This window comes from Alnus glutinosa, chromosome 6 (assembly GCF_958979055.1).
Source record: "Alnus glutinosa chromosome 6, dhAlnGlut1.1, whole genome shotgun sequence".
NCBI lineage: Eukaryota > Viridiplantae > Streptophyta > Magnoliopsida > Fagales > Betulaceae > Alnus > Alnus glutinosa.
The window spans coordinates 15,987,341-16,131,519 of record NC_084891.1 but is presented as its reverse complement, the minus strand read 5'-3'; the positions used below and the strand labels follow the sequence as shown (position 1 = coordinate 16,131,519).

General features: G+C 38.7%; 3 protein-coding genes and 1 pseudogene across 4 annotated transcripts; 1 reads left to right on the top strand and 3 right to left on the bottom strand.

The window, feature by feature from the left end:
* Nucleotides 1-49,853: 49,853 nt before the first annotated feature.
* LOC133871566 (uncharacterized) lies at nt 49,854-51,821 on the top strand. Its single transcript, XM_062308994.1, has 3 exons — nt 49,854-50,100; nt 50,221-51,273; nt 51,319-51,821. Exons 1-3 carry the CDS (start codon nt 49,854-49,856, stop codon nt 51,819-51,821), a joined length of 1,803 nt encoding a protein of 600 aa, XP_062164978.1.
* A 17,408-nt stretch (nt 51,822-69,229) lies between these two features.
* LOC133872037 (histidine-containing phosphotransfer protein 4-like) lies at nt 69,230-71,865 on the bottom strand. The gene is made up of 6 exons (XM_062309542.1): nt 71,771-71,865; nt 69,974-70,104; nt 69,820-69,888; nt 69,643-69,714; nt 69,498-69,570; nt 69,230-69,403 (listed from the first exon to the last, which is right to left on the bottom strand). Exons 1-6 carry the CDS (start codon nt 71,825-71,827, stop codon nt 69,350-69,352), a joined length of 456 nt encoding a protein of 151 aa, XP_062165526.1. The 5' UTR covers nt 71,828-71,865; the 3' UTR covers nt 69,230-69,349.
* Nucleotides 71,866-74,930: 3,065 nt separating this feature from the next.
* LOC133870879 (tryptophan--tRNA ligase, chloroplastic/mitochondrial) lies at nt 74,931-116,783 on the bottom strand. Of its 2 annotated transcripts, none has more exons than XM_062308134.1 (16): nt 116,096-116,783; nt 115,538-115,813; nt 115,244-115,396; nt 109,633-109,720; nt 102,374-102,415; nt 100,998-101,087; nt 100,770-100,892; nt 87,872-87,943; nt 87,454-87,566; nt 87,293-87,314; nt 87,140-87,205; nt 86,508-86,564; nt 82,426-82,472; nt 82,201-82,282; nt 75,788-75,877; nt 74,931-75,406 (listed from the first exon to the last, which is right to left on the bottom strand). In XM_062308134.1, exons 3-16 carry the CDS (start codon nt 115,378-115,380, stop codon nt 75,272-75,274), a joined length of 1,164 nt encoding a protein of 387 aa, XP_062164118.1. In that variant the 5' UTR covers nt 115,381-115,396; nt 115,538-115,813; nt 116,096-116,783; the 3' UTR covers nt 74,931-75,271. The 2 variants fall into 2 exon arrangements, with proteins under 2 accessions (XP_062164118.1, XP_062164117.1); XM_062308133.1 differs by having other exon boundaries at nt 115,541-115,813.
* LOC133872115 (small nucleolar RNA Z247) lies at nt 114,061-114,159 on the bottom strand (annotated as a pseudogene).
* Nucleotides 116,784-144,179: the final 27,396 nt, after the last annotated feature.

Sequence of the window (144,179 nt, the reverse complement as noted above, 5' to 3'; positions counted from 1 at the left end):
CGAGCATCAGATATGGAAATTGCGTGCATCAGATCAACCGTCTGGAAAACCATCCTCTTGGTCCGGACTCGCGAAGCCTTGGTATGGAAATTACTTACAGCGGAAGTGTGACCGTCTGGATGACAGGACACCATTGTCCGGACGCGGCTTAAAACAGGAAAGAATTTCAAAGAAATTTTCGGAAAGCCGATCACATAGTTGTCCGTCCGGACGCCCTATGACCACCGTCCGAACGACGCCTAGTTTTTATCAAGCTAGATGGTCATTTGAACCCTGAGCCTATAAATAGAGGTCTCTAGGTTTGAGAACTGCAAGAATTCTGTATTGAATTCCCTTTGGGGTTAGCCGTAAGGTAAAGGATTCCATTGAAGACCCCTTAGGTAGGAGACCTGGTTGGGAGGCGTTCGTGTTGGGTTACACGTTAGAGTTCAAGGTACGACCACTGCATCAGGGGTATGTGAGTGCTACTACTTTGTAACTAGTCTTGTCTTCTGAATAGTGGATATCCTGGATTTAGCTGCCCCAAACTGGTTTTTCTCATATTGAGTTTACTTCATTAAAAAAAATTCTTGTGTCTTTTAATTTCCGCATTGTTATTTTGTTAACACTTTGTGCACACACACACTTACTTTGTTTTTAGAAGTCATTTTAATTTTTCATTTGGTATCAGAGCTTGGTACACTCTATTGAGATTCGTTTCTTGAGTGTTATTTTTTTGACTTCTATCTAAAATGTCTCAAACACTTAATACTGTTCCTGCTTTTGACGGTACAAACTATGGCTATTTGAAGGCTCGTATGCGGTTCTTTTTAAAATCTATTAATTGTTGGAGTATTGTTGTGAAAAATAAAGAGACTTCTAATTTATACAAGTGTGTGTGAACAGTGTGCAACAAAATAATAAATACAGAAATTAAAGGAGACAAATATTTTGTTGACGAAGCAGAAACTCAATTAAGAGAAAAACCACTCCGGGGCAGCCAAACACAGGATATCCACTATTCAGAAGACAAAGCTAGTTACAAAGTAGTAGCACTCATACTCCTGATGCAGTGGTCGTACCTTGAACTCTAACGTGTAACCCAACACGAACGCCTCCCAACCAGGTCTCCTACCTGAAGGGGTCTTCAATGGAATCCTTTACCTTAGGGCCAACCCCTAAGATAGACTTCACAGCTGATCAAATCACACACTGGCAAAAGTTAGAGAGCTAGTAGATCTTCAATATCTCCCTAAACACCCTCTCTAAGCTGTAAGGAATTCACCACTGAATTCTATGTCGAATGCATGCCTAGAACCTCTTATTTATAGGCTTTATAAGCCCTAATTCGAGTAAAAAATGGAGTCCCTGGCATGCGTGATGTGTGTTTTAAATTGTACTCGCAAGTGCACGAATCGTTTTGCAATATAGTGTTATGCAAGTGCGAGGTCGATCCCACAGGGAAATGGTCAAATAGTAGTGTCTTGCTTGATTAACCCCATTTTAACCTAGTTCCAAAGGTTTGAGAAATGATTGAAGAACAAAAGACTAATGGAAAGAGATGTAATGAAATATGCAAATTAAAAGGAACTAAGGCTAAGGAATCCACCAAACCAAATCATTCAACTCACACTCTTGGTTTCTACTTGAACACCCAAAGAACATTAAGCTTAGGGTGTTATCCAAGGTTCTTAACCATAAACCCAAGGACCATTAACTGAATCCAACTCATTGACAAATCACAAAGAGTACCGATTGAAATCAAAACATCCAATGTATCATTCAATCACAATGGATATCATCATTCAAACCGATAAAACAATGTACTAGTCGGTTGAAACACATAAAATGTCCTCTCTCCACCACTAACCACATTCATTGCAAAAGATAAAGCTTTAAATGAATGGAACTTGAACAACTAAAATGATATATCATTAAATGTGCAAGTGGTACAGCAAGGTTGTGAGTGTCATCAATGGAAAGGTTTCATCCTCAACCCTAGTTGAGGTTACTAGCCTTCCATGACTAAGAACACCACAAGAAAATGATGAACAACCATGGAAATGAAAGAAAAACTCTACAAAGAGAAAGTATATGAAAATAAACTACTGAATTACACTACAAGAAGCACGAAAATAAAACTAACTACAGAGTTTCTGCTCTATCCTACTCTCCATTCTAGTCTTCCAACAAGGGGGGGGCTATGGCTTTTATAGAAGCAAGCCATGGCAAGAAATGACTCATCTACCCTCCTCTAGGGTTCTTCTGCAGCTAGAGACAACCACAAACACGAAACCAGCGTGTTCTGCAGCGGAAATCAGAGGGAGGACTGCTTTTTGGCTTCTGATTGGGCGTTCTGGCGCGCTCTGCAAAAGCAGTTTCTGGGAAAATTCGATCGATCGACTTCGGGCAAATATTCGATCGATCGAATTTTAAGTTCGATCGATCGACTTGTCAGGGTCTCCGAATTTCTAGCTATTTCCTTATGAAATTTGTCATTCCTCTCTTATTGTCCTACAGAAACAGAAAACACAAAAACTAACCAAAACATTATAAAATAACAAGGCTAAAGGTCTAACTAGTGCAAATCAAGGGGTCCAAATACACCATATTTGGTACTCATCAATGCGCGTCTGGACGGTAATCCTCGAGAGATGATCAGTCACCACGTTTTCGGAACCCTTCTTGTCCCGAATCTCAATGTCGAACTCTTGTAAGAGCAAAATCCACCGGATGAGGCGAGATTTAGCATCCTTTTTGGAAAAAAGATACTTCAATGCCGCGTGATCTGAGTAGATGATGACTTTCGATCCTAATAGGTAGGATCGAAACTTATCCAGAGCAAAAACGACTGCCAGCAGCTCCTTCTCAGTGGTCGAATAATTCAGCTGGGCGTCATTTAGAGTCCGACTAGCGTAATAAATGACGTGGGGAAGTTTGTCAATGCGCTGCCCCAACACAGCTCCAACGGCGTAATCGGACGCATCACACATGATCTCGAAAGGTGTACCCCAGCTTGGGGGCCAAATGATGGGTGTGGACGTCAGAATTGCCTTTAAGGCCCCAAATGCCTTCTTACAATCTTCATCAAAAATGAAAGGGGCCTCCTTCACCAACAATTTGCACAAGGGCCGGGCGATCTTGCTGAAATCCTGGATGAATCGCCGATAGAATCCTGCATGGCCCAGAAAAGAGCGAACTTCTTTCACCGTCCGTGGGGGCGGAAGGTTGGATATCAGATCTACCTTCGCCTTGTCTACCTCTATCCCCCGACGAGAAATGACGTGCCCGAGCACGATTCCTTGTTGTACCATAAAATGGCACTTCTCCCAATTGAGCACCAGGTTCTTCTCTTTACACCTCTCCAAAACCAACGTGAGGTGGTGCAAACACTCCTCAAAAGATGACCCGAAAACTGAGAAGTCGTCCATAAACACCTCCAGAAAACGCTCCACCATATCAGAAAAGATGCTAATCATGCACCGCTGAAACGTAGCGAGTGCATTGCATAAGCCAAAGGGCATGCGTCGGTAGGCGAACGTTCCGAACGGACAAGTGAAGGTCGTCTTCTCTTGGTCTTCAGGGTCCACAGGGACCTGGTTATATCCAGAAAAACCGTCCAAAAAGCAAAAATACTTGTGCCCGGCCAACCGCTCCACCATTTGAACGATGAACGGAAGAGGAAAGTGATCTTTCCTAGTGGCGGTGTTCAGCTTACGGTAGTCGATGCAGACTCTCCATCCAGACTGTACTCGAGTTGGAACCAACTCGCCTTCCTTGTTCTGCACGACTGTAACTCCAGCTCGCTTGGGCACGACATGAATGGGGCTCACCCATTTGCTGTCAGAGATAGGGTAGATGATGCCAGCATCCAACAACTTGATGACTTCCCCTCTGACGACTTCTTGCATGGTCGGGTTGAGCCTTCTCTGTGGCTCCCTCGATGGTTTGGTGTCTTCCTCCAAGTGTATCCTATGCATCACCACCGAGGGGCTGATTCCCTTAATGTCTTCAATGGTCCAGCCTATAGCTTCCTTATGCTCCCTCAAGACATCTAACAACCTCTCCTCCTGAGTGGTGTGAAGATCTGAAGCTATGATTACAGGCAAAGTCTCTGCTGGACCGAGGAACTTATACTTGAGATTGTCTGGTAAGGGCTTAAGTTCCTTCTTTGGAGGCTCAGGTACTGCTGCCTCCTCTTCCTTCTTGCTCTCCAGAGGAGCAAACTCCAAAACAGCATTTACTTGCTCAAGCAGTACATCCAGGTCCAGATCCTCTCCAAATTGAGCAAGGCATGCTTCCAGGGGCTCTTGTATGCTTGATTCTTCAATGCTTTCCTCCAAGATTTCCTCTATCAAGCAGACATTGTTGATCTCATCGCACTCCCTCGGCTGTTTGCTGATGGTGAAAATGTTCAGCTCTATCGTCATGTTGCCGAATGAGATCTTCATGACCCCCGTCCTACAGTTGATCAGGGCGTTAGCCGTAGCTAAGAATGGTCGCCCTAGGATTACTGGTATCTGAACTCCAACGTTCTGTACCGGCAACGGCGCCAAAAACTTGATGTGTGTTTTAAATAGTACTCGCAAGTGCACGAATCGTTTTGCAATATAGTGTTATGCAAGTGCGAGGTCGATCCCACAGGGAAATGGTCAAATAATAGTGTCTTGCTTGATTAACCCCATTTTAACCTAGTTCCAAAGGTTTGAGAAATGATTGAAGAACAAAAGACTAATGGAAAGAGATGTAATGAAATATGCAAATTAAAATGAACTAAGGCTAAGGAATCCACCAAACCAAATCCTACAACTCACACTCTTGGTTTCCACTTGAACACCCAAAGAACATTAAGCTTAGGGTGTTATCCAAGTTTCTTAACCATAAACCCAAGGACCATTAACTGAATCCAACTCATTGACAAATCACAAAGAGTACCGATTGAAATCAAAACAGCCAATGTATCATTCAATCACAATGGATATCATCATTCAAACCGATAAAACAATGTATTAGTCGGTTGAAACACATAAAATGTCCTCTCTCCACCACTAACCACATTCATTGCAAAAGATAAAGCTTTAAATGAATGGAACTTGAACAACTAAAATGATATATCATTAAATGTGCAAGTGGTACAGCAAGGTTGTGAGTGTCATCAATGGAAAGGTTTCATCCTCAACCCTAGTTGAGGTTACTAGCCTTCCATGACTAAGAATACCACAAGAAAATGATGAACAACCAAGGAAATGAAAGAAAAACTCTACAAAGAGAAAGTATATGAAAATAAACTAGTGAATTACACTACAAGAAGCACGAAATTAAAACTAACTACAGAGTTTCTGCTCTATCCTACTCTCCATTCTAGTCTTCCAACAAGGGGGGGCTATGGCTTTTATAGAAGCAAGCCATGGCAAGAAATGACTCATCTACCATCCTCTTGGGTTCTTCTGCAGCTAGAGACAACCACAAACACGAAACCAGCGTGTTCTGCAGCGAAAATCAGAGGGAGGACTGCTTTTTGGCTTCTGATTGGGCGTTCTGGCGCGCTCTGCAAAAGCAGTTTCTGGGAAAATTCGATCGATCGACTTTTATTTTGATCAATCGGCTTCGGGCAAATATTCGATCGATCGAATTTTAAGTTCGATCGATCGACTTGTCAGGGTCTCCGAATTTCTAGCTATTTCCTTATGAAATTTGTCATTCCTCTTTTATTGTCCTACAGAAACAGAAAACACAAAAACTAACCAAAACATTAGAAAATAACAAGGCTAAAGGTCTAACTAGTGCAAATCAAGGGGTCCAAATACACCATATTTGGTACTCATCAATGCACGTCTGGACGGTAGCCTTGGCCGTCTGGACGGGGTACTATTTTCGTGTCCGAAAAGCAATTCTGGAAAATTCTGCAAGGCCGTCCGGACCCTTGATGTTTCCTTCCACACGGGGGCTGTCCAGACAATTTTAATGGCCTTTTGGACCATAAATTTATATCATTTTTTGTTAGCTTTCCAACGACGCCAATTTTGTTCCAATCCGATATTTGAGTAAAAATTTATGACTAAAATACCGGAGGGTGTCCGAACGGCTTGACTGAGCGTCTGGACGGTCAACTACAACAGCCTTTCAAAAGTAGCACTGGACGGTGTTACCCTAGTGTCCGGTAGGTTGCACTTCAGCTGCACGTAATTACCATAATAAGGCTTTGAGCGTCCAGACCCTGAAGGTTGATGTCCGGACGATTGAACTGATGCACGCAATTTCCATATATGATGCTTGATCGTCCGGACCATGAAGACTGAAGTCCGGACGGTTGAACTTTGTTTGCACGACTTGCCTTATGGAGGACATCATCCGGACGGGATCATACATCGTCTGGACAGTTTCAGCCGTCTTCCCATAAATGTGTCTTTAGGTAGAAACCCTAATGCATGTCAAACATTGAATGGCATTCGGATGGTATAGCCATGTTGTCCGGACGAATTTACTAGAACACTGGGAACTTCTCGAACTCTGAAGAGCGTCCGGATGATTTGCCATTACATCTGGACGGATGCAACCTTAAACAGTTCGAAGCTTCTAGACACGGATGGTCGTCCGGACAGAAAATTCTCGTCGTTCGGACGGACGTTGTTGACTGATGAGCATCCGAACGGAATACCATGTAGTCCGGATGGATGCAAGGGAACTAAACTGACTGATTTGAATTCTTCACAGTGTCTTTTTGAAGCTCATAACTGAAGTGTAGACTCTGAATAAAACAGCATCCCTGTGAAAGCAGCAACATTACATAGAAGTGATTTTGTCCAACAGAATGCAGCCAACATAAAAACTAACAGGTTGAAACTGGTTGGACTAAACCAGCGGATGCAGCACTCGAACTAGTCCCTCAGAAAAACGCACGACTTTCTAATGATAAAGCCTTCCATGCTCTATGTCAAGCACTTTCACCGTCTGAATTTGCAAAAATTTCAAACTGTGAATCTGCTGAAGAAGTGTGGCAAATCTTGGAAACAACATATCAAGGCACCAAACTTGTAAAATCTGCCAAACTTCAAATGTTGATGTCCAGATTTGAAGAAATTAAGATGTTTAAAGAAGAGACATTTGGAGAGTTTTATGCCAAAATGAGTGACCTAAGAAACTCCATGGTGAGTCTTGGGAAGCCAGTCTCGGATGTAAAACTTATCCGAAAAATTCTAAGATCTTTGCCTGAGCATTTCAGGATCAAGGTGACTACAATTGAAGAGAGCAAAGATCTGGAAAAAATGAAGATTGAAGAGTTAGTGGGTTCTCTTCAAACTTATGAGCTATCCCTGCCCCCGGTCAAAAAGTTGAAGGCCATTGCCTTGTAAGCTTCCAAGAAAAAGATAGAAGCCTCATCTAAAGATGACTCAGAGGAGGAAGAAAAAGTTGTGGCTATGTTGGCTAAAAATTTCAGAAGACTAAAGAGAGATGACCGATTCAAGAAGAATTTTTTTGAAAAGGTAAAGAATACTCCCAGAGAAGCTGAACCAGAGGAAGCAGAGAAGAAAGATCCCAAAGGTCTGAAATGTTTTGAGTGCTCAGGATTTGGGCATATACGAGTTGATTGTGGGAACCTCAAGAAGGGCAAAGGGAAGGCATACAATGTGACTCTTAGTGATGAGTCAGAAGAAGAAGAAGCTCCTGAGTCAGAAAAATTTCTAGCCTTTGTGGCTCTTCTTGTAGAAGAGGAGGATTCTTATTGCTCAAATCACAGTGATAATGGGGATGAACTCAAAGAGGTGTACAAAACTCTCTATGTAGAGTATGAAAAACTGAGGGAAGGTCGTAAGTAGCACCTTTATGATCTGAACAGCTTGCAAACTGAGAAGAGTTCAATGCTGCGCAAAATAAAAGAGCTAGAGGAGAAGCTACTAAAGACTCAGCTCCAATTAGAGAGTCACGGACAAAAAGATGACTCATATGCTATCCATCCAGAAGAGTTCTACCGACAAGACTGGTCTCGGGTATGTAGCTCCTCCCTCTAACACTCCCTCTACCTCCAGGACTATTTTTGTTAAGCCTGCAGTCCCAGATCCTCCCCCCTCTGTTGAAGATAAAGGGAAGGACAAGCTTAATGGAGCTGTTCCGGGGACTCAGAAGCCCCCTTCCATCAGAAGATCTCCTATATGCCACCACTGCGGTCTTAGTGGGCATGTCCGACCCCAATGCTCCCTACTCAAAGCCCAGAAAGCAAAAGTCAAGAAAGAAGTGCCGTGGCAAGCAAATTATGGCACAAGCCCTCTGACCCAGTATCAGGCTCCATGGCATCAGGATCATTACCAAGCTCATTGGAGGCAAGCACCAAGGCATCAGGCTCCTCAATATCAAGCTCTTCGGTCATGCCCCTTGGCACCAGGCATCTCAGCATCAGCGACCTCAGCAGCGATTTGTACCTGCCAATCATAGTGGCAAATCCAAGCACTCTAAAAGGTCACAGAAGGTGGAAGATGATCAATACTACAGAGAGCCACTTATTTGGATGCAAAGCATGATGGAGTGGATGGGTCAACAGATGAAGTCCTGCCATCAACCACCCACAGGAAGGCAGGCTTAGACAACGAAATGAGATGTTCACCCTAAGAGGGGTAATGTACGCAACTAGCAGGAAAAGGTGTTCATGCCTAGGTTTTGGTCCCTAATCCTGAGGCCTCAGGTTTGATTGCTTGGACTTTTACTTGTTATATTTTGTGCTTACTATGCAAACTAGGAACAAGTTTTGTTTTGGCCCCCTATTTCTCTTGAGAGAATACTGTAGGTACTATTTGGGGAAGACAAAAAAACAGGTCGAGCGATTGTTTTTCTATATTGGCAACATCGTGCTTACACAGGTTTGATTATGCCTTGCATGTTATATGATGTCATTTCCATATAGCATTTTGTTAAATAAAAAAAAATGGGGAGAAATTACAGGGAATTTTTTTTCTATTCTTGGCATATTAGATATTGCATGTAGTTTCACCTGATATCTCAATTCTTATGCATTAATCTACTTTGCTTAGATATGATTGAGAGTTTTATGACAATATCTGCCAAGTGTTTTCCTGTATATGCAATAATGGGATAGTTTCTTTTCTCATGCGATGAAAATGTACACTATCCAAGACTCCCCTAAAGGTACATCTTTCCTTCTCTGACTTTTTGCTTCTAGAAAGTATGGATAAGAAAAGAAGTTCTTGATAAGATGACCAAATTGACCAAATGCTAGTTGAACCTAAAACCTAAAAATTCTGGCATTTTCTCTAGATTGCAGCATCAAAAGAATCAAGCAGTTACTCTTATGAATTCTGCACTAAATATGTATATTTTCTACTTATGTGCTAAAATATGCCTTGTCCTTCATGGTGCAAGTAAAATATTTACCTTGTCCTTCATGGTAGAAGTAAAACAATTGGATGCTGCATCTTAGGAGGAGTGTATCAGATGAGGGTGGCTAGGCCCTAGTACTGAATAAGGTTTGACTTTTGACTAATCTTTCATTCATTTTCTCTGTTGTCTAGAAAATCTGGTTGCTTTTTGTCATATCAGTTAAAGTCATACCTCGTGGGAAAAGTCTTCACATACACACACACTCATTGCATGAGTTGAGTCGTCTAGTTAAATATTCTGTCTACAGGAAAATATTTGTGTTGATTGAACTCTCAACTCTCTTTTATATCTCTACATAGTTTTGAGATGCTATCTGATTGCTTTATCAGTTGATTATACATGCATGTTCTAAGGCTAATATTAGGAAAAATATTTTATGCTAATTTTTCCCTTAGTTTCTGCCTTTTCAGTGTGAAGCGTCCGGACGGCCTCTCTTGGCGTCTGGACGGGCGTGGCTCAGTTGGCCGGACGGTTATGTTACACGTCCGGACGCGCGCGGCTCTGACGGTCGGACGGTAAGGTTACACGTCCGGACTCGCATGGCCTGTCTGCATGTTTATGATTTAACGCGGGTCCGGATGAGGTTAATGAGCCGTCCAGACGGGGACCCCACAGCCTTTATAAAACCTGGCCGCCACATTTTCAACCTACCCCACTCATTCTCTCACTCTCTTTTGGCTTCTTGTGAGTGACTTCTCGCGAGTTTTTCCTTTTGCTCGCCCTCTTTTGTCCGGTTGTGCACTTCTTACTACATTCTAGGTTTTTTTTTTTGTTAACGTTATTCTTTTCAGTTTCTTTTAAAACTGTTAGAATAGTGATAATGTTGGGAATGTTATTGAGTTTCTTTAGGGAATGTTAGAATTTCCTTTTTGTGATATCTGTTGCGTTGGGATTATCTAGTTCGGTATTATTGAGGACTATTTTGTGATATCTCCTGTTTGTAATTTTTAGAAAAGTCCCTTTTACTGCCGTTATAATGCTGGATTTTCTATGTGCACTAACAAGAATATTTTTTTTGGATTATTCTTGGCAAATCTTGTTGGTTTCTTTTGTAGAATCATGTATACAGGTAGTCCACAGTGTAGAGTTCGACAAAGGACAAAGGGAGGTAGGGCAGCCCTTCGAGCCAAAATTATAGACCGACCAGTAATTGCTGAGAGAAACGTTGTTCGGTCAGACATCTTGGTGGCTCCTCTGGATAGTATCCAGGACACTATCCAGACCTATCATTGGGGGTATCTACACATCTTTGCTTGTGTTGTGTACACCAGGCTGGTCAAGCTATTCTATGCCAACCTCGAGGTGGTTCAGGATGATGACTGCAGGTTGGTGCTTCAGTCTACTGTTGGAGGGCAAACTATCACTGTTGATCCCCAGATCATCAGTCAGTTCATAGGAGTACCTATTCTCCAGATTCCTGGCAGCCCTTATAATGAGGTGGTGATCTCATTCTCTGGATGATCTCAGAGAATTCTTTCATGCTGTTCCCCAAGAAGAGGAACGTGCCACCACCATCAGGATCGGTCCCTTATCTGCCCCTCACCGCATGCTAGCCAAGATTGTCCAGCACAACCATTGGCCTGTTCTCAGGTGCAGTGACTTGATTTTGAAAAGGGCCCAGTTTGTCCATGCTATCAGTCTTCACTTGTCATTCTGCCTATGCAAGCATATTTTGGGCGTTATTCTGGAGGCTCGTGATGAGAGGAATACCGGTCTTCCATTTGGCTGCCTGCTCACACAGATTATTCTGTAGTCAGGTATCAACATTGCTGGCGAGCGGAAGATGAAGATCCAGGACCCTATCAGCAAGAAGACTCTGATGAAGTCCAATGCTCAGCTGTGGAGAGATGATCAGGATGATGATGTGCCCCCGCCTCCTCCTATTCCTGTCGGCATACCAGATGTGGCATCCTCTTCTCAGACAGTTCCACCACCACAGCCGGATGTCAGCAATTCTCAGATTATGGAGGTGTTGGCAGCTATTCAGGGAGGCATGAGTTCTATGCAACTCTCCATGTCATCCATGCAGCAGTCCATCTCGGCCATGCAGCAGGAAGTCCACTCAATCGACCTCCGTGTGGAGCAAAATCAGATTGATCTCCGGGAGTATCTCAAGTTCCACCACCCATCCAGCAGTGTTGACGAGGACGATGCACCGATGGCAGATGCATCCTAATTTTTGTAGTTGTACCTTTTGATATTTGTTGAGACATTTGTGTTTTCTTTTTGATAATTTGGTACATTTGTTTAAACTCCTAGATATTTTATTACTCTGTTTACCCTGGTCCTTCTGAGACCGTTAGAGGGAGTAATTTTTGTGTGTTTTATTTTTACTCTGTTTTACCCTTTGCCGTTTTTTGACAAAAAGGGAAAGTAATTTTTAATTGGACCGGGATTGTATTTTTAACCGGTCAAGTGATTTTTGTCCCAGAATGGCCAAAGGGGGAGTTTGTTAGTTGTAATTGGCCACATTTTGTTGGACAAAATCACTTCTTTGTAAAGATGCTTTTTAACAGGGATTCGCTATTCAGAAGTGCTTCCAAAAGATTCTGCACAGTTTGTAAGTCAGAAAATTCGGTTCCCTGCCAACCGTCTGGATGACGTGTCATACCGTCTGGATGCCCATTTGTCCAAATCATCATCCATCCGGACGACGAGAACTTTCTGTCCGGTCCTTCTTCTGTGTCGAGAAGCTTCGAAACTGCTCCAGCTTGCATCCGTCCGGACGTTTCAGCAGCACGTCCGGACGACTCTCAGTGTTCGACAAGCTTCAAGATTTCTTTCCAAAACACAGTTATGGGAAGATCGTAGCAACCGTCCAGACGACGTGGATTCCCGTCCGGACGCGCTTATCCGTAAGGCAAGTATCGCATTCAAAATCCAGACGTCTGGACGCCAGTCATCATGGTTCGGACGCGCGAGCATCAGACATGGAAATTGCGTGCATCAGATCGACCGTCCAGACGATCATCCTCTTGGTCTGGACACGTGAAGCCTTGGTATGGAAATTGCTTGCAGCAGAAGTGCGATCGTCAGGACGCAGCTCAAAACAAGAAAGAATTTCAGCGAAATTTTTGGAAAGCCGATCACACAGTTGTCCGTCCGGTCGCCCTATGACCACCGTCTGAACGACGTGTAGCGCCCCAAATTTTTAGGACATAAATTATAATGGTTTAAATTAATTTTAAAACATTTTTATAAGGAGAAAGAATAACTATGATTATTTATGAAAATAAATATGTATTTTGTTTGCAATTTGATAAAAACTTAAAACAGACCTTAAACTTTGGAATAACGAAAACAGGGTCAAACGAACTCCGTTTTGGTCGATTCAAAATTCTGGACGCTCGTCTTAAAGTCCTCTAGCTACCCTCCAAATTTCATAATTTTTGGACTTTATTTGGTACCCGAAAGCATCCTTGAAAAATAGGACCCCTGTTCTGGACGGAAATTCATATTATTCTTTAATGGGCTATCTTTGGACTTAACCCAACCCATTCCAATTTCTATCTACAAACCCAACCCACATTTCACATGTTAAATTCACATTATTCATTATTGGGCCATCTTTGAACTTAACCCAACCCATTTCATTTGCTATCTACAAACCCAACCCATCTTTGAGATAATAGTAATTTCCTTGAGTGAGAAACTAGGCATAGTAAATTGGTCTAGCAATGAGAATGGTTAAATAATAATAATAATAATAATGTTAGAATAATATATTAAAGTTGAGTGCATTGTGATAGGTAAATTTGAGTGCATTGTGGTAGGTAAGGTTGAGTGCATTATGGTAGGTAAGTTTGAGTGCATTTTTGAGTGCATTGTGGTAGGTAAGTTTGAGTGCATTTTTGAGTGCATTGTGGTAGGTAATTTTGAGTGCATTTTTGAGTGCATTGAGGTAGGTAAGGTTAATTCCCATCCATTGGATCAAAATGTGTCTACTTGATCCTAACCATTTATTCTCTTATAAATAGAACCCAAAATGGAACACAATACCCATCAAGCTTCACTCACACACACACCTAAGGCCAAGAGAGAAAATTGTGAGATTTGTGTAGTTTTGTGTGGTTTAAGGCTTGAAGTGTGAGCTAGGAAGTATTTTGGTAAAAGCTCGATCCCGATGCTAAGGGAAAGTCCAAGTAAGGGAACCCTTTACCCCTTCTCAAATTATTATATTATTTTAATTATTCCTTTATTTGCAAAATTTCGATTAACTATTTTGATTCGGTATTTCAAATTATTTTATTTATATAAATGATTTGTTGGTTTTGATATGAAAGTTTTGAGTATAAAAATGATATTCTTGAAATCGTGATTTTGAGTAAAAAACCCTCCAACACGTTGCCCTATATATACTAGTAAAGAATGAGAAAGTTTTGTGAGAAGATATACAAGAAAAGAATGAGAAAGTTTTGGGAGAAAAACTCTTTGAGTTATATATAAAGGAGAAATATTTTTGAAAAGGGCACGTGTGTGGAGGAGACTATTATTTGGGCCCTAGACCCGCAGAGATTCGAGACCCTTCAAGATTTAGCTCGGTACCGTAGCTCGAGATGGAAGCGCACCCGCTGGTTCGCTTAGTGACAGCGGTATCTGTCTCTATGTCAGTCTAAGTGCACTTCAATTAATTAGCTGATGGGGGTGGGGCCTGTGGCCACAGGTAAACCGCGTTACTCACCCAAGGTCACAGCAATGACCGCGCAACCCTACGTACACAGGGCGTAATAGTGTATTGGGCATACTATGAGTAATGATTATTTCAAATATATATATATATTATCTTGTGTATAAAAAGGGAGTTTTTGACAAATGTTTTGGGAGATATTTAAAGTGAGTTTTTGACAAATGTTTTGGAGATTTATAAAAGGGAGTTTTTGACAAATGTTTTGGAGATTTTCAAAAGAATTTAACTCAACTGTTTTATGGTTGAGGATTCCTTACTGAGCATGTTTTTTTGTGCTCACCCCTTATTTTGTTTTTGTTTTCAGGTTATGAACAGAGAGACGTAGGTGGCCGGGATGGGATCTAGGAATGCATTAGGACATTTCATTTATATTACCCCATAATTTTCAGTTATTGTATTTTTACAATTAAATGACCGTTTCCGCATTTATTAAAAACTCTGAGATTTTGAAACCATTATTATTTTTATTTATTTAAATCAGCATACTAGTTAAGATATTTGGCAGACCTTACGAATCTTTGCAGTTTAAAGAGAAAAGTGACGAACCTAACCCATAGCGGTTTGGGGGCGTTACACGACGCCTAGTTTTTATCAAGCTAGACAGTCATTTGAACTCTGAGCCTATAAATAGAGGTCCCTAGGTTTGAGAACTGCAAGAATTCGGTATTGAATTCCCTTAGTGCTTAGAGAGTTATATTGTGAGATTATTGAGCTGAGTTGTCTCTCTAAAGCCATTATTGTGTGTATTGTTGCTGCGCTTACTTGAAGTCTATCTTAGGGGTTGGCCCTAAGGTAAAGGATTCCATTGAAGATCCCTTAAGGTAGGAAACCTGGTTGGAAGCGTTCGTGTTGGGTTACACATTAAAGTTCAAGGTACGACCATTGCATCAGGGGTATGTGAGTGTTACTACTTTGTAACTAGTCTTGTCTTCTAAATAGTGGATATCTTGGGTTTGGCTGCCCCGGAGTGGTTTTTCTCATATTGAGTTTCCACTTCATTAACAAAAATTCTTGTGTCTTTTAATTTCCGCATTGTTATTTTGTTAACACTTTGTGCACACACACACTTACTTTGTTTTTAGAAGTCATTTTAATTTTTCAACAAGGATACAGATTTTAGGAGATTGACGCATGGGCATGAGACGTGTTACATGGGTCATCGTCGATGGCTTCCTTAGGGGCATGTATGGCGCATAAGAAAAGAACTGTTCAACGGTACTGAGGAGCATAGATTGGAACCTGAAGAACTATCTAGAGATTAGCTATTGCAACAAGTCATGGATTTTACAGGAGTGCAGTTTGAACAAGATACTAACTCAGATATTCCTTTGAATTGGAGGAAGAAGAGTATTTTTTCGGGTTGCCTACTGGTCAAAACTGAAACTTCGACATAATTTAGATGTCATACATATTGAGAAGAATATTTGTGAAAGTGTCTTAGGTATGCTGATGAATATTGATGGGAAGACCAAGGACACAGCCAATACATGAAAAGACTTTATGCTTATGGGTATACGTAAAGAATTGCACTTGCAAAAAAAAGTTGCAACTTATTTGTTGCCGATTGCGAAGTACACCTTGACAAGAGACGAGAGGAAAAGTTTATGTGAATGGGTCAAAGTTGTTAAGTTTCCCGATGGGTATGCATCTAACATTGGTCTGTGTGTGAACAAGGTGCCTAGTAAAATTTCCGGTATGAAAAGTCACGATTATCATGTCTTCTTACAACACTTACTTCCTGTTGCAATCCGAAAATTTTTAACACTTGATATACAGACAACTTTGACAGAGTTGAGTACTTTTTTTAACCAGTTGTGCGCACGAACATTGAAAGTAGATGTGTTGTAACAAATGAAAGAAGACATTATTATGATTCTATGCAAGTTGGAAAAGATATTTCCGCCATCATTTTTTGATGTTATGATCCATCTAGCAATTCATTTACCTCGGGAGGCTGAGCTTATTGGTCCAATACAATTTTGTTGGATGTATCCGATTTAAAGGACACTCGGAAAATATAAGAAGTATGTGAGGAACAGAGCCCGTCCGAAGGGGTGCATGTTGTGCAAATATCTACCTAAATAAATAGGCAAATACTTGTACGTTTTACTCGCAAGTGAACAAGATCAAAACAATAGTATAGCAGGCAAATACGAGATCATTCCCACGAGGATTGGTATAAATTGTATTTAAAGAGAAATTCCTAAAAGCGATATGTTGAATAAGACGAGATAAAAGATTGAATTAAAAATACTATGAAGAAAAGGTAGGGCTTCGATATCCGCCGCTAATCATACTCAAATAAGATTCACAATATGCACAATACTACAATCATAACATGATGCTTAATGCTTACCAGCCACAAGGGAATGGTATCTTCTCCTAAAGCTATTGATTTCCCTAAACAACGAGTTAGGCATGGTATCTACTCTAACTCTTTTCTTCCTTGAAGGATTTAGCATGGTATCTACTAAGTTGTTCTTCAAGGAAGCATAAATCTATGGAAATCGGTAAACACACTCAGATTGGAATATGGTATCTATTCCAGTTGTCTTTATGTTGATTAATCCAAGAACTTGTGTCGGGGTTCTTTTGTTACTCTATTATGCCCAGGACTCAGTCATCCAAATTGACATAAATAACAAATCCATACCACATGCATATGATGGCCAAACATAAACATGCGAGGAATTCAAGAAACTAGAATTAATCAAGTTAAACATCAATATATAAATTGTAGCAAAGCAAATTGAAAAACTTAAAAAGACATGATTAGGGCTTCAATCGAGCCCTAACTAAAGTATTAGTTACAACTAATATAAACTAAAATTATATACATACATAAAATAAATAAATAAAGAAAATAAAAATTAAAAAGAACCTCCTTCTTGATGTAGCTTTTAATTCTTCCTCAAAGCTTGTATGTCTTTTCTTCAGAGGCTAGAGGCCTATTTATAGGGATTATAAGCTCTAGAAGCTCTAGAATTCCTATTACAATTCTAAGTAGGTCTTCTAGTCCAAATAGAGTAATTACAAGTCTTTTCCTTTTCTGAAATTTCTATCCAAGTAGGAAAAGGATTCCAAAATTCGTACAGATTTGCGGTCTTTTATTACAGGGCGATTTTGGCATGGAAAACATCCGAATTAGGAAAAACCTATTTCTGACATATTTGTTTCCTTTATTATTAGCTTTCCAACGCCACCAATTTTGTTGCAATCTAATACTTGAGCCGAAAGTTATGATTAAATTACTGAGACATGCTCATTCTGGATTCTTTCCAAAGATAACGAATTTTTGCCAACTTCTCTTTCCTTAAATTCAAAATTGATTTGCAGTTTGAATCTATCCAAAAGTGAGTTTCCTGAATTCATTATAATCTTGGAATTTAATCAGTTTTTCTTCTAAAACCTGTAAAATATAAAAAAACACAAAAACAACACAAAACATCAAATTATAACAAAACTAAGAGCATAACATATGTAAATTAAGGGGCTTAAATGTGTAACATTCAGCACTTATCAGTGCATTGTAGAGGGTTACATAGCTTATGAGTGCTCAAACTTTTGCTCAATGTATCTTAGGGGGATTGAGACAAAATGGAACCATGGAGAGAGAAATGTTGACAGTGGGGTGGAAGGAACAGAACAATGCTTGGATGTGTTCTCTCAACGAGTTCGGCCATTTGGAGCAGCATCAACTGTAACACTAGATCATAATGAGTTTGCTAAGGCATGATGGTATGTACTTAGCAACCGTAATGATATGGCTTCATACATGAAGTAAGTTTAGTTTTGACCTTCTTCTTTTACCTTTATGTTATGTCCAATTCATAGTGTTGATGATTACCAATACATTTATTTTATTTTTTTAAGTAGTGAACATTATCATATGATCGAAAGAGAAGGTGGCCCTGACATTGAAAAAAAGCATGAGGCAAACTTTGAACGTTGATTTCATAAGCATTTATACAATTGTAGGCGTAATACAGAGAATGTCTCAAAACAATTATATCATCTTGCATGAGGGCCTGATCAGCAGGTTAGATTGTATAGAGGTTGCATTGTGAATGGGGTTAGGTACCAAACGAAAGAATGTGCACAGACTCGTACTACCTAGAATTGTGGTGTTGCAGTAAAAGGTGAGCATGGCACATCGACGATTGAGTACTACGGTGAGTTAAAGAGAATTTTGGAGTTGTGTTACCCCAGCCCCAATACCGTGTATTTATTTGAGTGTGATTGGTGTAACATTGGGAATTCATCAGGAATACGAACGAACCAAGGCTTCACGAGTGTGAATACGGGTCATAAATGGTATGAGTCCGACTCTTTCATCTTAGGATGCCAAGCTGTGCAAGTGTTTTACTTGGATGATCCCAAACTTGGTGGTAATTGGAAAGTGGTGCAAAGGATGATCAATAGAAACATATACAACATTCCAACAGTACAAGAGGGAGATAACCAAGAAGATGACCAAGGTTGTTGTGAGTTTAAAAGAGTACTCGCAAGTGCACGAACCGTTTGCAATATAATGTGTGCAAGTGCGAGGTCGAATCCACAGGGAAATGGTCAAAAATCAGTGTTTTGTTTAATTAACCTCATTTTAACCTAGTTCCAAATGTTTGAGGTTTAAACACGCAAAATGACACTAAGTTAAAGATGATGAAGTGAAATATGTTAAAAAGGAGCTAAGGCTAAGGAATCCACCAAACCAAATCCAACACCTCACACTCTTGGTTTCTACTTGAACACCCAAAGAACATTAAGCTTGAGGTGTCATTCAATTTTCTTAACCGCAAATCTTAGAACCAATGAATGAATCCAACTCAAAGATAAATCACAAAGAGTACCCGTTTGAAATCAAATCATCCATTGTATCCATTCAAAGAATAAATCACAATGGATATCCACTTTCAAACCGATAAAACAATGTATCCATCGGTTGAAACACATTAAATGTCCTACTTCAATCACCAACCACATTCATTGCAAAAGATAAAGCATTAAATTGAATGGGACTTGAACAACATAATGATATAGCATTAAATATGCAAGTAGTACAACAAGAGTGTGAGTGTCATCAATGGAGAGGTTTCATCCTCAACCTTAGTTGAGAGTTCTAGCCTCCCATGACTAAGAACACCACAAGAACTTGATGAACAAACATGAAAATAGAAGAAAAACTTTACAAAGAGAAGTATCTAAAGAAAAGAGCTACTGAAATAAACTAGAAAATGCACGAAATTAAACCTAGCTACTGTTCTGAGATTGTTGCCAATAAGAAGGCATAGTTATGGCTTTATAAAAGGAAGTTAGGGTTAGAAACCCATGTAAAATGACTCCTCTAACCCCATCTAGGGTTCCTCTCTTGCTAGAGACAACCAATGTCACGAAACCAGCGTGTTCTGCTGCGAAAATCAGAGGGAGAACTGCTTTTTGTCATGGAGAAGCTCCTGATTGGGCGTTCTAGCGCGCTTCTGCAACAGTCAGTTCTGGGAAAAATTGATCGATCGACTTTTATTCAATCGATCGACATCGGGCAAAATTCGATTGATCGACTTTTAAGTTCGATCGATCGAATTCCCAGGACTTCCGAATCTCCAAGCATTTCCTCATAAAATTTTCCATTCCTCTCTTATTGACCTACAAAACACAAAAACACAAAATCTAACCAAAACATTAGAAAACAACAAGGCCAAAGGTTTAACTAACGCAAATCAAGGGGTCCAAATACACAATATTTGGCACTCATCAAAGGTATTAGAGATGATGCATACCAGGAAGATGAATGTGTTGGGGGTAATGTTGTCCATGTTGAAGATGCAAATAATGAAGAATCAATAGCAATTGATGGATTATATGTGCAACTTGATGGATTAGAGTTCATCAATGATAACATGTTGAATAAGGACCATGGTACAAACTCGGATGATAAAGAAAAGTTATCTAGCCACGACGATACAGACTCTGAACACAAACAATCATTTTCAAGCAACACTGATGATACAAACTCGGTCTTCGATGATGATATGTGTTGAATGCAAGCACCATTTTGGTATAAGTAAAAAGTCCATTAACATATTTAGTGAACAATTACTATATATATATATTCCTTTATTTTTGGTGTTTTGTCTTTTGTAAATTACCTTATGTGGTTAGTAAAACACCAGTATATTTGATTGTTAAAATTTATTGTAATGAATTATATCATGGTTATAATTTTCTCGATCTAACTTTTTGGTTTTTGATTTATGACCAGATTGACCATAGTTAGGGAGGCGGGACAATGCAATCGAAGCCGTGGCCGAGTTCAGGGCCAACGGTCTTCTGACCATGTAGTTGATGCTACGGATACGCAAACAATGGTTCCCCATTCGACGGAGTCTTCTGATCACATTCAGTCAGTTACAAGGTTGGATTCATTAGTAGCCGCCCATGCTGCGTCTTGTAAGTGCATATGGATTATATGTGTATTAGATTGTATCTTTTTTGTTCCTGTTATGTTTGTTTTGTTATGGACATTTTACATAGTTCTTTGTCCGATAGAACTGACTACATTATCATGTTTTGAGATAACAGCTAGCAGGCTTGTTAGACGAGGTAGGGGTAAGGCCAAGTGTAAGAAGTTGAATGACATTGTAGCTGTGCATGGTCCCATGCCAATAGAAATTCCTAACGGCCACCAAGCTCCTGTAGGCGATAATGCATCGATGTTCATATCGAAAGTCGATGCGAATGTTCGTTGCATGTGTGAACTGCATCATGATTGGTTGACCATGGTGCCACCTAAACAAAAGGATAGGGCATCTGAGCATATTCAGGTATAAGGGATAATGTTTGAGGTAATGTTACTATAAATAACGTGACAAAGAAAATAACCATTTTTCTCTTAATTATTGTCACAGAGATTCTTCAAGCTCTCATATGGTCACAACGACGACGTAACCACCGTATACCATAAAATGAGTCGTGCCTATTCTATGAATTAGTCTAGAATGTACAAGAATGAGTAAAAAATACATTTTCAAGGTGTTGATAAAAATGATGCTGAAGCGATGGCCAATGCTAAGGTTGCTGTGAGGGAACTACACCCGAGCGATATCCATCCCGATGCTTGGAAATCAATATGTGACTTATTTGAGACGCATTCATGGGTGATAAATAAATCTTATTAAAATGACTATACAATTAAATTTTATACGATTTGCACATATTGATATGAAATCTTATGAATAATGTAATTTTTTTTGTTGGTTGAAATTCATCAGAAACAGTCAGAAAGGAACAAAAAGAATAGAAGAAAACTTTATAAGGCTCACTCGGCGGGCGCGCGCTCATTCGTTCAAGTGATATACAAAAATGTAAGAAATTTATAGCATAATGTTTAGTGTATACATTATTTAGTGTATGCGTTAATTATTTGTATTATGTGTAGGAACAAGAAACTGGAGAGCCTCTCAAACCTATTGATGTTTATAGGGATACCCATACAAGAAAAAATGGTTCTTTTGTGAACCCAAGTTGAAGGTTTTATATGTGAGTAAATGAAATGTTTTGTATGTGATTGTTATTTTTATTAATGAAGAATATTAATGGTATGTTTTGATACATGAATTCTGCAGAATAAGATGCATGAATTAGTGAATAACAGAGGCGAGGATAACTCTATGCAAGAGGAAATTCCTGACGAAGAAAGGCAAATGGAGATAATGACAAAAGTGCTAGGGGGCCGACGCTCCGGTCACGTGTGTGGTGTCATACCTACTCCTTTAAGTTCATCTCAGACGTGTTTATTCACACAATCTCACAACCGTGAATACATACTAACATAGCAGGCGACAGAGAAGAAGCTAGAAGAAATAGAGAAGAAGCGAGAAGAAACAAAGAAGAAGCTAGAAGGAACCCAAAGTGATCTCCAAGAGACGAACATTAAGTTGGCTGAAACAAGAATTGATCAAATTAAGCTGGTGGACATAACAAAAAATTTCTAGGCCACTATTGACATGATACTGTCACGTTTTGGGGGGTTAGACAATATTTCTCTACGCTTTACTTTTTCAACGCACACACACACACATATGAAGTAATTGTTTGAAATCTTATTTTCAAAACACACACACATGTTAAATAATAGTTAGAAATCTTATTGATCATGATATAAAAATATATTCTTGGTAGGTCGTCTGAATGTAGCGTCACTGCGGGTAAATCAAGCTAAGACAACACTTGAAGGAGATTTGGAACAACTGTGTAGTTGGGTATTTTTTTGGTGGTGTCCATTTGGGTTGTATTTCTACTCACCTAATCGAACAAATTTGGTTTGTATTATATTATGATATTCGGACAATTTTCGGTTGAACAACTTTAAGTTAGTAAACCTACTTTGTATTACATTAAGACCTTCAAACAATTTTCAGTTTTGGAACTTTGAGTTAGTAAACCTCCATTGACATGTTTATGAAGGTTAAAGAACTTTGAGTAAACAATGCAAGGGAGTATATATATATCTTAATCAGTCTTTTTAAAGTGTTTGCAGGACGACAAGAGATATAGATAGGCAATATTTCCGGTTGATTGGCTATGGTGACTAGGCCATTGGTGTCGATTGTGAAGGGTACTGACCTGTTCTACACGTTTGAGGAGATACTTACAGACAGATTTGTTGAGAGTAGGTAGCTGTTTTTGCCTTCTCTCATTGCAAACATATATTATTTGTATGATTAAACTGTTAATTTGCACTTGTCATAAGAGGTTGCGCACTTGTACCTTTATATGGTCATTTTGAAGTTGAATTTTTTGTCAACACAAGGACTGAGGTGGTACATGAATTCTTTGTCAAAACATATTTGAATAATTCTAAATGGTGGATGGGGTACACCAGATGCAAAGGATCCATCTGAATTTATATAGGGTATAATTCAATGTCTTTACCTTGATTTATTCAGAGTTTGTGTCACTCTTGTTGAGAAACATATAGGGAATGTTCTTGATCTATTTCTAAGCTATTCTTCACTTTCATGACAGTGAAGACATCTGATCTGCAATCTTATACATGGTCAACATTAAAGACTTATGGCAAAGCACTGGTCCGGTATGTATCTGCTTTTCATTTCTAATCTTTTTAGTGAATCTCTGAAAATCAACATTATGAGATCCTTTATGTAGTTAAAAATATTAAATCAGAAGTGTACATATGTTTTTTGAATATTCCCAAGACAGATGGACATTCAAGGCTTTGGTGTCTTTTTTAGAATTGATATCTATAGTCTGCTATAGAGAAGCTAGGAAAATCATATCATTAATTCCCATTTTTCCATTATTTTGGAGCTCGCTTAGTAATTTTTAGCTAAGATTGGTTTGCATAGTTTACCTTCTCCCAACTGGTCTCTAGATTGGTATAGAGTATACAAGTGGATATTTATTGAGATAAATTTTTGAGCTTATCAGATTTTTATTACTTTGCAGGGGGGTGGCATGTTACCTTTGTATATGGCATGGTGGTTAAGTCTTGTTGTTTTAGGTCTCTGAGACAAGTTTCTTTACTAGACAGATGTCTAACATGTGGACCTCTGGATTGTATGGCATTGGAACATGGCCATAACATGGCTTTTCTTGATCCCTGTGCACCCCACTTATTTTAAGGCCTATAGAAGTACATAATTGGGTCCATGGGAAAAAAGTCAAGACACCTCTACAACAATGATTGCAATTGTTCTAATTGATCTTTTACTTTTGGATTTTGAGTTTGCACTATATAGGCAATTTTTTCTCTCTCAAATGTGACAATTTCTTCAAGCGTCCTTTAGAAGAAATTTTGAAGTTGCTACCCGGACCACATTCAGAAACAAAAAGAGTAAGTCCCTCTCAATTTATTCAATTTCTCTCTCCCCCCTTGCAATCGAAGTTATTGTAATCATGTTGTACTATTTTATAAGGCAGATTCTCAAGCAGCCCATCATTTGACACCTTGCAAGGAGCTTCAGCCAATATGGACAAGTATGTTTCATTCCTTCTATCTAGGATTTTCTTTCCCAATTGGCATTCTTCTGTGGGGTCATGTTTTCTGAAATAGTACCAACTCTTTTAATTGCAAGAGATATAGATAGGCATGTTGTCCAAGAGAAAAAAATTGATGATAACCTACAAATACTTCTTGGAAGAAAAGCTAAGGTGACCCTTGTTGTTGTGGTTGCTTCACTTTTTTTGTTTCTAATTTTACTTGTGTATGATTCTGGCTAGAGAGAAAGAAATATGAGTTTTAGTCAATATTTGCAACACTTGTTAGAAGTGTATGAATGTTGAATGCTATATTATGATTTCATTATTCTACTATGAAGTGAATGCTGATTTTACTGATTCACCAATTGTTCAAGTGAAACCTTAATGATTTAATTTAAATTGGATTTCTTTTGTGATTTGTATAAAGAATGGATACATAGGATGATTTTGATTAAATTATTTGAAGCAAAAGTAAAACATACATTAGATTTTATTGTGAGAACTTTGGGAAATATTATTGATCATGGGAATATTTTGCTATGAGTTTGTGAGTGAGGATTCCGATACCTTAGTACTTTTTATTTGATTACATTCACTCTCGTTAAATTTGTTTATGCTTTTGATTTTTATTCACAAAAACAATCTCTTAATTTTTGGAACTAGGTTAGGATTAGATTAATTTAGTCATAAATTTGTTTTCAAAAGCACAATTCCCTATGGGATTGACCACTCACTTGCAATTCATTAATTGCAAACAATTCGTGCACTTGTGAGTACAATAAAAATTCACATCAACTACTGCAATAGGTTTTGTGAGTACGAGTAATTTGTAACTTGCTTTGTCTTTGGATAGTGGATTTCTTGGGTTTGGCTGCCCCGAAGTGGTTTTTCTCTTCACAGAGTTTCCACTTCGTCAACAAATATCTTGTCTCTTTTATTTTTCGCATTTAAAATATTTTGTTGCACACAAACACACACTTGGTTATTTAGAAGTCATTATTTATTTTCGTAGAGCCATCTATTTATAGGCTTACAGAAAATTTAATTCTGCTCAAAATCGGACTCTGGCAAGTAGCATCTGGATGGTAACTTACCCTCGTCTGAACGGTCTTCTGCGACCGCCGTTCTAGAATAGCGCAATTCTTCCCAAAATAAGACCACATCCGAATGGCTTGGCCTAGCGTCCGGACGGTCTTCACTGTCAATCCTTTTGCGTCCGTAAAGGAAACCCAGAATATTCAGAAACGCTGGGTAGCGTCCGAATGTGTTGCCACGTCGTCCGGACTTCTGGCAAAAACTTCCTAAATAATGTCGACTGAAATCCAACTCTGTGTCGAACTCAGAGTAGCTTGACCTAGCATCCAGACGGTGTTGCTCGGTCGTTCGAACGGCTGCAACACCGAAGCTTCAAGACACCAAGGGGCGTCCGGATGCCTTCAAAGGCCCGTCCAGACAATTGCACAAGAACCGGCTATTCTGATTTGAAAACAACATGGAATCTTAATGGACATCTTCTAGAACCTTGTGACCAACACATGGCATGAAATGAGACACTGTCCATATTACATGAAGATTCTGCATATAACTGATAATCCTGTTAAAAAGCAACCGTTACATACCTTAGTATTAAACATAATACATCAAAAGTTCCAACCCATGCATGTAAAAACCCTAAGAATGCACTAGGTACTCTAATATATCATTAAAACCCTAATATCCATTTCTAGTCACTATCGAATGTTTGGTTTTGAGGTCGAACATTCGACCAACAAGGGTCGAATGTTCGGTCAAATGCAATGAACGTTCGGTGGGTACCAGGATGCATAAAAGACTCAAAACTTCTACTTAGACCACATTCTAGCTTAACCAAAGCTTATAATAACTCTATAAAAACATATTAAACCATAGCAACGTGATAAAATATGAAAAACATGAATAATTTCATAATATTTTTTTGTTTAAAATAATCATTACCCCTTGTGATAAATCATAAGCTCAACATAGCATGCTAGAAATTCACAAAATGCTTGATAAACAATAAGGTCAGTGTATTATCATTGTGAAAAAATGGACTTGAGGTTTAAAGGTTACCTTATGGAGGATGTAATCACTCTCAATGACCTCTCTCTCACTGGGTCTAGGGTTTGCTGAAATGCAAGAATGAAGGATGAAGGATGAGAGTCATGGTGCACTATCTTTAGATGTGGGGAAGAGATAAGGTTGGTTGATGTGACGACCCTTTTTTTTTTTTACAAACATAAAACGAGTCATAACAGTGGCACGACGATATGTCGCAAAGCCAACAAATGGTACATACCCCATAATATGTACCTGATAATCAGAGTAACACATCTAATAACGTCTATGCAGCGGAAAACATAATCTAAACAGCAGAAATCACATCTATAAACATAAACTAATATTTATACAAAATTGAGCCATAATGTCTATCTATTTAAGGCTTATCAAAATAATAATTGCATCAAAGAATGACTTTACAAATAATATGTGACACAAGTGTCACAAGCCATAAAGAAAACCCATAAAAAAGAGGATGCCCATGGTCCCGCAATTACGACCGTCGCGGCGAGCTTCAATCATAATATCCCAAGTATACTTCTACAATACCATCAACTACGACCGAAATACCTGCAGCAAAAGGAACATCATCTATACGGTTGTGGGGGTTTGCCACATCCGTATAGGTAGAATTATGAGCCCATCGCCTTAGCATAAATAAATACACTAAGACCTCAGAGGTATACTATTCACTGAGTTTTCGCAAAGAACCAACTTTTCATTTTTAGTCATGCCTACACTATAACAACTACCAATTTTATAAATTTTTGTTTTAAAACCCCCATAGCTGATATAGCGGACACTGGCTAATAGAAAACATTTAAAGCATACTACGCAATTGAGCTTATATGTAGAAGTTTCATTGTTGGAAAACAACTACATACATCCTCACCTACTATATTACTTTTGATTCAGTGAAACTTAGAAAATAATGGCAATTAAATCATGCAACCATCCGATAGAAATATACATAAGTTCTTTCCCATTTAAGACTCTTATGCACACTAATACATCTAGCAAAACTACAATATACATAACATGGAAACAACACACAATTTAAACAATGCTATGCATGCTCAAGGTAGTCTTTTTATTCATTGTGAGGCCTACCCTCTCTTCGTTATTATGAGGCTTACCCTCTCTTCGTTAATGTGTTCATGCTTCATGCTATACAATTCAAACTCTATACTCATATTCTTTGCAAATCATGCTTTCTTCAAATATGATAAACCAATCAACATGTAATTTTATCATTCTTCTTTGCATAATTTAAATCCCAATAACAACTCACAATCAAATCCTTCAAATCAGTTCAAATCACACTTTTCGGTCACACATCATTTCTCATAAACATCATTGGTACTTCAACATAATTGAAACTACTTAAAACATCCAGAAAGCATATAATCAACATAACGTTGGTTTAGTTATGTAAAACAATATATCATTTGCAATTCTAAAAATATATAAAAGTATAGTTTTCTTAGTGAGTAGAATACTCACCTGGGCTGCATTGGACTCATGACTCGAATTCTATATTGGAGAACCCATTGAAGTCTCCAATCCGAACACTATCCTGCAAACATTGGTATCGTTAGACCACGCTATTGAACTCTACACTCTATGACACATAGACTACTTGCGTGCTCACACGTCGCATTATCCATGTCTAAGTCCAATTAAGTATCTTAAGCTATTATTATGTTAATCGTTGGTTTTAGGTTTGTTTCTTATCTTGTTTATTTATTGTTACTTTACCTAATTTTCATAGTTAAACCATTAATGGCTTGTTACTTATTTACTGAATTATCAATATATATTTAACCCACATATATATATATACACACACACACACAATGCTTAACAAGATCAAGCTTAGTTCAGTGGTATACTTAAGTACTTTATTCTAATATTAGGTTGTAGGATCTTAATGAATCCATTGGTTAATAACTAAAATGGACTAAGTATAATTCCATTTATTTACTATATTCTTACATTTACTTTATTTACTCATTCCCTTAATTTATTTATAGTTAGGTAAATATTTCCATAACTAACTCATAGAACCTAACGTTTGACACTTTACTTTAATTATTCTTTCTTTAACTATTACATATTCATTTTATTCTATTAGACACAACGATAATCTATTCTTTATTTTAACCGTATTTGCTATTCACACAAAGGATCTAAATAAATTAACTTCCATATCAAAGCTAGCTAATTGACTCCCTTTAAATGATTATGAACCTATAGCAAAAGAATCGAACAATTCAATTCCAAAATTACATCCTTCTCACCTAAGCATCTCTAATAAACCTCAAAGTCTAACTATCCTTAGGCATCAACCAACATGAAAACCACCTAAACTTCCAACAACAACAATACCCATTTGGTCAAGCTTCATAAAATCCAATCGGAATTCCAACATCACCAAAATCCATAACTTAACCAATCAACCAATGTCCCATACCAATTCATCAATATTCAATGAAAACCAAAGTACCTACATACCACAAAATCACTATTCAAACACAATACCATACGGCCATACATTTAGGAATTGTTCCACAAATCCGTCAAAACTCAAACTCAACCGGTTGTTACAAAAACCCAAGGAACAACAACAACAACAACCGGTTCCAAAATCAGTCAACAAAATACTAATTAAAAGCCATTAATCTATAATAACAAATCATCTAGAACATCACCACATAATCCTCAACCCAATCGTCCATAGACAACAAAAGCCACCAAAATCAACATCACCAATGCAAATCAACCAACTAAAGCTACCAAAACCGAAATCTATTTAAGGAGAAAACATCATTTCTCATCCATGATCCGTTAGTATTAACTCTAAAACACAAGTCCAAATAATAACCAAACATTACCTAAACAGAAAATCCACAATTAAAACCCAAGCCACAAGTATCGATCACTGAAAATCAACCCAAATGACTTTTAACCAAACACTCATGCATCAAGAATAATCATAACAGAAAATCCACACCCTGCCAACCAACCATCAAAGCCAACGAGAAATCTAACACCATCAAAGCCCGAAACCTCAAACACCCATCCAGGATAACATCAATAACCATTCGGTTATTCCAAAAATATAGACAAATCACAATAAAACCCTAAGTTTCTCAACAACACCCAAATCAATTTCTATTTTTGTTTATCATAACCCTAAAATTATAACCACAAACAATAACCCATAAAAACCCTAAGATTCCAATCTGTTAGTATTTTGGCCTCATTCTGGACAAAATCACTTGTGTGTAAAGATGCGGTAAACAGGGATTCCACTATTCAGAGCACTCTCAGAAGACTCTACACTGCGTGAAAGATCGAAGATTACGGTTCCCTGTCAGCCGTCCGGATGATCGAGCCATCCCGTCTGGACGCCCATCTGACCACTGTTCAATCCATCTGGACCCTCCACTATGTCGAGAAGTTTCTATCTAGCTTGCATCCGTCCGGACACCTCAGCAGCACGTCCGAACGCCTATCAGTACTCAACCAGCTTCAGATTCTTTCCAAGTTCAAATATGGGAAGACTGATTCAACCGTCCAGACGATGTGGTATCCCGTTCAGACACGCATCTCCTTAAGGCAAGAATCGCAATTTAAATATCACCGTCTAGACGTCAGTCAGCCTTGGTCCGGACGCGCGTGCAACTAATATGGAAATTGCCTATTCGACTTCAACCGTCCGGACGACTGCCTCTCATGTTCCGGACGAGCACATAGCAGATATGGAAATTGCGTGTAGAAGTTCAACTGTCCGGACGCTCATCCCCCATGGTCCGGACGCGTGAAGCCTTATAAGGAAATTACTTGCAACGGACGTGCGACCATCCGGACGATGTGACATCCCGTCCGGATGCGGCTCTTAAACAGGAAAGATTTCTCAGCGAAATATTTAGAAACTCTTGTTGCACAGTTGTCCGTCCGGACGGCAACCAGCTATATTTTGCCTGACGTTCATTTGAGCTCCCAACCTATAAATAGAGGCCCCTGGGCATTGAGAACTGCAAGAATTTGGTATTGAATTCCACAACTGCTCAGAGACGTGATTTTTCGTCTGAAGCCATTGCAAGTGTATTGTTGTTGCGCTACATCTGAAGTCTATCTTAGGGGTTGGCCCTAAGGTAAAGGATTCCATTGAAGACCCTTTCAGGTAAGAGACCTAGTTGGGAAGCGTTCGTGTTGGGTTACACGTCAAAGAGCAAGGTACGACCACTGCATCGGGTATATGTGAGTGTTACCATCTTGTATCTAGCTTTGTCTTCTGAATAGTGGAATTCCTGGGTTTGGCTGCCCCGGAGTGGTTTTTCTCTTGATTGAGTTTCCACTTCGTCAACAAAAATCTCTATGTCATTTACTTTCCGCTGTGCTTATTTTTGTTGACACTTTGTGCACACACTTGTTATTTATTTAAGAAGTCAATTTCAATTTTCACAATCTATAAATCCAACCAAAGAAAGACCCATTCGGTCAATCAGAAAATAACCCAAATATGAAATCCAAAACACTTAGAATAATCCAAGAATTTGCTTAAAAATTACCTACTAAAATAGAGCTTAGGAACCACCGGAAATTTCACTGGAATTCGCACCTTCAAACCACCGGAATTAGCCCCTGATTCCACAAGATTTCGCACCCATTGACGACCCATCGGAAGACAGGCTCCTCCGGCAACGATCCACCGGACCCAGCTCTCCCATCTGTTTCTCTGGCTCACCGATGAAAACCCATCGAAGGATCGGCCGGAAATCGAGCCTCCTCCAGGGTTCACGTTCTCAGCTTCTCTAGGCCTTCCAATCATCTCTCTCGGTGTTTCCGTCACTATCGACGAAAGAGAAAGGAAGAGAAGAGATGAAGGAATATGTAATAGTACCGAATAGCTGTTACTGATTTTATGAGAGAAATGAGAAAGATTGAGAAAGATTTGGGAGGGAAAAAGATTAAAGGAGAAAGATGAAGAACAATTGTATTCAAACCCTTCGCAATTCGAAGAGCCAAATGCCTCCAAGTTCACAATTGAACATCTGATTCTAACTTCCAGAATGAATTAACAGAATATAAGTGTCCTTATTTATACACCCGCCAACTAACAGAAGCTAAGAGAAATACAACTAACAGAAGCTTGCATGACGCATGGCCTTGAGCAGCTGCCAAGTAACTCCCTCAAGTCCACTTGCCATACCACGTGTCTATAGTAAGGTTTAGGCTCCTTACATTACCTTCCCCTTTTTGAGCACCTTGCCCTCAAGGTGCTAATTTCAAGAAATGTAAGCTAGCCTCCTGAAATCATCACGTGAGCTTTGAACTTCCTATCTTACACATCAGAAGCTAAAAGCTAGCTGACCAGTGCAACTTCTAGGAACTGTTACAAGGACACCTCTACTTGGAAAGAAGATGTACTAAAATTATTGGAATTCAGAAAAAATAAAGCCTCCACATTGAGCCAAGCAACCCAAGTTTATTTATATTGCTTCCACGTGGACTCAAATTCTGCACGTTATTTACAATTGGCAGCAAGGCACCAGCTGGTCCTCACCAATCTACAACTTCAACCACAAATGGACACGTAGGAGCTTATCTACCTTCTTCTAATACGTTCCCTCTTACAAAGAATAAGGTAGACATGGCCAGCAAAACTTAATCCACTGCTCTAGCGTCTTGGCCCTCAGTGTCAATTTCATGCTTCCACACTTCATGCGTTAGGCTTAACTAAGAGTGTAACAGAATGGCTTCTCTATTCAATGCCATTCTCATTTCGTCTTCTTCTTCCACTTGTTTCCAACGCCACCTACGCTTAAGGACAACAAAATCCACTACGTCCTCACGCAAGTAGGGAGACACAAAGGAATACAAGGTGTGATTAGAGATGTTCAACACATTCATACAAGGTCCTGCACAAAGTCCACGTTGATGTGGCGCTTTCCAATTTTGCTTTCCACATTTCATGTCTCTGAATTCTAACTTCAGATTCTCCCTTTCCGTTCACAAGTTTTATTCTTCTTGAGAAGGCTCCACCAATTCTTGAAGGTGCATCACCACGAGAGACTCACTTATGTGTGGTTGAGGAATTTTGTCAAACAGGAAGGTATCCTCAACCTGATCTGCTGCTGGATGAATTTTTGTCTCTCTTTTCTTCTTCTCCTTTCTTGATTTGGCCTAGGTCTTCTACTTTCTCAAGAACTGGAGGTAGCTCTTCAACCTCCATGGAGTTAATTGCTAGAGGAACGATCTCCGTAACTTCAAGCGTTTCTTTCCCGTACAAGGCCAAATGTTCCTCCTCCGGAGAAAATTTGCTGAAGAGGTTAGCCTGATTCTTTCAAGTGTTTGCCATAATTGCAACTGTCAAATTGTCGGATCGTTGCTGAGCAGATTCTTGAGACTTCCGCTCGGCTTCTTGAGTCTTCCACTCGGCTTCTTGAGTCTTCCACGAATACTCTTGCTGCAACTCCTAGAGCTTTCTGGCGTACGTAGCATTCTGCTCAAGAAATTCATCAAGTGGTGTGATAACTGTAGCTTTTCGTTGCTGCTCGGCTTGTTGAAATTTCTACTCAGCTTCTTGCTTCTTCCACACATGCTTTGGAACTCCAAGAACGAGATAAAATCCAGAAAATCCGTCGTACCATCCACATCCATCGACAGAATATTTCAGCGCCGATCGATTCATTGGAGTCAACTAGATTGATCAATCAACAGAGTGGAAGTATAGATCGGTGCTCTGATACCAATTGTAATAGTACCGAATAGCTGTTACTGATTTTATGAGAGAAATGAGAAAGATTGAGAGAGATTTGAGAGGGAAAGATTAAAGGAGAAAGATGAAGAACAATTGTATTCAAACCCTTCGCAATTCGAGGAGATGGGAGGAACAGAGAAATGAGAGGGAGAAGATGATTGTAACGCCCCTCTTTTAAAAAAAGCGTAAGTGAAAATTTTTCGATTTTCACGTGACATTACTAACTCATCAGAGTTATAAATTAGCAGCGGAATATAATTTTTCTTTAACAATGACACATTAGAGCTGACTAAATAACCACATTATAAAAATAATAACATTTTGTTCTGATATAATAATTACATCCAAAATAATAACATTTGTGCCACATGCGGCACTTAATAAACACATAACTACTGTGTTAGTTTTAGTGTTGGTTGCATTCTGTTGGACAAAATCACTTCTTTGTAATGATGCTTTTGAACAGGGATTCCTCTATTCACAAGTGCTTCCAGAAGATTCAGCACAGTTTGCAAGTCAGAAAATCAGGTTCCCTGCCAGCCGTCCGAACGACGTGATATACCATCCGGACGACATGACATACCGTCCGGACGACCGAGTGTCCATAGCATCATCCATCAGGACGCCCACCAGTGTCTAGAAGCTTCGAACAGTTCAAGGTTGCATCTGTCCGGACGTAATGGCAAATCGTTCAGACGCTCTTCAGAGTTTGAGAAGATCCCAGTGTTCAAGCGCATCCGTCCGGATGACGTGGCAATACCATGAGGACACCATTCAGTGTTTGACAAGCATTAGGGTTTCTGACTCAAGACACAGTTATGAGAAGACGGCTGAAACCGTCCGGACGATGTGTGATCCCGTCCGGACGATGTTCTCTATAAGGCAAGACGTGCATACAAAGTTCAACCGTCCGGACGAAAGTCTTCATTGTCCGGACGATCAAGCTTCATATATGGAAATTGCGTGCACCAGCTCAACCATCCGGACATCAGCCTTCAGGGTCCAGACGCTCCAAAGCCTTATTATGGTAATTACGTGCAGCCAAAATGCAACTGTCCGGACGCTAGGGCAACACCGTCCGGACGCGGCCTTGTTAGGGAAGCTTTCAGTGCTACTTTGGAAAGGCGGTTGCAGTTGACCGTCCGGACGCTCGGTCAAGCCGTGCGGATGCCCTCCGGTATTTTGATCACAACGTTTTATTCCAATATCGGATTGGGACGAAATAGGTGTCGTTGGAAAGCTAACAAAATTTTCTGTGAATTGACTACCCGGATGGCCAATAGAAGAGTCCAGAAGGCCCCCGTCAGGACGGAAACATCTTGCGTCCGGACGGCCCTGCGAAAATTTCAGAATTACTTTTCGGACAAGGAAAAAGTTGCCCGTCCGGACGGCCAAGGCTCTCGTTCGGACACGCGTGCCACAGAATCCGTTTTTGACCCGATTTAGAGCTTCTAAAGCCTATAAATAAGGGGTTCTAGGCATGCATTTAACACAAAATTCGGTGGTGAATTATCTACAGCTTAGAGAGGGTGTTTAGGGAGATATTGAAGATCTGCTAGCTCTCTAGCTTTGCCAAGTGTGTAATTTGATCAGCTATGAAGTCTATCTTAGGAGTTAGCCTCAAGGTAAAGGATTCCATTAAAGACCCCATCAGGTAGGAGACCTGGTTGGGAGGCGTTCATGTTGGGTTACATGTTAGAGAGCAAGGTACGACCACTGCATCAGGGGTATGTGAGTGTTACTACTTTGTATCTAGTCTTGGCTTCTAAATAGTGGATATCCTGGGTTTGGCTGCCCCGGAGTGGTTTTTCTCTTAATTGAGTTTCCACTTCGTCAACAAAATATTTGTCTCCTTTAATTCCGCATTTAATATTTTGTTGCACACTGTTCACACACACTTGTTAAAATTAGAAGTCCAATAATTTTTTCATACTGTTTTCTCTAAATAACGATTATATGCTAAAAGTCTCGTCCTTAAGCTGCTTCCTTTATTCCTGCAAAAACTCTCATGTTATTGTGGTTAACACCACAATCTCATGTTGTGGCTGAGTGAGTCAACAGTCCTCAACCACAGTGATACCCTGATTTATTTAATCATAGGCAATGTAATCAAATGATGACAGTTATATTCACATACATTTAATCACATTCATTTATCTGCTTTAACTCTTTATTTACTTAAGTCATATGCTTGCTTATTGGTTCTTAGGGCCTTATGCCCGACTGTGAGCCTTGTGCTTGTTAGCCTGCTATGAAGCCTTGCACTCCCACTGTGGGACTTGTGCCCGCCAGCTTATCATCTTTATGGAGCCTTGTGCTCCCTCTGTGGGCCTTGTGCCAGCCAGCTTATTATCATTATTCCTTCAACCTTTGGTTTATCTGTTGGTCTTATCAGTGAATTGATGCCTTGGTACCTAAACTTCGGTTTACCCGTTGGTCTAGTCAATTGCTTGACGCCTTGGTACGTAAGCCTCAGTTCATCCGTTGGTCTCCTCAATCACTGACACCTTGGTACCTAAACCTCCAGTCTTTTTAGTAACCCATTCATAACTCATAACTCATAACTTTATCACAGTATAATCATGTATACAACATCATATACATAATTCCAACCAAAGCATGTTAAACATATCAAATACCAAACCATATGCATACAATTAAACAAAACAACAATCACTAGTCATTAAAGACTAAACCACACGTATCATCCTCAGTGAGTAAAAAATACTCACAGTAATTCTTCTGGCTTTAGGAAAGCGTTTACAAATAAATATTCTCTGCAATATAATTTAATACAAATAATAATAGATTAATATAATTCACTAAAAATATCTTTTACCTCTATTCTCATTTCTAACCTTTATACCTTAACATAATTTCCTATTTTCGCTTGAGCATAACCCCGACATATAAAATTGGTCCAACTACATTTTATTACTAATATTTTATGTGGACATTTATTGAAGCCTGTAAACATATTTTATTACTAAAACGATACTCATAATAATATAATATTCTTTTATCGCTTTTGATTTCTAAATAAAATAATGTCGTTTGGACATTATAACGGCATATAAAATTGATTAATTATAATGCCACATATTTCATGTGAGCATTATAATAGCATTTATAAATAATAACCAAAATACAAATTTTAGTTAAAATAGCATAATAAAAGCTTTAACATTAAAAATCATATATATTTATTTTTATATCAAATAAACATAATAACTTACCAATTATAATTAATGAGCTTTATGTTTCAAAACAAGTGAATAGAATAATAACCTTCTTATAAAATCCGGGCAGAATAACGGCATTAGTATTAATAACGCCTAAAATACTTTAGAAAAATTTGGGCAGCATAACAGCGCTTTTGTAAAATAATATATTTTCACTTGGGTATTATAATGGTATATTTTTATATTTCAATACTCCGCTTGAAATACCTTGTTTAAAACACATCTTAAAAATGTTAAATACTTAAAATAATAAAAACTATAAAATCACCAAAATATTAAAATAACACATTATTTAAAACTAAATATCATTTTCCTTATATTTTCTTCTTTCTTTTATTCTCTTTTTCTTTTTCTTTCCTTCTTTTTTCCTTTTCTTCTTTCTCTTTTATTTTTTCTTCTTCTTCCTCATCCTTCACAGTAGAGCCGAGAGAGAGATAGAGAAATAGAGAAATAGAGAGGGAGACAAAGAGAGCTTGAGAGAAAGAGACTTACAGCAAGGATCCTCCTAATTTCTTCTTCTCCTTTGTTGGACTAACCCAAGAGAGAGAGAGAGACATAATTTGAGAGAGATTGGGAGAGATATTGAGAGAGTTTTGGTAGAGAATTGAGATGTGTGATCTAAGGAAAGGATTGAGCTCTATTTATACTGAAACGGACGGCCAAGATTGCTCCAAAACGATCGCAGCTAACAGCTAGGACGAAGATTGGGGGAGATTTGGTATTAAAAATCGGATTTTCGGAGATTTGGTGCATGAATCTGTTTCCTGTAGAAGTCGATCGATCGACACACTGTTCACTTCGATCAATCAACTATTTTGGTGGATCGATCGACATGAATAGAAAGTGGATCGATCGGCATACTGTTCATCCGAATTTTATTTTATTTGAATCTCTTTAATAAATTAGACCCATTATTATACTTCTAGTAAATATTTAATCTTATAAACATTTATACTTAAAATTGATGAATAAAAAGATTGATGAATATTTATCTAATAAATATTCATATTTATTCTATTTATATTATTAGGTCATAAATCATATTTTAAGATATTTTATTTAATATCTTAAAATACGGGGTATTACAATGATGGTGTCGGGTGGGAGAAAAAGAGAAGAGGAAGAAAGAAGAGGAAAGTACGGTGAGGGGAAGAAAAGGGGAAAAAGAAAGAAAGAAAATGAAAGGGATAGGGGAAAGTGGACACGTGTCCAATTCTGGGTGGTTTGGAGGAGATAATGTTATCTCCTCCTAGCCACCCGTGTGCTGACACGTGGCAGGGGGAGATTTCCTTATTTTAAAAACCCCCGGCTTATGTGAATTAAAGTGGGACCCCATTTTATTAAAACCCCTTTCATTTAATAATTAATATTTAACCCCACATTTAATTTTAACTGCACTTTTGCAGATGTGATTAATTATTTATCCAATTAGAACCTATCATAATAATTATTCTAATATTTCTATTTTATCTTAAGACTTATTTTATTTTCTTAACAGAAATACTATCACCTAAAATAGAATTATTAGTCCCATCATTTAATAAATACAATTTATTAAATGTTAAATTTCTATTAATTTTTCTTGGTCTTTACAGCTGAGATGACTCAAAAGTTAAAGTACTTTTCAGGCGTTATCGAACGTTTGGGCGTACTTCAAAAATTTAGGGAAACGACAGCTCAAATTTTCCAAAGGGATATCGAACGTTCTCGAGAAAAAAAAAAATGACAGCTTGAACATTCTGGTAGGATATTGAACGTTCGGCTAGGGTAACCATCGAATGTTCTAGAGGGGCATTAAACGTTCCGTTAGGGTATGAAAGTGTCAATTATTTATGTTTTTGAAAAAATAAATTGTTTTTAAGGCGTTCATTGAGTTTCTTCAATTTTTTAAAAATATTTAAAAAAATTAATCATGAGTGTTGGTTTTTATATAACGTGATTAAAATGGATATTGTTTTGTATTTTATTTTATTATTCCGGGGTATTACATGAAGACCAAAAAGTATGAGTCTCATCAACATTAAAAGAAAGCACGTACACAAAGGTGAAGTATGTCATCATTGGTTAACGTGGAAAATGCCAAAGGGGAAAATCTTTGTAAAGGCTCAACCATCCATGATCGAATTTAGGTCTCAATAGATATCTCTATAGCCATGAACCAAGCTTATGAGTTGTCTCATATGAGAAGAAGGGAAATAATGGTTTGGTAGGTAAGGATGTGATCAAACAAATCTGTTGTGAAAACGATATTGACTACACACTATGTCTTCACAGAATCATAGGTTTCAGGAAAAACTGATGGCAGAGGTGGGCGTAGCAGGTATTCAGCTAATCCCGAGCTTAAGTTTAACTAATCCCTTTCTCTCAGCTATTTTCGGCCATTAATGCTCCCTATTGAGTCTAAGTCATCCATTTGCTACGTTGCATGTTTTGGGAAGCAAGACCAAAAGGGAGTAGCCACCAAGTATTACCATTTTGAGCAAATGTTTCTCTTCTCACCTACTCATAGTGTGGTTCACTACCAAAGAGCAGGGCTGACGTCATATGATCCCCTCTGTTCTACAGTGGAATGGGTGGTTTGGTCGCCTATAATAAGGAAAGGTCACCCAAGCACTTGACAGCAGGAAAAGAGGAGAGGATAGCCTAGAGCATAACCAAATACAAAACTAGCAAAGGGGCACTCACATACTGTCGGAAAACTAAGAATAGCCAAAACGAAAGGGAACGAGCCCATATATTGGCTTCTAATGAGCCCACCCACCAAAGAGAAAGAGAGATATATTACTCTTTTGAAAGGCAAGTGTAGGGAGGCACGAGACTTATCCACGACACTGCTGGAAGCTAATTATTTTGCATTGAATCGGGGAAAGGTTTTGCCCCTGCGTAATCACCAAGGTACATCCTCTTTATCTTATTTACTCCCTCATTCCCTCATTTTGCATGTACTTATCGCGATCATTCATCCATTCTTCTAATATTGTAATATTTATTAATGTATGTTGTTACTTGTATCCTTACTAAGCCAAATTTTTATTGTTTGAGCTGTCATTTGGCGCATGTGCTAAACTCACGAATTTCCACCCATGTGGGCCTTCTAGTCCTTTTGTGAGATTTAGTGCTTGGGTGATTTATTTGCAAGCCTTTAGTGTTTCAATAGACGTCAGCCAATCCAGTTGGTGTAAATTATGGGCTTGACTCCTTTCTACTCATAACAAACCTAGACCCAAGTTATTATCCGTTCAACATCTAGAAAGTACTCGAAAAAAAAATGCTCCAATAGTAAGTAAATTCATGCCGTAACTCACAAAACAACTAATCAAATCTTCATATTTTTGCTAATTCATGCATTAAAGGTGGTCATTGACTCTACAATTACATCAAGAAGTGAGTGACCCAACTGAGACGATCAAGGTCAACCATCCAAGCACGACTACCATACAAGGCCAAAGGCCCTATCAACACCTCATCACCAAATGCAAAACATATGGAGCCTCAACAATCGGACCTAGCACAAACTAGACTTGTAGATCCAAGAGGCACAAGACATTCTCCAGTCACTCAATGGTGGACCAACACCAATAAATATTTAATTCAACTCGAGCCCAACAATGAAAAGGCTCACATTAGCCTATCTCAACAAATGCCCAACATTCAAGGGAACTCATCCAAGGAAAAAGGTAAGGGAGTTCACGTTAGCTTACCCTTCGTGAAGCCAAATCGATCGCAATTAAAGTGTGAAGCTCACGAAAATCAAAAAGTAAAATTTTCATCAACATTAAAAGAAGAGGAAAACCTCTATGAATGCTCAACCACCCACTGCCAAATTCAACTCTCAACCGATATCTCTACAACCATGAACCAAGGTCATGAGTTGTCTTATAAGGGAAAGGGAAACAATGCTTTGGTAGGTAAGTATATGATAAATATATATATATATATATATATATATATATATATATATATATATATATATATATATATATATATATATATATACGTTGTCAAACCCATATTGACTACGCACATAAGTCTTGGCACAATGATAAGTCTCAGGGAAAACTAATAGCTGAGGTGGGCGCAACAAGGTATTCAGCTAATCCTTAACTTAAGTTTGACTAATCTCTCTCTCCCAGCTATTTTCGGCCATTAATGCTCCTTATTGAGTCTAAGTCATTCATTTGCTACATTGCATGTTTTGGGAAGCAAGAACAAAAGGGAGTAGCCAAAAATATTACCATTTTGAGCAAACATCTCTATTCTCACCTACCTATCGTGTGGTTCACTTCTAAAGAGCAGGCATGATGTCATACGATCCCTTATGCTCTACCGGGGAATGGGTGGTTTGGTCGCCTATAATAAGGAGATCTCACCCAAGCACTTGGCAGTAGGAAAAGAGGAGAGGATAGCCTAAAGCATAACCAAACAGGAAAATAGCAAGAGGGCATTCACGTATGGTTACGATATTGAGCATAGTCAAAAGGAAAGGGAATTACTCTTTCGAAAGGCAAGTGTAAGGAGGGACGATACTTACCTACGACACTGCTAAAGCTAGTTATCTGCTGCTTTTTAAAAAAAAATTGGGTCGCTTTTTTTGGTACAAACGTCGTGAATTAAAAAAAAATAAATAAATAAAATTGCATCCCTTTCGAGTACAAACTTAATGAATTTTCTTTTTCTTTTTATGAAAAAAAAAAAATTGCATTGTGATAGACAAGCTTGCTACTCTCCATCACCTTGGAAATGATAATTCAATTAATGAATTGTCTTGTTTAAATGCCTACACTCGCAGGGGCCCTATCCTCAAACCATTCACGACAAATTCCATATCATGATGACCACCAAATCCTTATTGAGGAAGCTAGGCTTGAGCCTTCAGCACATCCTTTTCCACTGCAATTTCATTGCAGAACTTTTGCACCAATTCCTCGTCTCTCTTTTGGATCTTCCACCTTGTCAGATTTGAGAACTACATACTTCTCCTCATGAATATTGTGGGATCATTGTATTCATATTTATAACAACTACACAACCATTCAACTTCTACTATAATTATCAATGGTTACAACTATTCACCTCTTATCTCACTATACATCTTCTAACGTTTTGTATTCAATGATGAGAACCCTTCATCTATCTAGTTATTATTATCTTTGTTAGTATTTTATGTTGGCTACATTTTGGATGACAAAAATACTTTATGTAATGGTTGCTATTTAAACAGGATTATTGGTCTTATTCAGAATCTTCAAGTTATATGGATAGTATTTATTTCAAGCCATGCGTCTTGTCATCTAGAAGATGTTCATGAAGATTCCATGCAAATACCAAGTCAGCTAGCCGGTTCCTGTGCAACCGTCTGGACGGGCCTTTGAAGGAGGCCAGACTCCCAGCAGTGTCTAGAAGCTTCAGCGTTGAAAATGTCCAGAAGTCAGGGCAACACCGTTCGGACTCTAGGTCAAGCTTCCCCAATTTCTACTCGGAGTTGGATTTCAATCGACACTTATTTGGGAAGTTTCTGCAAGGCATCCGGATGATGTGGAAACTTGTCCGAATGATATCCATCATTCCAGAATATTCCAGGTTTCCTTTACGAGCGTGGAAAGGAGTTACAGCGAAGACCGTCCGGACGCTCGGCTAAGCCATTCGGACGTGGTCCTATTTTGGGAAGAATTACTCTATTCTGGAAAGACGGTTGCAAAAGACCGTTCGGACGAGGCTATCTTCTGTCCGGACGCTCCATAGCTAGAGTCTGAATTTGTCTAGAATTAGGTTTTCTGAAAACCTATATAAAGAGGGCTCTAGGCTTGTTATTTGTAAGAATTCAATATAGAATTCTATAGTGCTTAGAGAGGGTGTTTAGGGAGAATTGAAGATCCGCTAGCTCTCTAGTTGTTGCCGGTGTGTGCTACCTTTGTTCGTGTGAAGTCTATCTTGCGGTCGGCCCTAAAGTAAAGGAATTCATCAAAGACCCCTTCAAGTAGGAGACTTGGTTGGGAAGCGTTCACGATGAGCTTCGTGTTATAGTTAAAGGTATGATTACTGCAATAGGTTTTGTGAGTACGAGTGCTTTGTAACTTACTTTGTCTTTCGATAGTGAATTTCCTAGGTTTGGCTGCCCCAGAGTGGTTTTTCTCTTCACAGAGTTTCCACTTCATCAACAAATATCTTGCCTCTTTTATTTTCCGTATTTAAAATATTTTGTTGCACACGAACACACACTTGGTTGTTTAGAAGTCATATTTTTATTTCCAATTGGTATTAGAGCTTGCTACACGCTATTTAAGATTTATTTCTTGAGTGTGATCTTTTTAACTTCTATTTTTTTTTATAATGTCTCAATCTCTTCATTGCATTCCTGCCTTTGATGGCACGAATTATGGGTAGTGAAAAGCTTGTATGTGCTTTTTTTTTAAAAAAAAATCTATTGATGTTTGGCAAATTGTAGAAACTGGTTGGATTAAACCAGAGGCTACAACTGCTAAACTATCTGTGGCTCAAAATAGTGCACGACTTTCCAATGTTAAAGCCCTGCATGCTCTATGTCAGACATTTTCCCCATCTGAATTCGCAAGAATTTCAAATTGTTAATCTGCTAAAGAAGCATAGCAAATCTTAGAAACAACATATGAGGGCACCAAACTCTTTAAATCTACCAAGCTCCGGATGTTGATTTCTAGATTTGAAGAAATTAAGATGTTAGAGAATGAGACATTCGGTGAGCTTTACACCAGGATCAACGACTTGAGAAACTCGATGGTGAGTCTCGGGAAGAGGGTCTCTGATGTAAAACTCATCAAAAAGATTCTAAGGTCTTTGCCAGAGCGTTTCAGGATTAAAGTGACTTCCATTGAAGAAAGCAAGGACTTAGATTCTATGAAGATTGAAGAGTTTGTGGGATCTCTTCAAACTTATGAGTATTTCCTACCCCCAGTCAAGAAAGCAAAGGGGATGGCCTTCAAAGCAACTAAAAACAAAGTCTCATCAGATGAAGACTCAGACAATGAAGAGGAATTAGCCATGATCGCCAATAGGATCAATAAATTGATGAAGACTGATAAATTCAGTGAAGGACTGAGGGAAACTCCCAACGAAGCCGAGCCAGAAGAAGATCCTAGAGGTCAAAAATGTTGTGAGTGCTCCGGCTTTAGGCACATGAGAACTGAATGTGCAAATCTTAAGTAGGCTAAGGGGAAGAGGCCTACATTGCAACTCTAAGCGATGAGTCTGAGAAAGAAGAAGAATCTCCTAAGAATTGTCCAACACTTGTGGTTCCACATGAAAATCAGGACGATCTTTACTACTTTGAGCATGGTGATGAAGAACTAAAAGAGGAATATCGTGTCATGTACATGGAACTCATAAAGCTGAAAGAGTCCAATTAGAAGAAAGTGATAAAGCTGAGCACGATGAAAATAGAAAGAGACACGTTACTTCAGAAGATCACAAAATTGGAAGATAAACTGATGGATGCACAATTACAGTTGGAGAAGTTCTCAGACAACAAGCTAGCTTAGATGCTGACATGTCAGAAGTGCTCATCTGACAAAATTGGTCTTGGGTATGTAGCTACTGATTCCTCCAACATTTCTTCTACATCCAAAACTGTGTTTGTGAAGCCCTCAGGTTCAGAGCCTCAGAATGATAAAGATAAGGCTATTATGGTTTCTTGTGAGAATACTACACCTGGGAAATCTGAGCATTCTACAGAGAGAAGCCTACCTACATGTCATCATTGTGGGATGGTGGGACATATTAGACCAAATTGTGGTCAGTTAAAATTCCAAGACAAAATATGTCCCTCCACATAGGAGACAACCCATTCAAAAGTTTGTCCCTATTTGCCATCACTGTGGGTTGAGCGGTCACATCCGACCCAAGTACCCACACATACTTGTCAGAGGTCTAAAGTGAAAAATGAGTTACCAAAGAAAGATTATACTAACACCAGACCTCCTAGGAAGCATTAGGCTCAGAGGAAACTATCAAGGTATGCTCCACCAGTGCACAAAACTCCCATATGTCACCAATGTGGAGTAAATAGTCATGTAAGACCCATGGGTCCTCAACCTCAAAAGGATCCACCTAGAAAGTCTAGACCTCATGCAAGATATCCTGCTCCAAGGCATCAGTGACAACAGTGGAAGTTTGCTCCTGTAAAACAGGCCTGGTTGCCAAAGGAGAACAAATCTCAGCATCATAAGGAAAAGCCGTAGATGCCTAAAAAGGATCCATCCTATGAAGAATTGCCCATTGTTGGCGACTTTATGCCGAGCTTGATCAGATATATGGAATTGTAGCTGAAAGGATGGAGGACAGGATAGGCACACTCACTTCCCAAGGGGGAGCGGACCCACCTAGTATGTGAGGTCACACATGCCTAGGATTGCGGTTCCTAAATCCTAGTGCATGTTAAGTACACTTGCATTGCATCTTTTATATTGTCATATCCTGTGCATGCTTTGCATATTTGTTATGGAACCATTTTTTTTCTATCCTTATATAGTTTCTCTTGTTGTCTTGATAAATTTCTGCAGGTATTTCATAGGGATAACAGAAAAAGCACGTCGGGCGACTACTTTTTTGTCTTGGTATAGGTAAACCTTTCTCCCTGAGGTCAGGTTTGCCCTTACCTTACATGCTTAGACTAGATTTTTATATTCCTGTGTAGCATATTTTTGTTGTTTTTATGCTTTTATTTTCTAAAAAAAAAAAAAAAAATGGAGGGATTTCATGCAAGGTTTCATCTAAAGGTTTCAATACTCTCATGTATATTTATCTGTTTTAACAGCTCACTGTGCTTTGATTAAATATACATTCATATGCTTAAGTTTCTAAGTCGGATATGAGCTGAGTTTTCCTGCTGCATCTTTACTAAATAGTTGCTTTCCTCATGCAATGAAAATGTGCACTCTCCAAGGCTTCCCTAAGGTAAATTTTTTTTATCTATGATTTTCTACTTCTAGAAATTCTTTTAAAGAGATTTTTTATGTGCTAAGATTGTCAAATTGACCAACTCGCTAGTTGAACCTAACCCCAGAAATTCTAGCTTCCTCTCTAAGCTACAGCACCTTAAAGAAACAAGCAATTATACTTCTGAGCTTATTGTTACATGAATAATTTCACTGCTTCTTTGCTGATTTAGCTATATATCTTGTCTTTCATGGTGCAAGTAAACTTCAAAATAGTACTGCTTCTTAGGGGGAAAGTATCAGATGAGGGTGACTAGGCCCTAGTAAGATAAGGTTTGACTTTTGACTGATCTAACTGTGAAATTCTCTTTTTAGAAAATTCAGTTGCTTTAAATCTTATCAGCGAAGATTATACCCTATTGAAAAAGTCTTCACAAACACACGCATTGCATGAGTTAAGTTGACTATTGAAATATCTCTACCTGCGGGAAATTTATGCTTATTGAGTACTTAACTCTTTTCCAGACGCCCCGCGGTGTCTAGAAGCTTCAGCGTTGAAGACTTCCGGATATTAGGGCAACATCGTCCAGACACTAGGTCAAGCTTCTCCAATTTCTACTCGGAGTTGGATTTCAATCGACACTTATTTGGGAAGTTTCTGCAAGATGTTCGGATGATGTGGCAACTTGTCCAAACGATATCCAACATTCCAGAATATTCCAGGTTTCCTTTACGAGCACGAAAAGGAGTTACAACGAAGACCTTCCGGACGCTTGGCCAAGCCGTCCGAATGTGATCCTATTTTGGGAAGAATTACACTATTCTGAAAAGACGGTTGCAAAAGACCGTCCATTCGGACGGTCCACAACCAGAGTCTGAATTTGTCTAGAATTAGGTTTTCTGAAGCCTATATAAAGAGGGCTCTAGGCTTATTATTTGTAAGAATTCAATATAGAATTCTATAGTGCATAGAGAGGGTGTTTAGGGAGAATTGAAGATCCACTAAATCTCTAGCCGTTGCCAGTGTGTGCTACCTTTGTTCATGTGAAGTCTATCTTAAGGGTCGGCCCTAAGGTAAAGGTATTCGTCAAAAACCCTAAAAAAGTAGGAGACTTGGTTGGGAAGTGTTCATGATGGGCTTCGTGTTATAGTTAAAGGTATGATTACTGCAATAGGTTTTTTGAGTACGAGTGCTTTGTAACTTGGTTTGTCTTTGGATAGTGAATTTTCTGGGTTTGGCTACCCCGGAGTGGTTTTTCTCTTCACAAATTTTCCACTTCGTCAACAAATACTGTCTCTTTTATTTTCCGCATTTAAGATATTTTGCTGCACACGAACACACACTTGGTTGTTTAGAAGTTATATTTTTATTTTCAGTCTTCAACTATGAATGACTCTTCATTGTCTTCATTAAGATGCTTGTCATTACTAATATGAGCTGTATCGTTAACACGCCCTTGCAAACTCAACAGTACAGGACGAACGTTAAGTGTAGAGTGAAGAGTGATAAACCAAGTAGAAACAAGAGGTTGATATTTAACACATATGCTATTTGATGTTTGCTGGAGGGACGCCATTTGGCTCTGCATAAAGGAATTGCGATTATATCCCCATTATTAATAATGAAATAACCAAAGCCACCAAAGGCTCACTGAAATTGGGAGACGGGAAGTAGAAAAAAATCTCAATTGATCAGTGATGAAAGATAAATATATGACTTCTAAATACCAAGTGTGTGTTCGTGTGCAACAAAATATCTTAAATGCAGAAAATAAAAGAGACAAGATATTTGTTGATGAAGTGGAAACTCTGTGAAGAGAAAAACCACTCTGGGGTAGCCAAACCCAAGAAATCCACTATCCACAGACAAAGCAAGTTACAAAGCACTCGTACTCACAAAAACTACTACAGTAGTCATACCTTTAACTATAACACGAAGCCCATCGTGAACGCTTCCCAACCAAGTCTCCTACTTGAAGGGGTCTTTGATGGAATCCCTTACCTTAGGGCCAACCCCTAAGATAGACTTCACATGAATTGTTGAGTACACATCGACAACGGCTAGAGAGCTAGTGCATCTTCAAATCTCCCTAAACATCCTCTCTAAGCACTATGGAATTCTATACTGAATTCTTACAAACAACAAGCCTAGAGCCATCTATTTACAGGCTTCAAAAAACCTAATTCTAGACAAATTCGGACTCTGGCTGTGATGCTTCTGGACGGTAACTTACCCTCGTCTGGATGGTCTTCTGTGACTGCCTTTCCAGAATAGTACGATTCTTTCTATAATAGGACCACGTCCGGACGGCTTGGCCGAGCGTCCAGACAGTCTTCACTGTCACTCATTTTCTCATCCGTAAAGGAAACTCGGAATATTCAGGAACGTTGGTGATAAGCGTTGAATGTTTACATTCAAAGTCCCTTAATTTACTTATGTTAAACCCTAGTTTGTGTTGTTAAATAATGTGTTATTATGTTTTAGTGTTTCATCTCTTTTTTAGGTCTTAATTGAAAACAAGAAAAAAATCAACAAGTGAAGTTCAAGTGCTCCTACCTAGAAGAGGAAAATCGATCAAGTATATTCGATCGATCGAAATTTCCTTGAGTGAAAGATCGATCGATCTACATTCAATCGATCAAAATCTCCAAGGCAAAATAAATTGATCGATCGACTTCGGATATTTCAGAAAGATCTTCAGATGTTGGCAACTTTTTGTGTGGCTCAAATTCATCCTCAAGTTGTGCGGTTCTAATCAGAAGTTGTCACCATCATTTTGTGCGGCTGAAAGTGATTGTTTGAGCTTGGTTTTTTGTACCAAATCCTCCATAAATAGAGGATGGACGTGAGAGTGAGAGGGGTAGAGAGTTTTAGTTATTATTTTTCCTTTTAGTCCTTTCTGCGCTTCATGTGATGCACCATTTCCTTCATGTTTTCCAAAGAGCTTAGCTTCAAGGTATGTTAATGTTATAACTTATTCTAAATTCGTTTTTAGTAAAGTAAACTTGAAATTTAGTTAATGCAAATATTCTTTACATTTTCCAGCACTTCTTTCTTTCTTCTTTCTCTTGTTTGTGTTATTTTATGTTGAATTTAACTCTGGAATCCTTATATTCCAGAGCTCATAGCTTGTTCTTTAGTGTTCTTCTTAGATTTTCTTTCCTTTAAAGCTTGTTTTTGAGTATTTTTATGTGTTAAGTTAGATTCCTTTATTAAAGTTAGTTGTTGAACCTCTTGTTAGTGGTCGTTATAGTTTTTATATCTCTTAGAGGAATGGGTTCTTCTTCTTCTATAAGAGAATCCCATAACTCCATGGGTAGCTAATTTAATTGTAGGGTGTTGATAAACTCTTTCTAAGTGCCATGGGTTGATTGTGTTGTTCTTGGATTTCCATACAAGTGTAATGATTACATAGCCTAAGATGGGTGTGTAATGGTATTTATGACACAATTTATGTGAATTTGATAACTCATGCTAGGAAACACATATTACTCCACACTCTTTTTAGTTTAATTATTGCTTAAATGTTTTTTCCATTCTAGTATAAGTTTATGTGGAGATTATATGTTAAACTAAGATGGTTTATGCTTTTTCCATAGATGTGTATGCTTATTAATAGGCCTTATAGTCCATACTAGGGAGCATGAATCATTCAACCCTAGTTATTAGTTGAATGACTTTTGTATAAATAGATGGATTATCATTGTCTTTAACTAAAGTAAATTCATGTTGAGGTCGTCGTGTGATTGACAATCATTACGCGCTCGTATTAAACTTGTGAAGGAAATCCGGGAGGAATATAGTATGCCATGTGTATGAGGATTGAGTGAAATCAATGCCCTATATTTTCCTTGTTCTTAAACTCTCCATTTTTACTTGTTTAGCTTTGTGATAAAACAAAACAATTCATCTTTTTTCTAATTAAATTCGGCAACGTCTTAAGTATTTCATAACTTAAAACAACCCTCCCAATCCTTGTGGTACGATACCCTCCTTAGTACTATACTACAAAGTCACGTACTATTGCGAGTGGTTAAATATATTAAAATCGACGTAGTTGTGAAAACCGATAAAGTGTAAAACCAAATTCTTATTTTTAAAACATCGGTTGGAATAGCTACCAATTTTTGGCGCCGTTGCCGGGGATTGCAAACGGTTGTTTATGAAGTATTTAGGATTTTCTCTAGTTTGATTCTGTGCATATTTTATATTCTGTGCATAAGCGGTTTCGGTTCTGTCTAAAACTGTTTTTGGGTGTATAAACTGTTTTGATTCTGTTTCTGCAAAATTCTGTTTTCTGCAAAACACAAATCGATCGATCTATTTTTCAAAACCAAAAGAATCAATCGATCGAGAAATCGATCGATCGACCTATCTCAGTGACATCTCAGCAGCTATTTCAAGGCAGAAACTAAATTTCTTTTTTTTTTTTTCTTTTTTTTTTTGTCAATATTTCATGTTTTTGTGCAAATATCACTCTTTTAGGATTCGGTAGAATTTGTTTTTTGCAGAGAAGATTCGATCGTGCGATACTTTATTCGATCGATCGATCCATTTTGAAATCGATCGAGCGACTTTAGTGGAGCAACAGAAACTACTGCAGCAACTGGAACTCTGCTGAAACCAGTATTTTTTCTAAATCCTTGTTTTGTATATATTGTTTCATTTTTGTTAGTTTATGTTCGGTCGACGGTCGCTATTATTGCCTATTATTCCATACGACCTAGACCTAGAGCGGATTCCTAGACGTCGTAGATCCGAACGGAACTCACGTCGAAAAGCCCGCTCGAAAACACCTATGGCTGAAGAACAAAAGCCCGTGTTGTTGAGGGATCATTATGTTCCCACTACATGCACCCCTTCTTCAAGCCTTCAGCTACCGGACATTACGGTAGCTCATTATGAAATTAAGCCCAGCATTATTCAAATGCTCCCATCTCTTTATGGGCTTGATAACGAGGACCCCTATAAGCATCTTGATGAATTCCTTGAGATCTGTTTAACTATGAGATTACAAAACATCTCTGAAGATGCTTTGCGTATGCGTTTGTTTCCATTTTCTTTAAAAGATAAAGCAAAATATTGGTTGAATTCCCTAGAGACTAACTCCATCACTTCTTGGGCTCAGATGCAACACGAGTTCCTTAAGAAGTACTTTACCATAGGGAAAACAAACCAAATACGGAAAGCCATAACCGGTTTTTCACAAATAGAGGGGGAACCTTTTCATGAAACTTGGGATAGGATGAAGGACCTTCTACGGAGGTGTCCACATCATGCTATTCCCAAGTGGCAGCTTATTCAGTGTTTCTATGGTGGCTTAACAGAGCCTCATAGACAAATGGTAGTTGCCTCCTGTAGGGGTAGGTTTATGCTTAAAAGTGAAGATGATGCGTGGATCCTGTTTGAAAACTTAGCTAAAAATTCTTTACACCATTCATCATCTGGTCGTAGGGCACCTGCATCTAAGAACCAAAGAAGTGAGATAATTTTCGGAGTAAGCCATTCCTTAGATGTGACTACTAAGGTAGATGCCTTATCAAGAAAATTAGATCAAATTATGGCTACTGGTTTTGCACCTACAACTGTTTTTCACATTCCACCTCCACAGGAAGTTTACTCATTTTGCTCTAATCCATCGCATCAGGCGAAAGATTGCTCCGTCATAGGACAATTCTCTGAAGTTCCTCATGAGCAAGAAAATGCAGCCATCTCCAGACCGGTTAATGATCCATATTCTCATTCGTATAACCCGGGATGGAGAAATCATCCGAATTTCTCTTGGCGAGCTCCAGGGAATCAGGGACCAACTATAGGAGTGCATAATCAGGCACACCCTTTGCCTCCTAATCAATCCTATAATCCCAATTATCGGCCCCATCAGTATCAGTACCAGTCAGCTGTTCCTCCAAGAAATTCTGCTTTTGAGGATAAGGTTTTAACTGCACTTGATAACTTGGAAGCAAATACTCAATTGCTGGATTCTCATTCCCAATCGATTGCCAAGTTAGAAGGTCAAGTTGGACAGCTAGCAAATGCGTTTAATCAGAGAAAAGAAGGGAAACTTCCCTCCCAACCAATAGCCAACCCTAAGGGACAATACATGGTCGATAGGAGTGCTTCCGGCAGCACCACCCATGAGCAAGTCCAAGCAGTTACAACCTTCAGGAGTGGAAGGACAGTCGATAATCAGGTCAGGCAGAAAGACACTGAAGAAGGTGAATCCTGATCAAATCCAAATATACCCCTTGAGAATCCAAAAGATAAGTTGAAAACCACTCCTGAGATAGCTTATGAGCCTAGAGCTCCATTCCCTGAACGTCTCAAGGAGCCTCCTAGTGCTGTGAAGCAAGGAGAAAGATATCAAGAAATGATGGATGTTTTTAAAAAGGTACAAGTTAATATACCATTTCTTGATGCTATCCGACAGATCCCACCTTATGCTAAGTTTCTAAAAGATTTGTGTACTCAAAAGCGTAAGATGAGGAAGCGTAGTCCAGAAAAAATTATTTTGACCGAGCAAGTAAGTTCTTTGATACAACACGTTGTAGCCCCCAAAGTTAAGGATCTAGGTGCTCCCACTATTTCTTGTATTATTGGAGACCATACCATTGACAAGGCACTCCTTGATTTAGGTGCAGGTGTTAATTTGTTACCTTACTCGGTCTATGAGCAATTAGGACTCAGAGAGTTGAAGTCCACGACGGTTATCTTGCAACTTGCAGACAGATCCGCAAAGAAACCTCGTGGTATAATTGAAGATTAATCATTAGAGTGGACAGGTTCTACTTCCCAGTAGATTTCATTGTTCTTGATATAGAACCTGTCCCAGACCCCACAAGGTTTATCCCAGTCATCCTTGGACGCCCTTTCTTAGCTACGGCTAACGCTTGCATAAATTGCAGGACAGGAGAAATGGAGATAACCTTTGGGAACATGAAGGTAAAGCTGAACATTTTCAAGGCTTTTCAGCATCCATCAGATATCAATGAGTGTTTCTTATTGGACATGATTGAAGAAACTGTTAAAGACACACTCCCCCACCTTTTGATTAAAAATCCATTGGAGGCTTGTCTATCTCACTTTGACTTTGAGGACTTTGATATTGAGCATTATGTTGGCGAAGTCAATTTATTAGTTGATACTGCGGCTACAATAGACTTTCCTCCTTGGAGAGTACCAAAGGAGCCGTTACCTAGTACGTCAGGCATCCCTCCTATTCCTTCTCTGATCTCCCCACCAAAGCTTGAGCTTAAGCAGCTTCCTGCAACCCTTAAGTATGTTTTCTTAGGTACAAATGATACTCTCCCAGTTATTATTGCATCTAATCTACAGGATGACCAAGAGAGTAATCTACTCGATGTTCTAAAGGAACATAAGGAAGCAATTGGTTGGAGTGTGGGAGACTTGAAAGGGATTGATCCCTCCATATTCATGCATTGTATTCATCTTGAGGATAATGTTAAGCCCTCCAGGGAGGCACAGAGGAGATTGAATCCTAACATGAAGGAAGTAGTCATGAAAGAGGTGGTAAAATTATTAGATGCGGGTATCATCTATCCCATCTCAAATAGTACATGGGTGAGTCCCATACAAGTGGTACCTAAAATGTCTGGTATCACTGTGGTTGAGAGTTCTTCTGGTGACCTAATTCCTCAACACACGACCACTGGATGGCGTGTGTGTATAGATTATAGGAGACTCAACTCTACAACTAGGAAGGATCATTTTCCATTGCCATTTATTGATCAGATCCTAGAACGTCTTGCAGGCCAAAGTTATTATTGTTTCCTGGATGGTTATTCGGGATATAACCAAGTGGCCGTTGATCCCAAGGATTAAGAGAAAACAACTTTTACCTGTCCCTTTGGTACCTTTGCTTATAGACGCATGCCCTTTGGATTATGTAATGCACCTGCAACATTCCAAAGGTGTATGATGTCTATCTTTTCGGATATGGTAGAAAAATCCTTGAAGTGTTCATGGACGATTTTTCCGTCTTTGGACCTACATTTGATGAATGTCTCCATAACCTTTCACTCGTTCTTCAACGATGCAAGGAGACAAACTTGATATTAAGTTGGGAGAAGAGCCATTTTATGGTTCAAGAAGGGATTGTTCTGGGACATATAGTGTCCAAAAGAGGTATAGAAGTAGACAAAGCAAAAGTGGAGTTGATTTCTAAACTTCCACCACCTACCACGGTTAGGCAAATACGCTCATTTCTCGGACATGCCGGCTTTTATCGTCGCTTCATCAAGGATTTTAGCAAAATTTCACGACCCTTGTGCAACCTTCTTGCCAAGGAAACTTCGTTCAACTTTGATGAAGCATGTTTAGATGCATTCGAGACACTTCTCTCTCTTCTATCCTCAGCTCCGATTATGAAGACTCCCAATTGGTCTCTCCCTTTTGAGATCATGTGTGATGCATCCGACTATGCAGTGGGTGCTGTTTTAGGTCAACGTGACGACAAGCTCCCTCACGCGATTTACTATGCTAGTAAGACTGTGTTAGAAGCACAAGCAAATTATACCACCACAGAGAAGGAGTTACTAGCAGTTGTTTTCGCCTTGGACAAATTCCGCTCTTATCTTTTAGGGTCCAAGGTGATTGTATACTCTGATCATGCCGCATTGAGACATTTAATGGCCAAAAAGGAAACAAAGTCTCGTTTGATTCCATGGATACTCTTACTATAAGAGTTTGATCTAGAGATACAGGACAAGAAAGGATCTGAAAATGTTGTAGCTGACCATCTTTCTCGTATATTTCTTGAGTCCTCTCTCATCCCAGTGCATGATTCATTTCCAGATGAGCAACTGCTAGAGATCAGGCCTTAAGGAATACCTTGGTATGCTGACATAGTTAATTATCTTGCTACAGGTAAGATTGGTCTAAGCAAGCTAAGGATCATTTCTTCAAGCAGATCCGATCCTATTTTTGGGAGGATCCTGAACTTTTCAAGTACTGTGCTGATCAGATTATTAACCGTTGTGTACCGCAAGGTGAAATTCATAGTATCCTCATGTTTTGCCATACTCTAGCATGTGGAGGACATTTTAGTGCACAAAAGAATGCGGTGAAGGTTTTGCAGAGTGGATTCTTCTGGCCATCCTTGTTTAAGGATTCTTTCAAGTTTTGTAAGGCGTGTGATCGATGTCAACGCCTTGGAACAATATCTCGGAGGGACATGATGCCTCTAAACCCCATCCTAATTGTCGAAATTTTTGATGTATGAGGGATAGACTTCATGGGACCCTTCCCGCCATCTTTCGGATTTGAGTATATTTTAGTGGCGGTGGACTATGTATCAAAATGGATAGAGGCTGTGGCAACCAAAACCAATGATCATAAAGTTGTTGTGAAGTTCATTCAGACAAATATTTTTAGTAGATTTGGTATGCCTCGTGTAATTATCAGTGACGGAGGAACACATTTTTGTAATCGATTCATAAGAACATTACTTGTCAAATACTCTGTCACTCATAAAGTTGCCACACCCTACCATCCTCAGACAAGTGGCCAGGTGGAATTATCTAATAGGGAGATAAAGAGAATTTTAGAGAAAACGGTTCGGCTGGATTGCAAGGATTGGTCATTGCGCCTCAATGATGCATTATGGGCCTACCGAACAGCTTTCAAGACACCGATTGGCATATCGCCATATCGGCTTGTTTATGGCAAGGCATGCCATCTCCCTGTAGAGTTAGAGCACAAGACTTGGTGGGCAATCAAGACCTATAATTTTGATATGAAATCTGCAGGGTCCCACAGAAGGTTACAATTGAGCGAGCTTGAAGAGCTCCGCAATGATGCTTACGAAAGTGCCCGGATGTACAAGGAAAGAACGAAAGCATTTCATGATAAACACATCCGGCCGAATACTTTCGTTCCAGATCAGAAGGTATGGCTTTACAATTCTAGACTTAGCCTGTTTCCTGGTAAACTCCGTTCGAGATGGGATGGGCCCTTTATAGTCACATCTGTATCCCCTCACAGAGCAGTTGAGTTAAAAGATCCCAAAACTGGCCAATTTTTTAAGGTTAATGGTCAGAGATTAAAACCCTACATTCAGGGCATTGCGCATAACGAAGATGTGGAAACCGTTGATCTAACGGATCCCATCTACTTTTGATACTTAGAGCTTTATGTTGTACATTATGTGCCTAAGTATACTCGGTCGTATTTTTGTTTTGTTGTACATACGTTTCATCACCCTTTAGTTTGTTTTGTATAAATTCTTTTTATTGTTTTTATTTTTATGTTTAAGTAAAAAAAAAAAAACAATGGGGAGGGGGATTCGATCGATCACATTCCAAGTAGATCGATCTAATTTCGATCGATCTCTTTATAAGTAGATCGATCAATCGATTTTAAAATCGATCGATCGACATCGCCTAGTAGCCACGTGACAGGGTTTTAAAACCCCCGTGCCCTCCTCATTCCTTCATTTTCTTCCTTTTTTCTTTTTCAAACCCACCGAGAGCCCTCCCTCACTACTCTCGGTACTCTCTTCCCAACCTTCCCATTTTCTCAATTTCCCATCTTTTTCCTTCATTTCTTTTCCATTTAACCTCTTCCTCTTCCCTTTTCTTCCATTTCTCACCAATTAACAATTCAAAAATTTGCCTTCCTTGGCAAATTTATTTTGGCCCACCAAGTGTTCGTAAAAAGTCCTCAAAGAGCCTTTCTAATGGAACAAGCCTCTCCTCCCTCCCCCGACAGTCCCGTCCTCCTCGGTGAGTTCGTTACACCAGAATGGAAGCATAGACCGTTCAATGTCGAAACTCGTTTCGACATTGTCGGTGCCTTCCGAGAGAAAGAAGAAGTGAAGTGGGCGTATCGCCAATTTCGGAAGCGCAACTTGTTGCCACTTTTGAAGCCCGCCGGTGATTTCTTCTACCCACCATTTGTCTGTGTGTTCTACCAGAATCTCACATATGACACGGAAAATCCGGCTTACTTGTCTTCCATCGTCTTGGACCAACGAGTGTACGTGAGCGTTGACGATATTGCTAGAGCACTTGATTGCCCCACTATCGACCCGAGAGGCTGCTTTGGTGAGTACCCTCCACATTGTGATTTGCATTTCATTATTCATGACATGTTTGGAGGGGCTTACGGTGATATTAAAGGCACTTGTGCGAAGAGAGGACAATTGCCACCTCACCTATTACTAGTCGACTCAGTCTTAAAGAAGAATGTGTGTCCATTGAGGCATAAGACACAGAGGATAGGTGACGTTTTATATGCTCTTTATGCTTTTGAGAAGAGATATTGGGTGAACATCCCAGAGATAATTTGGAGGCAAATGTACAAGTCTTGGGAAGATATGATCGAGAAGCGGCTGCGGAACACTGCACAAAGACCACTTCCATTTCCGTGCCTCATTACCAAGCTTATAATTTCTAGTGGAATTCGTCTTCCGGAGAGGGCCAACTTAGATAGGAGTATTCCAGTGTTCGGTCTAGCTCAGTGGACGCAGAGTATTTCCCACATGCCACAGTTGGGCAAGCCACAGGTCGACATGGAGGTTGATGATGCACGTGCGGAGGAGACGCACGAGGGTGAGCAGTCATCTCCCAGGCAGACTTCAGTTCCATCCTCTGTCACCGATTTTTCATTACTGCAGAGTCAGTTGGACACTTTAGCTGGAGAGATGCGTGACACGCGTACTAAGATGCGAGAGACTTGCATGGAGATCCTGGCTCGGCAGAGTGCTATGGAGGACATGTTACGTCAAATTCTAGGACGTCTTCCACCACCCCCGGATGCCGCGCCATGAGTGCTGTTGCGCACCTATTTTTCTTTGTTTTGTTTTGATCATGACATGTATTTTTTTAGACATTGTGTTTTCTTTTGGGATATTTTATGTTTTGCACAATGTACTTTTGATATGTCATTTTGATGTAACGGACAACGTTTTTTTTTTAATATTGCCGTTCGGAATGTGAAATATTTCTTTCTTGTTTCTTTTTCTTTTGTATACTACTCTTGTTTCTAGTTTTGCTTTTCAGGTTAAACTATTTCCACCCTCTAAGTTTGGGGGTATGCTTTGAGCCATACCTTCCCTAATCAGGTTTTCTTTTATACCTTATCTTGTGCTTACCTTTGACATACACATTGAGGACCATGTGTCCTTTAAGTTTGGGGGTATGGAGACACTTTTCAGATTTTGTCCATAATTTTTGTTTTAACATGTACATATTACTCCTTAGAATACTGTTGATTTATAATTGTGAATTGCGTTTCATTGGCAAATTTAAACTTTTGAACACATAAACACAAGTAGAGACTCTAATTTTGTTCACTCACCTTGGGCTATGAGAATGCATGTGTTGAAAAATTTGAAAATCACGAAATACATTGGCATTTTGCTTGTGGGGTATGATTTTAAGTTGTAACCATACATAGTTGTTTTGAGTGTCTTAGATTGAATTTGAATGCCTTGTGGGATGGATGACTTGGGCATTATAATGGCATAGTTAAAAAAAAAAAAAAAAAAAAAAAAAAAAAAAAAAAAGCTTCATTGAGTAACCGGACCTCTTGCCTCATTAAGCATTGAGTGTTTGCGTCAAAAGATGTAAGTAAATAAATATAATGGTTAGTTTGACTTCGTAGTTCTTTTTTACTTAAGTTATTAAGCCCTTTGGGATGTTTTACATCTAATGCCCTAAAGCCGTCTGGTTTGGGAGTCACTGGCCTAACACTTATACATAGGTTAATTAGACGCTTAATGGAGTTAAGCATTGCACAACCATATTAATATTGTAAATAAAATTAAAACATTTCCTATGCCTTGGTTATTCCATCTTGTGAGAAATTTGAAGAAATTTGAGACATTAGAAGCACATATATGTAGGAAATACTTTGAAACCCCATAACTATATGTTAATATCTGAGTGCATCGATTTGAACATATGATATCTTGTCCAGCCATTTGTGAGTAAATAGAAAGGAATTCTCTAAATTGTGTAAGATGAGTTTGTTAGTTTAAAATTATTCATGAATAGGAGTCCATTATTTTGAAGATACTTTATTCTTGGAATTAACATAAATGTTTGTAGGTAGCATTTTCTGCTAAACCTTCACGAGACTTCACTCGTCCACTAGGGTAGCCTAAGGGTTTAAAAGGCTTATTGCATGTGCTAAGTGCAATCGTGATTCCCACGAAAGAGGATTTATAGTAGTTGTTTAAATTTAATCTTTAAATTGTAATGCTAGGGACTAGCATTATGTAAGTTTGGGGGTGTGATAAGCATTGAATGTTTACATTCAAAGCCCCTTAATTTACATATGTTAAACCCTAGTTTGTGTTGTTAAATAATGTGTTATTATGTTTTAGTGTTTCATCTCTTTTTAAGGTCTTAATTGAAAACAAGAAAAAAATCAACAAGTTAAGCCTAATGAAGACATGTGAAGTTCAAGTGCTCCTGCCTAGAAGAGGAAAATTGATCAAGTATATTCGATCGTTCGAAATTTCCTTGAGTGAAAAATCGATCGATCTATATTCGATCGATCGAAATCTCCAAGGTAAAATAAATCGATCGATCGACTTCAGATATTTCAGAAAGATCTTTAGATGTCGGCATCTTTTTGTGTGGCTCAAATTCATCCTCAAGTTGTGTGGTTCTAATCAGAAGTTGTCACCATCATTTTGTGCGGCTGAGAGTGATTGTTTGAGCTTGGTTTTTTGTACCAAATCCTCCATAAATAGAGGATGGACGTGAGAGTGAAAGGGGTAGAGAGTTTTAGTTATTATTTTTCCTTTTTGTGCTTCATGTGATGCACCCTTTCCTTCATGTTTTCCAGAGAGCTTAGCTTCAAGGTATGTTAAGGTTATAACTTATTCTAAATTCATTTTTAGTAAAGTAAACTTGAAATTTAGTTAATGCAAATATTCTTTACATTTTCCAGCACTTCTTTCTTTCTTCTTTCTCTTGTTTGTGTTATTTTATGTTGAATATAACTCTGGAATCCTTATATTCCAGAGCTCATAGCTTGTTCTTTAGTGTTCTTCTTAGATTTTCTTTCATCTTTTTTCTAATTAAATTAGGCAACGTCTTAAGTATTTCATAACTTAAAACAACCCTCCCAATCCTTGTGGTACGATACCCTCCTTAGTACTATACTACAAAGTCCCGTACTATTGCGAGTGGTTAAATATATTAAAATCCACGTAGTTGTAAAAACCGATAAAGTGTAAAACCAAATTCTTATTTTTAAAACATCGGTTGGAATAGCTACCAGTTGGGTAATGTCCGGACATGTTGCCACGTCGTCCAGATGTCTTGCAGAAACTTCCCAAATAGTGTCAACTAAAATCCAACTCCGTGTAGAAATTGGAGAAGCTTGACCTGGAGTTCGGATGATGTTACTCTGACGTCCGAACTTCTTCAATGCTGAAGCTTCTAGACACTGAGGGTGTCCAGACGCCTTCAAAGGCCCGTCCGGATGGTTGCACAGGAACCGGTTGATTTGACTTGGAAATTGCATGGACTCTTCATGGACATCTTCTAGAAACTTGTGACTAGTCACATGGCTTGAAACGAACACTGTCCATATAACACTGTTTAAAATGCAACCGTTACATAACGTGATTTTGTCAACCAGAATGTTGCCAACATAAAATACTAACAAACTCCCCCTTTGGCCATTCTGGGACACAAAACACTTGATTGGTTTGGAAATACATTCCCGGTCCAAAACAACAAAAAAATACTCCCCCTTTTTGTTACAAAAGGAGAAAGGGTAAATAGAGTATAAGAGAAAAGCTATTGGTATTTAGAAAATACACAAGGTCTTGGAAAAGAAAATTGTTCTCAAAATAACAACAACCAAGAACAAAAAAGAAAGTAATAAAAACTCAATCCTCATCATGATCAACCTTGGGGTGATGATACTTCAGGCACTCCCAAATGTCGATCTGACTCTGCTCGACACGCTCTCCTATAAGATTGACTTCCTGTTGGAGAGCTCCTAGGGAAGACATAAGCTAAGCAAAAGCAGCTTCAATGTTAAAGGAAGGAGGCACTGACTGAGATGATGATGCAGCAGCTGAGGTGTCAACTGGAACAAGTGGAGGCTGAGGAACTTCACCTTGACCCTCATGCCACAACTGAGCATTAGTCTGGGCTTAAAATCAGAAATGCCTGTCACAAACTGAAGGCAGATATGAGTGATCAAACACCCAAAGGACAAGACTGGTGTTCGTCTCATCACGAACCTCAAGCATAGTGTGTAAAATGTGCTTGCACAGACAGAAGGTGTCCTCATCATAATAGCATAAAGAAGAGTGGCCTTTTTGAGAGAAAGCGCATTGCGACGAGCTTGAGGCCAAAAGTTGGACACAACTATCTTTGCCAAAAACCGGTGCATAGGGGCAAAGGCAGCAATACTGATCTGAGAGTGGGACTTCTCCTCCCCCTGTGGTCGAGCGCCAAAGAAATCTAGAAGATAGTCCATGTTGGGTACCTCAACACCATCTGAGAAAGGAACCTCTAGAACATGAAGCACTAGAACCTCGATCAGAGCAATAATGAACTGTGGGTCAATCTGAATGGTGTGTCCTCTGACAACAGTCTGTAAAATCAGGTCTCTGTCATCATCCTGAGTGATAATCATATGACCATAGAATTCTCGCACCAGTCTAGAAAAAGCCAGGCAGGCACAGTTGTAGAGGTACTCCCACTGACTCTCCTAAATCATCTGGCCAATAGGGAGTAGAACTGGATCCCTCAAATCGGCGTGGAGAAGGTTCCACTCTGATAGGACTTGCCGCTTTTCCATGCGAAGATGCCTGTCAGCTATAGATTCTTCAACTCTTTGCCTGACTTTTGGTGGAGAGTTGTCTGAAGACATTTTTCTTGAACTAAAAAACAGAAGATATTCCAAAAAAATCATTAAATCATTAAATCTTGTTAGTTCAAAGAAATTGGGCATTATGACAGCTGTAAAATGGACTATCCCAAAAATTACAGACATAAATAACCACAATAAGACATCATAACTCAAATAAAGGCAAAATCTCAACCCAACAACAGAGAATATGAGCAATAAAACGTATTTTAACTCAAACAAACCCACAAATAATTTATCCCTAAAAAAAAACACTTTTTTTTAAGCATGAAAACTTAAAAGAAATCAGTAAAAGGGTAGAGAAACATACTTGGGGTTGAGAGAAATCACAAAAAGACAAGTGCACGTGAGAAAAGCACGTGAAAAGCTCAAAAAAATCGCACAAACGACAAAGAAACCAAAGAAAGGGAGAGAAATGTTGTGTGGTGTAGTGGGGAAGCGATTTAACCCTCAAGCGTTCCCCGTCCGCACATATCACTAAAGTCGTCCAGACGTAGTGCCACGTAAGATACCGCACTAAAGCGCACATCTGGACTTAAAGCAGGAACGTCAGGACTAAACTGTCGCACCGTCAGGAAAAAAAGAACACCGTTCGGACGCTTCACACACACACACACACACACACAAAAAAAAAAAAAAAAGAAACAGAGGAAAAAGAGCAGAAAAATATTTCCCAAAAATAATATTCAAAACACGCATGTATAAAAAGCTGATAACACAGTTCAATAGCATTTTAACACTGATGCTAAAATATAACAGAGAGTTAAGTAATTAGCTAGCAAAAATTTCCTTGCAAAATAATTTTTTAAACAGTCTACTTAACTCATGCAATGCGTGTGTGTGTGAAGACTTTCTCAGTAAGGTATGATCTTCGCTGATATGATCTAAAGCAACTTAAATTTTCTAAAGAGAGAATTTTCACAGTTAGATCAGTCAAAAGTCAAACTTTATCATACTAGGGCCTACTCACCCTTATTTGATATTCTCCCCCTAAGAAGCAGCACAATTTTGATTTTTACTTGCACTGTTAAGGACAAGATATATGGTTGTATCAGCACAGATGCAGTGAAATTTATTCATGTAATAGCTTAGAAGAATAACTGCTTGTTCTTTTTGGTGCTACAACTTAGAGAGGAAGCTAGAATTTTTAGGGCTAGGTTCAACTAGCGAATTGGTCAATTTGACAATCCTAGCACATTAAAAATCTCTCAAAAAAAAATTCAGAAGCATAAAATCAGAGATAAAAAAAAAAAAAAAAATGTACCTTAGGGGAGCCTTGGATAGTACACAGGGACGGAGCCAAACATTTTAATGGGAGGGGGCCAAATAAATATTTTTCTTAAGTAGAGGTTAAAGTATAAAGGCAAATTTTAAATAAATTAAACATAACCCAGTTTTGATATTTTTACTATTCCCTTCAAATTAAAAATCAATAAGCAAAAGTAAAAAGAGTTTTTGGAAAAAAAAAAAAAAAAAAAAAAAAAAAAAAGGTAATAGAAAACCGTTGTCCAAATATCCAGAAAATAAAAAATGTCTCAGTTTCTGTACTGAAATTGAGAAATTTCAGTTGGATGAATTGTGTGCTTCTCGGCCTTCTCACAAGGCTTTACCTGAAGTCCTGAATGATATGGCTCTTAAAGCTAACATTCTCTTACTATTTTTGTTAGAACAACCCACTCTGACTAACACAATAGCCCACTAACTGTTATATAAAACACACTATATTCTACACAATACAAATTCTGCTAAACGCAACATAAAACAAATGAAACATATATCTTCTTGACTTTTCTAATGCCATCTAGCTATTTTTGCCCATTTTACGTTATTTTTGCCACACATCCTTAGGAAATCGAGCCTTGTAAGGCATGCGACTCCTCAAATCCACACATGTCTTCTTCCAATGCACTGCTTTACTAAACCCTTTCCATTTTGTAAAGTTCCTTCCATTATTACCTTCTCAAACATGTCCGTTCCTACCCGTGAAATATTAAAGGAAAAAGTTTTGACAATAAAGCTATCGTTCCAAATGAGATAAAACCAGATGAAGAAATAATAAAAAGGAAGGGATCAAGGGACCAAATTTTTTTTTTTTTGCTAGGGGCCAATAAGCAAAAAACCTTAATTATTATTTTTTTTTTTACCTTAATTATTTTTTTTTCTTAAAAGTTGAGGGGGGGCCATGGCCCCCACCGGCCCCCCTTCTCTCCGTCATTGATAGTACACATTTTCACCGCATGAGAAAAGCAACTATCTATCAAATAGATGCAGCAGGAAAACTTTGCAGATATCAAGCAAGAACTCTCAGTTATATAAAAGCCAATATAATTAATACACCAAGAACTGAGACATCAGGTAAAAATACATAAGATATTTGAAAAGCTAAATAAGGGAATAAAAATCTGCATCTTTCTCCCCCCTCTCCCCCTTTTTTTGTTGAAAATGAAAGTAGAAAAACAACAAAAACATGCTACATAGGTAAAGAAAAAAAAATTAGTCCAAGTATGCAAGGTAAGGGCAAACCTAACCTTAGGGAGAGAGGTTTGACGATACCAAGATAGAAACGCATCTGCTCGATGTGCTTTTTCTATCATCCCTGTTTAATACCTATAGCAATATCTCAAAACAAACAAGAGAGACTATAGGGATAGAAAAGATGGTTCCACAAAAACATGCAAAGCATAAATGAGATATGATGATATGAAGATGCAATTCAAGTGTACTTGTAATGCTCTAGAATTTAGGAACCAAAATCTTAGGCATGTGTGACCTTACCTACTAGGTAGGTCCGCTCCCCCTCGGGGAGTGGGTGTCCTCTTCTTTGTTCTGTCCTCCCTTCTTTAGCTGTAACTCCAGATATCTGATCAGATCTCTCATGAAAGAACTAACAAAAGGTGTTCCTTCGCAGAAGAATTCTCTTTCTATAGTTTTCTGTTTCTCCACATAAGGCTTCTTGGGGACCCAAGTCTTCTTTGTTGGAGTAGGCTTTTAGTGCTGCTCATTCCTTGGAATGGGATTTCTGGGAGGAGGTCCATGATGCCTGGGCGGCTTCTTTTGAGGTGGAGGACCCCGAGCCCGGACATGACTGCTAACTCTACATTGGTGACACACGGGAGTTTTAAGAGCCTGCCAGTATGTCTTCCTCTAAGCTTGCCGATGTGGGCACTTAGGTCTAATGTGTTCGAGCTCACCACAGTGATGGCATGTGGGAGGCTTTCTTATAATAGGAAACATGGCTTGAGCCTGAGGGATAGCTAGAACTTCTCCTTCCATAACAGTTTTTCCCTTATCCACACATGAGGATGGAGACTCGAGAATAACTAGCTTTACAAAAATAGTTTTGGAGGTAGAAGGAGTCTCACAAATAGAAGGAGGAACATACCCAAGACCGGTCTTATCGGTTGGGCACTTCTGAATGGAGAGCATGTGAGTCAGCTTCTCGTCAGAGACTCTCTCTAGTTGCAACTGTGTCTCCAGAAGCCTCTCTTCTAGATCATTGACCTTTATTAGCATAGTGCTCTTCTCAGTCCTTAGGTTGTTTAGCTCTAGCACTTGCTGTTTGTACTTCTCCCTCAGCTTTAAGAATTCTACGTATTGAAGCTGATAGGTTGTCTGCATATCTTCTTCATCACTGTTCTCAGAGTAGTAGGGCTGAGAATCCTCATTTTCTTCATGTGGGGCCACGAAGGCAAGGAACTTTTCTTCCTCAAGAGTTTCTTCCTCTTTCTCAGACTCATCACTGAGAGTAGCATTAAAGGCCTTCCCTTTAAGTTTCTTTAGATTTGCACATTCAATCTTGATGTGCCCGAAACCTGAGCATTCAAAGCATTGGGGACCCCTTGGATCCTTCTTCTCAGCTTCTTCTAGCTCAGCTGTGTGGAGAACCTTATTTAGTCTGTTAGAGAACTTCTTCTTGAACTTATTATTCTTCCTGAAACCCTCGAAGCTCTTGGCTAACATTGTCATTGCATCTTCATCAATATCCGAGTTTTCGTCAGATGAGACTCTGGATTTCTTTTTAGATGTCTTGGATGCCTTCAGGGCAATGGTCTTTGCCTTTCTAACCGGAGGTAAGGAATATTCATATGTTTGAAGAGATCCTACCAGCTCTTCAATCTTTATCTCCCCCAAATCTTTGCTTTCTTCTATGGTAGTCACCTTAATCCTGAAACGCTCAGGCAAAGATCTTAGTATCTTTCGAATGAGTTTTACATCTAAGATTGACTTCCCAAGACTCACCATCGAGTTTTTTAGGTCGCTAATCTTGGTGTAAAACTCTTCGAATGTCTCTTCTTCGAGCATCTTTAGAAATCAGCATTTGAAGCTTGGTAGAGCTAACCAGTTTCGTGCCTTCATATGTTGTTTCTAAAATTTGCCATGCACCTTTAGCAATTTCACAATTTGAAATTCTTGCAAATTCAGATGGTGAAAGTGCTTGACATAGAGCATGGAGGACTTTATCATTGGAAAGTCGTGTGCTTGTTTGAGTAATAGCAATTTCGTCTGTTTCTTCTGGTTTAATCCAATTAGTTTTAACAATTTTCCAGACGTCAATTGATTTTAAAAAGAAGCGCATGCGGGCTTTCCAATAGCCATAGCTCGTCCCATCAAGGGGCGGAACTGAATTAAGATTTTGAGACATGATAACATTAATAAAAGAAGAGAAGTAGAAGTCAAGAGATCACACTCAAGAATTAAATCTTAACCAGAGTGTACCAAGCTTTAATACCAATTGAAAAATAAATATATGACTTCTAAATACCAATTGCGTGTTCGTGTGCAACAAAATATCTTAAATACGGAAAATAAAAGAGACAAGATATTTGTTGATGAAGTGGAAACTCTATGAAGAGAAAAACTACTCCGAGGCAGCCAAACCCAAGAAATCCACTATCCAAGGACAAAGCAAGTTACAAAGCACTCGTACTCACGAAAACTATTGCAGTAGTCATACCTTTAACTATAACACGAAGCCTATCGTGAACGCTTCCCAACCAAGTCTCCTACTTGAAGGGGTCTTTGATGGAATCATTTACCTTAGGGCCGACCCCTAACATAGACTTCACACGAATTGTTGAGCACACACCGGCAACGGCTAGAGAGCTAGCAGATCTTCAAATCTCCCTAAACACCCTCTCTAAGCACTATGAAATTCTATACTGAATTCTTACAAATAACAAGCCTAAAGCCGTCTATTTATAGGCTTCAGAAAACCTAATTCTAGACAAATTCGGACTCTGGCTGTGGAGCGTCGGGACGGTAACTTACCCTTGTCCGAACAGTCTTCTACAACAGCCTCTCTAGAATAGCGCGATTCTTCCCATAATAGGACCACATCCGAACGGCTTGGCCGAGTGTCCGGACAGTCTTCACTGTCACTCATTTCAATGTCCGTAAAGGAAACCTGAAATATTTTGGAACGCTGGGTAGCGTCCGGACGTGTTGCCACGTTGTCCAGACGTCTTGCAGAAACTTTTCAAATAGTGTCGACTGAAATCCAACTCAGTGTAGAAATTGGAAAAGCTTGACCTGGCGTCCGGACGGTGTTGCTCTGACGTCTGGACGTCTTCAATGCTGAAGCTTCTTGACACTGAGGGGCATCCAGACGCCTTCAAAGGAATCTTCATGGACATCTTCTAGAAACTTGTGATTAGTTACATGGCTTGAAACGAACACTATCCATATAACTTGAAGACATTGAATAAAACTGATAATCCTGTTTAAAATGCAACTGTTACATAAAGTGTTTTTATCAACCAGAATGTTGCCAACATAAAATACTAACAAATGAGTTGAAAAATAAGACCAATTCCTTCTTCTTCTTCTTTTTTTTGGATGAATTGCACAATTTGTGCTAAGAAGACCGTCTTGTCAGGAATTACACTGCATTTAAATTCCAAGCCATATCATTAGGAGATCTGTTGAGGAATGCCGAGAGGGGGGGCAGTTATGTAAGAGATAAAAAGATAGAAAAGATGTTGGGGTTAGCAGAAAAACTGGGGCATGGAAGCATAGCAATTTGGACCTAAGGAAAATTAGAAAAAACAGAGAGACCCCAAACAGAGCCATGAACCTAATTTAGAGGTTGGTGAAAGTGAGTAGGGAAAAGAAAAGTCATTTGAGATTTAGGTGGTGGTTTACATAATCAGTGAGAGAAACAAAGAGAGAGGAAGAAAGGGTTTGCATTGGCAGAGGAGCCCAAGAAATCCATAGAAGTAGAGAGGTGCTCCAAACACATTTCATGGGTTAATAAATAGGCATATAAATCCTCCGAAGACATGGGTTCAAAATATGGGAGAATGCCATCAATATAACCGAGGAGACGATGAGCTTTGAGGTAGGGAAGAAATTGAACACGCCACATTAAATAGTTGTTGTAAGAGACAAGGGAGAGAGTGAAGTTTGACCTTGTTACACTCAAGGCATGGGAAATAAGGGGTTTTTGATTTGTGAAACTAAAAGGGTAACCACAAGAGAAACAAGGCAATAGAAAGTTGCGTGGAAGATTTGGTGAGAAAAAGATTTGATACAGAAGAACCTTGTTGAAGCCATAAGAGGAATTGATGATTTGATGGCTAAAATAGAATCAATATACATTGATTAAAAACGGGCATTGAGGATTTTGAAGAACACCGCAGCATTGGTGTGTCATTCTACTAATGATAGGGATAGTAAAGAAAAAATGGTTATCAACGAGCAGAAACTATAGATAAAGAATTTGACTATTTGAACTCGTTAATGGTTGACGAAGAGGAGATAATTGTAGAAGATGGTGGGATAGCCATTGAGAAGAAAACAAAATAGAGGATCGATGAAAAATAGCAGTGGTGCCTTTAGAAGGCTCTGATACCATGTAAGAAATGAGAACTACATATTTCTCCTCATGAATATTGTGGGATCGTTGTATTCATAGTTATAACAACTACACAACCATTCAACTTCTACTACAATTATGAATGGTTACAATTACTCACCTCTTATCTCACTATACATCTTCTAACATTTTGTATTCAATGCATCATGAAAACTCTTCATCTATCTAGTTATTATTAGCTTCAACTATGAATGACTCTTTATTATCTTCATTGAGATGCTTGTCATTACTGATGTAAGCTATATATTTAACACACCTCACTCTCTCTGCAAAAAGGTACATCTTCTCCTTCTGTTCCTGGCTAAACTTGGTCCAGAGCATGGCCTCCTAAGGAGGCTGCATGGTTCTTGAGACATTCTTTGTAGGTGACAACTAGTTGTGAGTTGGTGAGGTGGTGGTGTTGGGGAAAGATAAGGGCTTGGACGGCTGGATCCGGGCTGCTGTCTCATTGCCAACTTCTGGGGATTTCGTAGCACCGGTAGGTCATTGTTGTGGTGATGGTGGGGATTTTGTTTATATCTGTGTTGTCCAGTTGCCTAATGCATGTGATCTCTGCACATCATCTTGTATTTGATTTATCTTGTCTCTAGTTTTTAATTCATCTTCTGTGTGACATGTTATTGAATTTGAAACATAATTATACGATGATATTGTATTTGTGCAACCTTTTTGTTGTTCTTTTGCCTTACACTAGCTAAATCTTTAGATGGAAATGAATATTTGTTTTACCTTGTGACCCAAACAGCCTTTACCCAAGAGAATTTTTTTTTTAATTAATTAATTAGATTAATGTCGTTTTTACAGTGAAACGACACTAAACAATGCTTAATAGATACTAGCAAATTTGAACATAAGTGGCTCTAATTAGCATTGCTTAGCGTGGTTAACGACGGTAATCTAAAGTCTCAATTTTAAGTTTTGCAGTCCCCAAGGGGGTAGCTCAATCGGCTGGGGACCACGCCTTATGAAGCGGAGGTTACTAGTTAGAATCCCCTCTCCCCTCTCTCATGTGAACATGTCAAAATATATATATATATATATATATATATATATATATATATATGTTTTGCAAAGCTGACACTAAATGAATAGTGTCATTTTTTTTTTTTAGTGGTAATTGGAATTTTCTTGCATCACACACTTAAGCTCAATGACCAACAAATTATAAATCAAAACAAATTAAAATTTCTCCGCTTATGAATGTGGAAGTTAGATTTTTTGTCAAAATACTTAATTACTCCTCGATCACTAACTTCCCATGCATTAACCAATGAAACTCCCACAATTCTCATTCAATTAATTTACCAAATCATTTTCATCATTATTAATAACCCATTTAACCAAATATTACTCTTTTAATATTAAAATGAACCAACAGTTACATATTTAGTACACGATAATGCTGATTTTTAAAACATAGTATATAAGAGCTGGCTAGATACAAAGTCCACAAAATTCTTCGTTTTACTGGATTGCATGGTCTTTTGTTCATATATCATATATATATATATATATATATGAGTACTCCATAAATGAGAAATCTTCGTCCATATATATAATCATCTAACTTTGGCTCCTCCTCCAGACGCAGATGGTCCAGCTTGTCTGGCCAACTATATAAATACAAACACGAGCAAATAAAAATAAGAACAAAGAGAATAAACACATATACACGTACACAGAGAGAGACAGAAGAAAAATATATACCTGAAAATAAGTTTCCAGCTTCGTCCTCAAAATTGTATGCTCTTGTTTAACTCGTAGGAAAGTCCTGATGCATCTGCAAAAAGAAACGCTACATACTATAATTTTATCCAACAAAACTGATGTGACAATATTGTATATAAATTACCCTTCCGCATTTGCTGCTGTGCAGTGTTCTCGGAATCGGGTGCATTCGTTCTTCACTCTTGTAGCTCCAATGCTGCAACAAAAATAATCCTCAAGTGAATGCATTAATTTGGATAACAAATAATTGATCATGATCAAAGAAAACATATGAAATAAAGAGTAGGTCTTGACATTTTACCTTGAGCTACTACCTTTGAATTGGTGCATATAATTGTCCAGCTTAGCAAAATCAATAGGCCCAGTAACCCTGCATGGATACGTACTACGTACATCAATAAATATGAAACAAATTAAAATAAATAATAAAACTAAGTAACGTACGTTATACTTACAGTGCCTGTTCTATGTTTTCTAGCAGTCGAGCTGAATTGTTATAGAATGTTGTCACCATTTCCTCTACAAAATTAGGGCTGTCCTCGTCTTGCAATTCCTCAAGCTGAATAAATTGCTCATCAAGGTACCCCTGCAACATCGAACCCTTTGATATGATTAACCATTTCACTTTTTTTTCTTTTTTTCTTTTTTTTTTATTTAATATAACTACAAACATACGTACGTATCAATGGGCTAGCTAGCTTTTGATCTATTACATAATGCAAAATCTTTATGCAATTTGTAGCGAAGAATCAGAACATATAATACTTTTTGGTTGGCCATGAATACAAGGAAAAAAAAGAAAAGATACTTCCAATTTTATTTATTTATTTTATAAAATGATTAGCTCTAATATTTTAGCTTGAGGAATATCCTTAATTAAAAGAGTATATATATAAAAGAAAAGAAAAGAATCTCCCTAGGCAAGTCATCAAACTATTTACATGCATGATAACGACTACCATATTATATTCTGTTAAAAATGATTGTGATCTATTCTTGTTTCACGTGGATGAACATTAACACGTATAGCTTGTTGATCCAATAATAATATTCAGCATCGATCGATCTATTCTTCCTTAGAACTAAGGCGTCTATGATTTTTTGTTTGGGTTGTGTTGTTTAGGTACCCGAAGTATATGTTTTCTTTCTTCTTTCAAATTAGAAGAGAAGGTCTGTACGTTTGGGACTAAATATTAATCATTTAATTTCCAATGAATATTGTTTTTGCTATTTACAATCAATGGCCGTACGGCTAAACTTTCTAATTTACGGCTTCGGTGATTCCCGGCCTTCAGCTCCACTCCTATAATCTCCTAACCTAATAATTAAATACATGCAACTGAATTCGTGAATCAAGGGCATGCATGCTTATATATAATTGCTTCCAATCCTACCTATTTCCAATGACGTACATTCTCATGCAGCCATGGTCAAGGCCACGTAAACATAAACAATTTTTAGAATAAAAAAATAAAAACTTAATTGTTGCAACGTCGTGGAACAAAATGCCTTCGATCTGTTCACCACATCTTTTGTGTATGGTTTAGAAAACTAAGGCTGCATATGCTTGAAAGGCTATATATGTTTTTTTTTTTTTTTTTTTTTTTTTTTTTTTTTTTTTTTAAAAGTACTTTGTTATATAGAAAGCATTTTTTGATTACGGGAGACATATATGCATGGGATCAAAACGTACAAGGAATAATCGAAAACAAAGTATGCAGTCTTGCAAATATATAGCTAGTGTAACTGGCTTCCGTAACGAGGGATGAAAAATTAATTTGAATGATAGATTTTGTACGATAATTCGAAGAACCCTAAACCTCTTAAAACAACAAGCTACTAAAATTAAATCATAAACTTCTCACATTTTTATTGATCAATTCTCACGTTTAAATAGAAAATTACATAATAAGAATATAAATAACGTTAAATTGCAAATTTAATTCTAAAATGAGACAAATCCATTATTTTTCTATTGGAAATACTGCTTTATGAGCGAGCCTCATTATTTTTCTAATAGGGATAATAAATTTATTATTCTCTTAAATGGGACAATACGTCTCTTACCATATCTAACCAAAGATATAATTTATAAGCAAAACCTAATTTCTAATTGGGTTACCTTTTCACCAGGTCGAAGACCCGTAACAGCTAGCCTTACAAAGGTTATGCTTTTGGTAAAACAAATTATTTTAGAACATATTTTTAGTACGTACAAACATTTATATATGGGGCATAAGCATAAGCATAACCTGATCAAGGAGGGACCTCTTCATGTCAAGCTGGCGTTGGGAGAGATTTTTGTCCATGTCTAGCTCCTCTTTAATGAAAGAAACTATGACACACACTCACACACAATGAAGAAAATCCCAAGGGCTATATCCTAAATATATATATATATATATATATATATATATATATGGAGAGGATGCCTCCTTTATCTTTTTATGTGATACAGGCGAGGCAGTACTTGTAGTACAGACGTGCATGCACGGGCGAGAGCGATATAAAGAGAGATGGTGAAAAAAAGGAGAAAATCACATCAAAGCGTGGGTCTACGCGCGTGCCCACAAACTTGATTCCTTTCAGATCTATATATATATTTAGGTACGTACGGAGATTCTAAAAACCCATCCACTTGTTTTAAAAGTTTATATTTATTAAAACTATTCTAAATTCTAAATTTGAGACCTCCATCAACCTTGTCATTAAATATATTATAGAAATTACTATGAAAATATAATGGGCAGCAAAATTTCATACAACTCACATATAAGATTGATATGTGTTCCTTAGCATGTGAGAAGTACATGTTTTAATAGTTTGTGTTTCTTACATGCTTTTTAATAGCATTAATAAAAAAAAAAAATGTGATTCTCACATATTTAAAGAACACATGTCACTTTTATATGTGGGTTGTATGAAATTTCCTACAAACCTATTTGTAAAAAAATTTTGTCCAAATATAATTATAACCATGTATAAAAGAACTTCTTTCCCACTTTCCTTTTCCAACTCTCAAATGCACCATCTCTTAACCAATAGACAATGTCTAAGTAGGGTTGGAAACTACCTTAATAGTTGGGGGTTCTTTGATAACCACAAATTTTTCAAAAATTTTAATAAAAATATTATTTTTTATACCGTGACCCTATCAATGATGATTTTTTCACCCTCTACATGACTAGATGATTTAGCTTGTATATAGCAAACTCGAATATTTTTTTTTTTTTGTATTCAAAAGGGAAACTCTTTTTAAGAATGATTTTATTGGCATATAAAATTTATATATAGTTAAGACTTATAACATGGTATGAAATTAAATTTAAGACCCGTCTTATTTTACTTTACATAAAAAAAAAAAATGTGCGCACATATATCAAAAAAAAAAAAAAAATTATCTGTATTTATTTATTTATTTATTTAAATAAGTTTAAATAAATTTTGATTTCGCCGTGTGTGTAAGGGAATCTGCTTTATTTTCCTTCTGTTTTTCGTTTCTTTCTTTTTTAAAAACTAAAGTGAAACTGAAGAGCTATCTCCAAGGTACAACTGCCCTATTATATCACTTCCACGCGGTGTTGCTGTGGAGGACATTTTGGGTCTTTCCAATTTTTGAAGACAAGACATGTTGTCGAAAAGACAATCTTATTGGGCACGTAGCCACGTCGGTGAACACATAATGCATCAAGATCCTCTTGCTTTCGCCTGTCTTTGCATATAAAGGACAGAAAAATTGTAAAATTAAAATTTTTGCCTTTGCGTATAAAGGATCAGTTCCTCTCTATAGTAAAAAGCAATTGGGGAAGATCTTGGTCGACAAAGAAGCCTAAACCCCCCTCCGTCATGCATTCATTTTTTTTCATTTAAATATTTATTACTTTAATCCTTCTAATTTCTCACTATTTTAATCCTATTATTACTATTATTATTATTATCCTTTATTTGTTCCTTTTATCCCTATTTCAAACTTTTAATCACTTTAAAATCTAAATAAATTTTCAAAACCTCACTTTAGTCGAATTAAAATCTCATAACATTTATAGATCTCCCCGGAATAATAAAAGCAAAGACTATCTATATATACTAAATTCCATCGACTAATTTTGGAACCCCCAGACCCAATCTTCCGGTATAGACAAAGACAGAGATCTTCCACCAACTGGAGAATAACATTACATGGGAAACTGTGAAGCCACAGATGGCAGTCGTGAAGCAAAAAGGCATAAAGAAAATTATGATTGAAATGAGAATACTACCTTTAAACTAGCAGACAGTACTGGTCCTCCTAACAATCTGTCTTTCTCTCTACAATTCTCACCAGAAGATGAATTATTGGGGAAGGATTTTTCCTTTATTCCCATGCCACCAAAGAAAGAGAGGGGGGAGAAAGCGTGAAAAGGTTTTGCACAGCTCCAACAGAATTTCCAGACCGTGTGGTCACATCTCCTACTTTGTAAAAAAGAAACCTTTGAATGGGTGGAATGGGATGAGATTTAAATTCCCTCTTGCTATCATTCTCTTCTGTGTTGATAAGAATCCCCACCATGGATATGATCAACTCTACGTCTCCATTCTAAATTAAAAATCAACCTCCAGACCATGTAATGCTATCATTCACTTGTGTCATATAGAGATGTCAACACTATAGAAGTAAAAATTGTTGAGTTTGGCACCTAAATTATTCTCCGACTAGTAAGTACATCCATATACTGCATAAATTCATATTCAGCCCGATGTTCATTCCATGAATAACATGTTTCTAACAGGGTAACAAAACCTGTAAGAGGTTTATATAGAAAGCTAAGCATGATTGTGAAGAATCACATACAACATCCACAATACTTTTATCACAATATTACTGGTGAAAGTTGTTCTAGATAAGGATCGTCCATAAAACACACGAAGAAGAAAAAAAAAAAAAAAAAAAAGGATCATATGTGACACCCCAAAAAAGTTAGTTTCACATTGGAAAGATGAATTGCTCACATTAAGTTGGTGGAATTATAAAGGAGTTTATGCTATATCCCACATGGGTTCCTAGCCAGGTAAAACTAGACTTCATAAATAATTCTAGGTAACTCCAATTGCATCTTGACTAGTCATTTTGGAGTTATAGTGCAGATGTAGCTAACGTTTTTTATAAATTGTAACAATGGCATCAAAGCAACCTAGTAACAACATGTGGCGTTGATGCACTGCATGACGTAGACTAAGTCGTAACACCAACAAGAAGTGAATTTGTTTTCATGAAATGAAAAATCACAAACAAAGCAAACTATCGTTCAGACTGAAGCCAGGGGAAAAAAAAAAAATATGAACTGCTTCATACTACATGATTTCAGAGGAGAGACAAACAACAATATGTTATTTCTAGTCGGGCTGACTGAGTAAATATCATAATAGAACAAATGGAAAAGCAAAACCAAGTTGATAATTATATCAAAATTCCATTACACAACAAATACGAGTTGGTAATTCTAAAAGATGAGATAAAATTAAACCTAAAACTACCTGATTCTTAGAAGCGCCAGCAATGCATACGTGCATCAATAGGAAAAGAGAAGTAGAGGTGACTGCATCAAAAATTTGCGGGGCCCTCACATAACATTTTCTCTTTTCTCTCAAAGAATATGCTTAGAGATCTACTACAAAAAAAATTGTTCACAATCATGTATCATCCAAAAGTTAAATCTAGGTTGCTGAATTTCTCAATCATTTAACACGAACTTTTCTTGCAGCATCAATTCTGCTCATCTCCGCAAGAATCCCATAGCCTGGTAGACATTATTGAGAGTAGCATCTGCTATATCTGCAGCTCTTGTAGAACCTTCTGCCAAGACTCTATCCAAATAAGCTGAATCAGACATAATTTCCTCATAGCGAACCTGTAAAAGTTGAAACGCTAATGATGATGTGAACACCATAGTTAATCATAACATCAGAAGTGCCAAACAAATTGGTAATCTTTCACAGAGCAAAAGAAAAAGAATAGAAAAGAATCACCACAGAGATGTTAGGAGAAACAGGGCAATTAATGAAATCGTCAGATAATAAATAGTCATATCTTTGGCAGAAAAATGTAAAAATGATCCAAAAGCAAAGCCAAAAAAAGAAAAACAAAAACAAAAACAAAAAAAAAAGACGCACACAAAAACAAAAGAAGAAGAAACTTTTAGGTAATGTAAGTAAAAAAGGTATAGCATGCAGACATCAATTATCATACACCATAACTTATTGAAAAAAGGCATCATATTAGCAGTAGCAACCTGGATGGGATGCAGATGATCAATCAAGGAATCTGTTAAAAGGACCTTAAATGTGCCCCAGTTCATATTTTGACATTCTTGTGCAACTTCCTGTAAATAAATAATAAATAAATTGATAGAATATAATGAGACCCAATAAAAATGCATATAACTACAACATGATTGTCAGATTTTCAAAAGGCAGTAGCAATTCTTTACAGCAAACTTATAATACATGAAACTTTATATTGATTGGTAAGTCTGGACCTCCACCCCATTCTTAAGTGGAGAAGAGTGGAGAAGAGGTGCCATTAGGACTAGAGCTGATTAGCTTGTGTAAATTATTATTTAATTACAAAATCACTACCAAGGAAAACAAAAAGTCCCAAGCTGACCATACAATCTATTATATTAGATTGCACTGTAATCATTAAAATGAACACTATTTGCATGCCTCGACCAGCGGAACATGAGTATTTTAGGTTTCGGGTTATGGTAAAATTAAGGGATTTAAAGAGTTAATTGTTGTAATTTTGAATTGATAACTTGAACGAGACTTTGTCATCTTATTTTAGTATTATAATGCATTACATAAATCTAACCTAGAGCAAATTGGGTTCAAAATTGAAGATTTTAATTCATAGGAAATTTATGATTTAGGAAACTGCACTATAATCTATTAAGTTTTCTGCATAGGTCAGCATATCATATTACAAAAATTAATAGTAATAATTGATGCAACAAATTCATGAAACCTCTGGATCTGAACAAACCAATTTTCCCGAATAAATATAAGTAAACAATCATAATATTAAAAAAAATGTAGAATCATTTAGAGAATAAGGTCGTCAAAGCAGTAATGGGCAGCAGAAAAAAAGGTAATAGATAGCAAGTTATACTCCTCTCTCTCTCTCTCTCTCTCTCTCCTGTTGGCACGTGAAGGCGCATCCCGGCTGTCCTCTTCAGTTCTGCTTTCCAATATCAGCATTAAGCCAATTCTTCTTTTAATTGCAAATTTTCATTCCTATATGGACTTCGAGGTGGTGCTTTATTGAATCCAAATCCTATGAGTTTGTGGTGAGGGACAGGACTTCATTGTTACGGATTTTTTAAAGTAGGGGAATCATTAGATCAATTTGCTTGGGTAAAGTAAGTATCTCCTGGGTGTTAGCCACCGTGGAGGTTTTGGCTCAAGAGGAGATGAAGGATTTTGTGAAATCCTGCAAAGTTGGGAACACGAACTTCTTCGCCCAGAACTGTTCTAATAAGCTCAGGCATTTCTTGGTTTTGCAGAGTATGGTAAGGATGGACGAAGGGGATTCATTGTAGTACTGGAAGGTAGAGGTGGAAACGGGTGGAAAACTTTCGCCCCCAAGTTGCGCAGGGTTCTACAATTATTCCATTCGCTCTACAGCGGTAGTAGACAACTGGAGTTAGAAGATGTTATATATATATTTTAAAAAAATAAAAAATAAAATAAAAAAATAAAAAAAATAAAAAGAAGAAGAAGAAGAAGAAGAAAGAAAAAAAGGAAGAAGAGATAAGTGAGGTAAAGGCTGCAACGTGCAGCATACCACAGTGCATACAACCTACGTGTGTACTGTGGGATAGACTAGCGAAAAAGTAGAAGAAAAATAAAAAAATAAAAGAGAATGAGTAGAGATGGAGCTCATTAGACTAGAGAAAGAGGGAAAGAGAGAAAGAACTTCAGCTCATTCTCTTCAGCACATCCGAAACCCACCGTCCAATCTACATGTGTACTGTGGGATAGACTAGAGAAAAAAAAATAATTCTAGGAATAGAAACAATATCCATAGAAATACAGTATTTTGCAATGGATGCAATGGAAATAAGGTAACAAATTTCGATCAAGTTTTGTTGAATAAAAGAAAAAATCTTGATAGAGATAAAAATAAACTAATTAAATTAAAGTTCTTTCTTTGACCCAATTATCGATTAGAAGATTTAGCTTGTATGAATCGCTATTGGTTTGATACCAATAATGGTAGTCGTTTCTCTATGACAAGGATTCATATGTATCCGCGATTGAAAAGTCATTAATGGTGTGGGGGCACCAGATCTCAACTTGAAATACAAGGAATTCTTAAACCAGACTTGGGGCTAACGTCTGCAGCCTCTGATTAAACGGAGCTAGCGTCTGATCTAAGATCTCCCAATCGGGACAATCACGAAAGCAAACACCCACTTATTGAGTGGGAGGATCGGGCAGGGGAGAAAGCTTATTGGGTTCTCCAGAACCTCGTAGCCTATAATAGATCTTCCTAGGGTTGGTGAACCCTTTTATTGAAGTCGGTCTATGTCGAATATCTTTCCAGTGGTTTGTCTTTGAGAACTTGACTTTAGCCTTTGCTTTATGAAGATAGGAGAAATTAGCCGGAGGGCTATCTCCCCATAGAAGAAATGGGCTATTCAGGACAGCAAAGCGCAAACTCACTTCAAGAACTGGAAGCACAGGGAAGGTATGCCCCTTTTGCACATAAACAAAGAAGCTCCCTAGGAGTGGGACTGCCCTTATCACATGCCTTCCTGGCGGAAGGAATGAATGGAGGGACACGCAAGCTACTATTACATAAATAAATAAAAGAGAGAATGAGGAGAGATGGAGCTCAATAGAATAGAGAAAGAGGGAAAGAGAGAAAGAACTAGCCCACCGTCCACTCCTTACCGTTCGCCACTCCGCCGCTTTATCACCAATTCCGAATAAGGTGAAAAACTAGGCTTAACTTTCAGAAAGGAAGATTTTTGAAATAGCACATTGGACTCGCTTACCTCAAAGAGACACCGATTCCTTTCTCTCTAAATGCTCCACATTAAGAAAGCAGGAATAACTTTCCAGATTGTTTCTTTGGGGTGTCCCCACCCTTGAAATTTCTAGCAATGAAGTAGCTCTAGGATGTTATTAGGCATCACCCTAGAAACCCCAAATATGTTAAGAACCAAGTGCCAGAGATCAACAGTATATTTGTAGTTTCCTCATTCTTTTTGCATAGACAACACCAGTTACCTAGAGAGAAACCCCGCCTTCTAAGGTTATCCACTCCATGAGGATTCTATCATTTGTTGTTGTCCATACGAAGTAAGCAATGCGAGGAGGGGCCTTAACCTTCCAAATACTTTTCCATGGGAATGAACTATGCTAAATTCTACCTTATGAGAGTCTTTCATAACTTCCATAAGCACGAGAGGTTTGAGAAGAGCCTAAATGCTACCTTTATTGCTCTCATCCCTAAGAAAATTGGATAGCTGGAGGTAAGGGACTTCAAACCTATCAGCCTGGTATAGAGTGTTTATAAGATCTTGGCAAAAGTTCTTGCTAGTAGATTGGTGCAAATGTTGGGAGCACTTATTTTAAATAGCCATAATTCCTTATTAGGGGGAGACAAATTTTAGAATCAGTACTTATAGCCAACGAGTGCTTGGACAACAGGATGAAATCAAGAATTCCTGGTGTTTTGTGCAAATTAGACCTGAAAAATGCTTATGACCATGTCAACTGGGATTTCCTCTCTTATCTATTAAGGTGTAGTGGGTTTGGTACTAAATGGAGGAAGTGGATTTCATCTAGTATTTCCACGGCTCGCTTTTCTATCTTGATCAACGGTAGCCAGCATGGCTTCTTCAGAAGTTCTCGGGGCCCCCGCCAAGGGGACTCTCTCACCCCTTCTCTTTGTGATGGTCATGGATGCTCTCAATAGGATGCTCTCTAGAGCGATGAACATCTAATTTGGATTGGATATGATTAATTGAAGGAAAATGGGTATTTAGGGTTTCAGGTTATGGTGAAATTAAGGGATTCAAAGAGTAAATTGTTGTAATTTCGAATTTATTACTTGAACAAGACTTTGTGGTCTTATATTAGCGTTATAATGCGATCTAGAGCAAATTGGGTTCTGAAGTGAAGAATTTAATTCATAGGAAATTTATGATTTGGGAAAATTACAGGTTTTATGATTTGGTCTTAGAAATTAATGTTTGATCATATACTTGAATAGGAACCGGTTAAATTCTTTTAAGGAGTGTGGAGGAATTCTTTGGATATTGGTGTTGGAAACTTGGAAGCAAGGTAAGTAGAATTTGTTACCCTGAAATTTTGTTCAAAAAATATCCAAATACTGATTTTTGAAATGATATTGTATTTTTTTTTTTTTTTTTTAAAAAAAAAAAGGTATTTTTGGGGTACTTTTGGATATTGGTGTTGGAAACTTGGAAGCAAGGTAAGTAGAATTTGTTACCCTGAAATTTTGTTCAAAAAATACCCAAATACTGATTTTTGAAATGATATTGTATTAAAAAAAAAAAAAAAAAAAAGTGTATTTGGGGTACTTTAGTTAAAAAAACTCTCTGAACTTCAGTTAATAGAGAAACTTCAGTTAACTTTTCTGAACTTCCATCATTTTGTAATTACCCCCTCCCAAAGTGCAAAAACTCTCAATTTAATGTATTCAACTTTCAATTTTTTGCAATATCACCCCTCTTGTTAGGGTTTGGAGTTTTATCAGATAGAAAAGGGGTGGAATTACTTTTATACCCTAAAACTTTTATAAAATTCCAACTTTACCCTTATTTAAAAATTCAAAATTAATTTTGTTAACCAAAAAAAAAGGGGGGGGGGGGGGGGGGGGGGGGGGGGGGGGGGTTTCTGTGACCCACAGATCTGGTCGTGTGTACCAACAATTTTTTTTTTTTTTTTTTTTTTCAAAAAAATCAGGGGTATTTTGAGAATTTCATTGCCTTTGTTAGGATTTTCTGTTAAAATCTTAAGAGGGGTGAAATTAGAAAGAAAAAAAAATTGAAAGTTTGATACAGTAAATTGAGAGTTTTTGAACTTTTGGAATGTAATTGCAAAAGTAATGAAAATTCATGGGAGTTAAGTTTCTCCAATAATAATTTATTCAAAAGAAAGGCAAAGCCCTCGTATACGAAAAGTATACAAGAAAAAACAACCTCCCTACTAGTGTTTGAAGTCTAAAAAGTGAACATCTACAAGATTCGAGGAGGAAAAGTTAGGAACAAAAGCTACAGCTCAATCTAAGAGATAATTCAAGGAGAATTTTAAACAAAGCACCTTAGACTCGTAATCCTCAAATAGATGCTGGTTTCTTTCTCTCCAAATGCTCCACATTAATGGTGCAGGAATGACTTTCCAAATGGTTTCGTTGGAATGTCTTTGTCCTTGAGTTTTCCAACAATGTAACAGCTATTGCTAGGCATGACCCACGAGACTCGAAATAAATTTAGAATCAAGGGCCCGAGATTGGAGGTAAACTCACAATGGAGGAGGTGATTTATAATTTCCTCGTTCTTTTTGCAAAGGCAACGCAAAATTAACTAAAGTGAGACCCTGTCTTCTCATATTATCAATCGTACAAATCCTACCCCTAGTTGTCGTCTAAGTGAAGAAAGCAATGCAGGGCGGGGCCTTAACCTTCCAAATGCTTTTCCATGGGCATAGACAAGGGTATCTAGACAATAAAGAATTATAGTAGCTCTTCACTTCAAAACCATGATTGTGTGCAGGGTCTACAACATTCTGCCCCACTCCCCAAATGGATTTTCGAAGAGTACAATAGGTCGAGGAACAAATCTAGGGACTCCAATTCCCAATCCTGGACTGCCATGATGAAACTTAGATTCGAATGGATAGTGGGAAACCCCAAAGGGTTGGCTCAAGTGGTGAAGGCTTAACACTTTGGGACTCCAATTCCCAATCAGGTCTAAGGTTTGAATCCCCTAAGATGAAAACAACTCCTTGGGGCCACACCCCTGACGAAAGCCAGATTTAACCGATCTGTGTGGTGGGGGTGCGTTACACGGGCATGGGGTTTATCCTTTTGGGATGGGTCTACAAAGTGGCCCTGCCTTGGGAGATTCCCCGTCATAAAAAAATAAAATAAAATAAAAAAATAGAAAAAGAAGAGTGGGGCAATCATTAACAACCTTTTACTCCATTGCGAATTAGCTAGTGCCTTGTGGAGATCTATCTTCGGGTTTTTTGGGTTAACGTGGGTCATACCTTTTCGGGTGATAGATTTATTCGCTTGTTGGAGAGGGCAGTTTGGCAGTCCTCAAAATGAAGCAATTTGGAAGATGATTTTGTCCTACTTAATGTAGTGTATCTTGAGAGAAAGAAATTACCGAAGCTTTGAAGATAGTGAGAGGACGGTGGTGGCTTTAAATGCCTTCTTCTTCAAAAATCCTATTCCACTGAACGGCTAACATGATTGTTTTCATTTTTCTAGTTTTCATGACTTTTTTTTATCTTTTTTCTGGTAAAGTGTTTCTCTTATATACTTCCAATGTACTTGGGTGTGCCCTTTTACGCTTTAATGGATTTCGATTACTTATTTAAAAACAAAACAAAAAAACAGTGATGGGCACTACAACAAAGAAATTAATAGGTGAAATTTCAGGACCTCTTTTGTCTTCCCTGAAATGAGCTGATATATGGAGAGAAGATTGTTGCATTCAGGTCTTTCCGGATTGTCAAATTCCATGCTGAAAAAATACCAGAAAACACACATAATAAAGAATTGAGGTTAGAAATGATAAGGACTTCAATTGACGGGAGAATCTCAACAATGCAGAGCATCAAAAGAGTACAATTCTTGAGATCGCAAATGCAAAGATTAAGTACTTACCCATTGAGTGAGTCGGTTTTGCAACGTTTTATCTTGTTTGCTATTACCTTCAAAAGAAACAAGCCAACTAAAAATAAATGAACGGAGGGAAATAAAATGGCAAGGAACTAGAAAAGTTGGATGCCATATGTCCTACAAATTTATCAGAAGCAAGATAAAATTTGAAGAAGATCTGTACAATTTTCAAAATTGAAATTCTAACACTTTTTTTTTTTTTCTATAACTAATCTAAATAACATTAAAAGCATAAGACGCCCCCCAAGTACACAGGGAGTATACAAGAGAAGCCACCTAAAAAGTAAGGACAAAAAGAGCAAGAAAATCATAACAATTAATCACTAAAGGAGAAATATAAGCAGCTGTCCAAAGATACTAAGTGTTGAAGAAAAAAAAAATCAGCTCCTCCAAGGTACTCTTGCGGTCCTCAAAACACCTATCATTCATTTCCCTCCAAAGACACTACAAAACGCACAAAGGCACCATCTTCCAAACAACAGCACTCCAAGTACTACTAGCAGTCCACCAACAAGCAAACAAATCGATTAGTCGTTTAGGCAAAACCCAAGATGACCAGAAATGTTTGAAAAAGACATTCCAAATGGCACAAGCAACCTCACAATGAAGATGGTCCACAGATTTCTCATTCACATAACACACCAATCAACCACAATGACATGCCGCTTTTGGAGATTGTCTATGGTAAGGATCTTCCTTAGGGCTGCCAACCACACAAAAAAAGCCACCCTTAATGGAACCTTAGTCCTCCAAACACTTTTTCAAGGAAAACGAAAATCACTATGACAACCCATGACATTATAGAAGGATTTAACACCAAACAACCCTCTTTTGGAAGGGATCCACCACAACCTGTCTTCCCCTTTCCATCTCATTCTTACACTAAATACAACTGTAAAACAAGACAAAGGCATCCATCTCCCAATCCTAAGCCATTCTAACAAAGCACACATTCCACTGAATGGAACCTCTATAAATTTCCATCTTTTGCGCGAGCAATACCATATAAAACTGGAAAGGCATTCTTCAGGGCCATATCCCCACACCACAAATCAAGCCAGAACCTTGGAACCATCACCCACTTCAAATCTGGTGTGATTACAGAACTTCTTCCAACCCCTCCTAATATTCTTCTATAAACCCACCCCGTATGCCCCAATAGACTCACTAGAACACCACCCTCCCCAAGAACTTCCATATTTACAGTCCACTACCACTCTCCACCAAGCCTCTCTCTCAAGCCTATATCGCTAAGGTCATTTACCCAAGAGGGCGAGATTGAACCTCAAAAGGTTCTTGATTCCTAGCCCTCCCTCAGAGATCGGTGTACACACCTTCGGCCAACTCACTAAATGATATTTGAACTATTCGCCTATCTCACCCCATAAGAAATCACGTTCGAGAGTCTCAATACGTTCGGCAACACTCAAAGAGACAAGAAAGAGGGACATGAAATATGTAGGTAAGTTGGATAGGGTGCTCTTGATAAAGGTAATCATACCACCCTTAGACAAATACAACCGTTTCCAACTAGACAACTGACGTTCTATCTTCTCGATAACACCGTCCAAAATATGCTTGACTTTATAGGAAGACTGAGATACTTCAAAGGCAGGGATGAAACCCCACAACCCAAAATCCAAGCCAGCCCAACCACATTATCAACATTTCCTACTAGAACCAATTCTGACTTTGCTAAATTCGTATTCAAACCCCACACTGCTTCAAATAATTCTAGCACTTAAGAGCATCTCCAACAGCCAAGTAAAATTCCTCATAATAGCCAAATTAGACTATTATCAAGCTTTTTTCCTTTACAACATAGTAGACAAACTAAAAATTTCCGTTCTAGAATGAACAGTGAATAGGCTCTTCAACTTATTCACTATTCACACAACAAAAATTGTTTAATTATATCTCCCTCCCTCCCTCCCTCCCTCCCTTTACAGCAGAGTAGGCAAATTATAAATTTCCGTTCTAGAATGAACAGTGAATAGGCTATTCAACCTATTCACTGCTCATACTACAAAAATTATTTAATTATATCTCCCTCCCTCCCTCCCTCTCTCTCTCCCTTCACGGTAGATCTATTCGTGAGCCACAACCATTGACAGGGGCTTGGAGTTTCAACCCGTTCAGAGCTTGGAAGCATCGACGGATTTCATCGCCCGCATAGCGATGCCTCTCTCTCTCTCTCCCCCTTCACAGCAGATCTGTTCGTGAGCCACAACCATTGACAGCGGCTTGGAGTTTCAACCCGTTCAGAGCTTAGAAGCATAGACGGATTTCATCACCCGCACGGTGATGCCTTGGGCTTAGATGACTAATGCTTCTCGGCCAGGGCTATTCGAAGAATCTCCTTGGAGGCGTCTATTGCAACTGCACAGCTTTAATTGGTTAATCAAGATTATATGAGTCGGATCAACTTTGTAACGTATAAACACAGAGCCAGTTCAACGAGATTGGTCACAGTAAGCTCATTTTGTAGATATGTTAGCACTTAAACCAGCTTTACAATCCCCCAGTAGCTTTGTCTATAAAGTTGCACTAAAACTTGAATTTTCAAATTGCTTGTGAATTTAAAAGCAACTTCAATTTTGCCACTGAATGCTCAAAGGAATTGGCCACCTCATCATCATATAGTTTTTCACCACTAAATTCAAATTAATGTTCAAAAACAACGGTTACTTTTAATTTAGATAAGGTGGCAAGAAACATTGACATTCTAGTAAAAACCCCAAGTTTTTCAGATGATTCTAGATGACTTGGAACCCAGAGATACAATTTCAATGACTATGCAGAAGCCATATTAGGTCATATAGAACAAATAACAAGCAAATCGATGAGAACTTCAGTGGCAAATCGATGCCTCAGTGCACTATTCTTTAAAACAAAAAAGAGTGGGGGAGTGATTGATAAAAGCAAAAATTAACAGGACATAGCAAGTAATATTGGAAGACAGCAACATTTAGCCTATTAGGGAGACTTATCAAGATATTTCTAAATGTAGTTTCCCTGATTTCTTGAAAGTTTCAATGTATCGATTATACCATATTTCAAATTTAGTGATTCACTGATTAAGGAGTAAAAATTGGTTTCAGAAAGGAATTAAGGACAAGGTAAGGAGAACTCAAAAAAAGAATATACAAAAGGAAGACAGTGAAGAGATGATCTGAAATTGCTCTGAATAGTAAGAATTGCCCCCCCAGCTAAAATGTCCACCTCCAAGCCAGGCAATGGCAGCATCCAAGAGAAATTACAATCTGAAGCAGTAGACTAATTATGAATCCCCCTTCTCCCTTCAAGAAACGCAGGGGATCTGGCTCCCGAGCTACCACCCAAAAGTAAACTTTAGAAACCCTTAAAGGCCACAAAAAAGTGAAGTGACAACTTCAACCTTTGGGGAATCATCCTGGCCATCAGATTTGGTCTATCACTGCAATGTGGAGTCTAATGAGACGATGTAATGCCTGATCGTATATCTATTTACCTCAATGAATAAGATCCAAAGTTTTCTTCAAATTACTTTTAGTGAAAGCACTATGATAACAACATATTAGCATGATCTAATTCTCAAAACCAAAAGTTATCAAATACAAAATTAAAGATTAACTCCACGGTACCAATGATATGATCTATAAGCACAAAGAACTACTTCATGTCAACAACAGCTAATTGCTCTAGCATTATGCTAAATCTTTTTTTTTTTTCTATATGATGAGGAACCCCTCCAAGGCAGGGCCACTTCATGTACCCACCCTTGTCAAGTAAATCTCGTATCCGTGTAAAGCGCCCCTTCCACACGGATCAGGTAATACTCCGGCTTCGCCTGTGGGCTAACCCCAAGGAATTGTTTGCACCCAAGGAGATTCAAACCTTAGCTAAATCTGACAGCCAATGCTTGATGTATATGCCAAAAACATTATTATGTACTCTTTGATGTTAGCATCAATGATATATATCACCTCATGTTAATATAAAATCTATTAAACAGAACTAAATTACATTACACATACATGTATAAAGTATGCCTACTTGCATGTAAAGGCAAAACTATGCCTACTTACATCTTTTGAATCGAGAAGATTGATTCGAGATTGATCAGAAGGTGCAGACTTGGACATCTGTAAGATTGAACCCCGAAAAGATGTCAATTGTTATATTAAAGCTATTCCTAAGAATTATATATTAAACATCAAAGAATCTTAGTTATAACAGCTTATTGGTCAGGAGGGTCTGTCAAAATTCATAATACTTATCTAGGTAATTGAAGTACTTACGTCCAGTTACAATAATATTTAAACTTCAAAGAAAACCCTCCGAGCCCTTTTGTAGCATACATCCACACATGAAATTGAAATTTACTTCAAATTCAATATTTCTTAACAAAAGGGAAAACGCTCATGAAATCCAACTTGTACTTCGTCCAGATACAATCTAGTTTCTTTCTTGGCCAATTTAAACTCCAGCTCAACTGAAGTAAAATTTCAAAAAAGTTCCCGTTGGAACAATATCAAGTTTAATATTGAACTAGTTTCCACTTGTATCTATTGCCGGGTTTGATGACAAAATAAATAGTCATCTTACAGAATAGATAAATTTTTATAACTTTAAAAAAAAAAAAAAAAATGGGTACACTCCACTCTGATGTATAAAAACTATATAGGGAAAGCTGCAGGGGAAAAAGAACTATGGAAACCTTGGAAAGGCCATCAGTGAGGGACATAACTCGGGCTCCAACTGGTGGTATAAGGGGCTCAGGAACCTATATCAAGAAACACATTTAGAAAAAGAAATGTTCCAGTTGCCATGATACTTCATGTGTTCAATTAGAGGGTTTCAACAAATCCACCTTAAAGATAGCACCACCTCGCCTGTGACCAGTACGAACATAAAAGTATGAAGGGTCAAGTCAATAACGCAGAAATAAAAAGGAGGCCTAAAAATAGAAAATATTTAACCTCTTTACATGAGTAACTTCCACTTCCAGGTTGAAATATAATTTCTTCTTACCCACCCAATTTCTTCCACTTCCTTCCTCCATATAAATAATTAACACGCTCGGCCAGCTCACGGGTTAACTCCAGATGCTGCTTCTGATCCTCACCGACAGGGACAAAGTCAGACTGCAGAGGCATGCTGCTGCTTATGAGAATCATACATATTCAGGGTAATCAACTTAACATTAATATGCAGAGCTGATTAAGCACAAGCCATAATGTAGAGCATTTTGTAATTAAATACAAAATCATACTGACAAAAGAACCTCAACTACACTAGTTAAGAGATGGTGATTCTTTTGCTTCCTCACAAGTCCATCAGAAACGAAAATATCAGTAAATAGACAAGATCCCAATAATCATGTAAGAACTACCAAGTGATATAGATTTTCTATGTCCAATTACATAATGCTGCAGATGTTGAAGACCACCTGATATAAGAGAATATCAGAAGCCATTAGAACAGGATAAGTCAAAAGAGCAACAGCAACATTTTCATCGCCCTACAAAACCAAAATGAAAGAAACATTAATTTGAATCAATGAAAACATTATACAGTCGATGGTAAAGTACACAGAAAAACTAAAATAAGAGAAACTGGGGTCCTCTATGTAGAATAAACAATCTCTAATCATAACCTGAACATTACAACTTACAAGCCTAAGAGTAGATTAAGGGTTGAAAGTGATAATTAATACTAAATTTTCAAAAAATTACAAGAAATATGTATGGACATCTTATTGCAGGTTTTGACATCCAATACACAAATGTTTGCCTCCGCCTTCATTAATAAAAACCATAAATAGGAATCCTTTTTCTTGTGGTTTCCAAAGCTGAGTGATTAGGCACTACCAAACCTAGATCTTGATGTTAGATGATGGACTTACTTATTATATTTTACTTATAGAAGAAAGTTTCATCAATTGGATTCTTCTGATGCAGGACAATCTAGCCGAAAGCAAAGAACCCCACCCCCCACCCCCCACCCCAGTCTATTTTATCCGGTCCAATAGCTATCTCAAGACCAATCTTTTATTATTATGTTATGCTTTATATTATTATGTTTTAGTATTTTAAAAAGGTCATGTGACTTTGAATGAAATTGGATGATTAAGATTTATTTGTTCTATGAAAGATGAAGTGCTAGGATTCTAGGGTTACTAAAGGCTATAATATAAATAGCCTCTTTTGAGTCATTATAGGCAGCCTTTTCTTCTCTAATGTATGAAATTTCAGTACTGAGTTATTGGAATCTTTGGAGCCTAGAAATTGATATTTTATTGCTTCAAATTCAATCTTATCTTCTTCTCTTTGCTATAGTCTTGATTATTGCTGGAATTTATTCTTCAACTCTTTGTAAGAGTCAATTTGCTTGAAAGGTGGCATCTTTGGCTGGTTCATATGAGACCTACCCTAGATCTAAGTTCTCTTTGTTGCATCAAGTGGTATCAGAACAACAGATCCTAGATTAAAGCCACAAAATTCAAATCTAAGGCAAAGGTTGCAACTTTAAGCTATGGTTAATCGTGGTAGAGGTTGTAGGGGTGGAAGAAATCAGGGCCAGCAGACAGAGATAGCTGAGATGAGGTGTATGATTGAAGATTTGTCGTGAGTTGTACAATCTCTTCAGCAACGGGAACTAGCGGGAGCCCATATGGAGATACTGGAAGGCAAACGCAAGCCCTTCGACATGCCAGAAGGAGGTCTTAACGATGAGAGTGATAATATAGAAGATGAAAACCCTTTTCATGATGCCGGACCCGTAGAACATGCAGCACGAGGTAGATTGGAGGATTGTTGGTGCGTGCGCTTGACTTAAATGGTGGAGGAATCAAGATAGAAAGTTGCTTATTTTTGTGGAAAGAAGCATACGGAGGATCATTTAGATTGGGAAGCTAGTTTGGAAACTTATTTTGAGTGGAAGTCCATAAGTGAAGATAAAAAGGAGTTGTTTGTGAAGCTTAATTGAAGGTTATTGCACCTTCAATGGTGGAAGAGAGTTGAAGAGCAATGTGCTCAGCAAGGCAAGCCAAAAATCAACATTTTGGAGCACATGAAAGTGAAGTTGCGGAAGCAATTTTTGTCAACTGATTATGAAATGCAATTGTATGAAGATTCAACTCATCCTCTGTGCTCTTCAATGAAATGAATTATTAATTAAAAAAAAAATTGAAAGATTCAACTCATTGAAACAAAGAGGGATGTCCGTGGAGGAATACACTTTAGAGTTCAACAACCTCTCTATTCGAGTTGGTTTAAATGAGACCAACAAGCAGATGACATGTGGTTATCTTGCTGGCTTACAGATGAATTGGGAGTGGTTCGTTTATTTAATCTTGAAGATACTCGACAATATGCCTTAATTGCAAAAAAACAGGTGTTGCATTACGGTGCAAGGAGACTTTTGTCTGGCAAAGTGCAGGGTGCAACACAAAGGGGTTCAACAATTGTTCAAAGTGCTCGTAATGACCAAACAGCTCAAAAGATTGGTCAAGATACTTCTATAATGAACCGGACAGCGGATAGAAATACTACCAATATTGTCAGAAGTGAAAAAGGGAAAGGAAGTATGAAGTAAGACATGGAGCACAAAGCAATTATGGCCCAGCCTCTTCCAAGGCTGGTTCTGGATCACAAGTGCAATGTTTTGCGTGTGGAGGGAGGGGACACACTTCATATGCTTGTCCACAGCGGCAGGTGAACCTTGTAGAACTTGATGAGGAAGAAGTACTACTGGAGCCAACTTATGATGACTATGACGATTGAGGAAGAGGATGTTGATATTTACCCGGTACAAGGAGAGTTTTTGGTGATACGACAAGGGATGGCAACACTGAGAGTGGAGGAAGAAGATTGGAGACGGCATAATATGTTTCGGAACACAAGTTCTTTGAGGTAGGAAGGTGGTGTGTGATGTTGTTCTCGATGGGGGTAGTTGTGAGAACATTATTTCCTAAGAGCCAGCTGAAAAGTTGAAATCACCTATTGAAAAGCATCATCATCCCTACAAAATTGCGTGGTTTCGAAAAGACTTGGGCTCCTAAATTCCAACCTCGAACAGTTCCATGGCAGTAGGTTTTGATGGGAGAATGTTGCTACACTCAAAGTTGAAATGAAGTCACACCCACATCTACAAAGACCAGATCGCCTCCATGCTATTGCTGCTGGCCTTGCTACAGCTGGTATATTTCCTGGAAGATGCTATCCTATTTCTACTAAAGAATTTTTTTTTTTTTTTTTTTTTTTTTAATAGGTAAGCAAAGAAATTTATAAAAAGCGTAAAGGCACCCCTAAGCATACAGGAAATATACAAAAAGGACACCAAAACAAGAAAAAAGAGGGAAGAGAGGAAAAACATCCGCAAAACCCAAATACAAAAGGAAACCCAAACACCCCAACATTACCAGCCCACAAAACCCAGAGACTATTACTACACAATAGGGGCCCTCTTGCCTTGCCCCGACTAAAACAAAAATTCCTGACATCATAATTAATCGTGCACTCTAAGTTCTTCACCTCACAACTCCCCTTAAACTTTTTTTTTATAAGTAAGAGAAATATCATTAAAAAGTGCAAAGCGCAATCAAGTACACAGGAAGTATACAAAAAAGGCATCTAAGAGGAAGTAGAAAACAATACAAGGAAATCATTAAAACTAAACGTTAAAGGTGCGAGGAACGCAGCCAACCAAGAGTACAAAGAATGAAAGAAAAAGGAAATGAGATCCTCAATGGTTCTTTCTTTGTCCTTAAACTGCTTATCATTCTGTTCCCTCCATAAGCACCACATAAGGTAACAAGGGACCATCTTCTACACGACTGCACTCCGGGAGCGACCACCCGTCCACCAGCAAGCGAATAAATCTACTACCCAAAGAGGCATAACCCAAGACAGACTGAAGCGACTAAAGATAGCGTTCCACAAAACGCGTGCTACCTCACAATGGAGAAGAAGGTGATCCACCGACTCCCCATTCATTTTGCACATGTAATATCTATCAATCACAATGACCTGCTTCTTCCTGAGATTGTCCAAAGTAAGGATCTTCCCTTGCGTTGCTGTCCAAGCAAAGAAAGCCACTTTCAAAGGAACCTTGGTCCGCCAAATACTTTTCCAAGGAAAATGAATAGCCTCTTTGCAAGCAAGAGCCTTATAGAAAGATCTAACATTAAATTTCCTTTTGTGAGAAGGAGACCACCATAGCTTATCCTCCCCATCATAATTCACTCTGGATGAGTACAACAAAGAGAAGAATGAGGCCAAAACATCCACCTCCCAGTCGTGGGCCGCTCGGAAAAAGCTAACATCCCACTGATAAGACCTACTCACCACAACCAAATGGTCTGCTACAAGAGCATCCTTGTCACGCGCAATGTCATACAAAACTGGGAAAGCTTCCTTAAGAGGCACCTCATCACACCACACCACACATCATCCCAAAAACGGATCCTAGATCCATTTCCCAACAAGAGTCTAGTATGGTTGCAAAACGAACTCCATCCCTTCCTAATATTCTTCCAAAGCCCCACTCCGTGAGACCTAGGGGGATCTAAAGAACACCAACCATCCCGAGTAGATCCATACTTTGCATCCACAACAGATTTCCACCAAGCCTCTCTCTCATGGACATAGCGCCACAGCCACTTCCCTAAAAGAGCCTTATTGAAAAACCTCAAATTCCTGATGCCCAAACCACCACTTGAAATAGGAGAACAAACCTTGGACCAATTAACCAAATGAAATTTAAATTCTTCACCTATGCCACCCCACAAGAAATCTCGATACAACTTCTCTATACGACTAGCAACACTAGAAGGAATAGGGAGTAGAGATAGAAAGTACGTAGGAAGATTAGAGAGAGTGTTTTTTATCAGGGTTACTCTGCCACCCTTTGACAAATACAACCGCTTCCAGCTAACCAGTCGTCTCTCGATCTTTCCAACTACCTCATCCTAGCTAGACTTAGCCTTAAAAGGAGCCCCCAATGGAAGACCAAGGTACTTTAAAGGAAGAGAAGAGACTCCACAGCCCAAAATACCAGCAAGATCATCCATATTATCCACAATACCCACAGGAACCAAAACTGACTTATCCAAATTAATCTTTAAACCTGAAACAGCTTCAAAGGACAGTAATAACATACGAAGATAGAGAAGATGTTCAGGACTAGCCCCGCAGAAAACTAATGTATCGTCTGCGAATAAAAGGTGAGAAACATTAATCACTCCATTGCTTCTAGAGCCCACAGAGAAGCCAGAGAGAAAGCCCCTTTGAACAGAAATAGAGAACAGCTTACTAAAAGCCTCCATCACAATGACGAACAAAAGAGGCGACAGAGGATCACCCTGTCTAATACCACGAGAGCTGCTAAAAACACCAAAGGGGGTGCCGTTCACCAAAACCGAGAAACGCACCGATGAAATACAATGCGCTATCCAAGAACACCATCTCTCCCCGAAGCCACATCTTCTCAACATATACAATAAGAAATCCCAGTTAACATGATCATAAGCCTTCTCAATATCCAGTTTACAGAGTAACCCAGGCTCGCCTGATTTGATGCGGCTATCCAAACACTCATTCGCTATAAGAACAGAATCAAGAATTTGCCTTCCTTTCACAAAAACATTTTGGGGATTCGAGATAATCTTCGCCACCACCCTTTTGAGTCTATTAGCAAGAACTTTAGCAATGATCTTGTAGACACCACTTACAAGACTAATAGGCCGAAAATCTTTAAGATCCATAGCCCCAAACTTCTTCGGAATTAAGGCTAAAAAAGTGGCATTAATGCTTTTGACAAACTTGCTATGAGTGTGGAAGTCCTGGAATACCCCCATGAGATCAGTCTTGATCACCTCCCAACAATCTTGGAAGAACGCAAGAGTGAACCCATCAGGACCTGGAGCCTTGTCACGATTCAAACCTTTAACCACCTCTAAGACCTCCCTCTCCTCAAAAGGAAGTTCTAAGGAAGAGGCTTCACCCGCATCCAAATTGTCAAAAACAAGGTTATCCAACCTAGGCCTCCAACTGAAAGGTTCTGCAAAAAGAGATTTATAAAATTGAGCAACATGATCCCTAATAACCTGCTGATCAGAAGAGATAGAACCATTGACAGAGAGTGATTCAATGGAATTGGATCTCCTATTCGAATTGGCTACTCGATGAAAGAATTTAGTGCATTTATCACCCTCTTTAAGCCAAAGAGCCCTAGACTTCTGTCTCCAGCTAATCTCCCCCTGTAAAATTGAATTCTCCAAATCTCTGATGACCCCACTTTTCCTCGCCTTTTCTTCAGGAGTTAAACCCCGTTGTTCCTCCAAACTATCAAGAGCACACAATTCTTCCATATGCATTTTCTTACGGAATTCCACATTACCAAACTCCTGATCGTTCCATCTTTTGAGATCAATCTTCAAGGCCTTAAGCTTTTGAGAAAAGATGAAGCTGGGCGAAGCCTTGAAAGCGATAAGACTCCCACCACAGACGCACCCTATCCACAAACCCTTCAGCCTTTGGCTCTCGAACTTGAACGGTCTGGGACCCCAATGAACACCACCACAATCAAGAAGAATAGGAAAATGATCAGAACACAGTCTTGGAAGCCTTTTCTGAAGAGAACCTAGAAACTTGACTTCCCAATCTGGAGAAACAAGAAATCTATCAAGGCAAGACCAAGAGGGAGTCTCCTGATTATTAGACCACATAAAAGGCTCTCCTACAAGAGGAAGATCCATAAGATCCTGCTCAAAGATAAAGTCCGAAAACTCAATCATAGCCGCATTAAGACGAACGTCTCTAGATCTTTCAGCAGGAAAGCGAGTGACATTGAAGTCACCCCCGATGCACCAAGGTAGCTCCCACCAAGAAGAAAGGTCAGCCAATTCATCCCAAAGAGAACTTCTAAGAGAGTCAATGTTAGGACCGTAGACCCCAGCAAAAGCCCAAGAGAAATTATCAACAACGCTTCTGAAAGAGCAGGCAACAACGAACTCACCCACATACACTTCAATCTTCTCTACAATCCTTCTATCCCACATAATCAAACAACTCCCCTTAAACTTAGAAGTAGAGATTGAAGCCTCTTGACGCTGCTCTGCATCAACTTGAGCCATTAAGTCTAAAAGACCCTTCACATTCCCCTCGTGGGAGACCCCCCCCCAGAGTTTGAAAACAGAAGCTAAGATCAATCGCTGTCCCGGGAGAACCACCAAACTCTTCAAAACCACCTCCCCTCGAAGATACACCCACCTTTGAAGAAGACAACAAAGTAGGGCACCCAAACACAGACTGGACTGAAGATAGAGGAGACTTACCTGACAGAAGAAGGACCACGCCGCTTGGGAGAAGGAAGCCACGCCGAAAAAGAGGCTGACAAACCTCGTCACGAAAAGGCGCAAGTGCAGATACTACACCATCTCTCGTGGGTGCTGACATGGGCTTGGCAACAGCCCCAATCAACGGCATAGGAGTCGGGGGAGCACTGATTGCCTCCAAAGCCTCGACAAGCAAATGCTCATCCAATCTACCAACATTTAGCTTTCGGGAGTATCTAAGCACCGACTTGGATTCTGACAGATAAATAGGCGCTCCAGACTCCGACATCATAGGGAGAGAATGTAGCCTTTCACCTAACGCATCCGCACCTAAAGAGCAGTCACCGAAAACATCCAGAAACGCTGGACCACTCCAAACGAGAGCTGGAGACGCAGCCAGCTCTGACAAGGCAAACTGGGTAGGCTAACCAGCTCTGGCAAACTTCCAGACAGCACCCAACTCAAGCAACCCAAAGCTGGCTATGGACAAAGAGGGCAAAGGATGACCCTCACCGGCAGGCCTCACCGAGGCAGAGGCGACCGGCACAGGCCCACCAACGTCGAGATCTGAGCATGACAGCGAAACAGAGACGGCAAGATCCAAACCCACTGCCAGAATCGGAGCTAAGGAAACTACCTTCGAACTCGAAGCAAACCCACTGCCGATGAGACAAAGAGGTCAAAGCCGCCGATGAGGCAACGAACTGGCCTGAGAACCCGGATCTTCTTCTCCAACATGTGTCAAAGTCGCAAAACCCGGATCTCCATCTAATCCGAAAGCTGGGTCAGAATGCTTGGAAGAGGCCTTGGAGCCCAAACGCCTGGACCCAACCCGAAATTGGGCCCTTCTTAAAACTGCCTTAGCACTCTTGAAACATCCGGGCCCCCACTAAGCAACTTGCCTTGAGTTTAAGCCCAAAACGCACGAGGCCAAAACTCAGTGGAAGCCTACTTGCCCAGACGATCCACTACCGAAAGAGCTCGAGAAGCTACCTGAAAACACTAACCATCACCCTCTATAACCCTGCAACACACCAAATAAGAGTGTAAACCCGGAGCCGGTTCCCGGTTATTGGGTAATAACCAGGAACCGGCTCCGGGGTCCCTGGTTATTGATTTTCAACAACCGGCTCCGGAACCAGGTACCGGTTATCCCGACCGGGTTGCTCAAATACTGAACTAAATGAAAAAGACTGAAAATTTTGCACAGATATCAAACCAGAAACTTATAGCTGAATTCTCAAAAACACGACAGAATCTTATTTTCATAATTCTTAAAGCAGCAAAGAGTCTTAACAAGTTAGACAGCATCATAGTTCCCATTCACCAAAGCCCCTCCCCTATGTTACATTTCTTATATTATTTTCATGGAAACAAGAACTCCCCCAAATGCCTCTCGCAATACTGCACATTCATCATTCAAGAAATAGGGAGCTTCCATGTAATGGCCCCAAGCCCATGAGCGAAGGCAGAGTCGACAACATGCATCATAAGAAACTACAGCACTCCATTTACCTTGCCCACTGAATGCAATTCATGAAACACAAGAGAATGAACATTGGAAAAATTATTGGACCGATCAAATAATGAGTACACTCATAACGAAGGGAGCACACTAACAGCCTTGCATGAAATGTGGGGAGGCAAGCAGGTGAGGGAATTGGAGATGCATTAACTTCAAAACCAGAAGCGTTCCTGTGATGGATAGTGACAAATTATCAACAACTAGTTGCAAAAAAGACAAAGAAACAAAACGAAGATAGACGAACCTAGCTGATTGGTTATAAATTCCACTGCTAGCAGTGCTTCTTGATTCTTTTGTGGTGGCAGAACGACTTGGATTTGCAAGGCGAGATGTCCCATGTGCTTTACGAGTTCAATTTGGTCGATTTCAGGTTTAGAGCCAACAAATGGAGGTGCAGGTGTGACGTGAAGAATGGCGTGAAGTCTGAAGAAGGCAGCAGCGCAAATTGCAAAAGTGAAGGAAGAAAGGTAGAGAAATTAGGGTAAAAGTGTGAAAAGGACGGAAATGTCCCTTGGGTTAGTCGTGTAGCTTAGGGTAAAAGGGTTGGGGGGTATTTTTTTTTTTTTAATAAATTAATAGACCCGGAGCCAATTACCCGGTTATAACCAGGATTTTTGAAAACCAATACTCGGCTCTGGCTCCTGCTCCAGCTCCAGGTACCCAGTTACCCGGTTATTACCAACCCGGTTTCCCGAAGCCGGTGAGTGCCTAGAACCGGTTTCCCAACCGGTTAAACCGGTCCAAATTTACACTCCTAAAGCCAAAGCACTCTGGGAGCCTTCAAAAACACATAGGGTATTACCTAGAGGATAAAGCGAATGCTTCTCCAAAGCAAAACAATCCACCAGTTGTCGTTCCACAGCTGAGCACTCCATCCCCACCAGAAGATGCTTCTCCAAATCACCCCAAGCCACCGCCTGCCATGCTTCCACCAGCTCTGACACAACTTACGTAACTCCGTGCTACTTCTAGCGCCTTTGAAAGAGACGGGAGCCAACATACGCACCACCTCCACGAACGACAGAGACCCAGCTGCCTTACCCATCCTCTTCCCAACGTCTTCAATAAAAGTCGAGACTTCAGACAACTCGCCTGAAACACAGCTCCAACCCCACCCATTACGGCCTTCGGGAAACAGAACCAAACCTTACCAGCCACCCACGTCGTAGAGCCCCACCTCCAAGAAACAGCTGGAACTATTCTGACCTCTTCGCACGATGGTTACCTTAGACCCCTCCCTATAAGACTTGACGAAATCTTCAAACCCAGGATTACGCAAAGCCTCTTCCAGCATCGGCAACAACCACACGATGCATCGTGATCTCAAAAGGACCACCTCTATGAAAGCTTTCCTCTTCTCCACTATCCTGAGCTCTGCAAACCCATGACCACAGAGAACAGATGGCCCATTCCTTGGAGTATATTGAAACTGTTGAACTTACAAGTCATATTCTCTCTAGTAATTTCACTCCTGACACATATGCAATGGGCCAACGAGAATTCAGCACTTGCAGCAGGTTTTTGTGCTGATCTTGCTACATCAATTTTTTCTGGGTGTGCCAAAAATGGAATGTTGCTTGTTATTCTTGAGGGCAGCTATAATATATGTTCAATATCGACTTCTGTTGCTGCAGTGATTAAGGTATTGCTGGGCGAAAGTCCTGGATGTAATTTGGATAACATTTTATCTTCCAAGGTTGGTGTGCAAACTGTTCTGGATTTAGTACCATTGCCACAGGAAGCTTGAGTTAGTGATGATGCAGAGGTCTTTGCTGACCATATTCAAAGAGTTCTTGAGGAAGTAAGGACTGCCCTAGAGGCTAGTAATGATGCCTATGCCACAACAGCAAACCAACATCAACGAGTTAAGGAGTTTGAAGAAAGTGATATGGTATTAGTGCATTTGAGGCATGAAAGGGTTCTTAAAGGAACTTATCACAAGCTCAAGTCAAGGACGTTGCATATATATAGTTGGTTTATTAGGAAATGATTAACAAGCTAGATAAGATACTGTCACAATCTAATCTCCTTGCTTCATTGCATGAAGAGTGCAAGGAAACAATACACAAAACAGTAACAAACAATCAAAACACAAAACACTCTTAAAAACATTATAAAAAAATAAAAAATAAAAACACTTGACTTATCACAACAATGATCAACTCAACTAAAAAACAATTTGTACTTGATTTTGGCACCAATGAACCAAAAGCAGCATGCAGTAAGCTTCCATGTGGAAAAGGCCACCTGGAAGAAATTTACCCACACAAATCCTTCACTTACAAATAAATAAATAAATCTCTCTCAAATGAGTCAAATCTATGAGAAAAGGCATGCTTACAAAAAAAACAAATCTCTCTCAAATCTATGAGAAAAGGCAGTGCTACAGAGTCTCAAGGGCAAAAAGGCCACGCAGAACGAATATTAAGCCCCATTCATACTGAATAAAAGAAGAAAAGACTTGTGTTTCTGTGGGCAGTATCATACTGAACCAAAAAAAAAAAAAAAAAAAGGCAGAAGCAGATCAGCACGGATCCTGTCGGTTCACGACCTGTGTGGGAAATGGCCGGGGTGCAAGGCTCAGTCTTGTGCCGCAGGTCCAAGACCCGCAAAGGCGTCAGTGCTCTGCTCCGTTAAGCAACCGTGGAAGTCTATTCTGGCGAAGGGGGGACGACGGTAGTGGATGCTAAATTGCTGATGAAAGTTTCACCATAAACGCTGAAGGTTGTTAGCTTGTTTAACGTTTTCAGTGTTTTGTTTTTCTTTCAGTGTTCTTTTAGTGAAACTTTCGTTTGCAAAACACAGAGAATTAATCCGAATGTAGAGATACAAAGACATAATCTAAAACACACAGTAATAATCGGAGAACGACATTAAGCAAATTTAAAGAACACAAATAATTCTAAAACAAATTTAAGAAAGAACCTAACCCACGAGAAAGAGACAGTAGGGAGTGGTAGAGGGTGGGGAGTTAAATAGAGAGACGTGGGGAAAACCTAATTTGCTATTTGCCTGATTTGAAGTCGGTGCATGGCTTAAGTCGGAGGAAAAAATGAGAGTCCAATATCAGGTTGGAGTTTAAAACGCACAGTTTCACTTAAATTTTAAAGCACCAGTTCAGTCATAAAAAAACATGGGTTCACGCCACATTTCGCATTTTTAAGGCACTTCTATGAGGGTTTCAGCTATATGATTTGATGGGCTTGATGGAGAAATGAAATATGTTGATGAACAAATTGAACCACTACCAAAGGTGCAGCAGACGTTATTGAAGATGTGCTTGAAGTCAAAGATGTTATATCAAGGAGAGGCAATCAGTTAGGCGGTTCTTGGTGATGTGGTTGGGTAAGCCAACTAGTGGAAGTACATGGATTGCTGAAGAGGAGTTGAAGAAAATTGATACCAAGTGGTATGCTGAAACAGCCGAGGTTTCCTGGTCGGAATCAAGTTTTTTCCAACCCGGAGGGATTGATGCAGGAGCATCTAAGCCCAAAGCAAAGAAGCCCCCCTAGTCTATTTTATCAAGTCCATTAGCTATCTCAAGACCAGTCTTTTATTATTATGTTATGCTTCATATTATTATGTTCTAGTATTTTAAAAAAGGTTATGTGACTAGCATGTAACTTTTAATGAAGTTGGATGGTTAAGCTGTATTTGTTCTATGAAAGATGAAGGGCTAGGATTCTAAGGTTACTAAAGGCTAATATAAATAGCCTCTTGTGGTTATTGAGTAGTGTTGTATGTGTAAAAAGAAGGGCGAGGCTATTGATCATCTGTTACTTCATTGCGACACCACCCGTGAGCTTTGGAGCTTTATGTTTTCTTTATTTGGAGTTGAGTGGGTCATGCCACAAACGGTGCTGGATTTGTTGACTACTTGGGGTGCGTCTTTTGGGCATGGCCTAGCTAAAAAAGCTTGGAGGTTAGTTCCTCACTGTGTTTTGTGGAGCATTTGGCGGGAGCGGAATGCGAGGCTTTTTGAAGATGGAGAGACTGTAATGATAGTGTTAAGGAAGCGTGTGCTTAACACGCTATTTCTTTGGTTAGCATCCCGTCTTTGCCACCTAGGTGTTTTTACTTTTGTAGACTTCTAAATTTATTACCTGTTCCTTCCTTTTAGGGGCGCTCTTGTATACTTCCCGTGTATTAGGGTTGCGCCCCTCTGCGCTTTATTGATGAATTTGAAATTACTTATCAAAATAAATAGCCTCTTTTGAGTCATTGTAGGCAGCCTTTTCTTCTCTAATATGTGAAATTTCAGATCTGAGTTCTTACTCTTTGGACCCTAGAAATTGATCTTTTATTGTTCCAACTTCAATCTTATCTTCTTCTCTTTGCTATAGTCTTGATTATTGCTAAAATTTCTTCTTAAACCCTTTGTAAGTGTCAATTCTTTGGCTCATGCATATCAGATCTACTGTAAATCTATGTTAAGCAAAGAAAACACTAAGTGAGGATGGAGCTGTCATACAGCTAAAAACGCACCGCCTTGCGGGATTTCTCTTTAAATTGAATCATTTTGTTGAGCCAACTGATTGGTGTTGCAGAACTTAGTAACCACATTAGTTCTGAATGGGCACGAACATGAGACTGAACAAAAACAGAAGCCTGCATATACAATTCAGATTCATTCATTCACAAGGAGATATAAACAGTTTTAGCTTGAATACATAATTTTAACAAGACTATCAAGGATGAATAGCCGTCTCAAACCTTTGAAGTGTCCACACCACATGCCAAATAAATGGCTGCAGTATCCCTTGTTGCCCTTGATAGTTGTTGTGTCTCATACGGTAATGTAATCTGTAACAAAATTTGAAGCTGGTAACAGCCCATATAATACTACAAAAACAAGAAACATTTTGCTATAAGAGTAAACTATTTAGAAAGTACGAGTAAAAACAGTATTAACAGTGTCCATTGATTTCTGTTGAAGAGAACAATATGTTAACATGGTAGCAGAAATGGGTTAGAATTCACTTCCAATAACCACTCCCAGAACCTTAAGATGCTTAAGTAGCACCTTTCAGGCAAAATAACAGAGATCTATATGATTACTTGGGAGGAAAACTCAAATACGGGATCAATATAAAGCCTAAGAAGCATGGGCACATAATAATTTGGACCAATGATCTTCATGTGGCTTCTGACATCATTTTTATAAGTAGACATGTTCCATGATTAAGATGTCTAGACTGCTCAATTAGCACAGCAAAAAAACCACAAAATACCATTTCTGTTTGAACTAGTTAAGTAACATATAAATAGGGACAGATCCCAAGCTTCCAATATAACATTTAATCCCAAAAGCCAGGGGCTCATTCCAAACTGACTAAGCCAGAAAAACATCACTTGCAGAATAACAAACTAGGAATAGTAACACGACTTCAAAATGCAGACGCTTTTTTATTTGCCCTTATGACAAAGGCCTGGTTATTTGTCGGACACCTTCACATAAGTAGTAAAATGGCATCCCAAAAGGGCAGTTTGAGGGAGGAGATATTACTCCATTAACTCGGTCAACTCTTACACATCAACACTGCTCAAATATCTATCTTGCATTCTAAGAAATTATCTTTTCAATTATGAGGTCTTACCAGTCTCCCTATATATAAGAGATTCATCACAACCTTCCATAAATGTCTCTCTAAGTCATCATAATTGCTTCCTTCACACTAATAATTGAAGCCCCACACAAGCTGCTATTCGCCTCTCATCAATGAACCACAATGCATGCCATCTTCACCACCTAGTAAAAGACAATGGATGCAATGTTCTAGGTGAAGAATTGAGCATACACATGCTCAATCATGATGATATAAGTGAGTTTGACAAATTTTTGGAATAAGAGACCCAGACAACAAGTATGTGACACAATCTAAAAGCTATTCGATTGGAGTTCAAGGAGCTTAGAGGATATTAAAGGACACTAAGGCACACTAAGGTTGAGGATACATCTCCAATCTTTTACATTAAAAATGTAATTTTTATATTTGTTAAGTCCTGTGGCTATACATCCAGAAAGCAAGAAAGATAACATCACAAAGTAACTTATAACCTAAAAGTTGTCACTCAAGAATGAAACATACCGCATGGAGGTCCACAATAAAGAATAGAGTATCATATGTGTCCTGTACAATTGAAATCACAGCATTGATTATCAAAAACATGTGAAACAAAATAAGCCAATAAAATAATTTTTTTTCCCTTGAAGTGTGTATAAGCAACTAATGGTTTGAAACTGACAACCGCCTCCTTGAAGAAAAGTGGGCAATATAGAATTTATTAACCATGATCATTTAGCAGACGTAAATTGGCATTTGAGAGCAAAGAAGGGAAACCTCATTCAATCTGCGCTTAATCTAGCAAGCTGAATGTAAATATATGCACTATTGAATCAGTTTTTCAAACAAAACATACATTTCATCCCACCATTCAATGTGGTGAAACATACGAATCCCACTCCACACATGAAGGGCCTGCAATAACAAACTGATATAGTCATCCATACCTCTGATCTCGCACATTGTTACTCCTTATGAAGAAAGAGAAAAGGCACTCATTCAAAAAAAGAAAGAATTTGAAAAAGAAAATGTTTATGCTTCCAATCATCACTGCAACACAAATTTTAGAAATCCAAAGGGAAACTAAGACCAGCAAATGGTGGCAAGTAGGTGCAAATAAATTTGAAGTGCTTTTCAATGGAGTTAGCAAAAGATGTAATTTGATTATCGGAAGGGAAATAACACAAAACATTATTAGTCCAGAACTTTGCAGCAGTTCAACTTATTTCACTTTGTTAGAGCCAAAACAGTTGAGAGTGATTTAAACAACCTTATTCAAGGTCCTGACAATGTATTGTTGGGTTCTAACCGCTGGTGTGGTTTTCAAGACATTTTCACATGTTTCACATGAATTGTTTATAAACTGTAGACAAGCTAAACAGAAAAGGCTCATCTATGTCAGAAAAGATTAAAAAAAATTATAACCAATCGAGATATCATTAAAAGCGAAAAGCGCAACCTAGGTATGCAGGAAGTATACAAGAGAAACATCTAGCTAGAAAGAGAAAAAAAGAACAAGAAATTCATGAAAACTAATTACATAAGGAGAAACAAATGCAACTGTCCAAAGATAAAGAGTAATAAAGAAAAAAGACTTAACCTACACCACCGTCTTCTCGCAGTCCTAACTTCTATCATCTCTTTCTCTCCAAAGAGACCACAAAAGGCAAGAATGCACCATCTTTCACATAGAGTGCTACCAACAGTCCCCCTCCAATAAGCAAACAAGTCTACAACTCGTTTAGACATAACTTAAGACAACCCAAAGCGACTAAAGATAGCATTCTATAAGGCACAACCAACCTCACAATGGAGAAAAAGATTATCCACGGACTCTCCATTCATCTTACACATACAGCACCAATCAACCATAATGAATGATTCCTAATGTTGTCTATGGTAAGAATCTATCCTAAGGCCATCGACCAAGCAAAGAAAGCCGCTCTCAAAGAAACTTTAGTCCGCCAAATACTTTTCCAAAGGAAAAGAGTGTCATCATTACAAATAAGGAGACTGTAGACGGATCTAACATCGAACAACCCTCTTGTAGAGAGGACCCACCAAAGTTCGTCTTCACCTCCCTATGTCACTCTAAAGGAATACAACAAATTGAAAAACGAGGCAAAAACATACACCTCTCAATCATGAGCTGCTCTAATAAAGCTTACGTTTCACTAATGGGAGCCACTAGAAAGCTCCAAATGAGGCAAAAAAAATCCGCATTCCAATCATGAGCCGCTCTAATAAAGCTTACGTTCCACTAACGGGACCACTAGAAAGCTCCAAATGAACCGCTATAGAAGCATCCTTCACGCAAGCAAAACTATATAAATCCGGAAAAACTTCCTTAAGGGCCTTATCCCCACAGCACAAATCGTGCCAGAATCTAATCTTTTAGACGTCTCCCACCTCAAATCTAATATGACTAGAAAACATCACCATTGCCAACCACTCCTAATATTCTTCCATAACCCCACCCTATATGACCCAAGAGGCTCATTAGAACACCACCAACCCAACGAAATGCCAAATCTAGAATCCACCACAACTCTCCATCAAGCCTCTCTCTCATGCACACATAGCGCCATAGCCATTTTCTTAAAAGAGTATGATTGAACATCAGCAAGTTCCAAACCCCCAACCCTTTCCCAAAGATTGGAGAACAAACCTTGGATCAGCTTACCAGGTGAAATTCGAACTCTTCACCTAACCCACCCCAAAAAATTCTCAATGAAGCTTCTCTATGTGGTTTTCAACACCAACAAGGAAGAGGGAAAAGACACATGAAATACATAGGCAATTTGGAAGGGATGCACTTGATTAGGGTAACCCTACCACCCTGAAACAAGTACATCCCTTTCCAACTGGCCAACCAACGCTCTATGTTTTCAATAACACTGTCCCAAAAAGACTTGGCCTTATATAAGGCCCCAACAGAAGACCAAAATACTTCAAAGACAAATAAGAAACCCGCAACCCAGAATGCCAGCAAACCCATCCACATTGTCAACATTACCCACAGGAACCAACTTCAACTTAGCCAAATTAATAATCTTCAAACCGGAAACAGCTTTGAAACATAAAAATAAAGCACGCAGATAGTGACGAAGGTCAGGATTGGCACCACAAAAAACCAAAGTGTCATCCACGAACAAGTATGATATGTTAACCACACCAAAGTGCCTAGACCCCACAGAAACGCCTGAGAGAAACCCCCATTAACAATTGCAAAAAGCATTTTACTTGAGGCCTCCATAACAATAACAAACAAAAAATGTGACAAAATATCTCCTTGTATCAAACCACGGAAGCTAATGAAGAAACCGAACGGATTGTCATTCACCAAAACGGGAAAAAAAAAAAAAAAAAAAAAAAAAAAAAAAAAAAAATCACCGAAGAAATACAGTGCGCTATACATGAGCGTCATTTCTCCCCAAAACCGCACCTCCTCTACAAATACAGTAAGAACTCCCAATTGACATTTTGTTTTTTATTAATAAGTAATTAAAGTATCATTAAAAGTGTAGGGCGCCCCCAAGAACATAGGACGTATACAAAAGGAGCCACCTAACTAATAGGGACAAAAAGAACAAGAAAATCATGGTAACTAATCACTAAAGGAGAAACAAAAGCAACTGTCACAAGACAGTGTTGAAAAATAAAAACTTAATATCCTCCAAAGTCCTCTCACGGTCCTCAAAACTTCTATCATTATTTTCTCTCCATAGACACCACAAAAGACACGAAGGCATCATCTTCCACATAGTAGCGCTCCGAGTGTTGTTAGTAGTCTACCAACAAGCATACAAATCGACTACTCATCTAGGCATGACCCAAGACAACCCAAATCGACTGAAGAAAACATTTCAAATGGCACGAGCAACCTCAAAATGAAGCAAAAGATGGTCCACGAACTCTCCATTCCTTTTACACAACTCCCAATTGACATGATCATAGGCCTTCTCAATATCTAGTTTGCAAAGCACCCTTAGCACACCAGATCTGATCCAACTATCCAGACATTCATTTGTTATGAGCACGGAATCAAAGATTTGTCTACCTTTAACAAAAGCATTTTAGGGCTTCGAAATAATCTTCTCTACAACCCTTCTCAACCCACTGGCAAGGACTTTGGTAATAATCTTACAAACCCTACTCACAAGACTAATAGGTCGGAAGTCCTTAAGATCAATAGCCCCAGCTTTCTTCGGAATGAGAGCAATGAAAGTGGCATTAAGGCTTGTTTCAAACTTACTACTAACATGAAAATCATGGAACACCCCATAGTGTCTACCTTGATCACATCCCAACAAGCTTGGAAAATGATATAGAAAAACCATCACGACCTAGCGCCTTGTCACTGTTCATACCTTTCACCGCCAAAAGGACATCACTCTCCTCAAACGATCTAACTTACCAAGAGGCCTCCTCCCCATCTATGGAGTCAAAAACAAGGCCATCTAACTTGGGCAGCCCGCAGAAATGTTTTTAAAACAAACACAATCATAGAATTGCACAGTGTTCTCCGATAACATATTGATCAGAAGAAACTGAGCCATTTACTAACAGTGATTCAATGCAGTTGTTTCTCCTATTCCAATTGGCCACCCAATAGAAAAACTTTGTGCATTTATCACCCTCTTTTAGCTATAGAGCTCTTGACTTTTGCCTCCAACCAATCTCCTCCAATAAAGTAACTTTTTGCAATTCACTGATAACCATGATTTTCCTCAACTTCTCTTCAGCAACTAAAGCTCTCTCTTCCTCCAACCCCTCAAGAACATGCAACTCCTCCAAAAAAAGGTTTTTTTATGGGACTCCACATTGCGAAACACTACTCATTCCAGATTCTTAGATCAGCTTTCAAAGTCTAAGTTTACAAGCCAAAATGAAGCTAGAAGAGCCTTAAAAGTGATAAGAAGACCACCACTACCTCACCCTATCCACAAAGCCTTCAGCCTTTAGCCACATATTCTCAAACTTAGAAGATCTTTTGCCCCCTTGAATACCACCACAATCCAGGAGAATGAGGAAGAGGTCTGAGCACAATCTATACAACCTTTTCTGAAATAAATCGGGAAACTTAGAGGATCTTTGCGTGTGCAATTTTTTTCTTTTGCTCGAATTTGGGAAAAAACTTGGGCTTCATAAAAAACCACTTGCAGCCCTCCCCTTGACTCTACCACGGCTAGCGCTACCATTAATCACATCATAGTTTATAGAACAAGATAATTTTCTTAATTCTCAATTATCTTTTTTCCCAAATTCGAGCAAGAGGCCAGCACAAGCTCAAAGTGACTGCTTCAATGGTAGCAAACAAGGCTAGAAGCTCCTCTTCAAAACCCTCACACGAAAGCCCCACAAAATGACAAATTTACTTCACTATCTACACAACCCAAGATGAAGGCAATGTCCTTTCTTTTTTCTTATTAGAAACTGCTAGACAGAATCTCAACGAAGTGGGCTCCTCCTCAAAGAACAAATCCACATCTAGACAAGGCCGGGTTACAAGACCATCGCTCCTACCCACAGCTCCCTCAAGCAACAAAAACTCACTCTAGGTTAGACGGCAGGTTCTGAACTTAGAGGAAAGCACCTCCTTAGAAGGAAAGGGGACAAACCTGTCCACATTTAAGCCAGGGGAAATCTTCACCTCTGAAGGTAGAGGAACTAACTTGGCCCTCATAACATTACTTATGCAAACAGGATCGGCCACAAATCCTTTGTTAATGCCTACTTGCCTAACTAGACGCGGCATACCTCCAGGCCTACAATCATTGCCACCAGAAATCGCAATGGATAGCCCACGAAGAAGGGGAACCAACATAGCCACATCACCAGTGAAATCTAGGGTGGGGGGGTGGGGGGGGAGAGACAATGTCCTTCGACCAGAACACCGAAGGTTCCACCGTGGAAGGAATGTTACCGACTAGCACTTCAAACCCCGTAGGAGTCAACACAACTTGCTCATCGTCCATCTTGTAAAAAAAAACTGCTAACAAATCCACCGGAGGGCCACAAAGCTGGGCAGAGCACCTACCAACCACCGGGCTCTCAAAACCCACTACAACTCCCGAGTCCTTACCCGAAGTAGGGACTCTCCAGTCCATTTGTTCAAAGCCTACTTAAAACTAGGCTTGAGATGAATCGCAAGCTTCAAATGCTAGAGAGACTGATCTTTATGCTTATTAACCACACCATTGGCTTTCTACTTCGAAAATGGGTTATGACTTAGACTAGGGGATATTAACACGGGATGGGCCTTAGAACCCTCCAGCCCAATAGAATTCAGCCCCTCAACAACTATCACTAAGCCTAGTCCACCTCCCCTTTTAATTTCTCCAACTAGCTTGTCCAATTTTGAAGGTTCCCATAGATATCCACCATGTCACCCCTTCACACAACATCGTCTCCAGCTGCAGTGCAAAATACGGGAATGGACAAGTTTGCAGAAGTATTTCAAGCAGCATTCTTCTAACCCAAAGGTACAAAGGCATTGATCCATGCATGGCACTCGTTCCTTATATGACCCTGAGGCACAAAGGAACGGGGCGGTAGCTCCGCCTTCACTACTAGCGCTGAAGGGCATCCGTGCAACTACCCCATCCTACCCAACACATCCATATACGTTCTTCTGCCACCTCCAAACACCAGCTCCTTGCCCATTGAAACCGAGGAAGAGCCTCCCACACCGAGTGACTGAGAGCCACCAGTGGGCTGGCTCGAAAACAAAATGATGCTGCCCGTGCCAAGAGAGGAATCGAAGAAAGCCGCCACCTTTCTCAATTAAGCAGCAAAACTACTCCATCCTCGCTCTTCTCACCCCTCCAAGATTACAATAAGACCACTATGACCACCCACTGCATACTCAGCCACCTCCAAATACCGGTCCAACCTGTTAGAACATCTCTGAACAATGAAGGCCTTGTTCCCTTACCTATGCAATTTGATAAACTATGTCATCTTTGTCTTACAAATCAGCACTCCATCGTGGTTTTCAACCAAGCAAAACTCATCTTACCCAATAACACAACTCGGGAAAACCCTCGTCTCCTTTCAACCAAGCGAAGAACTGATCCCCCCCCCCTTCAGCCACCAAAAGCTCAAAAGCTTTGGACTCTACATAGAACCCACTCACAAATCCCATCATCAACAATCAAAACCAAAGTAAACAACCACACCAGCCCCAGGGAACAAATACAGAAGGAGAAAATGCCGCCACACACCGACGCAAGAGAGAGAGAGAGAGAGAGAGAGAGAGAGATTTAGAGATTTTCTAGAAAACCACTAAAGAACTTATACAAAATCCATACTGAGTAATCCGACTACAGTAGAGATAATGTTGAGCTAAGGACTTTTTGAAACATCAAATACTACCATGATAAAGATACATAGACATCTAAGGGGATGTTTACTCTATTCCTCTTGAGAAAATATACATAAAGGTTTAAGCATCAAAGGAGGTGAACTGGATTCAGGTTTATCCGTATGCTCTTATAAAGATCATAATGAGTCCCAATTTATGGCATGTAGTTAGACAGCAAACTCAAAGGTAAGGGATACTTTTCCTGCTCAAAGAGTGTTGCTCATAATAGTGAGGAAGAAAAGCAGATGTGGCAGCAATATCAGCAACAAGCATGTGGTCACCAAAAAATATAAATTGATTTTGGGAGTTCTCTAAGAAATGGCAACATTAGGAGATGATGCTATGGTATTTATCTAATAAGCAACTAACAATGTGTTCGAATTTTGGTAAAGAGCATATCAGAGAAAGTCAAAACAACCTGAAGTGAAATCCAATTATTTATGGCGCCAAGATAATTTCCCAGGTGAATAGATCCAGTTGGTTGAACTCCAGAAACTACCCTCTTCCTGTGAAAGAACACTTCAACTTAATTGAACGCACATCCAGATACGTGAGTTTAAATATAACAAAAAATACACAGGTTCATGCACACACATATACAATGAGTTTAAAAATTTAATAAGTAATATCTTGAAATTAAATTTGGGGGGCACAGCAAATTCTCCAAATGCTACTTATGTTCAACCATTTTCCCTTAATTCAAAGCTAAAGAAGATTAAGTTAAATTCATAGTGATTGAACTTAAATTTCATGAATTTCTGAAATGAAAAGCATCCTTTAATTGAATGTATATTGATCAACCCTGTAACACACTTAGAAAATAATTTTATCTTATTCTTCATTGTCAATGCCAAGTATTGAGTTGCCAGGAGAACAATTCAATCGAAACCCAAAAGACCGAGCACCTTGATTTTAATGTCTACAATATTTTGTGTTTCCAGCAAAGCAGCCTGCACTCTTCAATCAACACTATAGAATTACATGATATTTGTGATAATTTGCATACTTAAATGTACTGCAGTATGTTTGTATATATAGAGAACCGAATCATCTAGATAAACTCTAGATGTGATTTACATGTAGTTGACTAAAACAGAAACTCTCTAAGTTATCTTATAACTCTAGAGACCTAGTTTATCACAACTCAACTAGTCTAGTTTATCAATAGAGAAAGAGCCCTACTCTAACTCGGATACTTCGGTGTTATCACTAGCTGATAAGTCTTCTACGTTATCTAATCCAATAGATAAGTTTTCTACGTTATCTAATCCAATACGCCCCCTCAAACTCGATGTGAGAAGTTGCACGTTGAGGTTGGATCGAAGCATTTTGAATATGGCAGCAGCAAGGGACTTTGTAAGGATGTCGGCTAACTGATCTTTCCCAGAGATGAAGCAAACTTGTAGAGTCTTCTTGGCAACCATATCCCAGACGAAATGATAGTCAATTTCTATATGCTTTGTGTGAGCATGATAGATAGGATTTGAGACTAGGTACGTGGCACCAATGTTATCACAATACAATACTGGTTGCGTAGGAGATGTAACACCAAGTTCATGAAGTAGAGTTTGAATCCATGTTAATTCAGCAGCTGCATTGGCAATAGCTTTGTACTCAGATTCAGTACTGGAGCGTGAAACTGTTGGTTGCTTCTTGGAGCTCCATGAAAGAATATTTTTACCAAGAAGAACACAATAGCCGGAGGTGGAACGCCTGTCATCTGGACAGCTAGCCCAATCTGAATCTGAGTAGGCAGTGAGTTGCTTGGATGAGTTCTTGTGGATGCAGAATGTATGAGAGATTGTGGACTTCAAGTAGCGCAGGATGCGCTTTACTGCAGACCAGTGAGAGTCCCTAGGATCTTGCATAAATTGTGAGACCTTGTTGACGGGGAAAGCAATGTCAAGTCAAGTGAGGGATAGATATTGAAGAGACCCTACTGTGCTCCGATATGAGGTTGGGTCTGTGATGGTTGAGCCTTCAAACCGGCTGAGAGTGGTGGAGGCCGATAAGGGAGTAGATATCGGTTTGGCAAGGAGCATATTTGTCTTTGTGAGAAGATCATGGATGTATCTTTGTTGTGAAAGATGAAGACCATCCGGGTGCCATGTAGCTTCAACACCAAGAAAGAAATTGAGACGACCGAGATCCTTGAGTGCAAAGGAGTCGTGAAGATCTTTGATGAGCTGAGATATGGTTTCTGGATGTGAGCCGGTAATGATGATGTCGTCAACGTATATGAGCACAAAGATGGTGATCCCTTTAGCTTTGTAGATGAACAACGATGAATCTGACTTGGAGCTTGTAAATTTCAGATCAATCAACCGAGCACTTAGGCACGAAAACCACGCACGTGGTGCCTGTTTTAAGCCATAGATGGCTTTACGTAGCTTGCAAACAGCTGCTGGATATTGAGGATGCTGAAATCCAGGGGGTTGAGCCATATATACAGTCTCTTGAAGAAGACCATGGAGAAAGGCATTGCTGACATCTACTTGTCGAATCTCCCAACCTGCAAAAACAGCTATGGACAACACAGTATGAATAGTGATAGGTTTAACCACTGGACTATATGTTTCTGCAAAGTCAATCCCGGGTTGTTGATGAAACCCTTTGGCTACTAGACGAGCCTTGTAGCGTTCAATATCCCCATTAGCTTTCCTTTTAATCCTGAAAACCCATTTAGAACCAACGACATTCATTTGTGGGGAGAATGGAACAAGGGACCATGTTCCATTTTTGAGAAGAGCATCAAATTCGTTGTTCATTGCTGCACGGCACTCAAGATTTTTACTTGCTTGAGAATAGCAAGTGGGTTCATCTTCATGTGCTGCTATAGTGGCTGTAAGAGCTTGAAGAGGTGGATACTTCACTCTGCCATCAGTGAATGTGTAAGGTTTGTGAATCAAATTCTGAGACCGTGTGGTCATGCCATGGACTCGAGCTGGAAGGATAGGTAGGGGTTCAGGCGAAGGAGTTGACTCGGAACTAGAGGGAGATTCAGAAGTGACTGTAGGTTGAAGAGTGGGAGAGGTAGTGAGAGGTTCTATGGGAGATGATGCAGAGGTTGATGAAGGAGGAATACTGGGTGTATTCTGAGAGGACCTAGAGGTTGGAGAAATTGATGAGGGGACATAAGGAACCAATAGAGATGAAGGTATTTGAGGAGAGGAGGAGGAGGTGTTTAGCTTGGAAGTTAAGAATGGAAAACTATTTTCATTGAAGACAACGTGTCTTACAATGTAAACTTTACCGGAAGGAATATAAAGGCGTTTATAGCCAAGATGGTTTTTGCTATATCCAATAAACACGCAAGAAGAGGAATGAAAGGAAAGTTTGGAGGAGTTATATGGTCGAAGAAATGGCCAGCATTCACAGCCAAAAATTTTCAAGTATTTGTAATCGGGAATGCTGTGAAATAGACACTCATAAGGAGACATTTTCTTGGTGACTTTAGAAGGAAGTCGATTGATGAGGTAGGTTGCTGTTTCAAAGGCTGTATCCCAAAAGGTAAATGGAACACTAGCCGTAGCAAGAAGAGATAATCCAGTTTCAACTATGTGGCGATGTTTTCTTTCGACAGTTCCCATTTGATGATGGGTGTAAGGACAGCTTAGCCTATAAGAGACTCCCATGGAATTGAGGGATTTTTAAAGTGGGAGGAATTCACCACCATTATCACTTTGAACAGATTTGATTTTAGTGTTAAAGAATGTTTCAACAAGTTGTTTGAAACGAAGAAAGGTTGCACAAACTTCAGATTTAGATGCAAGTGGGAAAAGCCATGTATATTTGCTGAAATCATCAACCACACTTAAATAAAAACGGTTGTTGTTTACAGAAGTTACAGAGGCAGGGCCCCAAACGTCAAGAAACAACAATTGGAGAGGACTATTTGAAATTGAAGGGGAATAACTAAAATGGAAACGGTGACTTTTCCCTTGTTGACATGGAGAGCATACGGAGGAAGACTTTGCTGGAGACACGGGTAGCTTGTGGAATTGAACAACTTGATTGACAATGGGAGATGCAGGATGACCAAGCCTGAGATGCCACTGATCTAGGGGAACCTTTTCACCAATGAAGGCAGCAAGACTCCTGGACAGGGAAGAAGAAGAGGATGGCCATGGATAGAGGCCAAGTTTACTCAGGCCTTGGAGGAGGAGCTGCCGAGTTCGAAGATCCTTAACACAAAAAAAGGTAGGATGGAATTCAATAAAGAAATTGTTATCATGTGTGAAATGATTAACAGAGATAAGATTTTTCTGTATTTGAGGAACATGAAAGAGAGAAAATAAGTGAAAGTTACGTGATGGAGTGGGTAAGAGTCCACGACCAGAATTTGAAATGTGCAAACCTTGCCCATTGCCTACTCGGATCTGGTCATTGCCATTGTACTCCTCAGCATGCATGTTGAGATTGGAGAAATCATTAGTGAGGTGGACATTGGAGCCAGTGTCATGATACCATTGAGAATCTGATGCAAAAGAGACAGCAGCCAAGTTGGCATTCATTGGGGAATTTTCTGCCTGATGTCCTTGCTCAAACCGATACCAACAGGTTGCAGCCGTGTGGCCTTGCTTGTGGCATACTTGACAGATCGGATGTTGGAATTGGCCAGGACCAGAAAAATGTTGATGAGGTGGTCCACGACCACGGCCACGCCCCCTGCCCCGAGAGAAGTTGAGTTGCGATAGCCGGAGTTGAGGCCACGATTGTTCCGTGAATAGGATGGGCTCTGCCATTGAGCCATGTTGGCAGTAGAGATGTTGACTTCAAGTGCTGATTTGTGGGCCTCAAGACGCTGCTCATAGGACAACATGTAGCCATAGAGATTAGTGAGAGGGATCGAGTCTTGCCTTGTAGTGACAGAGGTAACAAGGGGGTCATAATCGACACCCAGGCTAGCAAGGATGTGGGAGATGAGTTCAGAATTGTCAATGGGCTTGCCAATAGCGGCCAAGAGGTTGGCAAAGCCTTGGGCTTTCTGGAAATAGGCAGAGACAGATTGAGCACCTTTCTTCAGATTTGAGAGCTGCTGCTTAAGTTGGAGAATACGAGATTGAGACTGAGCAACAAATAATGTTTCCAATGTAGTCCAAACATCACAAGATGTAGTGAGGCCGATTACATGGGGTAGGGTTTCAACGGACAGGGTGGAAATAATTGCACTAAAGATCATTCGATCTTGATGAAACCAGGATAAGTGAGCAGGATTGGTAATGAGAAGGCCAGAGGTACTATCGGGAATAAGCTTGGGAGGCTGCGGAATTGTGCCATCAACATAACCGAACAAGTTTTGGCCTTCTAGGAAAGGAACCATAAGGAATTGCCATAGGAGATAGTTTTCTTGGGTGAGTTTTTCTGAGATATGATGATGAACATTTTGGATATGTGGTAATGGTGCAGAAGGGGTAACAGTGATGGAGATACGAGGTGGGTTTGAGGTTTGGGTGGATTCGGTTTCAGAAATTGGGATAGCCATAGACGTTTGTCTTTCAATGGCTCTGATACCATATAGAATTACATGATATTTGTGATAATCTGCATACTTAAATGTACTGCAGTATGTTTGTATATATAGAGAACCGAATCATCTAGATAAACTCTAGATGTGATTTACATGTAGTTGACTAAAACAGAAACTCTATAAGTTATCTTATAACTCTAGAGACCTAGTTTATCACAACTCAACTAGTCTAGAGTTTATCAATAGAGAAAGAGCCCTACTCTAACTCGGATACTTCGGTGTAATCACTAGCCGGTAAGTCTTCTACGCTATCTAATCCAATAGATAAGTTTTCTACGTTATCTAATCCAATAAACACCACATTTCCAATTGTTTTTGCATTTATTGGATTATTACTACTTTTACACAATCGGTTTCCATTTCTTTTTTCATTATAGGTCTCTTTGGTTTCCATACTAATAAATCACTAACTCTATAGCACAAAAATGATTTATAATTTAGTTTCAGCTAAATATCAGCCGAATAATAGCAATAATAATCAAATAGAAGACGGAATTACTTGACAGAGCTTGGAGAACTCTCTTGCACAAGGGGTTTAGAGGCGGAGACACTGCAAAAGAACCGGAAACCGGTGCCACGGAGGCCAATGGGACGCCGAGAACGACGAACCAAACCAGTTCCTTTCATGTGCTTCATTGGAAATCCACAGCACCTGCTCCACATAAAACTCAATCGTCAACGATAAGCACAGATATATACTACCAAAAAAAATTAAAAAAAAAATACTACTACATTGGGCAGAAACACACAGAGAGAGAGAGAGAGAGAGAGAGAGAGAGAGAGAGAGAGAGACTACAGTGAAGGAGTAAAGCGTGAACATGAGGAGTGTGAGAGAGTGAGGAAGTGGGAGAGAATTGAGCGACCCATCTTCTTCTTCGTTCTTGCTTTTCTTGGCCTTTCGCGGTTTTGTATCCAGAGGTTTTATCCGACTGGTTGCATTAAACGCAAGGAAGTTGGGCCCATAACCGAAGGGCTTAGAGGACTGGATCGGCGTGGGTTTTGTCAATATTGGTCTCCAGGCCCATGCAAAAGATCATGTTGGAGGTGATACGGTTGGCAGCTTGGCAACCTGCATGGCAAGACAACAAAAATATTTTAAGGTTAAACGCTTTACAAACGTTTAATTCGGTTTCAATTTGTATCGTACATAATATTTCACTTATGATTAAAAATAGAGACAATTTTTCCTTTCAACTTCTGTTCATAAAATTGGCGGAAGTCTGTTCAACCCAATCAAAAATTGTTGCATGGTCATATGTCTCGTTAAAAAATTTACAAATTATAAAACATTAAAAAAAAAAAAAAAAAAAAAAAAAAAAAAAAAAGAGAGATGAAAGTAGCTGGAGTCAACCGATGCCTGCCTCCGTGGCCTTGACTCTTGAGAGTGGTTTGGTTGCCCCTTGCTTGAAGCTTTTCTCATTTTCCGTTTGGTTCCCAAGAAAAGAAAATACAGAAAGTAACGGATTTTTTTGGTATCAAAAAGTAACAGGTTTGTTTTGCATATGCGGGTTCCATTGCAGTGAACTACAATCTAATCGCCAACAACCTTCCCTCCGCAACAAAGGTGGTGGAGCTTCTAAAATTCCTGGGTCCAGACCGAGCCAAGGTACCAACCTGGTAGTTCTCAAATCCTTATATGAATCCGGAAACATGGTCATTTTGGACCTTCCCAACAAGCTCCTCTTCTCTGCCGCCAGAAGCAAGTCCTTCGCCTCCACATGGATCGGACGAGAGGGTGGTTTCGGGTGGCGAGTCGGGGTTGGGGAGTGGGAACCTCCATTGAGTAAGCTTTGGGAGGTTGAGGAGGAATCGGGTTGTGAGGAATCGAGTTGTGGCTGTGATGGTAGGTTAGGGGAACTCGTGGGGCTGAAAATGGATTGGGTGCAATGGCGAAAAAACCCACAAGAGATGAATTGGGTCTTAAGCTTTGGCTGATTAGTTTTCATGGTAGAGCTCAAGAGTGAATGAGAGGTGAAAGTAGAAGAAGATTATGGTTGTGGGTACTGTACTTCTGGGTAGATCTTTTACACATTTTCATACGTGGGTTCCATAGAGAAAATTGCTCTTAGACAAGCTCTTTCTTTACAAAACAAAACAAAAAAAAAAATACCTATTTTGCCTCTCTATCTTGAAATTTTCTCTAGCTCTCTCGTCTCTCTCTACACAGCAATTGGAAGCAAGAAAAAAATGGAGTTAATAGTTACTCTCTCTCTCTCTCTCCTCCGTGTGTGTGTCTCTGAAATTTTTGAGTTTTTGGGAAAAAGATTGTTGCTTGGGTCATTAGTGGTGCGGTTGGGTATTGGATATTTCGAATATGAATAATATTTTGAATCTGTTTGTGAATTTCGAGATAATGAAAGTGTGTTTGGATGTTGAATAAAATTTAGATTCTTTTTGAATATGTGTTTGGGTGTTGAATTTTGAGATTGGAAAAAAGTATTTTGTTTAATGATAGAAAGTGATTGGAAATGATTGGATTGTATGAAAAGTTGTGTATAATGATTGGTGTTATGAAAATAAGTGTTAAATTTTTGAAAAATAATTAAAACTAATAAAAAAAACTAAACAAAATAATTAAAACTAATAATAAATAAAAAAATAACTATAAAAAAATAACAAAACTAATAATAAAAAAAGCTGTTAAAAAAAATTAAAATTAAAAACTAAAAAAAACTAAACTTTTATTTTTATTTTTATTTTTGAGAAAAATAAAATAAAATACAGTGTTTTGGGGTGGCTGCCACTTGGGGAGTGGGGGTGGCCTGCGAGCCACCCCCAGAGGTGGCGCCGCGCGGCCACCCTTAAGGCTTAGGGGTGGCTTTCGGGCTACCCCGAAATCCATTTGGGGTGGCCCGAAAGCCACCCCTAGGTGGCGCGCGGCCACCCCCAACCGCGAGGCTGTCCTTCGTGCCACCCCGAAATCTATTTGGGGTGGCCCGAAAGCCACCCTTAGGGCTGAGGGGGTGGCGCGCGACCACCCCCGACCCCTGGGGTGGACGCGAGCCACCCCCAGAGGTGGCACCGGCCACTCTAGGGGTGGCTTTTGGCCACCCCATTTTCCTATTTTTGTTTTTTAAAAAAAAAAAAAACAAATTAATTTTGTTTATTATACTTTTTTATTTTTGTTTTTTAAAAATATATGTTACAAGTCTTAAAATGGACAGCCTTTCAGAGTTGCATTTAATGCTATCCACCTCAAAAGCCACGCCTTTTCCACTATCACTTCACCTTGAAATCCAAACCGCATTTAAACCATATTCAAACGACTTTCGGGTTTTATTCCTCATGGATCCGGGTTCCGGGTTTTCGAATAAAAACCCGGTTCAAATATTGAAAATTATTCCAACCAAACGCACCATAGATCATTCAAACCAAAAAGGAAATGGGTTACTTAAGAAAATGGGGAAACTTCACAAAAGGGTATCGAACTATAGGCCGTTTTGACGGAAAGACACTAAACTTCAAAAACTGTCGAACCCAAGTATTCAATTATCCTAAACCATCACTTTAGGGTATTCTGTCTGGTTTAGGCATTAAAACCAGACGGAATTGCAATCACATGACATACACGTGACTTACTTAAGCCACACTACCCGTTTTGCCCATATGCTAAATAAAAACGACGTCGTTCTCTCATTGACATCTTTGCATGTCTTTCCCTTCCACCCAACAACCTCCTCCTTCCTTTATCTTGTTTCTCTGTTCCTGCTGTTTCTCTAACCACTGCGGCCATTTCTGTACATACAAATCTTACCATTATATCCCTCACTTTCATGCAAAATGCTCTCCACGCGTCTCGATGAAACTCTCTCTCTCTGCAAAAAGAAGAAGAACAGGAGCCATGACCGATTGGTGCGGGAGTCATCACGGAGCCAGTAGTAGTTGTCGATCCTCGTGTCCCCGAACATTTCCATCACGTACTCCACCTTCTTGGCCACCGGAGGCTTAGGCTTGGGCTCTGTCGCCATCGTCGCCAGAGCACCACGGGACGAAGGCTTAGGCTTGGGCTCTGCTCCACCGTCAGATGGCACACTATTGAAACTTTCATTTAATCTACAAAATACAGCCAAAAATGGCCACTCCTCAGTCCTCACTGTCTTAAACAAAATGTTGGAGCTCAGTATATATTTACTATTTTACATGCTTCATTTTTACGTAAAATCACAAAGAGACAATCGAGCCAGAGAGAACTGAGGTTGAAGTTTGAACCTCCTCGTGTGCTCCATCTCATGTATATTCATGTACCCATATTGTACCAGTTATTTCGACCATATCTGCAAAATCTGGCATATTTTCACAGATAGCTAGATTATGAGTCTTGTTGAAGTCTAGAGAAAGGAGACCTATGTGTTTTCCCTTTTAGTTTTACTTTTTATTTTATTTTTTCTTTAATGTTAGAAATTTGGAAAATAAAATAATCGACCAATGGGATTAGAGGAGAGAGTTTCAGGCGAATCTTTGTGTTGGGACTTTGACAATGAGGGACTGAAGCTTTGAAGAGAGAGGAGAGATCAGATCGGAGAAGGTGCTTTGGAGGAGTTTTATGAGGGTTGAGGACAGCGAGGCCAAGCTGTTGGCTGGAAGTAGAAACTAGAAGGAAATAGAAGATTTTGCTGGAAGTAGAAGTTCCTAGAAGTCCAAGGCGTGCATGTTGTCTAAAGAAAGTAGAACCATGTTGGGTTGACATGTGAGCATCAGTGTTGGATAACATTATATTACCGTAGCACTCTTTGTAATGGGATACTAGAGTTGACCATACGCAATAACTTGGTCGGGATTATTTCAAAGAAAATCATGAAACAAGGAGAGTTAATGAGAAGGCTGCTTGGTGATGGAGAAGAAGGTGGTTATGATGCTGTTGTCGTGGAGTCTGGATATGGTGGTTTTGTTGCTGCTTGTCGGATGTCAATGGCGGGAATAAAGGTATGCTTGATTGACCAACTGACAGCTTGAAGATCATGTCTGCTGTGAGGATGGAGAACCAGAACTTAGGTGTCAGCTTTGGCCCAAATGATGCTTTATTCTAGGTCACTTTCTCTTAATTTTTTATCCTCTTCTCCATCTTTGGAAATCAAACATAAACATGAAGAAAAATATCATGAATTAATTCGTTGTCAAAAATAATATGTATGAATCTGTTTGATGAAAATATAGGTATATCTTTTGTTTCACTAGCTTCTTTGACAAGTGCTATGGACGCTCGTTCACATCTGGCACACCGCGATGTTCATGAACTAAGGTGACATCTGTAAAATCATTTGAAGGTGGTGCCCATGCAGAGCGTCAAGTCCGGCACACAGCTCCTCAAGGTGCAGCGGCTTGGACATGCATGAGAGAGACCATTAGAGTCTTTGAGAGAGGCGTTGGGTCGTGGACTACTGGCTGGAGGCGGCATAAGGTTGCACGTGATTTACGGGTATTGTTGTTTAAGACGGCGGTAAAGAAGCGCATGGTCGTTGTCCGATTGTCCACGCCAGTTGCATTATGAGTGGAGCCCGCATTTTATTATTTATTGTCCTTTATATGTATTTTTTTAGGGGCATAACGGGTATTGTAACTTAAGTAAATCATGTGCGTGCGCGTGATTGAGATTCTATCTAGTTTTAACGCTGAAACCAGACGGAATACCCTAAAGTGAGGGTTTCGGATAATTAAATACTCGGGTTCGATAGTTTTTTAAGTTTAGTATCCTTCCGTCAAAACGGCCTATAGTTCGATACCCTTTTGTGAAGTTTCCCCTAAGAAAATTGTTGTTGTGGATTATCGGGTAATGGTATGATGGGAGGTTGGATGAAAGCTTTGTATTTGGATGAAAATGGAGGAGTCATGTTGTTGTTTTGCTGACCATGGGTGGCTCAAGCCACTGCCTCGGCCAAGATGGGGTGGCCGGGCACCCTAGTATTGGCAAAGGGGCAAGCTTTTTTTAATTTTTAAAAAAAAAAAAAAAAAGTTTTCTTTTATAATTTTTAGTTCTTTAATTTTAAGGTTAAATGCTCTACAGGTACATGTGGTTTGGATTGGATTTAAATAACCGCCTCAATTTCAAAAAGTGTCACAATTGGTACATATCTTTAATGAAAATACCCAGTTAGTACTTCTGTCTGGATTCCATCCAAATTTTTAACAGTAGGCCACATCACCCCACCAAAATGCTGACACATGTCCCAACTTCCACATATTTCATCCAACTCGAATTACCATCCCACGTGGCACACATATCAAATGTGATACTTAGTGTTTCAATGCCACGTAGGATTATTAAAAAAATACGAAAAATCTTCAAAACTTAAAAAATACAACCGGTCAGTCGGCACGACAAGAACCAGTTAAGAAGCCTCTGCAAATGGCCCATTTTCCCGAAGATCCTCTTCGGATTCATGTCCCTCAGTGGGGTCACCGTGACCGGGCCCCTCTTCGTATCCGCCGCCTCGTTCACGTCCCCAAATGAACGATACCGTCTCGTCGTGGTCATGTCCTCGTAGTTCCCGTACGCGCCATGAGTGCTAGTACTTTCGTACTCATACGACCTCGAATTCTGAGGCGGTGACCGGAAATTGTCTCTACCTCTGCCAAATCTCTCATCTCCACCACCAATGCTCTTCCTATCGTAGAGAATCAATTCTAGTCATTGATCCAAGTACATCACGTAGGTTCCAAAAAAGGCTGAGTGGTCCCAAGAGCTGGAGTGCTCTTTGTCTCTAAAATTGGACATATTGAGAAGCCTAATGCTGCAACGCATGGCGTAGAGGATCTCCTCCTAGAACATTAGGTCGCCCTCATTGAGGACGCAGTGGATTGAGGCACTTGAGGGCTAGATCCAGTTGTGCATCTTGCCCAGGCGCTTGGACACGACCGACACACACGCGTGGATGTAACTGCGTGAGTAGGACATGAGGTTGAGGATTGTTCGCACATGCTTCTAGTCCGCCAAGTCCTCATCATGGTTGGTCGCCTTCATGATCGCCACCTCCAGTTCTGACTCGATGTTTCTCGCCACCTTCGCTATTCCTATGCTTGTCTGGTCTTTAACAGCCTCGATCGCCTTTCTGATCGTGCTATGCACCATCTCCATCGTATGTTGTTGTAGTAGTAGTTTACTTCGGTTAAGCTCGTGATTAATTAATTGAATACTTTCTCATTAATGGAGTGCTCAGCAAAGATTATCCAGAAACAGAAGGCTCTAGAATTTACTTACCGTTGATTTTGAATTTTAGATCGGCGGGAGGGTGAGGATTCTCTCTAATTTGTCAAAACGACGACGAATTCGGCGACTTTCGTTGAGAAATTCTAGTTCGCAAATTGACCACCCTCCTAGGCTCGTGACTATGGTAAAAAACGACGGGTAGAAAACATCAGGGATTGTTGATTTTGTTTTTTGTGTTTATAATATTGGCGGTCTTTTTTTTTTTTTCTTTTTTTTTTTTGGTTCAACAGTTGTGTTTTTTAAGTTTTGGGGATTTTTTTTATTTTTTTAAATTTTAATAATCCTACGTGGCATTGAAACCCTAAGTATCACATGTGATACCTAATTACCTGTGCCACATGGGATGGTAAACCGAGTTGGACGAAATATGTGGAAGTTGGGACAGGTGTCAACATTTTGGTGGGGGTGACGTGGTCTACCGTTAAAAATTTGGACGAATTCCAGACAGAAATACCAATTGGATTTTTTCAATAAGGACAAGTATCAGCCATGACACTTTTTGAAACCAAGGTAGCTATTGGAAGTAGCGGAAGACTAAGGTAACTAATCAAATAGTAGCGTTTTTCATTTTGCAAGCAGAAGCGTCTTCGTCTTCTACCCAAAAAGATAAAAACAAGCCCGCAGACTAAAAGAAATATAAAAGTCCATAGAATATTTGAGAGAGAATTCTCTGATATGATAATAATTCAATTAATTGATTTTTTACATAATAAACAAGTCTATTTATAGAAGATAAATACTTGGAGAGAAAGTAAACCTAATCCTAGTAGTAATATAGTAAACCTATTCCTAGTAGCAATAGTAAACTTAGTCCTAGTAGTAATAATAAATCTAATCTCAATAAGGAAAAGAAATAAATAAAGCAAATCTAGTCCTAGTAACTAAAGGAAATAAAGTCTTAATTGTAAAATAAGAAAATAAAATAAAATCTTGGCTTGACGATCAAGTCTTTCCTTTTGTACTTCCATTGTTTGAGAACATGTAAATTTATAATCAAACGACGCTACTCCAATATTATTTTTGACCTTTTTTCTATTTTCTTTTTCACCGAAAAATATTAGTAAATTCCATCCTACATCAGACACCCCCACTTGAAAAAAACTCGTCCTCGAGTTTACTTTGCGATATGTCACACGCGACTCTTCCGGAGAAAGATACTTGGAGAATCTACGTAGATAGCACTAAGACACGACTTTTCCTTTTCGTCTCCTTCCATAAAAATTCCTCCATATATATATATATATATGTCATCTTCTTCTTCAAAGGAATCACCATTGTTATTTATTTCTATGGTGATCGTGATGAGTTGTGGTTATGGTGGATATTCTTCCACTGGTACAGTAGTTGGAACCAATGGTTGTGGCTGCACATATTGTTTCTCTAACAACAACTCCACTTTTTCACCGTAACTAACATTCTCTTCATATTCGGGTTTTCTATTCGGAGATTCATAAATATGGTTACCATTAGGTCTAACACAACTTACATCATTGTCAAGGAACCTGTCTACAAAAGGTTTCCCCATCAATCTAATGATAGTGTCTTTTATATTGTGGAACACTTATTGCGTCTCTTGCTTAAACTCCAGGAAATTAGCCCTCGAGATATGGTGAGACTGAATGGGTTTGCTCACCACTCGCATTAGATCATCACGTATCACTTGTAATTGCTCTTGATATAGTGCTTGTTGTGATTATGCTTTTGATCATTTGATGCATCGCTGGTAGTCAGCTCCTAAAATAACCTCTCTCTCTCAAAAAAGACGTCATTATAGAAGTTGTTACTGTAGTATAAGTTGGCCATCAAATCCGGATAATGCCAACTCAGATACCCAATGAATTCAGCTCTTAAAAGAGCCCCTCCCCTACAAGCTGCATTGTTGGAGCAGGTCCTCACTGTTGCGCTGATTGGTCATGACCAAGATAAAGCCTGCTCTGATACCAATTGACGTAGCGAAAGACTAAGGTAACTAATCAAAGAGCAGTATCTTTGATTCTGCAAGGAGAAGCGTCTTCGTCTTGTACCCAAAAAGATAAAAACAAGCCCGCAGGCTAAAAGAAATATAAAACTCCGCAGAATATTTAAGAGAAAATTCTCTGATTTGATAATAATTCAATTAATTGAGTTTTTACATAATAAGCAAGTCTATTTATGGAAGAGAAGAAAATAAACATAATCCTAGTAGTAATAGTAAACATATTCCAGTAGCAATAGTAAACCTAGTCCTAGTAGTAATAGTAAATTTAATCTTAATAAGGAAAATAAATAAATAAAGCAAATCTAGTCCTAGTAACTAAAGGAAATAAAGTCTTAATTGTAATTAAGAAAATAAAATAAAATCATGGCTAGACGATCAAGCCTTTTCTTTTGTACTTCCATTGTCTAAGAACATGTTAATTTCTAATCAAACAGCGCTGCTTCAATATTATTTTTCACATATTTTCGTTTTTCGTTTTTACCGAAAATATTAGAAAATTCCATCCTACATCACTATTTGATTTTGGTCTAAACCACAAGTACCTGTGGAGCATTTAACCCTTAATTTTATTTCTAGTTTTTTAATGAGGAATATGATCACATGGCAAATTTTTTATTGGTTGATGTGGATTTCCATCAATTTATTGGACGAAAGTAACATCTTGGTTTTTAGCCATAAACAAGGTATCATTTACAATACGAATTGAAATCGAAATGTGCAAAAAAAAAAAAAAAAGTATTTAAACCACATGTACTAAAAATGTGTTTAACCTAATATTTCATACTCCATAATGAATTGAGATTCCATACAATTGAGGATCTTTATTATCATTGTTATCCTATTTTATTAAGCATGAATATGTAAGAGGAGGACAAGGCCCCTCTCTTTGCCCCCATCCAAATCCCCATCAAAGGATGTTGCTGAAGTTGTGAAAACTCAAATTAAGTTGCAATAGAGTGGTCACAATGAAAAATAGAAAAGAACAATAGTTCTAGTTGTTAATGTGTTTTAAGGGGTTTTTTTATTTGATTTTTTTTTTTTTCATGTGAGATAAAGGTGTTGAGGGCCCTTTTTTGGGCTCAAGAAGCCTGCCCACATTCAATGCATATTCAGGAGAGGATCCAAATCAAAATGAGTCATAGGCTCGTTTCGATGGGTCAACAAATGGGACACACTAGGCTACTCACAACAAAGATGGATGATGTTGAACCAACACACATCATTATTAGGAGTTGATGTTGAACGATCACAATCATGTTGAACATATTTGTTGGAGGCTAACGACTCACACGAAGTGCCAATATGGAGGGTTATAGATAAAAACAATTACGCCACATCGGAGGAGGCTGTAATGCCCAAGTGAAATTAACTAACTAGTAGTTAACTTCATGGTTCTTCTCCCAGTCTTATTCTAAAAGAACAAGACCAAAAAAAGATTTTATCCTCTCCAAAGAGAGTCTGCAACGGAAGACTTTTACTTAAAAGATGAAGACAGCATTCTAACATCCACAATCTCAACAAGAATAGCCAAAGTAAACTAAAACATCATAACATAAATAACCGAAGCTCTCAAAGTATGGTCATTAGACCAGTCATCAAAATAAGTACAGATCCAAAGCAAAAAGATCTAAATGCCAACAAAATCAAGAGTCAAATAATACACTTAAGAAGATAAAGCATAAAGATGATATCTATCATATCCCGACGGGATCTACTAGGTCTTCTCCACATTTGCGCCAGGCATATGGGGTCTAACTCCTAAAAAATGATCTTGAGCACTCTCTCCAATAGGTCCATATGCTGCTCCGAACTCGGCATCAAAAACACTCTATAAAACAATATATGTTTCAAAGGTGGACAGAGGCAAGCTTAAGTCCACGAGTTAGTGAGTAATAATACGCATGATACACATGTTATTATATGGTGAACTCGGTTTGAGTTATAATCACATGTATTAGGGTATTATTTCGTTGTACAAGATGATGATGTATGCAATATAAAGTTATAATATATGCTTATAACAAAAGTCATGTCATAGTTCAATTCCAGATGATTTATCTAAGATATTAACCCCTTCTCGGCCGAGTTGGCACTGTCCTAAGGGACCTGTAATACAACATTAGTGCCCCGGATATGTACGCATACGGTCATATACTACCAGCCCGACCCAGTTCAACCTCGAATAGCCCACACTACTAGCAAAGTCGTAATCGTGACCCCTATTCAATCATGGTGCGTCGGTCACAAAACAACTATTAGATTCAATGCTTATTATAACACATTATAAACATTTGACCATAAAAGAACAACCCATATAATAGTAAGCATATGGTCGTTTTTCGGCACGAAATGGTGTACCAATTCATACGATGCAATTTAGTCTTTAGCGTATTTTGCATGCATGCTTTCATAATCTCATCATTTCATTATCTTACCATTAGTCATACATTTTCACAAATGTAAAAGAGTTCACAGTTATAACAAGGGTATTTCATGTGAGTTGTAAAATGCATGTTTTGATACACAAAATAATCAAGCTATGCAGAAAAATAATAACCATTAGTCACACATTTTCACAAATGTAAAAGAGTTCACAGTTATAACAAGGGTATTTCATGTGAGTTGTAAAATGCATGTTTTGATACACAAAATAATCAAGCTATGCAGAAAAATAATAACAAGTATCCATGTGAGTTTTACTCACTTGTATTGCATGACTCCTCCAAAAAGTCTCATTAAGGCTCCACAACCTCAAAATCTGAGAAAAACCTATCATCGGCTTTAAACGAGAGCTAAAATAGATTTTAAGTCCTAATCAGCTCAAAATAGGCTTTCTGCCTGTCAGTCGATCGTTTGGGCAGAAGGATCAAACGTTCAGCTTTAACATCGTTCGTTTGTCCAGTGAAGGTCGAATGTTAGGTGCTCGGGTAGAATTCCAAATCTGAACCTAAATGCCACAAAACTGGTTCTTAGTAAGTTCTAAGGTCTTAATACGATCTCTAATAAAATCTTAAGCCTCAATAACTCTTTCATGCAAAACATGGTGCGTCAAACCACACCAAGCTACTAATCTATCGTTAAACTAGTATTAAGGTCAAAACTAAGCAATGGTGTAAAACTAGCTAAAGATATTAACAAAACAATAAGTAAACAACATAACAACTCTACAAAAACAAACTAGGCTAAGATGGCTACCTCATTGGGATGAAAATTGGCTCATTCCTCCTTCAAAACACTCTCTCACATGTATAAGGAATACACTGAGTAGGAGGGGGTAAAAGTGGGTGGAAATGGTTAGAAAGCGTAGGGAAGGGGGTGGAGGTTATTTATAGGAGAAGAAATTGGAGTGGATAAGAATAAACTAGATCTGGCCTTTGGCGAAAGTTTGACAAGCGGATTGCGAACGTTCGTGTAATATTTAGGGTTAGGCGATCGTTCGGTGTACGATAGCGATCATTCGAGGTATAGTCTGACACACATGGTGAAGGCGTGGGATGTTCCTTCCAACACATAGTACAACACGTCAATGATCATCTGTGGAAGAAACCATGAATGTTGCTGGTGGGTACCGCAAACGTTCTTGGTCAACTCAAAAAAAGTCAAAAGTCTCAAATTCCTAATTAAGGCCTAATTAACCCTTGATACAAATCTAGGGGACTACAAAGGCAGCTCCACAAGGCACCACCACTGGAAGCTGATAAAGCATTATTGGGCAATTGGCCAAAGCATGATTATGTATCACAAATCATACTATATTTGGCAATTGGCGATAGCATAGTCATGTACCTAAGATCTTGGGCAATTGACCAAAACATGATCATGTACCACAGATCATAACTTCTTAGGCAATTAGCCAGAGCATGGTCATGTACCCCCACACACATAATATCACATTCTATTGGACAATTGGTTAGAACATGGTCATGTACCTCAGATTATATTTCATTGGTCAATTGGTCTAAGCAAGACCATGTACCTAGAAAATTATTGGACTTCTAATTTATCAAGTGTGTGCAATTGTGTGCAACAAAATATCATAATGCGAAAAATAAAGAGACAGATATTTTGTTGACGAAGTGGAAATTCAATTAAGAGAAAAACCACTCCGGGGCAACCAAACCCAGGATATCCACTATTCAGAAGACAAAGCTAGTTACAAAGTAGTAGCACTCACATACCCTTATGCAGTGGTCGTACCTTGAACTCTAATGTGTAACCCAACACGAACGCCTCCCAACCAAGTCACCTACTTGAAAGGGTCTTCAATGGAATCCTTTACCTTAGGGCCAATCCCTAAGATAGACTTCAGTTTCAGCACAACAATAGCACTTGGCAACGGCTTGAGAGTAAGCAGATCAGCACAGTAACTCTAAAATATAAATCTCTAAGCACTTAGGAATTCACAACCGAATTCTCACCATTCTCAATCCTAGGGACCTCTATTTATAGGCTGCAGGTTCAAATGAGCGTCTGGCTTGACATACCTAGGTGCCGGCCGGACGGTAGACATAAGGCGTCCGAACGGACAACTGTACGATTGGCTTTCCAAAATTCGCAAAAATTCTTTCCTGAATTGAGCCGCATCCGGACGGTGTTGACCTATCGTCCGAACGATCGCACTTTAGCTGCACGCAATTTTCATATCAAGGCTTGGCGCGTCCGGACCATGACATTTGTTGTCCAGACGGTGAATCTGATCCACGCAATTCCATATACGAAGCTCACGCGTCCGGACCATGAAGACCGTCGTCCGGATGTCTAAATTTTGAATGCGCAACTTGCCTTATGGATGAGCGCGTCTGGACGGGAATCTACATCGTCTGGACAGTTGCATCTGTCTTCCCATATCTGTGTTTTGGAAAGAAATCTCATAGCTGATCAAACACTGAGTGGCGTCCGGACGTGCTGCTGAAACGTCCGGACGGATGCAAGATGGAATAGTTCGAAGCTTCTCGACATAGAGGAAGGTCCAGACGAAAAGTTCTCGTCGTCCGGACGGATGCAAGGTATCCGATTTATTTGGCTTGGAATCTGTGTAGAATCTTCTAGAAACATATCTCTGAAGAAGACTTCTGAAAACTGACTGAACCCCTAATTAAAAGCATCATTGTTTATGTTACTAACTGATGAATGTCTAGGCGTTTCGCTAGGCCGTTGGGACGATAAACTCAGGATCCGACTTTTGCTGAGCTGTAGACTTTGCAGAGTTTTCTTGGAGTCTGAAAATTCCTTCTTGAAGCTTCTGACACTGATCTTGTCATAATGAGACCCTTTTCATATCAAAGAAATAAACTCTGAATATTTGAAAACTCTGAATTGATTCAGCATCCCTGTCAAATCAGCAACAGTACATGATAGTGATTTTTTCCAACAGAATGTAGCCAACACAAAAACTAACAAACTCCCTCTTTGGCCATTCTAGGACAAAAATCACTTGATCGGTTAAACATACAATCTCGGTCCAAATCAAACATATACTCCGCATTTTTGTCTCAAAGGGACAAAGGGTAAAATAGAGTATAGAAAGACTACAGTAATAAAATACTTCCCACTTTTGTGTCAATAGGACAAGGGTAAACAAAGTATATAAAATCCACAGACAAAAAATTCTATAATCCAAAACAAAAGGAAAATAGAGAAGAGTTTGCAAGTGGCCCAAATGAGAGGAACAAAAGAATCCTCCTAGTACCGAATCCCGCTGATCCACTGAAATCAAGTAGCGGAGAGAAATCTGTACAAAAGATTGGATTTGTACTACTTATGCTTCTAGTTCCAGAAGCTGGGAACCATGGACTGAAAAACCTTCAGTCTCTTGATTTTGCAAAGCCTGAAACTGGTTATCCGCATATTGACATCCTCTAAGCAACTGGTCTGCAAGATAAATGAGGAGATTCACTGCTGAACCTCTAACTGATACAGATCTGAGGGAATGCTATGGAAGGCTCTGCATGAGCTAGGAGAAAAAGCTCATCTTAATCATGAGACCTTTGGAATTTGAATATCCGACTTCAACAACAGTTAGTTTTCCAAGAGATCCATCTGTCAGATATTGTGCTGGGAGCTATTGGATGACATATTCCTGAAAAGATTTAAACAGAAATATTTCCAAAATAACACCATAAAGAATTATTAGATCTTGTTAGTCCCAAAAAGAAAGTGGTATTATGACAGCTGTCAATTGGATGCCCAAGTATTACAAAAGCAAAGATCGCAATCCAAATGACCCAGATATATCAATATCAACCTAACACACAGACAAAATTAGATTTTCATGCACAATATCTCAAGAAAATATTCCAATCACCAAATATTCCAATATTCTAAAAAGCACAAAAACTTAAAAGAACAAAGGAAGATACATCAAATACCATGGAAATAGAAGAGATGTGCAAAGAATGACAAAATCTCGAGAAAAATCTGTGAGAAAAACACACAACATGACATGATAAATTACTAAAAATGCAGAGATGTGTGTATGGCAGAGAAAGAGAAGCAAGTCTTAAACCTGTAGAGATCCCGTCCGGACATGTCACTTAATCGTCCGGACGGCTTCTGCTAGGACAGCGTACGGCAAGACTGCTCTCGTTTGGACGTAAGAATAGGTCCGTCCGGATGCTTCACACTAAAAATCTGAAACTGGAGTAAAATTTGCAGAAAAAATATATTTCTCAAAAGTTAGGTTCAGAACACGCATATATAATCAACTGATAAAGCAGTTAAATAGCATTGCAAAAATATGCAAAGATATAAATGAGAGTTCAGAGTTTGACCAGCACAAAATTTTCCTGTGGACAGAAAATTTAAATAGATTACTCAACTCATGCAATGTGTGTGTGTGTGAAGACTTTCTCAATAAGGTAAGAAGCTCACTGATATGACAAAAAGCAACCAGATTTTCAAGACGAGAGAAAATCAATGAAGGATCAGTCAAAAGTCAAACCTTATAAAGTACTAGGGCTTAGCCACCCTCATCTGATACACGCCCCCTAAGATCCAGCACCTAATCGTTTTACTTGTACCATGAAGGACAATGTAAAATTTTACTTGCACCATGAAGGACAAGGCATAAAGCTAATTCAGCACAGAAGCAGTGAATATAAGCATATAGCACAGAAATCAGAAGAATTACTGCTTGTTTCTTGTTAGTGCTACAACCTAGAGAGAATGCTAGAGTTTTTAGGCTCTAGGTCAACTAGCATGTTGGTCAATTTGACCATCTTATCTAAAAACATCCATCTCATAAGAATTTCCAGAAGCAATAAGTCAGAGAAGAAAATGATGTACCTTAGGGGAGCCTTGGATAGTGCACATTTTCATCGCATGAGGAAAGTAACTATCTATCATAAGATACAACAAGAAAACTTAGCAGATATGAGACATAAACTCTCAATCATATATAAACATATTCAATTAATGCACAATGAACTGAGATATCAGGCAAAAACATATACAATATCTGAAAAGCTATCAAAAGAAAAAAAAAAAAAATTCAGCATCTTCTCCCCCAATTTTTTTTTTGTTGAAAACCAATAAACAAAAAAACAACAAAGACATGCTTATGGAAAATGAAATGACATCTAATCCCAGCATGTAAGGTAAAATCAAACCTATCCTCAAGGAGAGAGGTTTAGAAATACCAAGACAGAAAAGCATCCGCCTAACGTGCTTTTAACTGTCATCCCCCAAAAAAAATACTTGCAGATGTTTCTTAAGACAACAAGATAAAATATGGGGAATAAAAGAAATGGTTCCTCAACTAGAATGCAAGGCATGAATAAGATATGACATGATAAACAATGCAATGCAAACATACCTGGCATGCATTAGGATTTAGGAACCAAAATCCTAGGCATGGGAGACCTCACCTACTAGGTGAGTCCACTCCCCCTCAAGGGGTGAATGGTCTCATCCTTCCTTAGCCATACCTTCTCTACTTGTGAGATAGGGGTGTGAGCCATATCCTAATTGATCAGTCTGACTAGGACATTCTTCATCATGTTGACAAGCCCTTCATTGGTCTGATTCTTCTTGGGCTTGTGAGGCTTCACTTTGAAGCATTTGGCTTTGATGTAGCCATACTTACCACAGTGATGATATGAGGGAGAATCCCTTTGAGGATAATGCCGCTATTGCCGAAAAGCATGATGAGGCTTGGAAGGTTTAGAGCTAGACTTATCTGTCTTTTTCTCTGTTTTCCTGATCCGAGGCTGCTGATGTCGGATCTGAGGACAATGTGGCCTAATGTGTCCAGAGACACTACAATGATGGCAGGGAGGCTGACTTCGTTTGCTGAAATGCTTCTTGAAGGGCTCTGCAAATTTACGATTAGCATTTTCACAAATAACAAAGTCCTTACCTCTTTGAGATATATGCCTCCTATGGGGCGGAACATATTTATCTGAAGAGGTTTTCTCAATAAAGTCCTTTTTGGAATCCTCCTGCTTCTTCCAAGGTCTGTAAGATTTTAATAAATAAAACTTTGGTCTAATATGACCAACCTTCCCACAATGATGACAAATAGGAACAAACTTACCTTGTGTTCTCGAATACTTGGAGTTAGGTTTCACATAGTTATTTAGGTAAGAATTTTCAGAACAAGCTGCATCTACTATCACTGGCTTAATATCAACAGAATCTAATTCAAAATCAGAAGCATGTGAAGTAGAAGTACTTAAATCAACAATTAAACCAGGTTTGTTAGAAATATCTGAATAAATACACAACATGCTTTTCAAATTATCACTTGAGAATTTTTTCAAGAGATTTTCAGATTCCTTTAATTTATTCTCAAGTGTATCAATAATGTCAAATAGCATGGTATTTTCAGATTTCAAAGAGTCAATCAACACATGTGATTCAGACAACTGTATAATCAATGACTATTTTTCTTGCTTCACCTTTTTGAGCTCTTTTGGAGAAATAATTTTATCGAATTTTGCAAAAACTTTAGAGAGCTCAATATCATAATTTTCTTTAGATAACTGAGAGAAATCCATGATAAAAGGTGTAATCAAAATATAGAAGTCACAAAGAGATAAGGATCATACTCAGGAATTAAATCCTTTAAACGAAGTGTACCCGCTCTGATACCAATTGAAAATTATTGGACTTCTAATTTATCAAGTGTGTGCAATAGTGTGCAACAAAATATCACAATGCGGAAAATAAAGAAACAGATATTTTGTTGACAAAGTGGAAACTCAATTAAGAGAAAAACCACTTCGGGGCAGCCAAACTCAGGATATCCACTATTTAGAAGACAAAGCTAGTTACAAAGTAATATCACTCACATACCCTTATGTAGTGGTCGTAACTTGAATTCTAACGTGTAACACTGAATTCTTACCATTCTCAAGCCTAGAGACCTCTATTTATATGTTGCAGGTTCAAATGAGCGTCTGGCTTGAAATACCTAGGCACTATCCGGACAGTAGACATAAGGCGTCTGGACGGACAACTGGGCAATCGACTTTTCAAAATTCGCAGAAATTCTTTCCTGAATTGAATCGTGTCTGAACAGTGTTGCCATGTCGTCCAGACAGTCGCACTTTAGCTGCACGCAATTTCCATATCAAGGCTTGGCACGTTCGGACCATGACATCTGTCATCCGAACGATGAATTTGATGCACGCAATTTCTATATACGAAGCTCGCGTGTCCGGACCATAAAGACTGTCGTCCGAATGTCTGAATTTTGAATGCGTGACATGCCTTATGGATGAGCGCGTCCAGACATGAATCCACATCTTCCGGACGGTTGCAACGGTCTTCCCATATCTGTGTTTTGGAAAGAAATCCCATAGTTGATCGAACACTGAGTAGCGTCCAGACGTGCTGCTCAAACGTCCGGACGGATGCAAGCTGGAATAGTTTGAAGCTTCTTGACACAAAGGAAGGTCCGGATGGAAAGTTCTCGTCGTCTGGACGAATGATGCTTGGACAGTTGAGCGTCCAGACGAAATATCACATCATCCGAACAGATGCAAGGGATCCGATTTCTTTGCCTTGGAATCTGTTCAGAATCTTCTAGAAACATATCTCTGAAGAAGAATTCTGAAAACTGACCTAACCCTTAATTAAAAGCATTATTGTTTATGTTATTGACTAATGAATGTCCAGGCGTTTCGCTAGGCCGTTTGGACAATAAACTCGAGATCTGACTTTTGCTGAGCTGTAGACTTTGCAGAGCCTTCTTGGAGTCTAAAAATTCATTCTTGAAGCTTCTGACACTGATCTTGTCATAATGAGGCCCTCTCCATATCAGAGAAATAAACTCTAAATATTTGAAGACCCTGAACTGATATGGCATCCCTGTGAAATTAGCAACAGTACATGATAGTGATTTTGTCCAATAAAATGTAGCCAACACAAAAACTAACGTACCTCATAATATATTTCATTGATCAATTGGTCAGAGCAAGTCCATGTACCCCATATTATATTGCATTGGTCAATTGATCAAAGCAAGACCACGTAGCCCATATTACATTTCTTTAGGCAATTGGTCAAAGTAAGGGCATGTACTCCAGATTATATCTCACTGGAAAACTAATCAGGGCAAAGTCATATGCTCTAGGTCCCGTATTCGACTGGGCAAACAGCCAAAGCAAGGCCCTGTGATCCACATTTTGCCATTGAGTGGCCGACTACTTTGCACAGACTGAAGACGATCATCAATTTCTAAACTATGCCAAAGCAATAGGACAACCCAACTCAGGCATTGACGCGAGACAGAACTAAGATTGTTCTGACAACTTATGATAGCGCAAAAACTATGAATTAAAGATAGAAAAATGAATTCAAGAAGAGAGAAAATAACAAATAGGGAAGAGAAAACCCTTAATTGCCCCAAGTAAGCAAACAGAGAAATAATTCTGAAAGACCTAAATTTAATTGATACTTCAAAACTTGATTTCAAAATAATACAGACATGCCTTTGTATAGGAAAAGTTTGAGTATTTTCCAAGCAGAATACTTGGAGAAAAAGAAACAAATAAAATATAAAACATAATCGTAAACTTGGAGACAAAGTGAAATTATTGTATAGAAAATATAATATATTATTCTAAAAATAATATTCAAATATTTTGTATGATTCTTTCCATTCTTGAGCTGATCTTATTCAAGAAATAATCTTCAAATCTTATGCCTTATTTTCTCCTACATCAGGCATCAACGGTTGCGTAAGGAAGGCAACAATGTCATGACTAGGCTCAGTGCCGATTGAGGCCGACAAGATCCATAAGGCTCAAGATACTCCATTACCACTCGATGGAATCCCAACACTAAGAGTGGGCATCAGGTAATTCGATGTCGGTAGAAGTTTTTTTGAGTTTCGAACTGAAATTGTCGAGTATTTCGATTAATTCACCCACTATTTTTTGAGAAGCAGCAATTTCAAAATTTTCTTGTAAATCGGTTAATTAGATAAGTCGGTAACTAGTCGGTTAACAGATTATCTGTGGGCTTTTTAAATTGGGCCACAATGGGTTTTTTAGGGCCCAAACCAAAATGGTTTTTTGGGCTAGCAAATGTTTTAATTTGACATGTAATGGGCCTCATTTGAGTTATCTTGTAATTTGTGCTAAAAATCATTTGACATGTTTAATAGACTTTCATCAATAAATCTTAAGGGCAATTTCACGTCTTTATGTACAAGTGCACGCCGAATTCATTAGACATTAATAACAAGTATTGAAATAATTATGAATAGTTAAACCATCACTAGTAACAATTCAACCCATTCCAAAATAGCATGATTCAAATATCAAAGCAAAAAAAAATACAATCACAACAAATTTTGAAATGGCGGGAGAAATAAAATCATTGATACCTTATCATACGATTCATACCATCACATCCTCCTTTCAAACACTAGTCATCATGCATAAATCTAACAGGTAGCAACTTCCATCCAAAATCATTATCACACGCAAAACAAGTAAATCAAAAGCAAAGCACAACAAATTAAACAATACAATTACAACCATTCCAATTTTCAAAATTCAATGAGCCACCTCTAACATTGCATGGATTACCTTCAATTTGCTTCATTCAATAATCAAACAAATCTAAACATAAACATAGTTATTGATCAATAAAAAAGAATAAAAGGCCACATACAAGTAAATATCAAGTAAGAAGATGCAAAAAACTTACCAAATACTTTCATCGAAACATCACTCTACAAAATATATCCCTCAAAGCCTTAATCGTTGTCAACACTAGAAAAAATAAAAATAAAAATAAAAGGTTTAGAGACGCTTGAATAGTGCCGTTTATGGCCCAAAAAATAATATTTCGTTTAGCATTGTCTGAATAGTGTCGTTTGCTAAAAATTTGAAAAAATTGTGGAGCCTGAGCCGCTGCCACTAACTAGGAGGACTATGCCGGGATTGAGAGATGAGAGAGAGAATGGGCACCAACCCAAGTGACTCTTTGAGCACAATCCTCTGCAACGCCTCTATCTTTCTCTCCACCTCTGCCTTATCATCACCATCCTTCATGTCATTTTGCTTTCTTCTACTACTCCTAGCTCTTACCCCGTTTCCTACACGTTTGAAAACTGGGCAAAACCTCATGGACTGCATTACTCATCTCACTTTTTTGTTACTTTTCTCCCAAATATGGGTGTTCAGTATTTTCTTTTTACAAACACACAGAGCAATAGGGAGAGAGAGAGAGAGAGAGAAGATGGGCATCAATTTTAGATGTTGGGAAGAGAAAAGAAAAAGGAGGAAGAAATTGAGAATATTTTTTTTTAATTAAAAAAGAAGTTGAGAAGTGTAATTTAGAACAGTCATCCATGCCCACTAACCACTTGTGTCTTCTAGAAATATAAAGCCAATTAACTCACTATATGTAATGATATATCCCACTTCTCTAAATTCAGTGCATGTCTCTTTCTTGGTAGCATAAGAGCCACGTGGGCTTTAGTTGGATAGCTCTTGATTAAATTCATAACAGGTAGTGTGAAATGCGTTGGGAAGAGTAATTTCATGCTTGGGAAAAGGCGAACAGTGGTGCAAATGATGCCAAAAAGTGATGTCATTTACTATGCAAACGATGTCACTTTTTTGGTGTCGTTTACCATGAAACGACGTAAAAAACATTAATTTGTGTCATTTACAATAAACGATGCAAACTAAAACGACATTAATTGCATTTTTTTTGTAGTGAAAATGTGATGGAATTAGACAAAAATTTCTACCACGAGGTAATTGTAAAAATCAATTCAATCAAATAATTGAAACAATGAACAAATATTATATGAGTCAGGCTTGTAGCTCTCTTAATCTTCAACACTAGGCAAAGGCAAGTGTGACTCATCATGCTCACTAATCCATGAAGATCTCAACCAATTCTAACTACATAGAGCCCCCAATGTTTTCGGAGCCAAAGAACTTCGATAAGGATCTATAACGCGACCTCCAGTGCTAAATGCAAACTCAGAAGCAACGATGGTAAATGAAATAGCCAAGACGTATCGCGCTATCTCAGAGAGAATCAGAAACTTTGCTGAATTTACCTTTCACCACATTAAAATATCAAATGTTTCACTTGGTGTCTCAACATCCTCCACAAAATATTGTTCTATCTCCGTCCGACACTACATCAAATTTCTCCTTGCAAAAATTTAATGGATGTCCTTTAAAGCATTTTTCTGTTCTTTATTAGAAGTACCACTACCCACACTAAGTAAGGTTGAACTTGTGCAACTCCGATTTTCATTTGACAGCCTTGTCCCACTTCCTCCAACATTCATAGCATAGCGATCATATAACTAATTCAAGACATTCTTTAAATTGGAGACAATTTTTTTTTTTTTTTTTTTGTTTTCTTATCACCTACATTACTCATGAACAAAAATTCCAAGACTTCCATCTTGTAACGTGAAGCACAGAAGCAACAAACAACAAGGGTTTAAATTTTTTTTTTTTCTCAAAGTCTCCCCAAATCTTATTTCATTTTCATTTTGAATGCCATGGTACTCAACAAAATATCATCACTATCACAATAATCTGTTAAACAATTATAAACCTTTTGGAGTATACTGAAATATATGTTGGAAGTTGAGTACAAGGAACCCAATATCTAAATTGTCACATCATAAAATACTTGTAGAAATTTTGTTAAGTGTCAAACATTATTCCAATCATTATCAACCGGAAGCCCCAACCCCCTTTTCCCTCCACCATCATCACACAAATAGTTTACAAAATTTGAATATTTGTTTAACATTAGATTGAAGGCCCTTTCATACTTCTCAGCCACCTCCAACATGGTACTAGTAGAATTCCACCTAATGGGAACATCAAGAGTCGAGGAAGAATTACACCCAATTATCTTCCTTTCTGCACAATACTTAAGTTAAGCCAATCTTTGAGGGGATCCCTTCACATACTTCACCATATTTCGGATCCTTAAAGTTGAATCATCTATATCCTTCAAACCCTCACGCACAATTAGGTTGAGAATGTGTGCACATCCTGACATGAATAAACTTGTGGCAACAAAGAGCATCATTATTGACCATATTTCTTTTTTTAAGCCATTCAATTGCATTATCATTAGCAGTTGCATTGTCAACTGAGATTGTCAACAACCTTCTAATTCCCCATTCCACCAAACATTACTCTAATTCTCTTACAATTGTTTACCCATTGTGATCCAACACTTGGTGAAATGCCAATATTCTTTTGTAATATGTTTTAGAACAAGAATATACTCTTACTCTCAGCTTCATACACAATTTTACACCCATACTTTTCATAAAAGACTTCTTCAGGCTGTCACTAGTCCTGCCATAAGAGTATGACCTTTCCATCACTCACTTCATAGTGTATAAAATTCATGTTTGCTTTCTAAGATTTAGAATCTCTCCAACTCCGAAAACAGCCTTTTGGGACGTTAATCTGCCAAAAACTTCTATCTTTCACTATATTCTTCTTACTTTTTAAGTGTTGCAAGTGGATTGTCTTCTAATGTCTTTCAAGACGTGTTGTGATGTGATGTGGTTGCTTCTTCTTTTCTTTTCTTTTTTTTTTTTTCTTTTATTTTTTATTTTTATTTTTTCCTGTTTCTAAGTGAATTGATGAGCTTGTAAAGCGAGTCCGTGAACACTAAGGATCAAGGCCTACTTAATAGATTTTGAGGCTTAAGGTAAGAAATTTAAGTAGGGATTTTTTCTATATTTAAATATTTAATTAAATAATTTTAATTCTAAATCATTCTTCTTGTTTTTGCCCTTAATTTTTTTTTTTTTCGAAATAACTTGCAAAATTCATCTATGTTAGGAGACATTTAATTTTAACAGATGACATATTTTGTGTTGAGCTACATATAGGCATCGCTTGGTTTGCAGAATAAACTCCTGGAATAGAATGATTATTCTTAAGGAATAACTATTCTTTTATTTGGTAGGGATTTTTAAAGGAAAATGTTAGATTTACAACACTAATACAACAACTGTACAACAATCCCTCACATGAGGATGGGCCCCAGGATGTGCCCCAGTATCTGGGGCCCATCCTCATGTGAGGGGTTGTTGTACAATTGCATTGGTTTTTTTGTCATAATTGAGACTTTTATTTATATTTATAAAAAGAAACTTAATTATACTATCTTTTTTGGGGATCCGGCTTGCATGCTGTAGTTTTAATAACAGCATGTATGCTATAATTTAAGCAATGGTCAAGATTCAATCTCCCAAAATCTAAAAAGTTACCTTACTTTAAAGCTTTTACTGGTAATGTTTTTTAACCATGGTTCAAAATAACTTCACGCCCTCTCTCTTATTGAATGTCATCAACCCTTTCATCATCACCAGAAGATGGATTGCCTTCTTCTCCTTTGGAGTTGGTATCTTCTCCAATGTATTCGCTGAGCAAATGCAGAGACTTGAGAGCCCATTGGGGAGATAGGCTCCACAGTTCTTGGAGACATCCTTCCTGGGGATGGCACACCAAATGAAGCCTGCAATAAAGGGTGCTCTACATTTTTTGGGGAGAAAACATTACTTTTGATGAGTGATAACATGCTCTGCTGCTATTGGAATTGGTTGAGATGAGCAGATTTGTGCGTGGGGGAAAAAACAGTAGAAGCAGCTGCATCAGAATATCGGGGAGACAAAGAGATCTAAGCAAAATATAGCTCTTCCAGGTTAGAAGGTGTTAGTGTCTTAGACCTAGCAGAACGATTCATAAGATAGTATTGGCTGGTCTGGGACTGCGAAAAACAAGTCAAGTCATTTAGAAGCTGTTGTTGGGCATCAAAATCCAACAACAATTTTAAATCCTTCGGCCGAATCACCTTTTTCTACGACCCCTTGCCCCTGTCTTGCTTATCCTCTGGCTCCATACAAATCGCCAACGGCTCTATCCCTACCTTCACCAGCGACAAGAAGAACGAGACGAGTTTCAGAGCGATCCTGACAGCGTCGACAGATCTGGACACGGAGTCGATGACGTCGCTGAGGTCGGATCTGAAGCGGAAGAGTGGTGTCCCCATGAAGATTCAGATGGACACGAAAGTGAAGGTGAAGCTAGGTGGGCTGAGGAGTAAGAAGGTTGGGATTAGAGTTTCGTGTCAGGGTATCACTGGAGTTGCACAGAAATCCAAGTCCTCATGGAGTTATTTTTAACCATGGTTAAAAAGCATGGCCAGCAAAAGTTTTTAAGTAAGGTAGCTTTTTAGATTTTGGGAGATTGAATCTAGACCGTTGCTTAAACTAAAGCATACATGCTGTTATTAAAACTACAACAAGTAAGCTAGATCCTTTTTTTGTGTTATTATTGACTTGATTTTTTAAGTCTTGGTGAAGCCCCCCCTCTTCAATGATTAGTTGGAGAAGATATTTGTTGGAGAAGTAATAATCATGACTTGTTGAATAAGTCTTGGTTGCCACGTTGCTAAAGCTTTCCTCTTGAAGAAGCAAAGCAACTAAGATATCTTCATTGGTTGCCACGTTGCCTTATATCTTAAAGAATTAAAGTCTTTACTTCTTGAAGTAAACTTCTCCAAGAAGCAAAGTCTATAAAATATCTTGAAGACTTGAAGTCTCTTGCCTATTTAATAGGCAGCACTCGGTTGTTGACAAAAACCACTAAAGAAAATAAAAAACAAGCAAAAGAAAAGAAAAAAGAAACAAATGAGAGTTTCCTCCTTTGTGTTGCCGTACAGCAGAAAGAAACAAAAAGAGTTTTTTTTTTCTTTTTTCTTTTTTTGCTTTTCTTTTCTTGAGATAGAGAGATTTGGATGTATTGGGGCTCTGGGCTTTGAGTGTTTTTTCTCCCTATAACTATTTTAATAGTGAATTTTATCTGCGTCTCCTACAGTGAATGTACCTCAAATTGAGGGAACCACTTAAATCTTAGTGTCAAGTGTGATTGATATAATTTTTCTTGTCTTCTTAATTTTTCGCATCTCACGGGTCTTAGAAAATAGGATTTATTTCCTAACAACTAGTATCAGAGCCATTTTGGGTTCGAGTAGGAGCGATGGCAATAGAAGAAGGGAAGATTGGAATCGAAAAATTCTATGGCATAGATTTTGGGTACTGGAAAGTGCAGAGTGAAGATATTCTCTATAGGAAGGATCTCCATCAACCTCTTTTGGGAGAACAGCCCGACGACATGTATGATAACTACTGGGCTCTGCTTAATCGTAAGGCCCTGCCAGTTATCAGTTTATCATTGTCAAAATTAGTTGCACTTAACGTTGTAAAGGAGAAGACCACATCAGGTCTGATGGCAGCTTTATCAAGCATGTATGAGAAGCCATCGGCTAACAACAAAGTGCACCTGATGAAGAAATTGTTCAACCTAAAGATGGCGGAAGGGGCTTGGGTGGCTTAACATCTCAATGAATTCAACACTATCACAAATCAACTATCTTCGGTGGAAATTGATTTTGATGATGAGATTCGCACATTGACGTCTTGGCGTCTTTGCCAAATAGCTAGGAAGCCGTGACAGTGGCTGTGAGTAACTTTTTGGGTAAGAGTAAACTCAGCTATGAAGATGTCAGGGATTTGGTTCTTGGTGAGGAGGTCAGCAAGAAGGATGTTAGTGAAACCTCCAGTTTTGGTGCAGCCTTAAACCCTGAAGAAAGGGGTAGAGGTCATGAGAGTAACTTTGGGAAAGACAGATCTAAATCCAAAAATGGTAGGAGCAAATCTAAGTTTGGACGACAACCTGAGTGTTGGAACTGTGGCAAGACAGGTCACTACAAGAAGAATTGCAGAGAACTAAAGAAGAAGAAGATTGATGACGATTCTGTAAACATTGTGGTGACAAAAGAAGTGCAGGATGCTTTACTTCTCTCTGTTGATTGTCCTCTGAACTCTTGGGTTTTAGACTCAGGAGCTTCCTTTCATACGACAACGATCTGTGAAATTCTCGAAAACTATATTGCTGGAGATTTTGGGAAGGTGTACCTGGCTGACGAATCGGCATTGGATATTGTGGGCATGGGTGATGTTCGCATAAGAGTCCATAGTGACTCGGTATGGAAGCTACAAAAAGTTAGGCATGTCCCAGAGTTGAAGAAGAACCTGATCTCAGTGGGCAACTTGATGATGAAAGACATTCCATTAACTTTCATGGCGGTAAGTGAAAGGTCAGCATTGGAGCTAGGATTTTGGCTCAGGGATACAAAACAGGTACTCTCTATATGAATACAAATATTAGAGATACAGCTGCTGTTGTAGATGCTAGTGTCAATTCAAAATTGTGGCATCTAAGGCTTGGGCATATGAGCAAGAAAGGTATGAAGGTACTGTTGTCTAAAGGAAAACTACTAGAACTAAAGTTATTTGAGTCTGACATATGTGAAGGCTGCATCCTAGGGAAGCAGAAGAAGGTGAGTTTCGTAAAAATTGGCAAAGCACCTAAGCCAGAAAAGCTGGACCTAGTACACACAGATTTGTGGGGTCCTCTCCAGTGGCATCTCTTGGAGGCTCGCGGTACTATGTTACATTCATTAATGACTCAAATAGGAAGGTATGGGTTTACTTCTTAAAACTAAAATCTGATGTATTTGAAGTTTTTAAGAAGTGGAAGGTCATGGTAGAGACAGAAACTAGTCTCAAATTGAAATGTCTAAGATCAGACAATGTGGGAGAATATGAAGATAGGAGTTTCAAAAGGTTTTGTGCGGTGAATGGGATTAGGATGGAGAAAACTATTATGGGAACGCCACAGCAGAATGGCATGGTTGAGCGCATGAACATGACTCTCAATGAGCGTGCAAGAAGTATGAGGCTACATGATAGACTGCTGAAAACTTTCTGGGCGGATGCAGTAAGCATTGCTGCTTACTTGATAAACAGAGGACCATCAGTTCCTTTGGGCCACAGACTACCTGAAGAAGTCTGGACTGGAAATGAGGTAAATCTTTCTCACTTGAAAGTTTTTGGCTGTGTTTCATATGTCTGCATTGAATCTGATGCTCGTAGCAAACTAGATGCTAAGTGTAGAAAATGGTATTTCATTGGCGATGGGGATGAGGCATTTGGGTATAGGTTTTGGGATGATCAAAACTAGAAGATCATTGGAAGTAAGAATGTTACTTTCAATGAGAATGATGTGTATAAAAATGATTCTAGTGCAAAGCTAGCAAGTATAGAATCTGAGGCTGAAAAGCCTAAATTTATCAACCTAGATGGAATTCCTAAAGGCGTAGCTCAGAGAAGGAACTCAGAAACTGAAGAGGGTCTAGAAGTTGAAGATACAATAGATCAGCAAACTGATAGGGTACACCAAAAGTGGCTGTCAAAAGGTCTCTCTGAAATATTAGACCTTCACAGCGTTATTCACCCTCCTTGTTTCATATTTTGTTGACGGATGGTGGTGAGTTAGAGACGTTTGTTAAAGCCTTGCAGGTTGAAGATTCAATCAAGTGGGAGTTAGCCATGAAAGATGAGATGGACTTTGTTGTCCAAATATCTACCTAAATAAATAGATAAATATTTGTACGTTTTACTCGCAAGTGCACAAGATCAGAAAGATAGTATAGTAGGCAAATACGAGATAATTCCCACGAGGATTGGTAAATTATGCTTAAAAGATTCCCTAAATAATTAAGATGAGTGCAAAGAAATAAAAATATTAATAAGATCTAATAAAAGAAGAGACAAAAATATTGAACAAATATAATAGGAGATAAGGTAGGGCTTCGATATCCACCGCTAATCATACTCAATTAAGATTCACAATGCCAATGCTACCATCATAACTTGATACTTAATGCTTA

Coding starts and splice junctions, on each gene's coding strand:
- LOC133870879 (XM_062308133.1), bottom strand. CDS start 115,611: ATGGGTCGCTCAATTCTCTCCCACTTCCTCACTCTCTCACACTCCTCA. Junction 82,473..86,507: donor ATCTTCTCGATTCAAAAGAT/GTAAGTAGGCAT, acceptor TTTCTTTTGAAG/GTAATAGCAAACAAGATAAA. Junction 82,283..82,425: donor AAAACCGACTCACTCAATGG/GTAAGTACTTAA, acceptor GTATTTTTTCAG/CATGGAATTTGACAATCCGG.
- LOC133872037 (XM_062309542.1), bottom strand. CDS start 71,827: ATGGACAAAAATCTCTCCCAACGCCAGCTTGACATGAAGAGGTCCCTC. Junction 69,889..69,973: donor GAAAACATAGAACAGGCACT/GTAAGTATAACG, acceptor GTATCCATGCAG/GGTTACTGGGCCTATTGATT. Junction 69,571..69,642: donor ACAGCAGCAAATGCGGAAGG/GTAATTTATATA, acceptor TTCTTTTTGCAG/ATGCATCAGGACTTTCCTAC.
- LOC133871566 (XM_062308994.1), top strand. CDS start 49,854: ATGGCTGAAGAACAAAAGCCCGTGTTGTTGAGGGATCATTATGTTCCC. Junction 50,101..50,220: donor TGAAGATGCTTTGCGTATGC/GTTTGTTTCCAT, acceptor ACTTTACCATAG/GGAAAACAAACCAAATACGG. Junction 51,274..51,318: donor GCAGAAAGACACTGAAGAAG/GTGAATCCTGAT, acceptor AGAATCCAAAAG/ATAAGTTGAAAACCACTCCT.